We start from the raw sequence: 135,560 nt of genomic DNA on the forward strand, positions 1-135,560 counted from the left end.
TACAGCCTGGAGTCTTCTTGGGTATGACGCTACAAGCTTGGCACACCTGTATTTGTGGAGTTCCTCCCAATTTTCTCTGCAGATCCTTTCAAGCTCTGTCAGGTTGGATGGGGAGCGTTGCTGCCCAGCTATTTTCAGGTCTCTCCAGAGATGTTCGATCGGGTTCATGCCCGGGCTCTGGCTGGGCCACTCAAGGACATTCAGAGACTTGTCCCGAAGCCACTCCTGCGTTGTCTTGGCTGTGTGCTCAGGGTCGTTGTCCTGTTGGAAGATGAACCTTCGCCCCAGTCTGAGGTCCTGAGCGCTCTGGAGCAGGTTTTCATCAAGGATCTCTCTGTACTTTGCTCCGTTCATCTTTGCCTCGATCCTGACTAGTCTCCCAGTCCCTGCCGCTGAAAGACATCCCCACCACCATGCTTCACCGTAGGGATGGTGCCAGGTTTCCTCCAGAAGTGACGCTTGGCATTCAGGCCAAAGAGTTCAATCTTGGTTTCATCAGACCAGAGAATCTTATTTCTCATGGTCTGAGAGTCCTTTAGGTGCCTTTTGGCAAACTCCAAGAGGGCTGTCATGTGCCTTTTACTGAGGAGTGGCTTCTGTCTGGCCACTCAACCATAAAGTCCTGATTGGTGGAGTGCTCCAGAGATGGTTGTCCTTCTGGAAGGTTCTCCCATCTCCACAGAGGAACTCTAGAGCTCTGTCAGAGTGACCATCGGGTTCTTGGTCACCTCCCTGACCAAGGCCCTTCTTCCCCTATTGCTCAGATTGGCCGGGCGGCCAGCTCTAGAAAGAGTCTTGGTGGTTCCAAACTTCTTCCATTTAAGAATGATGGAGGCCACTGTGTTGTTGTGGACCTTCCATGCTGCAGAAATGTTTTGGTACCCTTCCCCAGATCTGTGCCTCGACACAATCCTGTCTCGGAGCTCTACGGACAATTCCTTCGACCTCATGGTTTGGTTTTTGCTCTGACATGCACTGTCAACTGTGGGACCTTATGTAGCCTTATTCCAAAATGTCTGTGTAGCTCAGTTGGTAGAGCATGGCGCTTGCAACGCCAGGGTTGTGGGTTCGATTTCCACGGGGGGCCAGTATGAAAAAAATAAAAAATAATGTATGCACTCACTAACTGTGAGTGTGCTAGCTGTGCCACTAGAGATCCTGGTTTGAATCCAGGCTCTGTCGTAGCCGGCCGCGACCGGGAGACCCATAGGGCGGCGCACAATTGGCCCAGCGTCGTCCAGGGTAGGGGAGGGAATGGCCGGCAGGGATGTAGCTCAGTTGGTAGAGCATGGCGTTTGCAACGCCAGGGTTGTGGGTTCGATTCCCACGGGGGGCCAGTATGAAAAAATAAAAAAAATAATGTATGCACTCACTAACTGTAAGTCGCTCTGGATAAGAGCGTCTGCTAAATGACTAAAATGTCAATGTAAAATGTAGACCGGTGTGTGCCTTTCCAAATAATGTCCAATCAATTGAATTTACCACAGGTGGACTCCAAGTTGTAGAAACATCTCAAGGATAATCAATGGAAACAGGATGCACCTGAGCTCAATTTCGAGTCTCATAGCAAAGGGTCTGAATACTTAGAAAAAGTCAAGGGGTCTGAATACTTTCTGAAGGCACTGTACCATAAGAGTATCCTCGAAGCCTACCATTGACTATGTACAGACCCAGCATGCGACAGAGCTGCAGGAGTTGTGACCCATTTTTGTTATTTTGTCATAGTTGTGTCTAGGGGGGCATATTTGGGAGGGAATACTGTCACCTCCAGTTAGGTCTTTTTCCCCCTGTGTGCTGAGAGTGTCAGGTTCTTGTCCAGTTCTGGCATTTAGGTTGCCACAAACTAGTACATGTCCTCTAGGATGGAGAAGCTGTCATCTTTAAAGTATTCGGATTCTATTGGGGGGATATAGGTAGCACACATGAGGATCATTTCCTTATTAATTTCTTGCCAGATGTAAAATGTTTCTGTTTTGACTAATTTAATAGTGGGTTGGGTCTGCTCTATACCAAATGACCATACCCCCTGAGTCTCTTCCCTGCTTCACACCAGGTAGTTTGGTGGATAGGACTACCAGCTCTCTGTAACCTAGAGGGCAACCAGTGGGTCCGTCTCCTCTATACTATATTTCCTGTAGGATGACAATGTCTGTATTTCCAATTTCTTTGATGAAGTCTGGGTTCCTGCTCTTTAGGCCAAAGGCAGATTACCTAAGACCTTGTATATTCCAGGATGAGATAGTAAAAGCTTTGTGTTCCATAGTGTCTAGTGTTGTTTTTGTTTGCTTTAGGCCCGGACCATTACAGTAGGTGTGAGCAGAGCATGTTGAGCATCTGATACATAACTCTTAGGTCGCAGGATGGGGCTTGGGGGGGTGCATTAGTGGGGGTTGGGCCTGTTGCTCTGCTCACGGCCTGGGCATATGTGTGGCTGTCATGTTAAGGTCTTTGCTGCAGGGGCAGGGAGCATGGGGGGGCAGAAGGGGCTTAGGTCTGATCTGGGGGGGGCCTATATAGGGTGTGTTCAGGGTTTGTTTGGGGTGGTCTCAGCTGGTTGTAGTGTGGCTGGTGAAGCTGTGGTCTGGGTGTAGATCCTCTTGGCGTGGTTTCTCTTGGTGCAGGTCCTTCGGGAGGGGTTCTTGCAGGTTGTTACGGATACAGGTATCCTGTGTCTTTTTGTGTTTCCTCTCCTTCTGCCCTAATAACAGGTGTCCTGTATGTTCCTGATTGGTGGTCGTTGAGGTGTCTGCTGATTGCTAAGGTGGACCAATCAGTGAACATTCCTCTGCATTGCACCACCTGTTGCTGGTTTTTCAATCACACATCCCATTGTATAAAAGCCGGTCAGTTGTGTTTGTTGTGAGAGAGGGAGACTATTTCTGTATGTGAGTATGGATACTGTGGTGTCCTGTTTTTTGTTTACTCACTAAGTTGCTGGTTACTCTGTTTGGTAATTTTGTTAGAGACTAATTTCTGTATGTGAGTATGGATACTGTGATGTCCTGTGTTTAGAGTACTCACTAATTTGCTGGTTACTCTGTTTGGTAACTTTGTGTGTTTCTGGGAAAAGGGGAAGTTAAGCAAGCTGCCCTTGGGCCTACATTACCCGTAGAAAGAACTGTCTATAAACACTAGTTAGACCTGAGCGGACCACCCCCTGTACTTTTGTATGATTAGCAGTAGCTTAGCGGTTCTTGAGGCAGGCAAGATCAGTTTAGTTTTTTTTTACACTATTGTTTCATTTCTTGGGTCCTGCTCAGCCCTTTTTCCCAAACCTTTACCGTGTGTTCACAAATAAACATTTTATGTTTGACGGTAGTTTATGGTTGTCGTGTAGTTTTTCGTTCTCACTGTTCCATGTCATCATCCTAATTTGCATGAATTATGTTACGGGTCTCATGTCCATCCACCCTAGACGTTTAAAGCCACGGGGTTCGTAACATAATGTGGGGGTTCGTCCGGGATCTATCTCATTGATACTCATGCAAATTAGTTAGTGTCTGGTTCAGTGTTGAGCTTGGCAGCTGTAACTACCTGTTTTTTTTTGTGTGTTCAGTATTCGACGGCTCGTGTTGCTAGTTTAGGATGGCTACTTTTGAGTTGGATGCATTTTTGGAAAGAGTGGATCTACAGGCTTTGGCTGACCACTTTTCTGTACCCATACCGAGGGGTTTAGTGAAAGCAGAAGTTAGGGAAGTAGTGCTAGCGATATTGTTGAACGAGCGAGTGCTTGAATTACCGCCGCCTGACCCTGCTGCTCCTGTAGGGGATGTGGTTGCTGCTCCTGTAAGCCCGTCGGTGTCTGAGGACGAGGCTAAGGCTCCAGCCACATTGCCCCGTTATGACCCACTCTCCCCACTGACTGACAGTGATGCCAGGATGGATGTCCGCTCGACACGGCTCCAAATGGAGGCGGAAGAGAGGGCACAAATCAGGCTAGACAAGCTTGAAGACGCGTAGGCTTGATCAGGAACAGGAGACGCGGAAGCTAGAGGCAGAGCTGGAAACGCGTAGGCTTGATCAGGAACTGGAGACGCGTAAGATGGAACTGGAGATGCGTAGGCTTGATCAAGAACTGGAGACGCGTAAGATGGAACTGGAGATGCGTAAAATGGAACTAGAGGCAGAAACAGCGAGGTTAGTCTCTGCTCATACTATGTCTTCTAGTGAGCCATCCTCACCAGCTGTGTCGTCTGCTACTTTTGATATTAGTAGACAGATCACCTTAGTACCTGTGTTTAGGGAGTCGGAGGTTGATTCCTATTTCAGTGTTTTTGAACGTATAGCGGTAGCATTGAAATGGCCCGAAGAGGTATGGTGCCTATTACTTCAGTGTAAATTAACAGGTAAAGCCCAAGAGGTTCTGTCAGCACTACCTCTTGAAGACAGCTTGAATTATGACGTGGTCAAAGCTACTGTTCTTCATGCCTATGAGCTTGTTCCTGAGGCATATCGACAGAGATTTAGGTCTCATAAAAAGGCTTCTACTCAGACTTATGTGGAGTTTGCTAGAGACAAAGGAAATCTGTTTGACAAATGGCACAGTGCTAGTAAGGTAACTGATTTTAACTCTCTACGGGAGTTAATCTTGTTAGAAGAGTTTAAAAATTGCTTACCCGAACGCATTGTAGTTTATCTGAACGAACGAAAGGTATCCTCACTGTCGGAAGCGTCTGTATTGGCAGACGAGTTTGTGTTGACGCATAAGAGCGTGTTTTCGGCTCGTACGGAGGGCAGGGCTGCGGAGTTGCTAACTTTTAGTCCTAGTCGACCAGCAGTACATCCAGCACGCCCAAAAGATGTGCGTCACTGTTTCTATTGTCATAAGGTGGGACATACAGTGGGGAAAAAAAGTATTTAGTCAGCCACCAATTGTGCATGTTCTCCCACTTAAAAAGATGAGAGAGGCCTGTAATTTTCATCATAGGTACACATCAACTATGACAGACAAAATGAGGAAAAAAAATCCAGAAAATCACATTGTAGGATTTTTTATGAATTTATTTGCAAATTATGGTGGAAAATAAGTATTTGGTCAATAACAAAAGTTTCTCAATACTTTGTTATATCGTTGGCAATGACACAGGTCAAACTTTTTCTGTAAGTCTTCACAAGGTTTTCACACACTGTTGCTGGTATTTTGGCCCATTCCTCCATGCAGATCTCCTCTAGAGCAGTGATGTTTTGGGGCTGTCGCTGGGCAACACGGACTTTCAACTCCCTCCAAAGATTTTCTATGGGGTTGAGATCTGGAGACTGGCTAGGCCACTCCAGGACCTTGAAATGCTTCTTGCGAAGCCACTCCTTCGTTGCCCGGGCGGTGTGTTTGGGATCATTGTCATGCTGAAAGACCCAGCCACGTTTCATCTTCAATGCCCTTGCTGATGGAAGGAGGTTTTCACTCAAAATCACCACGATACATGGCCCCATTCATTCTTTCCTTTACACGGATCAGTCGTCCTGGTCCCTTTGCAGAAAAACAGCCCCAAAGCATGATGTTTCCACCCCCATGCTTCACAGTAGGTATGGTGTTCTTTGGATGCAACTCAGCATTCTTTGTCCTCCAAACACGACAAGTTCTATTTTGGTTTCATCTGACCATATGACATATGACATTCTCCCAATCCTCTTCTGGATCATCCAAATGCACTCTAGCAAACTTCAGATGGGCCTGGACATGTACTGGCTTAAGCAGGGGGACACGTCTGGCACTGCAGGATTTGAGTCCCTGGCGGCGTAGTGTGTTACTGATGGTAGGCTTTGTTACTTTGGTCCCAGCTCTCTGCAGGTCATTCACTAGGTCCCCCCGTGTGGTTCTGGGATTTTTGCTCACCGTTCTTGTGATCATTTTGACCCCACGGGGTGAGATCTTGCGTGGAGCCCCAGATCGAGGGAGATTATCAGTGGTCTTGTATGTCTTCCATTTCCTAATAATTGCTCCCACAGTTGATTTCTTCAAACCAAGCTGCTTACCTATTGCAGATTCAGTCTTCCCAGCCTGGTGCAGGTCTACAATTTTGTTTCTGGTGTCCTTTGACAGCTCTTTGGTCTTGGCCATAGTGGAGTTTGGAGTGTGACTGTTTGAGGTTGTGGACAGGTGTCTTTTATACTGATAACAAGTTCAAACAGGTGCCATTAATACAGGTAACGAGTGGAGGACAGAGGAGCCTCTTAAAGAAGAAGTTACAGGTCTATGAGAGCCAGAATTCTTGCTTGTTTGTAGGTGACCAAATACTTATTTTCCACCATAATTTGCAAATAAATTAATTAAAAATCCTACAATGTGATTTTCTCGATTTTTTTTCCCTCAATTTGTCTGTCATAGTTGACGTGTACCTATGATGAAAATTACAGGCCTCTCTCATCTTTTTAAGTGGGAGAACTTGCACAATTAGTGGCTGACTAAATATTTTTTTCCCCCACTGTATGGTTAATGATTGCTTTCTGCTAAAACGCAAACCGGGGATGCCTCAGCACGCCAGGCCGCCAACGGGTGTTGGGCTGATTCGTACGGTTGTAAGGCCGGAATCAAGACAGAGGCCTCATAGTGAATGTGGTTTGAAAGTCCCTGTCCCAGATCACAGTTATGAACCGTTCATTTTTGAGGGGTTTGTTTCTATCAGATGACGAAGCGTCTCAGCGTCCAGTTAGAATCCTCAGAGATACTGGTGCGGCGCAGTCGTTCATACTATCTGATGTGTTGCCCTTGTCCAATAATGCATATTGTGGTTCCAGTGTGTTAGTACAAGGAATTGAAATGGGATTTGTCCCAGTGCCATTGCACTTTGTGAACGTACACTCTGAGTTAGTCAGTGGATTGTTCAGAGTTGGAGTACGTCCTATGTTGCCAGTAAAAGGTGTGACCTTTATAATGGGCAACGATATTGCCGGAGGAAAGGTGATACCCGTATTGGAGGTATTGGATAAAAGTGACCAGTCTCTCTCCGAGGAGCTGGCACAGGGTTATCCAGATGTGTTCCCCGCTTGTGCTGTCACACGTGCTCAAGCACGACAAGTGGGTGAAGTGATAGATTTGTCGAACACGATTCTATTCAGAGAGGGTGACCCAGAGGATAGTTCGGGTGCTACCTCTGGTAAGCTGGTGCAGTCTGACCAACAGTCCAGAGAAAGGAAGAAGGATGTGGAACTTGTTGCTGAGGCAATACAGTTACCAGTCACTCGTGAGCAGCTGATCGCTAACCAAAAGGTTGACATTAGCCTGGCTAAATGTTTTCTAGTGTTGTCTCAGAGGAGGAGCTAAAGAAGAAAAACATGGCATACTTTATTGATGGTAATCTCCTCATGCGTAAATGGACATCCCATGTTGAGCTGGCGGAGATTGGAATGCTGTTTACCAAATAGTGATTCCTACAGCCTTTCGACAAAATGTTTTATCCCTCGCTCATGATCACCAGTGGTCCGGACATCTGGGAGTCACCAAGACTTATGATCGAGTTTTGCGACATTTCTTTTGGCCTGGTTTAAAACAAGATGTGGCTCAGTTCTGTCGGCCTTGCCACACCTGTCAAGTAGTTGGGAAACCGAACCAGGTTATTTCCCCCGCGCCTCTTTGTCCCATACCGGCCATAGGTGAACCATTCGAACATGTGATGGTTGATTGTGTTGGACCATTACCAAAGACAAAATCTGGTAACCAGTTTATGTTGACGATTATGTGTGTGGCCACCAGGTACCCAGAGGCCATTCCTCTACGAAGGATTACTGCTCCGGTGGTGAGTAAAGCGTTGATCAAATTCTTCTCAACTTTTGGGTTACCTAAGGTGATACAAACTGATCAGCGTACGAATTTCCTTTCTAACCTTTTCAAACAAGTGTTAAAATCCTTGTCAGTTACACACTGTGTGTCAAGCGCATATCACCCAGAGTCTCAGGGTGCGCTTGAACGTTGGCATCAGACACTGAAGTCTATGCTCCGTAAATATTGCTTGGAATCTGAGAAAGATTGGGATGAGGGAGTTCCTCTAGTTTTGTTTGCTGTCAGTGAGACAGTACAGGAATCCCTAGGGTTCAGCCCAGCTGAACTGGTGTTTGGACACACCATGAGAGAACCTATGAAAGTCCTTAAGGATCAGTTTTTGTCACAAGAGTTGTGTGTGAAAGAAAATGTGTTGGACTACGTTAGTCGCTTTCGTGAGCGCCTACATGGTGCCTGTGCTCTAGCAAAGGAAGCGCTGTCTTCCTCACAGAAGCGGATGAAACGACACTATGACACACAGGCTGTTTCTCGTTCACTGCAGCCAGGTGACCAAGTTCTTGTATTGTTGCCTGTGCCAGGAGCGTCATTGTCAGCACGTTTCTCTGGTCCTTATGTCATTGAAAAGAAACTAAGTGAAACTGACTACGTGATACAGACTCCTGATAGAAAACGCCAATCTCGTGTGTGCCACGTTAACATGTTGAAGACATACCACACCAGACCCGTCACTCAGATAGACAGTCCAGAGAAACTGGCTGAGTCGGCTGTCTCTATTGCTGCTACGGCTGTAGTGGGAGGTCATGTTAATGATGTGGACGGAGATGGTTTGGAGTTGCGCAATACTCAGCAGCAGTGTGCTAGATTGCCCAATTCAGAGATGCTGCTGTCTCTCCCGTCAAGCCTGATTCATTTAACGGACAGACAGTCAGATGATATTGTGAGACTATTACACAGCTTTCCATGTCTTTTTAATGATGTTCCTACATGCACAAATGTGTTAGAACATGACATTAACGTTGGAAACGCTGCACCTATCAAGCAACATGCTTATCGTGTCAACGTCTCTAAAAGAAAGATAATGAGGGATGAGGTCAGTTATTTGCTGGAGAATAACCTGGCTATGCCAAGTTCAAGTCCTTGGAGTTCTCCATGCATTCTGGTTCCTAAACCTGATGGAACGTCCAGATTATGTACTGACTATCGGAAGGTCAATGCTGTCACAGTGCCCGACTCGTTCCCGTTACCCAGACTAGATGGCTGTATTGATACTGTTGGTGCTGCTACTTATGTAACCAAACTAGATCTTCTAAAAGGTTACTGGCAGGTGCCATTAACCTCACGTGCCTCCGACATCTCTGCCTTTGTGACCCCAGATCACTTCCTACAATATGCTGTCATGGCATTTGGGATGCGGAACGCACCAGCCACTTTCCAACGCCTGGTTAACACAGTATTGGCTGGAGTTCCTAATTGTAGTGCTTACCTTGATGATCTGGTAATTTATTCAACTGAGTGGTCTGATCATGTTAACACTCTAAGGGTAGTGTGTGAACATCTAGCAACCGCTTCTCTAACCCTGAACTTAGCAAAGTGCGAGTTTGGGAAGGCCACTGTTACTTATCTTGGTAAACAGGTTGGCCATGGTCAGGTGCGCCCTCTAGATGCCAAGGTCTCAGCTATAAACGCATTTCCCGCACCTACCACCAGAAGAGAGCTACGCCGCTTTTTAGGGATGGTTGGCTACTACCGTAGTTTTTGTAAAAATTTCTCTGCGGTAGTTGCTCCATTAACGGATTTGCTCAGTCCGCGAGAAAATTTGTATGGTCTGAAGATTGTCGTACTGCTTTCAACACTGCTAAAGCACTCTTATGTAGTACTCCTGTTCTTGCTGCGCCAGATTTTGAACGACCGTTTAAACTGGAGGTAGATGCAAGTGCCAGAGGTGCTGGTGCTGTTCTACTGCAGCAAGACCAGAGTGGAGTGGACCATCCTGTCTGTTATTTTTCACGGAAATTTAACAAATGTCAGACAAACTATTCCACCATTGAACAAGAAGCTCTAGCTTTGTTGTTAGCTCTGCAGTACTTTGAAGTTTATGTTGGTTCCAGTGCATTACCAGTGATAGTGTATACTGACCATAACCCCTTAGTTTTTCTCCACCGGATGAAACGACACTATGACACACAGGCTGTTTCTCGTTCACTGCAGCCAGGTGACCAAGTTCTTGTATTGTTGCCTGTGCCAGGAGCGTCATTGTCAGCACGTTTCTCTGGTCCTTATGTCATTGAAAAGAAACTAAGTGAAACTGACTACGTGATACAGACTCCTGATAGAAAACGCCAATCTCGTGTGTGCCACGTTAACATGTTGAAGACATACCACACCAGACCCGTCACTCAGATAGACAGTCCAGAGAAACTGGCTGAGTCGGCTGTCTCTATTGCTGCTACGGCTGTAGTGGGAGGTCATGTTAATGATGTGGACGGAGATGGTTTGGAGTTGCGCAATACTCAGCAGCAGTGTGCTAGATTGCCCAATTCAGAGATGCTGCTGTCTCTCCCGTCAAGCCTGATTCATTTAACGGACAGACAGTCAGATGATATTGTGAGACTATTACACAGCTTTCCATGTCTTTTTAATGATGTTCCTACATGCACAAATGTGTTAGAACATGACATTAACGTTGGAAACGCTGCACCTATCAAGCAACATGCTTATCGTGTCAACGTCTCTAAAAGAAAGATAATGAGGGATGAGGTCAGTTATTTGCTGGAGAATAACCTGGCTATGCCAAGTTCAAGTCCTTGGAGTTCTCCATGCATTCTGGTTCCTAAACCTGATGGAACGTCCAGATTATGTACTGACTATCGGAAGGTCAATGCTGTCACAGTGCCCGACTCGTTCCCGTTACCCAGACTAGATGGCTGTATTGATACTGTTGGTGCTGCTACTTATGTAACCAAACTAGATCTTCTAAAAGGTTACTGGCAGGTGCCATTAACCTCACGTGCCTCCGACATCTCTGCCTTTGTGACCCCAGATCACTTCCTACAATATGCTGTCATGGCATTTGGGATGCGGAACGCACCAGCCACTTTCCAACGCCTGGTTAACACAGTATTGGCTGGAGTTCCTAATTGTAGTGCTTACCTTGATGATCTGGTAATTTATTCAACTGAGTGGTCTGATCATGTTAACACTCTAAGGGTAGTGTGTGAACATCTAGCAACCGCTTCTCTAACCCTGAACTTAGCAAAGTGCGAGTTTGGGAAGGCCACTGTTACTTATCTTGGTAAACAGGTTGGCCATGGTCAGGTGCGCCCTCTAGATGCCAAGGTCTCAGCTATAAACGCATTTCCCGCACCTACCACCAGAAGAGAGCTACGCCGCTTTTTAGGGATGGTTGGCTACTACCGTAGTTTTTGTAAAAATTTCTCTGCGGTAGTTGCTCCATTAACGGATTTGCTCAGTCCGGCGAGAAAATTTGTATGGTCTGAAGATTGTCGTACTGCTTTCAACACTGCTAAAGCACTCTTATGTAGTACTCCTGTTCTTGCTGCGCCAGATTTTGAACGACCGTTTAAACTGGAGGTAGATGCAAGTGCCAGAGGTGCTGGTGCTGTTCTACTGCAGCAAGACCAGAGTGGAGTGGACCATCCTGTCTGTTATTTTTCACGGAAATTTAACAAATGTCAGACAAACTATTCCACCATTGAACAAGAAGCTCTAGCTTTGTTGTTAGCTCTGCAGTACTTTGAAGTTTATGTTGGTTCCAGTGCATTACCAGTGATAGTGTATACTGACCATAACCCCTTAGTTTTTCTCCACCGGATGTACAACCAGAACCAACGCCTTATGCGTTGGGCACTTGTCGTGCAAAATTATAATTTGGAGATCCGCCACAAAAAGGGGTTGGATAATGTGTTGGCAGATGCTTTGTCTCGTGTTTAAAGATCTAGGTTTTTTTTGGTTATCCCGGCAGGATGATTTTTGAATTTTGGGTGTTTTGATGGTACGTGTGTCGCAAACCATTGTGGTTTGCTCTTTTAAGGGGGGGAGTGTTACGGATACAGGTATCCTGTGTATTTTTGTGTTTCCTCTCCTTCTGCCCTAATAACAGGTGTCCTGTATGTTCCTGATTGGTGGTCGTTGAGGTGTCTGCTGATTGCTAAGGTGGACCAATCAGTGAACATTCCTCTGCATTGCACCACCTGTTGCTGGTTTTTCAATCACACATCCCATTGTATAAAAGCCGGTCAGTTGTGTTTGTTGTGAGAGAGAGAGACTATTTCTGTATGTGAGTATGGATACTGTGGTGTCCTGTTTTTTGTTTACTCACTAAGTTGCTGGTTACTCTGTTTGGTAATTTTGTTAGAGACTAATTTCTGTATGTGAGTATGGATACTGTGATGTCCTGTGTTTAGAGTACTCACTAATTTGCTGGTTACTCTGTTTGGTAACTTTGTGTGTTTCTGGGAAAAGGGGAAGTTAAGCAAGCTGCCCTTGGGCCTACATTACCCGTAGAAAGAACTGTCTATAAACACTAGTTAGACCTGAGCGGACCACCCCCTGTACTTTTGTATGATTAGCAGTAGCTTAGCGGTTCTTGAGGCAGGCAAGATCAGTTTAGGTTTTTTTTACACTATTGTTTCATTTCTTGGGTCCTGCTCAGCCCTTTTTCCCAAACCTTTACCGTGTGTTCACAAATAAACATTTTATGTTTGACGGTAGTTTATGGTTGTCGTGTAGTTTTTCGTTCTCACTGTTCCATGTCATCATCCTAATTTGCATGAATTATGTTACGGGTCTCATGTCCATCCACCCTAGACGTTTAAAGCCACGGGGTTCGTAACACAGGTCTTGGAGGGTGTCTCTCTGGGCGGGGTGTCTGTTGCTCCTGTGTGAGGTGCTGGGGCTGCGGTTGAGGGTGATGTACTTCAGGGTCCTGGCAAAAGTTGGGATTGCTGCCTTGTAGAGGTGGACCTGGTCGTAAAGGCTGTTCAAGTCCAGGGTGGAGTGATGGGCAAGGTAGACATTAGGTTTTGAGGCACAATCCTGGGAAATGCTTGCGTTCACCCGCTGAGTGGTGGCAAGGTACATTTATTTTCGTGGTAGCAGGGTGGAGATAACCACTTGTGCGTTGGGGAAAGTGGAATACGCTTTTTCAATCACTCCCTTGAGTGCTGTGGCCACCCTTTCCTGCTTGGCCCTCAGCTCGTTTGTGCCCGTGTGAATTATAATATGGCTGGGGACCCTAGTCTGTCCTCTGACAACAGCTCCAGGGCATGCCTAGTGTTTGGGCACCAGAGTTTAGCCACTTTGTGTTTGGGAAAAGGTTTATTCTCTTGAATGTATTTGCCATTTGAGTCAATGAGGAGCACAATTTCTGGCATTTGTGTGTCCCTAGTGGATGTGTGGGGGTTGTCAGGAGAGCTATCTGGGGAGCTGACAGGGGGGCTGTTAGGAGTGGATGGGGTCTGTTGGGTTGGTGGGTCCTGTGTTCTCTGTCCCATTGTGGTGTTGAGGTTGTGATCCGGGTCTGAGGTGGGCTGTTCTGCTGGCTTCTCAATCTCACAAGCACAAACATGAATCGAGTCGTGACCACGGTAACCTCCCGCCCTTAAAGGGGCAGGTGAACATTTTTGTATCATCTGATATTTTGATTAAAAGACTCGGGTCACAAAAAATGAAATTAAACAATATACCACATGACTTCTTACTAGTAATACATTTATTGTTTTAAAAACGTTACGAAGCATGCTCATCAGTTTTCTTTTTTTTTTTGTGTGTAATTTGAGCGAAAAATATATTTTGGCTTGTAAGAAAAATCTGAGTGGCTGGTACTGTAGATTTTTTTATCTACCTGCCACAGTGGCTGGTGGACCAAAAAGTAAATTTGATGCCCTGCTCACAGTTTTACCATAAGGTGAAATGAATTCTCAACAACAAAGCATCATTTTTACTTGTGTCCTGCCTGAGGTGACTCTTAAGTGAGCCTCACCTTTTTATAAATATAACAAACCATGAGAAAATACCCATTCTCAATATTGGTCATGTCACATTTGACATTACATGGACTCTAGCCATACCGACTAAAAGTAATACTCTTTTTAGTCCGTATGGAAACTTGGACTCTTGCTGCTCTTATTCATCTGCAGTTATGTTTGATAAGGTTTATTTGTCAATGTGCTTTGATATTTTGGGTTTTCAAATCAAAATGTATTTGTCGCATACGCAGTTTAGCAGATGTTATAGCGGGCGCAGCAAAAGGCTTATGTGACTAGCTCCAAACAATGCAGTAAATGTCAAAGAAGTACACATCTTTTGATAGGCTATATATTATTTTACAAGAAATCAAGAAATGTCAGAACGAATCCAATTAACAACCAAAATAGCACTGTAACAGTAAACCAAATGCAATTTATACACACTGGATCAATATACACGAGATATACTAAGAATATGTACAGCAGTAGACACTGTATATTAGTGAGCTATGTCAATAATCCAGTATATAAATAAATGCGGTGTGTATAAAGTGTAACTAAAATGCAATTTCGAATACGGTGTTTTAATACACAGTACAAAACCCCATGGCATATGGATAGGATTGCAGGAAATTAGCTTCCGGACCAGAGTCCGGAATATAAATATATGTGAATGTTGTGTAGACAGCATGTGAATAGAAAAGTTGTGTACAGTCGTGGTCAAAAGTTTTAAGAATGACACAAATACTAATTTTCACAGTCTGCTGCCTCAGTTTTGATGATGGCAATTTGCATATACTCCAGAATGTCATGAAGAGTGATCAGATGAATTGCAATTAATTGCAAAGTCCCTCTTTGCCATGAAAATTAACTTAATCCCAAAAAAACATTTCCACTGCATTTCAGCCCTGCCACAAAAGGACCAGCTGCCATCATGTCAGTGATTCTCTCGTTAACACAGGTGAGAGTGTTGACGAGGACAAGGCTGGAGATCACTCTGTCATGCTGATTGAGTTAGAATAACAGACTGGAAGCTTTACAGGAGGGTGGTGCTTGAAATCATTGTTCTTCCTCTGTTAACCATGGTTACCTGCAAGGAAACACGTGCCGTCATCATTGCTTTGCACAAAAAGGGCTTCACAGGCAAGGATATTGCTGCTAGTAAGATTGCTCCTAAATCAACCATTTATCGGATCATCAAGAACTTCAAGGAGAGAGGTTCAATTGTTGTGAAGAAGGCGTCAGGGCGCCCAAGAAAGTTCAGCAAGCGCCAGGACCGTCTCCTAAAGTTGATTCAGCTGCGGGATCGGGGCACCACCAGTGCAGAGCTTGCTCAGGAATGGCAGCAGGCAGGTGTGAGTGCATCTGCATGCACAGTGAGGCGAAGACTTTTGGAGGATGGCCTGGTGTCAAGAAGGGCAGCAAAGAAGCCACTTCTCTCCAGGAAAAACATCAGGGAAAGACTGATATTCTGCAAAAGGTACAGGGGACTGCTGAGGACTGGGGAAAAGTCATTTTCTCTGATGAATCCCCTTTCCGATTGTTTGGGGCATCCGGAAAAAAGCTTGTCCGGAGAAGACAAGGTGAGCGCTACCATCAGTCCTATGTCATGCCAACAGTAAAGCATCCTGAGACCATTGATGTGTGGGGTTGCTTCTCAGCCAAGGGAGTGGGCTCACTCACAATTTTGCCTAAGAACACAGCCATGAATAAAGAATGGTACCAACACATCCTCCGAGAGCAACTTCTCCCAACCATCCAAGAACAGTTTGGTGACGACCAATGCCTTTTCCAGCACGATGGAGCACCTTGCCATAAGGCAAAAGTGATAACTAAGTGGCTCGGGGAAAAAAACATCTGAATTTTAGGTCCATGGCCAGGAAACTCCCCAGACCTTAATCCCATTGAGAACTTGTGGTCGATCCTCAAGAGGCGGGTCGACAAACAAAAACCCACAAATTCTGACAAACTCCAAGCATTGATTATGAAAGAATGGGCTGCCATCAGTCAGGATGTGGCCCAGAAGTTAATTGACAGCATGCCAGGGCGGATTGCAGAGGTCTTGAAAAAGAAGGGTCAACACTGCAAATATTGACTCTTTGCATAAACTTAATGTAATTGCCAATAAAAGCCTTTGACACTTATGGAATGCTTGTAATTATACTTCAGTATACCATAGTAACATCTGACAAAGATATCTCATAACACTGAAGCAGCGAACTTTGTGAAGACCAATACTTGTCATTCTCAAAACTTTTGACCACGACTGTACAGCAGTAGTTCTAGGATGAGCCATGACTAGAATACAGTATACACATATAAAGTAGGTAAAACAGTATGTAAACACTATTAAAGTGACTAGAGTTCAACTAATCTATGTACAGCCCTCTCTAAGATTCAGGACAGGGTACTGGCCGGAGGATTGCTAGTGATGACTGTTTAAGAGTCTGATGGCCTGGAGATAGAAGCTGTTTATCAGTCATCTGTACAGTCTCTGTCTTCTAGATGGTAGCTGGGTGAACAGGCTGTGGCTGAGGTCCTTGATGATCTCCTTGGTCTTCCTGTGACACCGGGTGCTGTAGATGTCCCACTGCCCAATGATGCGTTGGGCAGTGGTGGAAAAAGTATGCAGTTGTCACACTTTAGTAAAAGTATAGATACCTTAATAGAAAATTACTCAAGTAAAAGTAAAAGTCACCCAGTAAAATACAACCTGAGTAAAAGTCTAAAAGTATTTGGTTATAAATATACTTAAGTATCAAAAGTAAATGTAATTGCTAATATATACTTAAGTATCAAATGTAAAAGTATAAATCATTTAAAATTCCTTATATTAAGCAAAGCAGACACAACCATTTTCTTGTTTTTAAAATGTACAGATAGCCAGGGGCACACTCCAACACTCAGACATCTATACTTTTACAAACAATGCATTTGTGTTTAGTGAGTCTGCCAGATCATAGGCACGACCACGAGTTCTCTTGTGTGACCATTTTCCTGTCCTGCTAAGCATTCAAAATGTAATGAGTACTTTTGGGTGTCAGGGAAAAATGTATGCAGTAAAAAGTACATTATTTTCTTTAGGAATGTAGTGAAGTAAAAGTAAAAGTTGTCAAAAATATAAATTGTAAAGTACAGATCCCCCCCAAAAACGACTTAAGTAGTACTTTAAAGATTTCTACTTAAGTACTTTACGCCACTGGCGTTGGGAAGATCTCGCCACCCTCTGGTGAGCCCTGCAGTTGCGGGCAGTGCAGTTGCCGTACCAGCATCTAGAAGTTTGTGAGGGTCTTAGGGGCCAAGGCAAATTTCTTCAGCCTCCTGAAGTTGAAGAGGCGCTGGTCCTCAGTGATGTGCACGCCGAGGAACTTTACGCTTTTTAGCCTTCGATGTGGATGGGCGATCTGTATATAACATATGATTTGTAATAAATATAAAGCTTCAATATTGGGTTTGGTCACATCCATAGTAATGCCACGACAGCCATCAATACTATGTCAAACTATTCTCTGTTTAGGCCACACGATGTCGCTGTAGACTCGTGGCATACTGGCTTGACAGGTTTCAGAGCAACGGAGTGGGAGTCAAATGGGTGGCACCATTTCGCCTCCCTTTAGTTATAAAGCTGCTGAGTTGCTGTAGCACTCTCTTCAAATGAAGAAATGGTGCATTCACGCAAGTAGTAGCTACATCGATCGCCATATAATCCAGGAAAGGAAATATATTTATCTAGTAGTGAACAACAGAAATGTGCATGCGTCAATTTCCAAGTGCCAAAATCCTCAGATTGACGCGTGCGCATGACAATCCCATTCTTTGTCCACCAAACGGCATTCCGGGGTGGAGACTGAGGTGCCTCGATGCTACTGTCATAACCCGAAAATATTTACAAAGCTGTCAAAGACTTCATATATTTGTGTTGCTCTTTCTGAACAGGGTATGGTAAGTACGAAGATAAACCTTTTCAAATGTATAATATATGCATGCTTTCATTCAGAGTAGTTGCTCACATTGTGTGTTGTGGTAGCTGAACTAGCTTTGTGTGATTGGACGTTTAGCTAGATAATCAATGAAAAAGGGCTAGCGCCATCTAGCTTGCTTGCTAGCTAGCTAGTTCAAATAAAGGGTATCTACTGTAGCGGTTGACTCCGGTCCGTAGCTACACTTGTCAAAATATGCGGTTGTTTTGAATGTGGTTCCATTGAACTATTGCATTTTTGTTTTATTTGAACCAGATAGCACCTGACTAAGTAATAGTTAACTGTTTAACAATACGAGCGAGACAAATGGATACGGCTGCTGTTAGCTAGCTGTCAGCCAAGCAGATAAAACGACTATCTAGGCAACTGTACAAGGCTACTGTACAAAGATTCAAGCACAAGGATGTGTGTCAGAATTGTATCTGTTCATTCATTCTAGCTAAACGTTTGCTTTCTCTGACGTTCATTCAGACAGTGTAAATAACAAAACAAAATAATGGTGCCTTACATGTCTTACATTTGTTGTATGACTGCTTAGGTTGTGGGTAGCTTTAGGACAACTACGTTGTGTCCCAGAGCTAGGTTGTGGGTCTGACAGTCTTTGTTTGAATAATCCTTTGTGAGTGTGCTCTGTCTATTCATGCATCTGACACTACCCACAAACTGAGAACCATGATAATAAAACCGTACAGTTTACATGAAATGAGTTGCTATTGCCAGGTCCCAAAACTCCCATTGCTTAACAACTACCATAGGAGTTAGCAAAACAACACAGACTCACCGCTACATTTACAGATATCTATTTTACAGTTATTTCATTTAAGATAAACTTCATGGTTCTTAGTATGTGGGTAATGTCAGACTTTCTGGCAGTCAAATCTTTAGCCCCTTACCAGTTGGGCATATCTGACCACACAAATGTATTGTCCAGACAGAGACATATTCTATATTCTATGTACTATTTAATTTTTTAATTTTTAATTTAACCATTATTTAACTAGGCAGGTCAGTTAAGAACAAATTATTATTTACAATGACGGCCTACACCGGCCAAACCTGGACGACGCTGGGCCAATTGTGCGCTGCCCTATGGGACTCCCAATCACGGCCGGTTGTGATACAGCCTGGAATCGATTGCGCCACTCAGGAGCCCAATTTTAGGAGAAGTAGGCATTCCTTGCTGGCAGGTCACGTCATACACAAACAAAGCCATCTTATTTGCAGTGAACAAGCTGTCAGCATGTCAAAGAGAGAGCAAGTGGTGTGAATGTTTTTCAAATGACGTGTCAACGGGTTGGGGGCTCCCGTGAACTCTTCACTGACCCCAGTTGCCATGGCGGCAGGTTGTGTAGCATTTACTATTTTGAAGACAGGAGGGTGGGATTGTGTTAACGGTCTCCACTTCTCTATTCTTGACCCCTGTAGGGCTTCCTGGGAACCAGGGACCACTAAGTTATGAAGCTCTTCCCTTCCAGACCTTCCCTGCTCTCCATCTCCAGTTACTGCCTGAGCCTTACCCACTGCTGCTCTCACATCCACCATCTCTGCTCAGCCTGGTACTAGCAGCTTGGCTCAGACTCACTTCATCACAAAGAATAAAAAAAGAGAAAGAGAGCGGGAGAAGAGAAGAAAACCCTTCCCAGCTGCCATCCAGACACACATGGTGCATAGTTGCCATTCTCTAGAATCCATCTATCCCCGTGGCCCAGCCTCCAGCACACATCACATAGCCTAGCCTAGCCCAGTGCCTGCCCAAGGGATATAAATAGGCTGCACCAGCTAGTGTGTGGAGTGTGCACTTGTGTTTCCTTTTTTCTCTGGGTCATACATACGACCAGGAGGGGTCACACCCATTTGTTTTCTGTCTTCCCACTGCCTGGAGCAGTGTTAGTTAGTGGTGGGACCGAGGAGAGAGTGACGAGGCAGAGACCATGGAGGTCAATATGGAGTATTGTCTGGCCCAGGTGGTGCAGAAAGACCTGGGGCGGAAGGTGCAGGTGGGACAGGAGCTCATAGATTACATTGTGGATAAGGAGAAGTCCCAGGACCTGGAGCAAGACCAGACTGCTCTGGACAGGATGGTTGACGGCATCGCTACCACCTGGGTCAACTCCTCCAACTTCAAGGTAAGAAGGGTATTCATACCCTTTGACGTATTCCTTATTTTGTTGTGTTACAGCCTGAATTCAAAATGGATTAAATTGATTTTTTTTGTCACCCATCTACACACAATACCCCATAATGACAAAGTGAAAACATGTTTTTAGCAAATTTATTGACAATGAAATGCAGAAATATCTCATTTACATAAGTATTCACACCCCTGAGTCAATACATGTTAGAATCACCTTTGGCGACGACTATAATTGTGAGTCTTTCTGGGTACATTTCTAAGAGCTTTGCACACCTTGATTGTACAATATTTGCACATTATTTTTAAAAAAAATCTTGGTTGGTTGTTGATCATTGCTAGACAGCCATTTCCAAGTCTTGCCATAGATATTCAAGCCGATTCAAAACTGTAACTAGGACATTCAGGAACATTCAATGTCGTATTGGTAAGCAACTGCAGTGTATATTTGGCCTTGTGAATTTGTCTCCCAGTGTCTGTTGGAAAGCAGACTGAACCAGGTTTTCCTCTAGGATTTTGCCTGTGCTTAGCTCTATTCTGTTTATTTTTATCCTGAAAAACTCTCTAGTCCTTGCCGATGACAAGCATACTTGAAAATATGGAGAGTGGTACTCAGTAATGTGTTGTATTGGATTTGCCCCCAACATAAGACTTTGTATTCAGGACATGAAGTTCATTTCTTTGCCACATTTTTGCAGTTTTACTTTCGTGCCTTATTTCAAACAGGATGCATGTATTCCTTCTTTTCACTCTAATTTAGGTTAGTATTGTGGAGCAACTATAATGTTGTTGAACTTTAGTTTACTCCTATCACAGCCATTAAACTCTAACTGTTTTAAAGTCACCATTGGCCTCATGGTGAAATCCCTGAGCGGTTTCTTCCTCTCTGGCAACTGAGTTAGGAAGGACGCCTGTATCTTTGTAGTGACTGGGTGTATTGATACACCATCCAAAGTGTAGTTAATAACTTAACCATGCTCAAAGGGCTATTAATGTCTGCTTTTATTTATGTATTATTATTACCCATCTACCAATAGGTTCCCTTCTTTGCAAGGCATTGGAAAACCTCCCTGGTCTTTGTAGTTGAATCTGTGTTTGAAATTCACTGCTCGACTGAGGGACCTTACAAATAATTGTATGTTTGGGGTACAGAAATCAGGTAGTCATTCAAAAATCATGTTAAACACTATTATTGCAGGGGCCTCCCGAGTGGAGCAGCGGTCTAAGGCACTGCATCACAGTGCTTGAGGTGTCAATACAGACCCAGGTTCGATCACAGGCTGTGTCACAACCGGCCGTGACCGGGAGTCCCATAGTGTGGCGCACAATTGGCCCAGCGTCGTGTGTCCAAACTTTTGTCTGGTACTGTATGTAGCCTATGTTATGTGCCTGGGACAAGCGGAATTAGAATGGCAGTACGGCGTTTTACCTTAATCCTTCCTTCCAAATTCTAGAAGAATCACTTCTCCTGAATAACGTGAGATGCATTGCACCTTAACATAAACTTAATTGTTTTCCTTAAAAAACAGATATTCATGCAAAAAGATTGCTAATATTTTGGAATTCTTTCATAGGCCTATGACTTATCTATCCCAATTGTGAGGACATCAGCAGTCCAATTTGTCAATGCGCCTTTTCTTTCCCAACTGTCTGTGTGGATATTTCCTTGTTTTATTTACAAAGCTGGTGATTTCTTGTTGTGATACGTAGTTTATTTTATGCTGGTACCTCTGAGATCTCAATCTAAACAAAGCCATACTTGCCCTGGCCTACATAGTTTAGTGGGTCTCAGACCTTTGTGTCTGCCCTGTTTTGCCTCCTTGCAGTCTCTGTGTTTAGCTGTTTCTGCCCCAAGCCTCAGGCCCTCTGACCTGGTAAACTAAGGCAAAGCACTCCCAGGCTCTCCACCCTCCCCGCCTGCTGTTTCTGGCACGGCTAGGAGGTGGTCTTTAGGACCTGAAAGCTGTGTTGCTACAGAGAGGGAAAGAGAGAGAGGCCTAATTGGAGCTGCCCTGGCCTGGTTACTGCTCAGATGAAGGAGCTCTATAGAGGTTGAGTGATGACTAAGTGAGAGGGGTTCAGGCATGGGGTTCCACAGGGCCAAAGAAGGTTGTAATCACTTTTTGATTGCAGCCCAGATGGTCCGCAATACATATTGATCCTTCACAGTGATGACACTAGTGCTGTGTCACAGGTTAAAGGGATGTGCTTCCAAAAGTCCTCCTTTTCTCCACATCCTTGTTTTGGTGAAATGTTGTATGTTTTAGTGTGCTTCAAAAAGCTTCAGGGTGGTCACATCAGCTGATGTATTCCTTGTCAAGGTCATATGGAGAAGTTGGAAGTCTCCATTGTCTGGTAGTGTAATGATTTCTCTGCTGTGCCTCTGAAAAGCATGCAGTGGCTGGACCTCAGAGCGACGCTTGCCTGGATGCAGACTGTGGCTGATGGGCAGAGTAATGTGAAAGTATTTGGGTATAGCCAGAGGGAGAGAGTGTGTGTGTGTGGGGCATTCTCCGTAAATGGTGGATTGGGGGACATGCCTGAGAACATTTTAAGGTCAGACTAAGTAGTGCAGGCTTTATGGTCACTGACATCTCCCAATACATTGCTCTGTAGCCTAACCAAAGGATAACCACAGCTTTTCACTTGAACCTAGAACTAGGCCTATATCTGGTCCTGTCATCACTACAGGCCTGTTGTTTTTCTCAATTGAATGGAAAAATATCATATGTAATGGATTGAACAAGGGGTCCTATAGGCATACCTTCCAATCCCTAACAGAAGAATAGTGAATCTCTCCTCCTGCTCTTCTACATGTTGCCTAGTCCTAACCTGCCAACATAGTAACTGACACTGCTCTAGCTTAGCTGGTAATGTGTGACGTGTGCGGAATTAATGTAGTAGTACAGTAGTATTTAGTCAAAGATTTTTATAACTAAACCAAGAGACCACAGCTTGTCATTTCCAATGGGAACAAATTAGTCATGGTGGGCAGAGCCAAGCACATGCTAGCGAGATCCTATTGGCGCGTTCTAGTATGCGTCTGCATATTTCCGTTAGGGAACGCCTACTCTGTGAAGTGCGAGTGTGTCATAACTAAATTCGCCATTGCACTCCTTCTAAACAGCACTATAAAAAAAAAAACACTGTTCATAACAGATTGTAGTTTTGGGAACAGAAAACTGTATTGAGATAAAATGTTTAATTGCTGAGAACATTTGCAGAATGTCGGCCAAAATCCATCTTGTTCCGTCTTCTCTCACTGCCCGCCAGTGGGCTCCTCTCACTACCATATTTGGTATTGAGTGGAAACGCCAACCGGATGCTTCACATTTATACATCCAGTGAAATATCTGTCTCATTGTTCTCTCTGTGATTTAGTCCTTCATTTGGCAGACTGTCCCATTAAGACTTACAGGGAGGGCAGGGATAACAACAGTACATGTCTGTCCTCTCAGCTCACAGTGGACTTCATCATGATTTATACATATGTAATGACGACCTACAGGCTAACAACCGAGGGAGAGCTGTGATCAGTGTGGTAGTAGTTGACATTTCCTTTCTCACAATGGTTTCTCTGCTGCAGTCTTTTTTTTTTATGTCTCTGCCATACAAGGGTGTGTCTGTGTAGACCCAGCAGCCTTGCCTCACTTCAACGCTAAAACAACATTTAACATGTAATGGTAGACCTAATGATAGTTTGATGCAGGTGCGTCAGATGTTGAAAAAAAGATCACAAAAATGGGAGCAGTATTTTCAAAGGCATATTACACTGTCATTATAGCAGCTAATCCTGAGGCTACTCCAGGCAAGATTAATGTATGTGTGTGTCTGATGTCTGTGCACTGTGGCCTGTCAGAACATAGGCCTGCTTGCGGTACTGTGTGTTTACGTTTGGTACAGTGCTTGCTGGCCCTGCTCTCCTGCTTGTCTGGCGCTGCAGTATCCAAACTCAGGATCACGTCTTCTTCAGCAATCGGCACCTGACACTGCTAAGGCTTTTCTGCCCTGCTCCAATCCACCAATCCACCAAAACACTGTAAACCCCTCCACTAAAACACACTAATAATCTCCTTTACCAATCCACACCAAACTCCTGTTGCTCTATTTATATCCGTTTTGCTACCCAAAGCAGATTCAATAGCTCTGGGAAAAATACTCAACCCCAAGCTCAGCAAAATAAAATATAAGCTCTAGCCCTTGTCTCACATTTTTATCATTTTAAAATCTAAGCAGGATAGGGCTCCAGTCTGTATTACTTTTCTCAGCCATCAATCTGCCACTCGCACTGTGTAGCACACTGTAGCCCTGGGCAACCAGGTAAGCTGGGCCGTCTCTCTGACCAAATCAATGACCTCACAGAATCAGCTGTTTGATGAGGCATGAAGAAACCAGTCAGACAACACCGGCTCAATGTCTCCACTCAGCCTCCCTACCTCCCCTACCCTCCCTATCTCAGTGGATGGTTCAGCCGTCCTCTCTCTCTCTAGCCTCACTCTCTCCCTCTAGCCTCTCTCTCTCTCTCCCTTTAGCTTCTCTCTCCTTCTAGTCTCTCTCTCTCTTCCTCTAGCCTCTCTCCCTCTCTTTCTCTGACTCTCACTCCCACTCTCTCACTCCCCTCTCTCTTCCCCCATACTTCCCTCTCTGTCTCCCTCTTTCTCTCTACCTCTTTCGCTCTCGCTCCCTCACTCTTTCTCTGCCTCTCTCTTACTCTCTCTCTCTTACCCATACGTCTCTCTCTCTCTCTCTCTCTCTCTCTCTCTCTCTCTCTCTCTCTCTCTCTCTCTCTCTCTCTCTCTCTCTGTCTCTCTGTCTCTGTCTCTGTCTCTGTCTCTCTCTGTCTTGTTCAGAGACACCCCAGCAGGAACCCTGTCTCTCTCTAGATTTGGGCTGAAGCATTGTCACCCTGTGCCAGGGTGTTTGAAGTCTCTGTCTGCACTGTGACACTGAGCTGCCCTGTGGGCCCTGGTCAAAAGTAGTGCACTATAGGGAATAGGGTGCCATTTGGGACAAATACCCTGTGTCTTACAGGCTGCAGCAGCGAGAGAGATGTTGGCTTGCTAGCTGGTGTAGTCCTGTCCTCTGGCTGGAGGAGTCCTGTGTGTCACCCCCCACTGTACCTCTCTCTGAGGATGATCGGCCAGAAGAGAAGAGGACAGAGGACACAAATGTCACAAAACCATTATAGTGGCTGGCTGATATTGGCCTTGTAGCTGTACTGACATGATATACAGTATGCACTGTCAAAATCGGGATAAGCCAATAAGCCCTGTGGCTACATTTTGAAGGTGTATTCGCATTAAGTTGTCACTCTGAAGAGACCTCTTAAATCATACAAACCTGAGGCAAACTCTTCATCTGGCACTGGTCCAACGCACCCTCAAACCATGTTCTATCTTGGCCAGGTCGCAGTTGTAAATGAGAACTTGTTCTCAACTGGTTTACCTGGTTAAATAAAGGTGAAATAAATAAAATAAATAAAAATGTATTCTACAAACTAGTTCCTCAATAATAATAATCATGCAATGCTGCTTGTCCAATGTTCTGCATTGCTAATGCTAATCCAGTACTGCTACTTGTCTTTCCCCTCGGGATGTTATTTTATGATGGATGGCATTTGTCATGGAAAGCTGCTCCTTCGTTTAGCTCAGCTGCTGTGGTTCACAGTTCCACTTGGCTTCAGGTGGTGAGGCAAGGAGATGAACATGTCCCTTGTTTGAGTGACGGGAGCAGTCCAGTAGGCCTCTAACCTTTCCCCAAAGCCTGTACTAATGCTCTGGTCTTAATTGACCTTGTATGATATGTACTGTAGAGAGCAACACAGACCTATGTGTGGCTTACTGGCTTTTTTGTCACTGTAATATGATGCACTCTGTACAGCACAGCAGCAAGCCCAGCCTTTTCTTCTTGGAAACCTGACTAGCAGACTGATTGACTGACTGACTGACTGAAGCTAGCACATGCTGACTACTGTGGGACAGGGACAGGTAGGACTGTAGGGTTCAGTACTGAAACCTCTCTGGGGTCATGTCAACCCACTGAGGAGGACTTTGTGCCGGTAGAACCAAGACAAACATAAGCCTGTGTTTAAAAGTTAATCCAAAATATTTCCTTGTTATGTTTTGCGAAACCATAGGAATGCACAGAGCACCAGTGTAAGAATTAGGCAGAGGAAGGCTGAGTGGACACAGTCCCTCTCTGTGTTCTTCTTGTAATGTAGTGTAGCTATTTATTTGGTGCAAACAGCCATTACACTGTAAATACTGATGTGTGGTTGGAGGGAGCACAAGGCTGCAGTCAATGATGTTTACATCCACGGTCATCGCGGGGGGAGGGGGGGATTTAGGTGCTCTATCTTAGCCTCCTGTCCTCTGCTCTGGGCCTCCACACAGCAAGCACACACTGACAGTCTGTCTTTCTGTCTCTACCCCCATCTGAGCCAATGCACTATTGGAAGACTGCCATCCACCTCCATCTTCTCTTGTGAGATTCCTCTTAACCCTGTCGGATGCCTAGCCCCCCTATGGCAGTCCTTCTGAATCATATTTAATTTCTTTAGCTAGCTACATTCTGTCCTTGTTCTCTGAACTGAAGTTATTGGATGGATGATCATATTGTATCTTGCTGCAGTGTGTTTGTCTGCATCCATGATCATATGTGTGAGTGTGTAGTACAGTGCCTTTGGAAAGTATTCAGACCCCTTGACTTTTACAGCCTTTTTCTAAAATGGATTTTTTTTTAAACAATCCTCAGCAATCTACACCCAATACCCCATAATGACAAAGCGAAAACAGGTTTTTAGAAATGTTTTGCAAATTAAAAAAACAAGAACTTAAATACCTTATTTACATAAGTATTCAGACCCATTGCTATGAGACTCGAAATTGAGCTCAGGTGCATCCTGTTTCCATTGATCATCCTTGATGTTTCTACAACTTGATTGGAGTCCACCTGTGGTAAATTCAATTGATTGGACATGATTTGGAAAGGCACACACCTGTGTTTATATATAAGGTCCCACAGTTGACAGTGCATGTCAGAGCAAAAACCAAGTCATGAGGTCGAAGGAATTGTTCGTAGAGCTCCAACACAGGATTGTGTCGAGGCACAGATCTGGGGATGGGTACAAAACATTTCTGCAGCATTGAAGGTCTCCAAGAACACAGTGGCCTCCATCATTCTTAAATGGAAGAAGTTTGGAACCCCCAAGACTCTTCCTAGAGCTGGCCGCCCGGCCAAAACTGAGCAATCGGGGGAGAAGGGCCTTGGTCGGGGAGGTGACCAAGCACCCGATGGTCACTCTGACAGAGCTCCAGAGTTCCTCTGTGGAGATGGGAGAACTTTCCAGAAGGACAACCATCTCTGCAGCACTCCACCAATCAGGCCTTTATGGTAGAGTGGCAAGACGGAAGCCACTCCTCAGTAAAACGGCACATGACAGCCCGCTTGGAGTTTGCCAAAAGGCACCTAAAGACTCTCAGACCATGAGAAACACGATTCTCTGGTCTGATGAAACCAAGATTGAACTTTTTGGCCTGAATGCCAAGCATCACGTCTGGAGGAAACCTGGCACCATCCCTATGGTGAAGCATGGTGGTGGCAGCATCATGCTGTGGGGATGTTTTTCAGTGGCAGGGACTGGGAGACTAGTCAGGATCGAGGGAAAGATGAACGGAGCAAAGTACAGAGAGATCCTTGATGAAAACCTGCTCCAGACCTCAGACTGGGGCGAAGGTTCACCTTCCAACAGGACAACGATCTTAAGCACATAGCCAAGACAACTCAGGAGTGGTTTCGGGACAAGTCTCTGAATGTCCTTGAGTGACCCAGCCAGAGCCCGTACTTGAACCTGATTCGAACATCTCCGGAGAGACCTGAAAATAGCTGTGCAGCGACGCTCCCCATCCAACCTGACAGAGCTTGAGAGGATCTGCAGAGAAGAGTGGGAGAAACTCCCCAAATACAGGTGTGCCAAGCTTGTAGCGTCATACCCAAGAAGACTCAAGGCTGTAATCGCTGCCAAAGGTGCTTCAACAAAGTACTGAGTAAAGAGTCTGAATACTTATGTAAATGTGATATTTCCGTTTTTTATTTTTAATAAATTAGCAAAAATGTCTAAACCTGTTTTTGCTTTGTCATTATGGGGTATTGTGTGTAGACTGATGAGGGAAAAATACGATTGAATCAATTTTAGAATAAGGCTGTAACGTAACAAAATGTGGAAAAAGTCAAGGGGTCTGAATACTTTCCGAAGGCACTGTATCTAGCCTAAGTGCCTGTTCGTGTGCTGTGCAGCAGGTTTTAATGCCGGTGCTGGTGCGGTAGTGGTGTTTAAGGCGGCAGCGCTGTACTGTGGTGATGTGGAACTCCAGCGAGAGCACAGTCAGGCTGGCAGCAGGACAGCGCCATGATGGGGAAGACACAGAGGGGAGGAGGGGATAGCATGGGGATGAGGATGGAGAACGGATGGGGAGAAAGGGGACTGGAGTATGTCTTAATGAACATGCTGCTGGACTGCTAGTGTGTCTCTCTCCTCCTCTCTCTGGCAGCCTGCCAGTCTTTCTCTCTCGCTCGCTCGCTTCCCCCCACCCACCCACCATCCCATTTTTAACCCTGTCAAGGCATCATCTCTAGGCTAAATACAACCCAGAGTCATGACAAGCTCTTTGTTGTCAGAGTATCCCTGCTGCGGTCTCATCTGTGTCCTGTTGTGCTGCATCTCTGCTTTGTCTGTCACTCCTCTTTGTACTGTTAATATTTAATTTGGGCTGTTATTTAGTCTGTGGGGTAGTTTATTTGCTGAGTTAAGCAGCATTGCACATCTCAATCCCAGGCATGCTTACATTTTCCTTATCCATTGCATTTTTAGGGTATTTGGTGGCTGTGTCAAAGCATTATGCTGGAGGGGAAGAAAACCAATTTTGAAAAGTAAGCAACCATTCAATGTTACCACAGCAGGCGAATATGGGATCTCCTTGGCAACCAGACAAAAGAGATGGGAAAGGATAGGCATTAACTCACTCAGTCCTGCCCTCAGATGCTCATTATAGCCCATTCAGAGATGATTGGGGAACATTTTATCATATTATTCATCAGGCCAATTAGAGAAAGGTTTGGTTTCCCGTGAGATTAATCTAAGAAGATAAATCTCTATTAAAGGGTAGGTAGGATAAATGTAACCAAATGTAACATGGATTTGCATTAGTAAACACATTAAAGTCCCAATGCAAAGTTAGATCTGACTTTACTATTTCTCAAGTTAATACATAACAACGATCAGAATGCCCGAAAATGTTTTTGTGGCGTGTGACATAAAATGATGGCGTACCCGGCAACTTCAAATACAGTGCATTTGGAAAGTATTCAGCCCCCTTGACTTTTTCCACATTTTGTTACGTTACAGACTTATTCTAAAATTGATTAAATCGTTTTATCCCCTCATCAATCTACACACAATACACTATAATGACAAAGTAAAAAAAGGTTTTTAGAAATGTTAGCAAATGTATTCAAAATAAAAAACTGAAATCGCAGTTACATAAGTATTCAGACCCTTTACTCAGTACTTTGTTGAAGCGCCTTTGGCAGCTATTACAGCCTTGAGTCTTCTTGGGTATGACGCTACAAGCTTGGCACACCTGTATTTGGGGAGTTTCTCTCATTCTTCTCTGCAGATCATCTCAAGCTCTGTCAGGTTGGATGGGGAGCGTCGCTGCAGAGATGTTCAATCAGGTTCAAGTCCGGGCTCTTGCTGGGCCACTCAAGGACATGAGACTTGTCCCGAAGGCACTCCTGCGTTGTCTTGGCTGTGTGCTTAGGGTCATTGTCCTGTTGGAAGGTAAAGATTGTCTGTCCTCTGTTGCAACACTCACTACCGAGTTCCAAACTGCCTCTGGAAGCAACGTCAGCACAAGAACTGTTAGTCGGGAGATTCATGAAATTGGTTTCCATGGCCGAACAGCCGCACACAAGCCTAAGATCACCATGCTCAATGCCAAGCGTCGGCTGGAGTGGTGTAAAGCTCGCCCCCATTGGACTCTGGACCAGTGGAAACGCGTTCTCTGGAGTGATGAATCCCGCTTCAACATCTGGCAGTCCGATGTTTGGCGGATGCCAGGAGAACGCTACCTGCCCCAATGCATAGTGCCAACTGTACAGTTTGGTGGAGGAGGAATAATGGTCTGGGGCTGTTTTTCATGATTCAGGGTAGGCCCCTTAGTTCCAGTGAAGGGAAATCTTAACGCTACAGCATACAATGACATTCTAGACGATTCTGTGCTAATCAACTTTATGGCAACAGTTTGGGGAAGGCCCTTTCCTGTTTCAGCATGACAATTCCCCCGTGAACAAGGTGAGGTCCACACAGAAATTGTTTGTCAAGATCGGTGTGGAAGAACTTGACTGGCCTGCACAGAGCCCTGACCTCAACCCCATCGAACACCTTTGGGATTAATTGGAATGCTGACTGCGAGCCAGGCCTAATCGCCCAACATCAGTGCCCGACCTCACTAATACTATTGTGGCTGAATGGAAGCAAGTCCCCGCAGCAATGTTCCAACATCTGACCAACTCCATATTAATGCCTATGATTTTGGAATAAGTTGCTCGCACAGGCAGGAACGCACAGAACATAAAGAAAGGAAATATCAGCAGATATGAAGTAGAGAGGGCGGAGACTTACCGATTGACGGCAGAGTTGGCTACCAAAGAAGAGCCAAGAAGAGGCAGGAGAGGCCGTTTCACCGGCCGAGATAAAGTCAGCTAATCTAATAGCGATATAGTGAGGCAAATCCAAAGGAGATAGAATCCAAAGGCAATTGGGCACAGGCGACGAGGGGAAAAGTCAACAATAAGACAGCGATCGGAGGAAGGCTCCAGCAGATGGAAATGATCAAAACAGCACAGTCCGCTAGCTACTTTAGTGCGCTAGTACTAAACCAAGGTTGAAAAACTCCAGAAATAACTTAATAAAAATTTAAAAATCCCAAAACATAACTCTGTTTGTAGTTATAGGTAACCAGATCGTGACTGCACACTGTGTTGTTACTTTGGTGAGTAAAAACGTATGCCTCTAAAAGGAAAGGCGGCAGGTAGCCTAGCAGTTAGAGTATTGGACCAGTAACCAAAAGGTTGGTAGTTTGAATCCATGAGCCGACAATGTGAAAAATATGTTGATGCGCCCTTGAGCAACCATATACTACACACTTGTACATGTGTGAAACAGGACAAATAAAAGCACACACCAAATTACTATTATTATTAAAATGTGGAGCATTTGATTGCTAAATCTGGGAGTGAGTGAAGTGATAGTAATGTGAAATGGGTTGAATTTCCAATGTGTTTTGTTTGTCAGTGAGGCTTCTTACCGTACTGTACAGTTCTCCATCTCCATCAGGCCCTTTGTTGATTAGAGAGAGAACCTTTGAGTGTAGTGCTGCAGTCCGTCACGACTCAATATGACTCGAGCACAGCTGAACGTGCCCTTTGACTATCTAATAGCATTTTCTACCCCTCTGTATCAGAGATGTATAAATTCTGACACTGTACAATATAATCCCTGTTTATATGAGATGTACTCTACCTTCTGTTTTATAATAATTGGAAACCGTTGGAAACATTTATTCATAAACTCCTCTCTGCTCTAAGCCTACTCCCTGGCCTACAGGCTCCATTTCTGGAGAGCTGAACAAGAATTGAAAAGTTGAGAACTGTTTGTAATCTGAGAACAGCAAGAGGAACTGCCCCACCCTACCTTCAGGCTCTGCTCAAACCCTACACCCCAACCCGAGCACTCTGTTCTGCCACCTCAGGTCTCTTGGCCCTCCCACCCCTACGGGAGGGCAGCTCTCGCTCAGCCCAGTTCGAACTCTTCTCTGTCCTGGCACCCCAGAATCCCTGCCCATCTATGCCTGTGATATGTGGTTGTCCCACCTAGCTATCTTAAGATGAATGCACTAACTGTAAGTCGCGCTGGATAAGAGCGTCTGCTGAATGACTAAAATGTATAAATGCAAATGAATGCACTGTGAATTGCAGGGTGTCTGTGGCCTGAAAGAGGGGCCTAGCTTGAGGCCCTGAGTGGCTGATCAGATGAGTGTCAATAAGCATGGCCCCTCTCCTATCCTAAACAACAGGTCCCTGTGTGTAGGCCCCTCTGTCATGGACCCTATCTAAAGGCTGTCTTTCCATCTTTGTTCCTCTGTTGTGTTGTCTTGTTTTGCTGTAACCCAGTGTTTGCCAAATCCCTTCCTCTCAACTCAATTCAATTAAGGTATACAAGCTATCACTTGATTACAACCACAGTTGATTCATGTAGCATATGTTTTTTCGTGTGAATGATTTATCATGCATGAAATCAAATCAAATCAAGCTTTATTTATACAGCACATTTCAGACATTGAATGCAACGTAATGTGCTTTATAGAGGGAAAAAAACAAATTAAAAACAATGAAAATAAAAGCTGGAATATTACTACATAAAAAACTAAACAAAGACACAAACCGAACAACTAAAAAGCAGAGATGTTTTAAGATCTCTTTAAAATATGTACACAGTTTCGGCCCCACCTCAGGTTCTCTGGCAGGCTATTCTAGAGGCTGTGGGAAAAATAATTTAAGGCTGCCTCTCCATGCCTCTTGGTCCTAGGCTTTGGGATAGTTAAAAGGCCAGTGCTAGAGAACCTGAGGGACCTACTGGGTACATAACTTTAAAAGCATGTCTGACATGTATTGGGGTGAACAATTGTGGATTGATTTAAAAACCAATAGAAGAATCTTAAAATTAACTCTAAAACTCACAGGCAGTCAGTGCAGAGACCTTAAAACCAGTGTAATGTGTGCTCTCCGTCTGGTCTCGGTCAGTACCCGTGCTGCAGCATTCTGTATGGCTTTCTTAGGTAGACCAGACAGAAGAGCATTACAGTAGTCAAGCCTGCTTGTAATCAAAGCATGGATGAGTCTCTCTGTATCAGCCTGAGAGAGAAACGGCCGCACCATGGCAATGTTCCTCAGGTGGTGAAAAGCTATTTTGGTCACATTCCTAATGTGTGATTCGAAATTTAATTCAGAATCTAAAATAAGACCTAGGGTTTTTGCCTGGTGTTTTATCTTTATTGCCTGTGAATTAAAATGTTCGGCTGGATTCTCTATATGTGCTTTTGCTCCAACAATAAGTACCTCGGTCTTGTCTTGATTTAGCTGGAGGAAGTTGTGAGCCATCCAAGTATTTAAGTCACTAATACAGTCTAATAATTTATCCGTGGAGCTAAAATCCTCTGGTGACACGAATGTAAAATTGTATCGTCTACGTAGCAGTGAAAATCAATGCTGTGCTTTCTGATAACGCTGCCAAGGGGTAACATATATAAACTGAACAGTACCGGACCCAAAATTTAACCTTGTGGAATGCCACGTGATATGTACAGTGGGGAGAACAAGTATTTGATACACTGCCGATTTTGCAGGTTTTCCTACTTACAAAGCATGTAGAGGTCTGTAATTTTTATCATAGGTACACTTCAACTGTGAGAGATGGAATCTAAAACAAAAATCCAGAAAATCACATTGTATGATTTTTAAGTAATTAATTTGCATTTTATTGCATGACATAAGTATTTGATCACCTACCAACCAGTAAGAATTCCGGCTCTCACAGACCTGTTAGTTTTTCTTTAAGAAGCCCTCCTGTTCTCCACTCATTACCTGTATTAACTGCACCTGTTTGAACTTGTTACCTGTATAAAAGACACCTGTCCACACACTCAATCAAACAGACTCCAACCTCTCCACAATGGCCAAGACCAGAGAGCTGTGTAAGGACATCAGGGATAAAATTGTAGACCTGCACACGGTTGGGATGCGCTACAGGACAATAGGCAAGCAGCTTGGTGAGAAGGCAACAACTGTTGGTGCAATTATTAGAAAATGGAAGAAGTTCAAGATGACGGTCAATCACCCTCGGTCTGGGGCTCCATGCAAGATCTCACCTCGTGGGGCATCAAAGATCATGAGGAAGGTGAGGGATCAGCCCAGAACTACACGGTAGGACCTGGTCAATGAACTGAAGAGAGCTGGGACCACAGTCTCAAAGAAAACCATTAGTAACACACTACGCCGTCATGGATTAAAATACTGCAGCGCACGCAAGGTCCCCCTGCTCAAGCCAGCGCATGTCCAGGCCCGTCTGAAGTTTGCCATTGACCATCTGGATGATCCAGAGGAGGAATGGGAGAAGGTCATGTGGTCTGATGAGACAAAAATAGAGCTTTTTGGTCTAAACTCCACTCGCCGTGTTTGGAGGAAGAAGAAGGATGAGTACAACCCCAAGAACACCATCCCAACCGTGAAGCATGGAGGTGGGGATGCTTTTCTGCAAAGGGGACAGGACGACTGCACCGTATTGAGGGGAGGATGGATGGGGCCATGTATTGCGAGATCTTGGCCAACAACCTCCTTCCCTCAGTAAGAGCATTGAAGATGGGTCGTTGCTGGGTCTTCCAGCATGACAATGACCCGAAACACACAGCCAGGGCAACTAAGGAGTGGCTCCGTAAGAAGCATCTCAAGGTCCTGGAGTGTCCTAGCCAGTCTCCAGACCTGAACCCAATAGAAAATCTTTGGAGGGAGCTGAAAGTCCGTATTGCCCAGCGACAGCCCCGAAACCTGAAGGATCTGGAGAAGGTCTGTATGGAGGAGTGGGCCAAAATCCCTGCTGCAGTGTGTGCAAACCTGGTCAAGACCTACAGGAAACGTATGATCTCTGTAATTGCAAACAAAGGTTTCTGTACCAAATATTAAGTTCTTCTGTTCTGATATATCAAATACTTATGTCATGCAATAAAATACAAATTAATTACTTAAAAATCATACAATGTGATTTTCTCTCACAGTTGAAGTGTACCTATGATAAAAATTACAGACCTCTACATGCTTTGTAAGTAGGAAAACCTGCAAAATCGGCAGTAAATCAAATACTTGTACTCCCCACTATTTTCTCTGAGTTATGTTCACCAAGGGTGACAAACTCTTGACCGGTTAAATAGGTCCTAAACCAATTTAGAACTGGACCGGAGAGGCCAACCCACCTCTCCAGTCTGTCCAGAAGGACATCATGGTCAACATTGTCGAATGCAGCACTTAAATAAAGAGTACAAGGACAGAGAGCTGTACAAGGACAGAGAGCTGTACAAGGACAGAGAGCTGTACAAGGACAGAGAGCTGTACAAGGACAGAGAGCTGTACAAGGACAGAGAGCTGTACAAGGACAGAGAGCTGTACAAGGACAGAGAGCTGTACAAGGACAGAGAGCTGTACAAGGACAGAGAGCTGTACAAGGACAGAGAGCTGTACAAGGACAGAGAGCTGTACAAGGACAGAGAGCTGTACAAGGACAGAGAGCTGTACAAGGACAGAGAGCTGTACAAGGACAGAGAGCTGTACAAGGACAGAGAGCTACAAGGACAGAGAGCTGTGTTGGTTCTAAGATCATTTACCACTTTAACTAAGGCTGTCTATTATACTTACATCCGAACTGGTTCTCTAGCAAATTAGTAAGATTGTCTCACCCAATGTTCAAGAATGGCCTTTTTCCCTTTATTCAGATTACAACCTCTCACTTTCAGTTATTTGAAAAGGAAATAATCTCCCAAATATCACTATTTCTAAAACAAGCCATAGAAAGTTGGTTGCAATTTCAATTTAATCCTCCAGAAATGACAGAACAAATAATGCAACAAATATTGTGGTTAAACTCAAATATTCTAATTTAAAAAAAAACCATTATAGATTGCAAAATAGTTTGGAAGAGATTTTTGACGTACCGATTCCATGGCATAGTGTTTATGAACTGATATGCAAATCGACGGCGGATTCAAAACTTAGAATGTTTCAATTTAAATTATTATACAAAATTCTTGCTACCAATAGAATGTTATTTATATGGGGGATACAATCTTCCCAGCTCTGCAGATTTTGCTGCGAAGAGACAGGAATCATTAGTTCATATGTTTTGGTACTGTCCATTTGTAGCTTGTTTTTGGACACAGGTCCAGGAATGGCTAGTGGATTGCAATATTTACCTAGAGCTAACCCTGCAGATAGCACTACTGGGTGATCTGAAAAGTCAGTCAATTGATCAATAATATAATAATACTTTTAGCAAAAATGTTTATTTACAATCTGTAGAAACAATGAGAATAGAAGGGTTCAGAACTTTTGTAAAACATCACAGTACAGTTGAAAAATATGCAAATAGAAATCCAATATGGATGGGTGGTGTTGAATGGAGTTGAAGGATGGGACTAATAACAACTAACAACAACTAATAACAAGGTAACTAATGTAAAGCATACTGTGTCCATAATAAGTATATAGGTTATAGGTTGAGAGCTTTTGTGAAAGAGCACAGTTAGAAAGATATGGCATATAGAAACAAACCGGATGGACATCATGAAAATGATCTGAGAGGTTGAGGGTAGAGGAAGTTCAGGAGTAAAAGCAAACAAAATATAATTATTGTAAAATTGACTGTGTCCATAAAATGTATATAGTATGTATAAGCTGGAAGTAGAGGCATAAGCATTGTTGTTCACGAGTTTACTCCATTTAGGGAAGGGGTGGTGGGGTTGGAAAGTAATAAAGGGAAATATATTCTTAAAAAGGATATGTGTGTATGTATGTATGTATGTGTGTGTGTGTGTGTGTGTACAGTGAGGGGGAAAAAGTATTTGATCCCCTGCTGATTTTGTACGTTTGCCCACTGACAAAGAAATTATCAGTCTGTAATTTTAATGGTAGGTTTATTTGAACAGTGAGAGACAGAATAACAACAAAAAAATCCAGAAAAACGCATGTCAAAAATGTTATAAATTGATTTGCATTTTAATGAGGGAAATAAATATTTGACCCCCTCTCAATCAGAAAGATTTCTGGCTCGCAGGTGTCTTTTTATACAGGTAACGAGCTGAGATTAGGAGCACACTCTCTTAAAGGGAGTGCTCCTAATCTCAGTTTGTTACCTGTATAAAAGACACCTGTCCACAGAAGCAATCAATCAATCAGATTCCAAACTCTCCACCATGGTCTAGACCAAAGAGCTCTCCAAGGATGACAGGGACAAGATTGTAGACCTACACAAGGCTGGAATGGGCTACAAGACCATCGGCAAGCAGCTTGGTGAGAAGGTGACAACAGTTGGTGCGATTATTCGCAAATGGAAGAAACACAAAAGATCTCCCTCGGCCTGGGGCTCCATGTAAGATCTCACCTCGTGGAGTTGCAATGATCATGAGAACGGTGAGGAATCAGCCCAGAACTACACGGGAGGATCTTGTCAATGATCTCAAGGCAGCTGGGACCATAGTCACCAAGAAAACAATTGGTAACACACTACGCCGTGAAGGACTGAAATCCTGCAGCGCCCGCAAGGTCCCCCTGCTCAAGAAAGCACATATACAGGGCCGTCTGAAGTTTGCCAATGAACATCTGAATGATTCAGAGTAGAACTGGGTGAACGTGTTGTGGTCAGATGAGACCAAAATCTAGTTCTTTGGCATCAACTCATCTCGCCGTGTTTGGAGGAGGAGGAATGCTGCCTATGACCCCAAGAACACCATCCCCACCGTCAAACATGGAGGTGGAAACATTATGCTTTAAGGGTGTTTTTCTGCTAAGGGGACAGGACAACTTCACCGCATCAAAGGGACGATGGACGGGGCTATGTACCGTCAAATCTTGGGTGAGAACCTCCTTCCTCAGCCAGGGCATTGAAAATGGGTCGTGGATGGGTATTCCAGCATGACAATGACCCAATTCACATGGCCAAGGCAACAAAGGAGTGGCTCAAGAAGAAGCACATTAAGGTCCTGGAGTGGCCTAGCCAGTCTCCAGACCTTAATCCCATAGAAAATCTGTGGAGGGAGCTGAAGGTTCGAGTTGCCAAACGTCAGCCTCGACACCTTAATGACTTGGAGAAGATCTGCAAAGAGGAGTGGGACAAAATCCCTCCTGAAATGTGTGCAAACCTGGTGGCCAACTACAAGAAACGTCTGACCTCTGTGATTGCCAACAAGGGTTTTGCCACCAAGTACTAAGTCATGTTTTGCAGAGGGGTCAAATACCTATTTCCCTCATTAAAATGCAAATCAATTTATAACATTTTTGACATGCGTTTTTCCGGATTTTTGTTGTTGTTATTCTGTCTCTCACTGTTCAAATAAACCTACCATTAAAATTATAGACTGATAATTTCTTTGTCAGTGGGCAAACGTACAAAATCAGCAGGGGATCAAATACTTTTTTTCCCTCACTGTATGTATATGTGTATTTGCGAGAAAAGACAGAGGATGGGGGATTGGAAGTGATGCAGACAATTACATTGATGGAAGTTACAATCTATCTGCAATATTAAAGCTGATCTATCCCCTAAAGGAAAAAAAAAGGAAAAAAGGCTGTCTGTGCTGTGGTGGGCACAAAAATCAGATTGGAATTTTAAAAGAATACAGTTGGCACTTAAAAAACCATTTAGCTGTTTAAACACCAATTTCTCCAGAATTTTGCTTAAGAATGGAAGGTTAGAGATTGACCGAACATTGCTAAGCGCTAAAGAATCTAAATTACTTTTCTTCCTTCTCTTTTAAAAGTGCTGGTTGCTCCCACAGCAAACCAAAGTTGTCACAAAAAGAGCCATTCCTGTCGTTGCCAAGTTTCTTCAGGTACTCGTTCAGGGCAAACAGTTGGCTGAAATGTTCCGAACCCCTTCGGTAGCACGTGATGGGGCCTGAGATAATTATTCTCTTCCCTGTGCTAGGGAGGGTGTTTCAAAAATGTTTGTAGTCTTCCCTTAGTACCTCAGATCACTTAAAATGAAGGTTGTTAAAACCTACGTGCGTGACGATGGTGTCAGTATTGGAGTAGTTGTCCAGAACCGTGGACAGGGGGGAGGTGATGTCATGGACACAGGCCCCTGGGTGACAGAGGACCTTGGTCGGTCCACAGATCGTAGGCAGGCCAACATCTCTCACCATCGATCTGCCCACAATGATGGTGGTCGTGCTGGAATCCGATGGGGAAGCGACCTGCTAAACTGTGGTGGCCGTGGGGGAGGGTGACACTGGGCGGCCGCCGGCTGGTGGTATACACCCAGGATTCGTGCTGACTCCCGGGGCTGGTAGGTCCGTCTCAAGCGGTGCAAAGCTGTTTGATAGCTGAATCCGATCATCTCGAATAGATAAGGGGTTGCCAGACTGCCCCGATTTCCTATGCCTTGCGAGTGTCCTGTCTCCCATGGGCCACGGAGTTGAATTTAACATCTGTCCGTTGGATTGGGACAGATCAACGCCGCCCGACTCAAGACTCATCGACAGCTTTCCTACACGAGCCATTTAAAATTAGATTTGGTTTGCCTGGGTTACAGTAAGGTCGGTGTACTTAGAAAGCAGGTTATCCTTTTCTCGCAGCCGAGCTCACAGCCAGAGGATCTCTTCCCTAAGCTGCATGATGGTGGTGCATGTAGGGCAGACAAATCCATGTCCATTTTCCAGTTCCACCTTACCTTCATCTTGTGATTGTGTGGAAATCATTAGCCTGCTCCGTTTTCATGATGGCTAGCAGCTAACTGCTACTTCCGTGACACAAACTTGCGGTCCCAGCCGTAAAGGCTGACCGCGTCGCAGAATCCGTAGCAATACAAACTTTAGCTATGATTTTAAAAACAATTTTAATTAAAACAATTTCATAAAAACATCATACAGTGTTCTGTTGCACGCTTTGATGACGTCTGTTGGTTTTCTTAGGGAAGATCTATATCTTCTTCCCTTGTCTAGGTCATCGGTATTCAAACTCTGCTACAGTACAGTACAGAACAGGTGACACTCTCTGACATTCTGCTGCTCCGTTGTTGTTTGAGTGATAAGAGGATCTGTCAGTGTCAATCAATCACTCCAGCCAAACTTTGATATTTTATTTTCTCTCTGTCCTCCCTTCTTGTGATGAACAATACATCTGTCTGACTTGAGTGCTCAGCACACTCCACTGTGTTTTCTTAGGCTTTGTGGCAGCCTCTCCTTTAGCAATTGGATTACCACAGCATTGCAAAGGGCCAGGTTGGTCTGCTTTGAAGTAGAAACCAGGCCCTAACTGACTCAATAGGCATACTGGCTGTCTCTGAACCTGCTCTGCCACTGATAAACAGGGCTATAGTGGAGAAGGGCCTGTCAAGGCTGCACTTCCTGAGATACTGATTCTACTGAAGACCAATGCAAATAGTTATTGACCCTTTGTGCAGATTAGATGTTTCCGTTCAAATGGCTTTTAGGAGAACACCTTCCGTTAATCTTCTGAATTCAGTCCTTCTCCCTATAATTTTCCTGTGTATCTATTCGATCTATATCACATTGTCAGAGAGTTGTTCCGTTTTTCCCAGTCAGCCTTACTGAGGAAGTGAGTATCGGTTAGGCTAGAGCTGCTGTGTCATGGCAGCTCAACACAGCTGGCACCACTGTCCTGCTGATCAACAACAATATGATACTGTAACTGTACCACCATTCTACTGATCGACTCACATCTGTCTGTATAGCACAAGGTGTCTTCATCCCAGAAGAGATGGAGGGAGGAGAGGGATAGAAGACAGTTTATAGGCCTAAGGATAAAACGTTCCAAAATTGACGCTTGTCATCATTGGCATCCTTCCATCAGTCAGGGATGTTTGGGAATACAGCAGCAAGGTGACCGCTGTAGTTATGATGCTAGATGTGGATGGGCTTTACAGTACATTGTGAGAGAATCTGTGCTCAATTTGAGCCGTATCCTGCCGGAACAGGATCTGGTACCTCTCAGTTTTGGACTGTTTCGTTCCGGAACCCATTTGCCAGGATCCGGTACCTCTCTTGGCATGAACAATTCACTGTTTGCAATGTAAAAATTCGAATACAACCTATCAGAGTTAATTCAAGTTACCTCCTCTGTAATTCTCCTGCCCCCTAAAAAATCGTAATGTGAAAATGTGTGTGATAGTCTAAGAATTGATTCGAGCCTGCAACTCTCATCTCTCCAGCGTTGCACGTCATCATTTATTTCCTTATAGGATTATAGGGAAAGGGAAGGGTGCTGGAGGTTCCGCAGCACCCCTGATAAATGTAAATACATTTGCCAAAGTTATAGAATTACTGTTGTCTGTTCAGAAAGAAATTAAATAATTCAGGATACTACACCAGGAGTAGGCCTATAATTTAGCCACAGAGGACCAATAGCTTGTTTAAAAAAATTTGCCTAGCTGTGGATTGTATGTAGCCCAATCACAAGGCATATAGCCTTGGAACGCACTGCAAATCTGTCAGTGAACAGCATGCAGCCAAAACAGGCCTTTCGCAAGGTTAGTGCGTATGGCCCAGTACATCTCTGGGGCCAAGCTTCCTGCCATCCAGGACCTCTATACCAGGCGGTGTCAGAGGAAGGCCCTAAAAAAAAGACTCCAGCCACCCTAGTCATAGACTGTTGTCTCTGCTTCCGCGCGGCAAGCGGTACCGGAGCGCCAAGTCTAGGTCCAAAAAGTTTCTTAACAGCTTCTACCCCCAAGCCATAAGACTCATGAACAGCTAATCATGGCTACCCGGACTATTTGCATTAATTATTTGCTATTTTTATTTTTTTCTTAACTGCATTGTTGCTTAATGGCTTGTAAGTAAGCATTTCACTGTAATGTCTACATCTGTTGTATTTGGCGCATGTGGCAAATACAATTTGATTTGATGTCAAATACAATCGCGGGTAAACAGACTGGAAAGCAAATGGCTCCTGCTGAAAATAGAAGACTAATCTGCCTGTAGCCTACCAAATATGTTATCAACTTCCAAATAGGCCTATTAAACGAACAGCATTGTTTTACAAAGTAAAACAAGAGAGAGGCTTGCATCATTGAAGGAGTCAGTGGAACTGGAAAGTTTTTTAAAGACTAATTTCCTCCTACAATATGTGTGTCTCCACACAATTAGGCCTAGGCTATTGATGGCTAAATTCTTCAAATAGACACCCTTTGCCTTGATTACAGCTTTGCACACTCTTGGCATTCTCTCAACCAGCTTCACCTGGAATGCTTTTCCAACGGTCTTGAAGGAATTCCCAAATTTTTTTAATGAGTCGGACGAGTAGGATTTGCTCCAGAGACCCGACAAGGCCCTCATCCCCATCATTCGCAGTAGGAAGAAAGGGAGATATATTGCGGAAGGAGATCGGGGTGCTTGCTAAGGAGCCGGCGACGAGTGGCTAATCTGCCTTTGCCATCGATACTATTGGCCAATTTACAATCGCTTGATAATAAAGTGGACGAACTACAGGCACGAATATCCTACCAACGGGACATTAACTGTAATATCTTATGTTTCACTGAGTCGTGGCTGAACGAAGACATGAATAACATACAGCTGGCAGGTTATACACTGTATCGGCAGGATAGAACAGCAGCCTCTGGTAAGACAAGGGGTGGCGGTTTATGTATATTTGTAAACAACAGCTGGTGCACGATATCGAAGGAAGTCTCAAGGTTTTGCTCGCCTGAGGTAGAGTATCTCATGATAAGCTGTAGACCACACTATCTACCAAGAGAGTTTTCATCTATATTCTTCGTAGCTGTCTATTTACCACCACAAACTGATGCTGGTACTAAGACCGCACTCAATGAACTGTATAAGGCCATAAGCAAACAGGAAAACGCTCATCCAGAGGCGACGCTCCTAGTGGCCGGGGACTTTAATGCAGGGAAACTTAAATCTGTTTTACCTCATTTCTACCAGCATGGTAAATGTGCAACCAGAGGGGGAAAAAAACTCTAGACCACCTTTACTCCACACACAGATTGGCCGGGATACAAAGCTCTCCCTCGCCCTCCATTTGGCAAATCTGACCATAATTCTATCCTCCTGATTCCTGCTTACATGCAAAAACTAAAGCAGGAAGCACCAGTGATGAAGCAGATGCTAAGCTACAGGACTGTTTTGCTAGCACAGACTGGAATATGTTCTGTGATTCTTCCGATGGCATTGAGGAGTACACCACATCAGTCACTGGCTTCATCAATAAGTGCATCGATGACGTCATCCCCACAGTGACTGTACATACATACCTCAACCAGAAGCCATGGATTACAGGCAACATCCGCACTGAGCAAAGGGTAGAGCTGCCACTTTCAAGGAGCGGGACTCTAACCCGGAAGCTAATAAGAAATACCGCAATGCCCTCCGACAAACCATCAAACAGGCAAAGCGTCAATACAGGACTATGATCTAATCATACTACACCGGCTTCGACGCTCGTCAGATGTGGCAGGGCTTGCAAACTATTACAGACTACAAAGGGAAGGACAGCCGCGAACTGCCCAGTGACACGAGCCTACCAGACAAGCTAAATTACTTCTATGCTATCTTCAATTACTTAACTCCAACACCATCATTTAAGTTTGCCGATGACACAACAGTGGTAGGCCTGATCACGACAACGGCGAGACAGCCTATAGGGAGGAGGTCAGGAAAATAACCTCTCCCCCAACGTGATCAAGACAAAGGAGATGATTGTGGACTACAGGAAAAAGAAGAGGACCGAGCACCACCCCATTCTCATTAACGGGGCTGTAGTGGAACAGGTTGAGAGCTTCAAGTTCCTAGGTGTCCACATCACCAACAAACTAACATGGTCCAAGCACACCAAGACAGTTGTGAAGAGGGCATGACAAAACCTATTCCCCCTCAGGAGACTGAAAAGATTTGGCATGGGTCCTCAGATCCTCAAAAGGTTCTATAGCTGCACCATCAAGAGCATCCTGACTGGTTGCATCACTGCCTGGTATGGCAACTGCTCGGCCTCCGACCACAAGGCACTACAGAGGGTAGTGCGTACGGCCCAGTACATCACTGGGGCCAAGCTTCCTGACATCCAGGACCTCTATACCAGGCGGTGTCAGAGGAAGGCCCTCAAAATTGTCAAAGACTCGAGCCACCCATAAGACTCCTGAAAATCTAAGTCTGGGTAGCCATTTGATATTTGCATTGCCCCCCCACCTCTTTTAAGCTGCTGCTACTCTCTGTTTATTATCTATGCATAGTCACTTTAATAACTCTACCTACATGTACATATTACCTCAATTACCTCGACTAACCAGTGCCCCCACACATTGACTCTGTACCGATACCCCCTGTATATAGCCTCGCTATTGTTATTTTTACTGCTGCTCTTTAATTATTTGTTACTTTTATTTCATATTATTTTATATTGTATTTTTTTATTTATTTTATTTATTTCTTAAAACTGCACTGTTCTATTCGGCGCATGTGACAAATAACATTTTAATTTATTTGTAGAAAGACTTTGATGCAACGAATTGAAAGGGAATTTGAATCCATGAAAGAAGCTCTCTCCACCAAACTCCAGAGCGTAAAGTCAGTCTGTACAACAGCAGACATCTGGTCTGCCCATAACAGAAGCTTCTTCGGCATTACATGGCACTGAATCGAGGAAGACACCTTGGAGAGGAAGTCAGCTGCTTTAGCTTGTGCGAGACTGATAGGACGTCATACCTACGATGTGATTGTCGCTCTGGATAAGAGCGTCTGCTAAATGACTAAAATGTAAATGTAAAATGTGATTGCTGCCAAGTTAAGTGAAATAAATACATGCAGACTTTAAAATTCAGCACAAAGTGAGGGCCTCAGTGACAGACAGTGGAAGCAACTTTGTAAAGGCATTCCGGGAGTTCAGTGGAAATGAAGAGGAGCCAGATGGGACGGATGATGGAGTGAGGTTTGATGTGGGTGCCATTCTTGAGGAGATTGAGCAAGAACCAAACGTTTTTCTCCTTCCACATCAACGTTGTGAGGCACACGAAAATTGTACAGAAGTGCAACGTCTAAATGTTCCAGCATTTGGAACAAAGCACACAGGTCCATATTAGCTTCAGAGGCAATAGAGGACATTGCAAGCATGAAAGTAACTGTGCCATGTGTGACAAGATGGAGCTCAGAGTACCGTGCCATCTCCAAACTCATAGCCCTCACAGATGACCAGCTGGGGCAAATCTGTGAAGATCTGGGTGTTAGCAGCAAACTACATCCTTGTGAGATTGCTTTTCTCAAGGAGTACAGTACAGTCCTACAGTCATTCTCTATTGATCTTCTTCAGGGAGAGAATAAGTGTTTTCTTGGCTTTCTTATCCCAACAATCCTAAACTTGAAGTCTAAGCTCTCAGAGAAAATGCCTCTTGCGACATTCTCTGCACACATCATCACTGCGGTCATTGAGGCTATAGAACGCCGATTTGGACCTATGCTAAGCAGCCATGAAGCAAAAATGGCAACTGCTACTGTGCCAAGGTTTTGACTGTGTTGGCTCAACCCTGGAAAGAGAGAGGAGATGCAGAGCACATTAGTTCAGTGCCCCAGTTGAGTGCCTTTTCAGCTATGGTGGAAACCTGTTTACCCCTCAGCGAAACAGGATGTCTGATGCTCATCTAGAGTATGTCCTCTTGCTGTGATACAACAGCAATTTCTGCCTTTAATCATCTGAGTAGGCTAGCTTCAGAATAGGCCTACTGCAATGCCATGTCTGATATGTGGTTTTATTGCACCTAGCTGCACTTTTTTTGCTTAAACTTAAAAAACTACTTGGTGGACTAAATGTGTGATTTACACTGCATGTTGTCAAAAATAAATAAAAACGTTTTTTAAATATTTATATTTCTCATTTTAGTCATTTAGCAGACGCTCTTATCCAGAGCGACTTACACTAGTGAGTGCATGCATTTTCATACTTTTTTGTACTGGTGTCCCGTGGGATAAGTGTTTAGCACAATCCATGTTGCTGTGTTACTTAAGCCCTTACTTATACCTGGTTTTAACATGTATCCTTTGTCCTGCACATTGTGTTTGTGCCCACATTTTTAGACAGGTGTACATGATTAAAAGTCGCATTGTAGTCTGACTGTGATCAGATCTTATAGGTGTAAATGGACAAGATCAGGATGAAGGATGCATGTTAGAGGCAGGTATACAGGGCTTCAATACATTTTTGTCACAATGTTTTGTGATGTGTTCTAATGTGGCTCTGCTTAGTGGCTCAAAAATCCTGCAATAAATGTTGTGAAATTGTTGGTAATACTCTTTTTTTAAAATTTATTTTAACGTGTTTTATGAGTGAAGTAATCCAAAATTAACTGAAAGTAATCAGATTATGTTACTGAGTTTAGGTAATCCAAAAGTTACGTTACTGATTACAATTTTAGACGGGTAGCTAGTAACTGTAACGGATTACATTTAAAAAGTAACCTACCCAACCCTGGTCCAAACCCAACAAGCAGGTTCCAGCTCCAACATCTTCTAGCACTGCAATTTGCACACTGATTAGGCCAACACAACAACTGATTGTCCTGTCAGCGGTTGGAATTCCAATCTTCTATCTCAGATGCCCCACCATGACCTCTTTATGAGTGACCTTTAACCCTGAGGTCAGTGGCTATCTATTATCAGCCTTTAGACTTGGGATTCCCCCAAATGTTTGCCCTTTACTACCTAACCCCACTGACCTCAGACATAAGTGAAACTGTTTCTTACAAGGCAGGGTATTTTGGCTATTTCGGGAAACACAGACAGGTGCCTGAGGTCCCTTCCCTTGTCTCTCTCAAAGTGAAAGCCCCCCGCTGCCACTTGCCATCCTGACCTACAGAGACCACACACTGAGGAAACGCACGAACACATGGACATACTTGACACACACACGGGTAAGTCTACGTCAGAGAAAAGGAAATGGTCTGCCTCGTCTATAGGGACTGGTTGTGGATGTTTGTGGTAATTCTGCCTGCCCCCCTGACTTCTGTTATGGGTTGGTCTTAGCTAGTCAGGGCTTCATTCCTGTCCTTCTGTCTCAACAGGTAGCCACACTTCCACTACCTCATTCTTTACCTTCTAATAGTATTCTCAAAGGTTTCCTCTAGCTACCAAACACATGATACCAGCAAGACACAAACTGTTAGGCTACAACAGTTAGCCCATCTTCTCCATAAAATAAACTTATTTGTTCGAAAACATGAATGGTGTTTGTTTGTGAAAGGTTGACCAAATATATCCCCTGTTCTCTTCTTGTTTGGTTCGAAGGTTCATTGACTTTCCATGGGCTTGCCAATGCTTAGCCTATTTAATGGCTTGGGCCAAACTTGAGTGAGTCTGTTTTGTCAAATGTTTACCTGCAAAACTAGTCACTTTAAGACAAGTTCTCCCAGAGTAGAGGCAGTCAGATCAGGCTGTAGCACCCATATTTCTGTAATGTAGTGTCAAACATCCTGAATGAGCTGCTGCCTGGTTGTGTTTGGAGGCCATGTTTGTTGCCTTCACTTCCAGCAGAACATTTGTCATAATGTTGCAGACTGTTGCCTTTTTCTATCCTGTAGGACCAGTCTGTCCCGTTGCTGGAGCTGTGCTTCCGCTGTTCATGTGTGTGTGTATCTATCCCTGTGCATGTGTGTGAGGGGAATGTGTGTTGTCACTCTGTCCTCAGCCCCAGTCGACCCAGCCTGGTCCTACCCTGCCCCGCCTGGTGATGGTGTCATTTTCAGTCACTGACTCTGCCTCTGCCCAAAGATTAGGCTTGGAGCAGGGAGGGGGAGAAGACGAAGGGCTTCTGCTGCCACCGTTGTGTGTGTGTGTGTGTGCATGTGTGCTTATGTGTGTGTGTGAGAGTTGTGTTTGCCGTGTTGTCAGAGGCTACCCTCTAACTCAGCTTTTCATTTATCCTGCGCTCGTACACCGACAGATTGTCACAGAGGAGCATAATACTTGTTATGCAATGATGTTATTGTTTGTTGGCCTGCAAACCCTCTCTATCGTCCCTTCATCATAACAGTGTGTTTTTACATAGTGTCAGTGTGTTGTGTGTTTGTGTTCATTATGGGCTATCATGCTCACTCACGTTGCTACGGATCCTGCCTGCAGTAACTGGTCCCATGAGCACCTCCAGAACATCAGAACACTGGTCTCTTACACACTGTTTGCCTAGAAACACCAAACTAGCAGAACATTGATGTCCCATGGTTTGGGCCTGATGCATAAAAAAAGATATAGCGTTTATATGAATCTCTATGGCCTCTCTCTGAAACCGCTACCTCTGCCTCCAGCACCCATCTCTCTACTAAATTATGTGAAATGGAGGAGGTGTGGTGAATGTAACTGGTGGATGGTAGTGACCTGTCTAACAGGCTAGTGTTTGTTCTGTAGGGATGGGGCTAGGGATGGTTGTACAGCCTCAGGCAGGAGCAGGGATGTGGCTTTTACTAGCTGCAGTAGTGTGGAGGTGTGGAGAGGCACAGAGCCAGGGCTAAAGCCTCTCTGCACACACGCAGATACACACCGCTTATCTGGAAGCCCCTGTCCCATGTAATATCTCATCTCGATCTGAGATGTGACCACAACACAGCACTGGGGAATGGCTGAGTCTAGTGCATATGCATATAGGGCCTAAGCATTAAGAAGACACATTGGAGCTTAAGTTCAAGCAGAACCGTCAACCTTTAGATAAGACTTCTATGTCCAGTAAACAATCAATACTAGAGCTATAGCCGTAGTATCTCTCTGTAGTGCTGCATTCAGCAGAGGGAGGATATGATAGGTAGGCTACTCAGCTAGGATTCTATATAGCTGGAGGAGGAGGCTCTTATTTCACTGTTTTCACTTCAGGAATTCAAGCATTAACAGGAGGAGGCAGGGAGCATCGTATGTGTGAAGTGGACTGGAAATACTGCCGTCTGTGCATTTTCCTATCTGTGTGTGTTTTCCTTTTTTTTTGTTGTCATTTAGCAGACACTCTTATCCAGAGCGACTTACAGGAGCAATTAGGGTTAAGTGCCTTGCTCAAGGGCACATCAGCAGATTTTTCACCTAGTCGGCTCAGGGATTAGAACCAGCGACCTTTCGGTTACTGGCACAACGCTCTTAACCACTAAGCTACCTGCTGTCTGTTTCTGTCTGTCTGTCTGTCTGTCTGTCTGTCTGTCTGTCTGTCTGTCTGTCTGTCTGTGTGGGGTGTGTTTATATGTTTTGTTAATGCGTGTTTATTAGTTTTTCCTTGACTCTGCTTTAGGACTGCTCTCCCTCAGGCTCCTGAGTACTGCCTGCTGACTAGCCTAGCTATCGCTGAGTCACTGTGCTGGGCTGCTGGGAACAACACACACAGTAGCTGTAGGATAATATTATCAGCATCACTCACTACAGCCCCCGGCCCCAAGCACTGGTCTAGGATCAGACCAGTCAACCCTCAGCTCTGACTCCAACCAGGGTTGTGCTAAGAACACAAAACTGATCCAGAATCAGCTGATAAATCTTTGATGTGAGGGAGGGAAGGAGGGTCAGGCATCCAGAGTAATGACAGGGTGCTATGTGTTAGGTAACTACCATGTAGCTCTGCCTCTAGGCTCTGTCTGTCTGGAAAGGGACAGGTTGTCGAACTGGCTGGCTGTCCTCTCCTCTCCTCCAGCCATTCAACCACTCAGCCCAGCTGTTTCCCTGACTCATGGAAAATCACTGCAGTGAGAGCCCACAGTGTGTGTGGGGTGGGAGGGGGGTACGTGCGTATGAATCTGCATTACGTCCTGTCTGATCTAATGTCCTTCCTACTGTCTCAGCAGACACTGTGTGTGTGTGTAGTGTGTGTGCGTGCGTGCGCGTGCGTGTGTGTGTGTGAAGTGTGTAGTGTGTCAAGCCACTGGAAGTAAAATAAAAGAGAATGGGCTTTGCCTGGTCCAGCCACATCAGAGGAGAGTGGAGGGGGAATCCTTATTTTCCATGACTCACAGGGATGAATAGCAGACATGTTTGAGTGAATGAGATGTCATTAAGTGTCCATTGTAATACAGATGGCTGATGGATTTTGGCAGAAGAGGAAACCACCCATCTCCCTCTACTAATGGAGAACACATCTAGCTGGCTATACCAAGCTAGCACTACTGGCTGGGGCCGCTTGCGTTGTGTGGCATGTCTTCATGCTATTAGGATGGGCATGGACTCCTCTGATGTCCCCTTCCTTGTTTATCTCTGACATATAAAGATCTACTGTGTGTAGGACTGTAGGTGCTGCTTGTCATATAATTGTATGAGTCATTTGTCCTCTTATCCAGTTGATGGCAGTGATGCCAACTCTGTGTTGTTGTTTTTACCGCACTGCTTTGCTTTATATTGGCCAGGTCGCAGTTGGAAATGAGAACTTGTTCTCAACTGGCTTACCTGGTTAAATAAAGGTGAAATAAATAAAATAAAATGCCACTGTATGCTAGAGATGGCTACAGCATACAGTGGTGGAGAGAGAGCTGCAAGTTTAATGGGGACGAGGGTCCCACAGGGACTGAGATGACCTTATTTTACCAGTGTGTCATCAGATAGGATGGCCACCAGCCTCAATATATCATGTAGCATATTTCTCTGGGTGGGGATCCATACTCTGCGCCTTGCTAGTTAGCCAAGGTGGGACAGACAGTTCTGGGAATTGTCTAATTGTATTGTAGGTCAGAATTGATTTGGGCTGACGGGAGAGGGGAGAGTGTACATTCTGCTCCTATTCTGTCTTTATTCTTCATCCCCACCTCCTGTGAACTTTTAAAACAAACAAGAGAAATAAAATAAATAGGGTAAAGCAAATTAACCTGAATGCAGGGAAAGTAGAACAATAGTCCCAGTCAGTCTGCCAACTTGTCTCAGAACATCAACATCCTCCTGGTGAAAGTCATTGAGAGGGTAAATAACAGAGAAGGCCATGTTGAAATGAAGTGTAGAGCATTCATGATGATGGAACAAATCCCTTCTATGTTTACCAGCCCTGAGCCAGGGGGAGACTGGGGGAGACAGGAGGGGGGAGGGGGTAGCCATCTGTCTGTCTGCAGGGACCAGGGAGTAGGAGGGGTCTGTCTCTCAAACTCAGGGTGGAGACTAGAGAGAGGACGCACACACGCACACACGCTCATACACATACACACGCTCATACACACACACACACACTCATACCCACACACACTACCAACAGGCAGGAAGGGGGCACTGCAGCAGCCATCCTTCATCTGCCTCTCCCCATGATGACCCTGCCTCCCGGCACTATTGGCAGACACCCAAGTCTGACATTGTGTGTGTCTGTGTGTGTAGATGAATACAGGGGTGTGTGTGTGTGTGTGTGTGTGTGTGTGTGTGTGTGCATGTGAGTGTAATCATACGCTTATGACAGCAATGGGGTAAGCAGATTCTGGGGTGAGTAGTTTCTGTCCATAGAGGGAATCTAAATTCTGCTCTGAGAAGAGACTGAATGTGGTTGAAATCAGAGATGCAGTTTGGGGCTCTCTTAAAGGTCTGACTCTCTGTACTGTTGTCCTCCCCTCTGGCAGTCCAGTTTTAGTTCTCTCCTCCAGGCCTTTTGTTTCAGGCTTGTCATCAGTATAATTACTGTAATTCCGTTTTGTCTGCGTCTGAGAACAAAGGATCAGGATTATGCCCCCAGAGCAGACATGCCTGCTGCTGGTAGTGTTCAAGTAAACCTTAACCAGTCTCTAGCCTAAATTAAGGAAAGGATATCTGTTAAAGTTGTGCAGCATAAGGAAGCTGACTGTTTACTGTTAAATTTGATAACATGGACCAGGGTTCCCCAATATTTGTTGTGTTTTTATTTTATTATTGGACATAAAAAACTAAAAACACCAGTAAATCAGCTCCAAATGATTTACATTTTTAAAATATTTTCCTAACTATTCCCACGCATAATAAAGAGATATTATTGTATACAAATGTAAGCTAGGTTGAAAATTATTGTTTTAGTCTAAATCTGTTTGGGCTTCTTGTGCTCAATTTGCAGTCTACAAATTATTTATAATTAAATTCCGGCCCCCTGACCATCTGCTGAAGAAAAATATCATCCCATGGCTGAATGTAGTTGATGATCCCTGTTTCTGTATTGATGGCTGGTACATTCCACATACCAGTAGATGGCAGTGTTCTTCAACGCAGTTCGGATCTTTCTCAGTGTGACATGTTATTTACAAGATTAGGTTCCAAAAATTGCACCATGGACTGAGCAAGCTCAGGTGATGCTTATGTGTCGTTATGGTGTTAGCAGGGCTACTCTCACTAGACGTTCATTGAGCAGCTCTCTCACCCCATGACAAGGAAAGTTAAATAAATTGGGGGGGCAGTGCACTTAGCTTACATCAGCCATGGTTTTTCCCATGGTGGGTGGCAATTTTTAAAATGATTTTTCAATGGCAGTGCTGTCCTAAAGTTTAATAGGTCAACATTACAAAAGTTTCAGAGCGGCAGCATCATCCATTGTCCTTTTATGAGCAGATAAAGTGACAATATTTCAGTTTACCCACAATCCTTTGCAACAAGCATTTGCATATTGAACTCAATCAGAAGGAAGAGGGTTTTAGGATAATAATTTTGGTAAAAAATGATGATGTTATTGTAATTTCGATGTAGTTTATTTCATATTTTGTATTTTTATATTTATTCAAAATTCCCTCCTTTTGTGTTTTCCAGGTGGCTTTGCTAGGAATAGACCTTTTATCTGCCTTAGTGACACGGTTACAGGACCGATTTAGGAACCATGTGGGAACAGGTAAGATTGTGTCATTTTATTATCTTAAAAAAGATAACTTTCTTCATGGTTAAATTAGTTCAAATAAAAATAGGTTTAGGTTTCTAGACAAAATGTCTGACAAAAAAACACTGTATTGGATTCCTGCATAGACTAGGCTATTGAGCTGCATTGGATTTTAACTCCTCGTTCACACCTTTAGATAACAATGCTACCTCTTCCCTGTCTTCTCTTCTCTCCTCTGTCTCCATCTCTCTCTCCTGTGTCTCCAGTACTGGCCAGTCTGATAGATCGTCTGGGTGATTCCAAAGACCAAGTCAGAGACCAAGATCAAATCCTGCTGCTGAAAATCATGGAGCAGGCTGCCTCCCCACAGGTACGTACACACACACACACACACACACACACACACACACACACACACACACACACACACACACACACACACACACACACACACACACACACACACACACACACAGCCTCCCCACAAGTGGAGCTTTCCTGGGCTAACCTGTACACACAGACGAGCTATTGACAAACCAGGATCATAGGATTACCCAGCTTTCTCGTGGTGATACTACAGTACTGTCAAAGGTCAATCCCACAATCTCAAATTAATAAATTCCTAGTTTATTGATTTCTGAATCCCTAGTACCCTTTGATTCCTGACTCGATTGTATGTTAATTTATATGATCCTGATCCATGATAAAAAAAGTGATTGATTGTTGACCTGGTACAAATATCCTGTCCTCTCCTCCCCAGTACGTGTGGGACAGAATGCTGGGAGGCTTCAAACACAAGAACAACAGGACCAGAGAGGGAGTGTGCCTTTGTCTCATCTCAACTCTCAACATGTAAGACTGCCTGGCCTCTCAATCACACATCTTTAAATCTGTCTTTCCTTACTATACAACGGATGGGTATTAGAGCTGTCAGCTGATTTATTTTAACATTGCTAATGTTTTTTATCATTAGTGCGTAATGGACAGGGTAGAATTCAATATTCATTTTTAGATTTCTGGTTTCTAATACTCTGGTAGCAATGGACATTTTGCTAACTGCCAAGAAAATGGATGAGCCTAGATTTGATTTAAAATATGACAATATTATCTGATGTGTATCATAGTGAATTATACAATTATATTATGGTAAGGTCTTTACTGTCAGGAGTCTTAATTTTTTTGTGATGCTATAGCTAATGCTTACCTATGATGTCATTGACATCCTGTCTTTTTATTTTTAATTTTGTTTTTAAAAAATGTTTGGGGGGTAGATCAGCTTTAATATTGCTGATAGATTGTAACTTCCATCAATGTAATTGTCTGCATCACTTCCAATCCCCCATCCTCTGTCTTTGTTCTTCCAGGTACGGAGCCCAAGGCTTAACCCTCAGTAAAATAGTCCCTCACATATGTAATCTTCTAGGAGATCCCACCAGTCAGGTATGTACAGCCTGTTTGTGTCCCACTCTGTTTGCTGTGTCATGAATGAGTTTATTAAGTTGCTGGCCAGCGAGAGAGAGAGCTCTAGCACAGACAAAGGAGTCGACTGCAGCAGCATTTTACCATAGGGACATAGAGCCCCCTAGTGGCTGTACAGAGATGTACAACCACAACATAACAGTGCCATCTGCTGGTGGAGGCTGGCGTAGTGTTTCTCTACACAAACTGTGTTTTAAGAGCAGTAAACATATCAAACTAGTGGGCGCATAAACATCTATAAAGCGTTTTCAAGTAATGTGGCTGAAACAGGGTTTATATAAGTTACTGATAATTGCATTCTCCAGCTAGTTGTTACAGACAGTTCTGTCATGATCCAGTCTAAGAACGCTAAAATGACCTTTGAACGTTACCCCCTGTTGTCCTCAGGTGAGAGACGCAGCTATGGGCTGCCTAGTGGAGATCTACAGACACGTGGGGGAGAGGGTGAGGATGGACCTTAGCAAGAAGGGCCTACCACAGTCACGGTACGATGGACCTTCTACCTCTGTCTGTCTGTCTGTGTGTCTCTTTCTCCTCTCTCTCTCTCTCTCTCTCTCTCTCTCTCTCTCTCTCTCTCTCTCTCTCTCTCTCTCACTCTCTCACTCTCCCTCTCTCGCATTCTCCCCCCTCACTATTCATATTTCTTTCTCCCTCTTCCTCCCCCTCTCTTACTGTACCGAGTGTGTAAATGTGTCAGGTATAGTGCTGATTCAGCAGCCTTCCCAGCACAAGGCTGTGTATTAGGAAGTTAGGTTGTGATCATAGTGAAAAACACAGAAGTAGAATAAAGCAATTCTGTTTCTTTGGTATAAAGGCCTATACCATTACCATTTTGTATATGCAGAATCTTTCATATTGAAGTGCTTATTGTACACTTTCTCTGATTCTTTCAACAGCCTACAGAACACTGTAGACCAGAACACTGTAGACCAGAACACTGTAGACCAGAATACTGTAGACCAGAACAATGTGAAAGAGGTGTTGGTCTCATGTAAAGGAAACCACCTAGGCTAAATTATCTGTTAATGTCAAGTGTTAGATGTGTTTCATTCAAGCTTACTGTATAACACTGACAATGCAGATTCTTTAAATCAAAAGTGAATGTCTCACTTTTCTGCAGTGTCTCCCTGAAAACTGATAATTTCAACAGGCCATTAGTCCCTAGTGTCCAGCTATCCACATAAAGCCTCATAGCCTCTGGCAGCCTCAGACCATAACCCCAGAATGGCTGTCTAGTGTCTTCTATCAGTGGTCATAATCTACTGATCGCTCTCATCCAGCTCTGCCCTGGCCTGCAGTGTTTAATAAAGAACACTCCACCATAACCACTAGCTAGCTAGCTGCCCTTTCACTGTGGCTGTCAGACCTCCAATTACCTTTCCCCTATGAGAAGTGAAGCACCATGGGTAATATATAACGTTACCGCTGCCGCACCAGCCTGCCTGTGTCTGTGGAGTGGATGTAGGGGAGGGATTGAGTACATGGTAGCCAGACGTCAGTCTTTATTGAATGAATCCATACACCAATACACTTGTTATTGGATTAGACCGTCCGCTGTACTGTGATGCCTCATTGGAGAACAGCTGCTGAGGAGAGCTTGGACGCAGGCCTGCGATAGGCTAATCTTGGCCACAGAGGCTCTTGGGTTGCCCTTGAAGTCTCTCAGTGATATGATACTAAGTGATACCACAGTATTTAATCATGATGGTAGTGGGAGTGACCGGGACAATTTTGATGACTCAGCCTGGCCTCCAGCTAAGTGCCTGCATTGTTGAGTGGGGAAGGGAAGCAGATTGATTCATTCCCATTTGTCTCTGTGGTTTGAGAATTAAAGGGGAACATCTGTTCTGACCGGGCCATCTGTCTCTCTGATCGTCCCCCCATTTAGTTTACTGCTGCCATTTTTGGTCCTGGTATTGGTTATCCTACCCACTCTTCATTGTTTTTTAGCTGGTATCACAAAACTATTTCCCAGACCCAAAGGGAAGAGATGCCTCTTTATAAAGGGAACTTGAAGGGGCAGGGTTGGAAGAGGGGTAAGCTCATTTGGTCTCCCTTTAGGAGTGCTTCCTCTGCTCATGATTAGATTTGGTCTGGGGTGTAGGCCAGGGAGGGTGCTGAGGCTCTCTAGTGCCCACCTGTGCCCTCCTTCTGTCTATAGGCACACTCTTAATCCAGTTACTCCAAGAGATCCATGAGCAATTAAAATGGAGATTAGTTAGATCCAGTTAAATACTAACTAAGCCTTCATCTCCTTATGTTCAGAGGAGATAAACCAAAAACCTTGTATTTACATTTTACATTTTAGTCATTTAGCAGACGCTCTTATCCAGAGCGACTTACAGTTAGTGAGTACATACATATATATTTTTTCATACTGGCCCCCCGTGGGATTCGAACCCACAACCCTGCCGTTGCAAGCGCCATGCTCTACCAACTGAGCTTTGAATACGTCAAAGTCTTCCACAGTTAGATAAAATGAATGTGATTTAAATTAACTGTCCAGTAAAAATCTCACTTTTAAAATTGAAATAAGGTTTTACTCGGATGAATATTTTTTATGATCGCTATACGTCCACACCATTCTGTTGGGGTACGACCACACCAGGGTTTCCGTTAGCCGGTAATTGTCGTCTTTTGGCCGTAAAAAAAATATAATGAAAAGCCGATAAATACAATTGTTGCCGGCCAAATTGACCGGGAGAAAAAACAAAGCACTTCAAACAAAAGACAATAAAAAAATGTATACTCGTAAATGATGGTTATGAAATAAACCAAAACTTGTTTCTCAGAATTGTAGCAGGTTGGGAACTCTACAAACAATGTTTCTCTCAGAGAATGAGAACGGTAAATGACTATATGCCTAATTAGTAATACAATGCACTAACAGAAATTTATGTAACCAAATGATGGGTATTAACGGTTACGGTACATTTACTACTTGTGACATATGTAATGTGGAATTTGTAAAAATAAACAATCAAAGAACAAACAATTCACATGAAACAATGAATGCGCAAAATTGGCAGGAGACAGCTGAGTGGATTCTGGAGCGCTGAGTGCATGCATTCTGGAGAGAGACAGGCCTCTGGGCTATTTTCGCCACACACCCCTCCCTTTCTTCTTGTCTCAACATTTTAAATTATACACAAGACACATTAACTTCACACATATTTCAGATGCTTTTTAAAAAAACTGACAGCCTCAACTCAATAATCAGCTAGGCCTTTTGCCACACACGCTGCCTATGAAAGACTACCTCAAATGCCATTTCTCTCCTGTTCTATTGGTTTTCATATCAACTTTCTTTCATTGTCCAGAAGACAAATGCACAATCCTAGTCATTAGCAACCCATCCTAGTTGTTACATCTTTAAATTCACCCTCTTTCTAAGTTTCTAGCTGAGATTTTCATCTGTCATATACCGCTTGCATCAGGTGTTCTGTTTAGAAATATGTTTTCCCTTTTGCGAATTGCATTTTGGCAAATGTTTGAAAATTACATTTTATTGGCTGCTTCATTACAGGAGTTGCATGTTTTGTTAAGATTAATTACCGTAATCTAATTGTGATTTCGGTCATGCTGAGAACCGTGGGTGGACGCCCTAATGTGTTACACACGCAATGCATGAGTGTCCGGTAAATTTCTGAAATGGCCGATAAATTAAAATCTTCCCGGTTGTCTGGCGCCACATGTTACTAACGGAAACCCTGGACCACACCATTCCAACACAGAAAAGCTGCTTTTTAAGGTACTTAATAAATAAAAATAGGAAGGAAAACTATTTCATTTATATTGTAATTAATTATAGGTTATATTTCATAGAAATCTGGAAACACTGGACAGTTACTTTAAATAACCTATGTTGCGTACAGTGTGAGTGTCATTCTAATTCCGTCAATTTAACGAACTGCCGTCTGTGGGAAAAGGGCTGGGGATATTGGCTTAGAACTGCTTGCGATGCCCCTTTATACTATTCCAAGTATACCAAACATTAGGAACACCTTCCTAATATTGAGTTGCACCCCCCCCCCTTTTGCCCTCAGAACAGCCTCAATTTGTCAGGGCTTGGACTCCACAAGGTGTCGAAAGCGTTCCACAGGGATGCTGGCCCATATTGACTCCAATGCTTCCCACAGTTGTGTCAAGTTGGCTGGATGTCTTTTGGGTGGAAAAACCCAGATGCGTTGCAGTTCTTGACACAAACCGGTGCGCCTGGCATACCATACCCCGTTCAAAGACACTTAAATATTTTGTCTTGCCCATTCACCTTCTGAATGGCACACATACACAATCCATGTCTCAATTGTCTCAAGGCTTAAAAGTACTTCTTTAACTTGTCTCGTCCCCTTCATCTACACTGATTGAAGTGGATTTAACAAGTGACATCAATAAAGGATCATAGCATTCACCTGGGCAGTATGTTATGGAAAGAGCAGGTGTTCTTAATGTTTGGTATACTCAGTATATGTGTATGTGAATATAATGAGAGATGCAAATTGTGTAAAATTGCATTAGAATGTAAAAGGATTTAGCTGCCTACTAGACAAGTTCTTGTTAACTGTGTCTACGCAGCATTTTCACTAATTGACACCACAAGTTCCTGGCTCATTTTATCAGTGTAATGCAGTGATAATAAACCCTACATCTTTAGTACATCATACAGTAGTACATCTATACATTTTGTTGATTTGAGTTTGCAGAGAACTCTAGCTTAGAAATGTGTGTGTTGTTAACATTTGTTAGTTAAAGACCGCTTTCAACACAGCAGCTGAGCCAGTCCTGACATATTGAAGTTCTTCAGTCACTCTTCCTGTTTGAATTGATGTCTCTGGGATATTTAGATATTGTCAACGTGATACGATACGATATATCGTCATAAATAACATCCCGATATGTAACTGTATCGAGTTTCTTCCCCCCATCCCTAGTCTATTATTGGTCTAGTTTGGCTCGCCATTCTTCTGAACAGGCCAGGGGGAAATGCTCTCTCTGACAGGTAGAGATCGATACAGTCAGTTGAATCAGCGAGTTTCAGCGATTCATCTTCCTGTCGCTCTCTGTTTCCTGACCTGTTTTCTCTCTTTTCTCTTTTCCTTCCTTTCCTCTCCTCTTTAGGTTGAGTATAACCTTCTGTAACTCTCCTCTTTAGGTTGAATATAACCTTCTGTAACTCTCCTCTTTAGGTTGAATATAACCTTATGTAACTCTCCTCTTTAGGTTGAGTATAACCTTCTGTAACTCTCCTCTTTAGGTTGAATATAACCTTCTGTAACTCTCCTCTTTAGGTTGAATATAACCTTCTGTAACTCTCCTCTTTAGGTTGAATATAACCTTATGTAACTCTCCTCTTTAGGTTGAGTATAACCTTCTGTAACTCTCCTCTTTAGGTTGAATATAACCTTCTGTAACTCTCCTCTTTAGGTTGAGTATAACCTTCTGTAACTCTCCTCTTTAGGTTGAATATAACCTTCTGTAACTCTCCTCTTTAGGTTGAATATAACCTTATGTAACTCTCCTCTTTAGGTTGAGTATAACCTTCTGTAACTCTCCTCTTTAGGTTGAATATAACCTTCTGTAACTCTCCTCTTTAGGTTGAATATAACCTTCGTTAACTCTCCTCTGCAGGTTGAATATAACCTTCGTTAACTCTCCTCTGCAGGTTGAATATAACCTTCTGTAACTCTCCTCTGCAGGTTGAATGTAATCTTCAGCAGATTTGATGAAGTCCAAAGATCTGGGAACATGATCCCATCCTCAGGTTCAGGTGAGTGATGCAGCTGCTGCTTCTGGACCCCTGTTCTGTTGATTCATGGTTATTACCATGGCTTCTCGGGGTGGTTGTGTCTGTCTATGTTTGCTTCCTGTGTTCCTCTCTCTTTCCTGTTCCTGTGTATTTTGTATGCACTTCTAGTTTCTGGAACCTTTGAAGGATTCCAAATACGGTCTTATTGACTGATGTTGACTAAGCTGAAAGTCGTTTTTCATGAAGCTATAGGGCTCTATAGTGATGGCTATGAGGATATCTACCCCATCTTACACACGACTTTGTGTCTCTCTAGGCAGGATATTTAGGCACATTTCTATTTGGGGCAAGGGAATTAAACACAACACAACTGGAGCTCATTCTTTACATTTCTCTTTCTCTTTTTAAGTTGAGGCTTTTTTCTACCAAAAGCAGGCAGTGATATGGCAAAACAAGACAATATCAGTCTCTAATGTGCTTTTGTACAGATATTGCACCACTTCTGTTTGTTTGTTGTTGTTGTTGTTTTCTCATCTGTGTGAGAGAACTAGGCCAGCAACTATGCTTAGAAACTGAGTTCCTCTCTCCCACGTTTGTATTCTCACTCACTCCTCAATCTTTCCCCAGCTTTCTCTCTTCCCCCCCTCTCTCACCACTTGTTTTCCATCCTCTCCTTCCTCCCCACTTGCTGTTCGCACCATTGTGGCCTGGCTGTCTCCTGCCCATGTTAGGTCCACTCTCCACAGCCGTCATGCCAGTGTGTGGGTTAGTGTGTTGGCGAGAGGAGGCCTGAGGGCCAGGCGGACAGCCTGGGGCTTGAGTAGAGGAGTTTCCCCACAGGAGGGCAGCCTCCTCTGGGCCTCAGATGTCGCATTCCCTCAGTGTAGCCAAGCCAGATCCTATCAGCCTCACTGTAATCCCTTCGTGTCTGTGTGTGTGTGTGTTTGTGTGTTTGTGTGTGTGTGTGTGTGTGTGTGTGTGTGTGTGTGTGTGTGTGTGTGTGTGTGTGTGTGACTGTCCTTGTGTGTGTCTCAATGTGTGTTTCGTACAATTTCAGTGTTCACTGTCAGTGTGTAAGTGGAGCTGTGAGTTCTCTTTGCAGTGTCGTGGGCAATGGCTCGCTGACTCCATCACATTCTAGCTGACTGGGTATAGTGTTTGTTTGCAGGACAGGTAGAATGGCTGAGCTGAGGAGAACTGTGGAAACTGCTCAGCATTTAGGAACTGTTTTCCATGCCCTCTGTAACTTCTCCCTCAAGGACAATTACTATAGACTTTACTGAGAGAGACAACAGATCTATCATGGCAATCAAACCACCCTGAGAGGTAGCACAGTAAATATATTCTATTTAAGTTAACCATAACTTTTCTGTTTTATTGTGCATCATAGCATTAACAACCCACTCTGTCTGATTTTGCTCAATGTTGATCAGAGTCCAACTGTTCAAAGGGAGGAAACAGCTCTCTCTGTGTAAGGGCTTTGTTGCTTCCACCCCCTCACTATTTAAACTCATATTTCCAGATTACGTTCAGGCTCACATGGTTTTGATGATGTTTTCATTGGAAAGGGAAAAGTAATAGATGATTCATTACATGACAGTTATTAAACTATTCATTATGCACTTGGCGCTGTCGTTTTGTTCTCCCCTAACGCTTCAACTCAAATTAGGTGATGACTAAGATTGCCCCCTTAGCTTGCAACAAGGAGCTCCGCTCTCGACTCTGAGGGAAATAGTTTCTGTGTGTACATAAACAGCAGAGAACAGGAGTGCAGTCAACAGAACACAACATGGTAATGAGGGCCTTTCATTGTAGAGACATGGGTCATATTCATTAGGCACCAAACAGACTGAAACCGGGAGGGACTACCTGAACTTGACCAATAAGAAATGCTTGTTGTTGCAAAACATTTTACTACAATGTGTTCTAATGAATACTACCCTGGCCCTGTGCTGTGCAGAGTTGTGTGGGCCCGCTAGCCGTTGCCTGGAGACACAGATTGGGGTCAAAATGCTCTCTGCTAGTCGGTGAAGTGAAGGAGTAGCTGTTCCTTTCCTTCTGACGAGATTAACCTCAGCCTCTCCTCAACAATCTGTATTACCCCAAAGGAACACAGTAGAAATGTCGCTAACGGGCTGAAACCAAAGGAAAAGGCATTGATTGTTTGTTAGGGTCATTATAAATAGTGTTCTGAATTGCAAGCCCAAACATTTGTCTCCCTCTCCCTGGGCCAGTTTGGTTAGAGCAAGGAGATAGACTGAGTACTTCTTCTACTGTCGGGAAGAAAACGTATACAGCATCTCCCTCCACAAGAGTACACTTCAGAAAATGATTGAATTTCATCTCTAACTGCAGTTGTAATCTGTATTCCCCAAAAGGGCATACATATGCTGCAAGTAGACCATGCTCCAGTTCAGTTGACGTGAAATAGGAGCATTAGCAGTTAATCATCCTGGGATAGAGATATGATGGAATATGATGTTGGACTGTCCTGACTCCTGAGGTGTCAGCACTGGACTTTCCTCCTGGAGAGGTGAAAGGTTGTGGTATGTAGGGTGCTTGGCTGCTGTCTGATTGTGGCTGTGAATCTCATAGACTTACTGTAAATGTCACATTTGCTGCAACATTGTGATTTGGCCTAAATCTCCAGATTACTCTTGCAGAAGGCTTATAGGTACTGTTGAGATGATACACGTATGAGATAAAGATACAGACAGAGAAGCCATCCATTGACTCCGTTTGTGCTGCTTGTCTCACTGTATGTTCACCCTCAATGATGTCCCTTTGTTAAATCTCATGCCAAAGTTACATGGTAGGAGTAATGTTTTTCAGCTGAAAGCCCAAATGTTACTCCTCTGCAAAATGAGGGGGCCACTGCAGCCTGAGCCTCTTGTTCTGGAGAGGGAGAGGGATGCCAGCGGTATCGGGTGCAGTAGTCACAAGACTAGAACTGGAGGAAGGAAAGAGAAGGGAGGGAGGGGATGGAGAGAGGAGAACAGGGAGAGAGAGAGAGGCACATGCAGACGTAAAGCAACATTCTCCCTGCCTGTTCACTCACTCTCTTCTCTCTGCTCTGCGTGGAAGGAAGGCTTTGCACTATGACAACCGGGGAAGGTAAGAGCATGAATGGAATGGACTCTTTAATGTGAAGGGCAGAACACACAGGACTCAGGGGCTCAGAGGCTAATGGTTGTAGCACTCTTCTCTCTCTCTCGCCTGGCCTATTTAGAGGTGCTACAGGGGGGTGGGGGGGCATAGGGCAGGCAGGCAGGCAGTGTTTTGCAAGGGAGAGAATCATATGAACCCTTTCATGATTTTTCTACTTAATTTGTATCTTTCTTGTAAGACAATGTACCAATTTGAGATTGTAGGCGCAGTTCATATTGCCCAGACAGTGAACAGTGGGTTGTTGTATTCCAACACTCTTAATAGAGAAGGATTGTTGTTGTTTACTATGTGATTCATTCTGACTCTGGGAGTTGTTATTATGATAAAACAGACCACTGTTTTGGTGTGTAGTTTATATAGCCTATATCACACTGCTAACATTTCAAACATTAAACATTGTATTTCACGCCTCTTTGCCTCCCTGCAGTTTAATGTGAGAAATGTTTCGCCCCCTCAGCCTGCTGCTTAATGAGTCTGTTTTGGGTTCTACTGTTCTGATGATAAGATGCTGCGTGGTCGGTCACTGTTCGCTCAATCTCACTGTACCTGTGTCTAACTTCAGATCATCCTGTACAACAAGCAGTATTGAGGGCACTTTAAGTAAAACGTATTTTACTTAATAGCCTACCTAGGGTAAATATCTCTTATTGAGGTCTCCTCCAAGATGTCTCTCTCCCTCTTCACAACAGGAGGCTGCAGTGCCCCCAACACTTTGTGACGTCTGTGTCATTTTTTTTGTTGCAGGATCATTTATAGAAGTCATATACATAATGCAGTGAGAGGACTGAAGGATGGCTCTCATAGGAGTGTTATTACTAACTCTGCCTAGGTGATGGGTCCTAGCCAAGTCACAGTGAATTATGCTGTAATTATAATGTGTCAGCTGGTGCTTTGGTTAGAAAGCATCTTTGTTGTGTTAAATCCTGGGGGTTCCATGGTACGTTAGCTCATGTTAAGACTGTTTATCTCCTACAAGGTCCTGTGGGTGTGTGTGGGTGTGGCATGCGTGCGTGTGTGTTATGTAAACACTGCATACTAGAGATGGCCTGCTTGTCTTTTCCACAAGGCTCGGCTCTGATGAAGCAGAAGAAAGGTTGTTACCTTCCCTTGATTTCACAGCTAAGACCATGTACCTGTTATAATAGGTTATGAGTCACACCTCACCTGCTACTGCTAGTCTCGTGGTGCCGACTGGGAGCGCAGTGTGTGAGCTGCCTTAAGTGGGGGGGTGGGTGTGTGTGTGTGTGTGTGTGTGTGTGTAAGGTTCTTGAAAGGGACATTAAAGGAGAAGGGGGAGCGATGGTTAACACAGACCAGAGAGGGAATTCAGATTCAAAAGAAAGCCTTTTAATCACATCACACACTCAGTGGATCGCACGGTGCAAGCTGCGACACACACAATGGATGCTGCAGCTCTGTACAGCATAAAGAGATCATGGATGGTGGTGTGTGTTAAGGGCTCCACACAGTCAACGCAACGGATTCGATTGAGCTTAGTTTGTGTAGCTCTCTACGTACTTTTGTGCGGTGGAATTTTTGGAATGCGACGCAGACTGTGAAATCACTGTGGCGAGCCCTTTGAAGAGAGTCTGTTAATGGCTGTACTGTTATGTAAACACTAGAGTTCAGTCAGTTTTGTGCTGAGTCTGACGGTGTTGGACCCTGGTGCATTGACCTGCTCAGGTAAGATGGCCCACCCCTGTCTCTGTCTTTCCTCCCTGTGGTGACTGACGACGGCAGGTTGGATTTAGTGCTGTTTTCTGATCTCTTAAAATGGCACAACCACCCAATGGCCCAAACAGCTCTGCACTTAACACTGGTCAGTGACTCATAAGCTGTTTGTTGTGTGTGTTTGTGACTGAGGAACTTCATGGGGCTGGCTGTCATGCATCAGGTCAAGCTGCTTTTTGCCCTGTCATGAAAGCTTTGTGTTTGTTCCCTGAGGCAGAAGACATTTGGAAGGAAAAGCTTAGCACATATTATTATCCAGCAGCTTTTTGATGAAAGCTATCTCTGTCAGACAAGCTAGGCTACGGCCGGGCAATAGATAATCACACAGTTGATCCTGGGTCCTCCCTGGAAGACTCCATCTTGTCTGTTGTGAAAGAGAGCTGAAAGCTCAGATGGGGTTGGTCAATATTATGGTGATATTATCTTGGCTAAGATTAGAAACTCTTCTCGAAGTGTGTCTCACACACACACACACACACACACACACACACATACACACACACAGGCTACGATTTACTCAAGCAATCTGTTCTTTTGACTTCCGATTAATACCACCACCATATGTGGATCTGAATCCTAATACAAACCCGATCCTTCATATGCGACCTCTGTCTGGACGCTTGGATCAGATTCTATTCCTCTGAAGTGGTTTTTATGCACATGACCTGCCGTTACCATGACAATCAAATCAATCAAATGTTATTTGTCACATGCTTTGTAAACAACAGGTGTAGACTAAAAGTAAAATGCTTACGGTTTGCTACATCAAGAGGCTACATCAGAGTGAATGCGCACATTTTATATGGGTCACATTCCAGTCACTGTGGCAGAGTACCATTCCAGTGCTGGTCACTGGGGCAGAGTTGGGGTGGTGGCAGGGTGTACTTAACTTAGAGCCTAGACAGCTGTGTGTGTGTGTGTGTGAAGGGTGGACGTAACACCAGAGGCCTGGTGAGAATAACCTGTACCCATTCATTGACTTCCAAACATGTAGGCCAAATGCCAGAGCTAGTATGCAAGCATAAGTAGCCTAATTGTCCACGGGGATAGTCGAGAGAGTTCAAGGACAGAGTGATGCATTCAAAGCTCTGTTTATTCAAACCAACCATTTGTTATGGCTTTTATTCTCTCAAAGACTCCCTATCACATCCCCATCACTGTTGTTGGGAAATGTGATACATAAATATGGACATGCATGTGGTTCATTAGATAAGAGATAAAACTGTTTGTTTTGATAAGATGGATCTTGAATTATGTAATATTTTTTTGATTACAGAGACCGAGCAAGAGAGACTGAAATCACTTACAATAAACAAACTGTCTGAATGTCCCTTTTGTCCACTTCATACTCTGTCCATGAGGGTGCCAACCAAGTGGATTCTGTGAATAGCCATCTGCCCACATGGACCTTGTAATGAATGGATGTCTTTGAGGTCTGTGTAAGGGTGTGCAGGACCTTCTTGCGAGGGCATGGGCGGCTCTGCCAAAGCTTAACTAAAGGTTTTTGCCACCCATCAGGGAAAACAGTCAGTGCATGTTACCAGCTGGGTTTTTACATGTCCTACTAATCTGCTCTTCAGACAGTTTTCATCAAGTACGTGTGTTGTTGTCTGATGTAAAAGTGTTGATCTTCTAAATTTCTCCCAGCTTCAGCACAGTTTTCATTTGATCTGTGTGTGTGATGTGACACGTGCGTGTGTGTGGGCCGACGCAGGCCCGGCTCGTGTTCCACATTCCTCAGCCCACGTGTGAGAAAACGTCTCAAATGCAAAACAAGCAGTTGCTACTTGCACAGTTTTAACAGTAGCAGTCAAAGCACTGTGACTCTGCCTCTGTCCCTCTCTCTCTGCTCATCCCTCTGCTGCCTGCTCAGAGGAAATGGCTTCTGATATGTAACATACGGCTTCATTGCCTTCGTATCACTACTTTTCTGCTCTCTGTCATCAGAAAGAAATGAAGTCTTTGAGTCAATTACACATTAACTATTGGAGCCCTAAGACAGACAGTCACATTAACTAGCTGTTGAATGTCATTACCTCCCTAGTGGCGCATGCGATGCAGTGCTAGCTGTGCCACTAGAGATCCTGGTTCGAATCCATACTCTGTCGTAGCCGGCCGCGACCGGGAGACCCATAGGGCGGCGCACAATTGGCCCAGCAACGTCCAGGGTAGGGGAGGGAATGGCCGGATGTAGCTCAGTTGGTAGAGCATGGTGTTTGCAACGCCAGGGTTGTGGGTTCGATTCCCACGGGGGCCAGTATGAAAAAATAAATAAAATAATGTATGCACTCACTAACTGTAAGTCGCTCTGGATAAGAGTGTCTGCTAAATGACTAAAATGTAAAATGTAATTAGCTGAACTCTGCCCTGCTCTACTGCCACTACAGTCATGTTTATGCTTCCTACAGGGAGATAACAGGAAATGAATGCTGTTGACAGTAGGGGGGTGCACAAGAGACAAATTATGTATAAGATACAGTGGGGAGAACAAGTATTTGATACACTGCCGATTTTGCAGGTTTTCCAACTTACAAAGCATGTAGAGGTCTGTAATTTTTATCAACTGTGAGAGACGGAATCTAAAACAAAAATCCAGAAAATCACATTGTAATATTTTTAAGTAATTAATTTGCATTTTATTGCATGACATAAGTATTTGATACATCAGAAAAGCAGAACTTAATATTTGGTACAGAAACCTTTGTTTGCAATTACAGAGATCATACGTTTCCTGTAGGTCTTGACCTGGTTTGCATACACTGCAGCAGGGATTTTGGCCCACTCCTCCATACAGACCTTCTCCAGATCCTTCAGGTTTCGGGGCTGTCGCTGGGCAATACGGACTTTCAGCTCCCTCTAAAGATTTTCTATTGGGTTCAGGTCTGGAGACTGGCTAGGCCACTCCAGGACCTTGAGATGCTTCTTACGGAGCCACTCCTTAGTTGCCCTGGCTGTGTGTTTCGGGTCATTGTCATGCTGGAAGACCCAGCCACGACCCATCTTCAATGCTCTTACTGAGGGAAGGAGGTTGTTGGCCAAGATCTCGCGATACATGGCCCCATCCATCCTCTCCTCAATATGGTGCAGTCGTCCTGTCCCCTTTGCAGAAAAGCATCCCCAAAGAATTATGTTTCCACCTTCATGCTTCACGGTTGGGATGGTGTTCTTGGGGTTGTACTCATCCTTCTTCTTCCTCCAAACACGGCGAGTGGAGTTTAGACCAAAAAGCTCTATTTTTGTCTCATCAGACCACATGACCTTCTCCCATTCCTCCTCTGGATCATCCAGATGGTCATTGGCAAACTTCAGACGGGCCTGGACATGCGCTGGCTTGAGCAGGGGGACCTTGCGTGCGCTGCAGGATTTTAATCCATGACGGCGTAGTGTGTTACTAATGTTTTTTTGTTGAGACTGCGGTCCCAGCTCTCTTCAGGTCATTGACCAGGTCCTGCCGTGTAGTTCTGGGCTGATCCCTCACCTTCCTCATGATCATTGATGCCCCACGAGGTGAGATCTTGCATGGAGCCCCAGACCGAGGGTGATTGACCGTCATCTTGAACTTCTTCCATTTTCTAATAATTGCCCCAACAGTTGTTGCCTTCTCACCAAGCTGCTTGCCTATTGTCCTGTAGCCCATCCCAGCCTTGTGCAGGTCTACAATTTTATCCCTGATGTCCTTACACAGCTCTCTGGTCTTGGCCATTGTGGAGAGGTTGGAGTCTGTTTGATTGAGTGTGTGGACAGGTGTTTTTTATACAGGTAATGAGTTCAAATAGGTGCAGTTAATACAGGTAATGAGTGGAGAACAGGAGGGCTTCATAAAGAAAAACTAACAGGTCTGTGAGAGCCGGAATTCTTACTGGTTGGTAGGTGATCAAATACTTATGTCATGCAATAAAATGCAAATTAATTACTTAAAAATCATACAATGTGATTTTCTGGATTTTTGTTTTAGATACCGTCTCTCACAGTTGAAGTGTACCTATGATAAAAATGACAGACCTCTACATGCTTTGTAAGTAGGAAAGTCTGCAAAATCGGCAGTGTATCAAATACTTGTTCTCCCCATTGTATATAGCCGGCCGCAGCCTAACACATGAGACAAAACATAGAAGGGTATTATACAAAGAACGGTAGGACTATAATTTCACTAAGTTATGTTGCTGAAGCTATGGCTGTGCCACTCAGACCCCTAGGTGAAAAGTTGATGCACTGACCCCTCTTACTGCCCATGTTACAACCATAGGAGTACCAGTGAGAGAATATCCAATATCCATCATCTGTCTTGCCATATACCCAGGGGATATCTCAAAGTTCTATCAGTGTTCAATTAACCGACGTTGTCCTTCAGCCTGATGTATGGCCTTCCTCACTGACAGATAGATGGCTGCTGTCTTTCATTTCAACCTTTTGAGTGACACTTCATTAGAACTATATGCTCCTCTGTAGACAGACAGACAGGCAGGCAGACAGCGAGATATAGTAAAAGGGAGAGAGAGAAGGGGGAGAGAGAGAAAGGTAAAGAGAACGAGGGAGAGAGTGAAGCAGAGAGATCAAGAGAGAGACTGGCTACTGTGAAGTTTGACCTCTGTGTGTTTAGTTATATTGAGGTCATATATAGGGCTGTTGCCGTGACCGTATTACCGTCACACCAGCGGTCACGAGTCATGAAGGTAGTCAAATTCCATTTGAACATTTAGTCACAGTAATTAGGCTTCTCCAAGCTCTGATGCTGCTGATGGTCATTAGTAGCCTACCAAACTTGCTAATTGTCTGGTACTCAGCACTCTATTGTCCCTCTAATCACTCTGACATCAATGAAAATCTAATCGAAAATCTAGTCAAAAACTTAATGAAAGCCAATGAGCTCATTTCTATAGGCTATGCAATTGTGTGAGAAAATATAGTGATGTCCTTTGTTAAAAAGAGGATGATCCCATCAGCTTTCTGTAGGCTTACTATATTTATTTCTCAACTTTCCTAATATTAAGCACATTGCTTATCTTTACAACATGAGTATAGACTACCTGGCTGGCATGAAAATGAACCACGGGAAAAGCGTCCTCCATTCACTATTTAAGTGCATAGATGACATGTATTTTTTCCCGCTGCCCCTGTTTCGAGACAGGTGCATGATAATGGTCCATTCTAAATCCAAACAAATTTCACACATATTATTTAGTATATGTGAAGACAAGATTAAATCAAGAATAGTCTGATGGGTGACAATATGTCTATCACTTGTGAATGATGCCCAGCTTAAGGCAAGAAACAACACCTCATGTAGCCTAGCCCATAGGTCTATATCAGGGGTGTCAAACTCATTTTAGCTCGATGTGGCCCACATGGAGGAAAATCTATTCCCAAGTGGGCCGGACCGGAAAAATCATGGTATATATATATATATATATATATAACTTAAAAACAACAACTTCAGATTGTTTTCTTTGTTTTAATACGATCAACATACAACATAAAGCTGGAACCTGAGGACAGTGTGTCCAAAATAGTACAAGCACAACATCACTATTAATCATAAAACACGTCAAGTTTATTTGAAAATTCTAAAGAAAAAGAACACACAAACACACAATGCCTCAGTGATTAACAGAACTGTTTCACAGATCACAGAACTATATCAGGGTGTCATTTCTCAGGCAGAAATGTAGATAAAAATAATGAAATCCTGTTCCCCAAACAAGTGCAAGAACCACAGAGTCAATAATAGGTTAAATATACAAATAAAATAAAATCAATTAAAAACAATAGCACATCAACATAAAAACATATAAACATAAAGCTGGAGCCTGAGGACAGTGTCCAAAAGCACAACATCACTATTAATCATAAAACACCTCAAGTTATTTGAAAGTTCTGAGGACAAAGAACACACAAACACACAATGCCTCAGTGATTCACAGAAGTATATCACAGATCACAGAACTATATCAGGGTGTCATTTCTCAGGCAGAAATGTAGATAAAAATAATGAAATCCTGTTCCCCAAACAAGTGCAAGAACCACAGAGTCAAGAATAGGTTAAATATACAAATAAAATAAAAACAATTAAAAACAATAGCACATCAACATAAAAACATATAAACATAAAGCTGGAGCCTGAGGACAGTGTCCAAAAGCACAACATCACTATTAATCATAAAACACCTCAAGTTATTTGAAAGTTCTGAGGACAAAGAACACACAAACACACAATGCCTCAGTGATTCACAGAAGTATATCACAGATCACAGAACTATATCAGGGTGTCATTTCTCAGGCAGAAATGTAGATAAAAATAATGAAATCCTGTTCCCCAAACAAGTGCAAGAACCACAGAGTCAAGAATAGGTTAAATATACAAATAAAATAAAATCAATTAAAAACAATAGCACATCAACATAAAAACATATAAACATAAATCTGAAAGCGTTGCTCAAACTCCCGTAACAGTCCCGTTATTTTATCTTTGAACCGCTTCATGTCTGCCACATGTTGGGTCGCGCACACATTTTTCAGACAGGGGAAGTGAGCTGCATCACCACCGGCAAGTTGTGTCTCCCACAATGACAGCTTCAACTTGAAAGAACGTATGCTGTCATAATACTGCGTGACAACTTTGTTGTGCCCTTGCAGCTGTTTGTTCAAGTTATTCAGGTGCTCTGTAACATCCACCATAAATGCAAGGTCCTGCATCCATTCTGCGGAATGAAATTCTAACACTGGTTTGCCCTTTTCTTCCATGAACTGTTCAATTTCTTCTCGTAAATCAAAGAAACGCCTCAGCACAGCACCTTGGCTTAACCATCTTACCTCAGTGTGGTATGGCAGGCCATAGATGTGGTCTTTCTCTCTGAGAAGGCTGTCAAACTGACGGTGATTCAGGCTTCTGGATCGGATGAAATTAACAGTTTGGATGACCACCTTCATGACGTTATCCATCTTTAATGACTTGCAACACAAAGCCTCCTGGTGCAAAATACAGTGAAAAGTCAAAAAATCACGTCCTCCATTTGCAGATTGCACTTTCTCTCTGAACTTTGTCACAACGCCTGCTTTTTTCCCGATCATTGAGGGCGCACCATCTGTAGCCAGGCTGACAGCGCGGGACCAGTCCACTCCGACCCTGTCCAGCGCGCCCGACGAGTGCGGTAAAAATATCAGCTGCTGTCGTTGTATCTGTCATCGGCACCAACTCCACGAACTCCTCGGTGACGGTCAATGTGTCATCAACTCCGCGGATGAAAATGGCCAGTTGTGCAACATCTGTAATGTCCGTGCTTTCATCAATTGCAACCGAAAACGCAATGAATGACTTTACTTTTTGCTTCAACTGGCTGTCCAAATCCACTGAAAGATCTGAAATCCTGTCTGCAACTGTGTTTCTTGTCAGGCTGATATTTGCAAAAGCCTGCCGCTTTTCAGGGCACACAATCTCCGCTGCCTTCATCATGCATGTTTTTACAAATTCACCCTCACTAAATGGTTTTGAAGCCACTGCGATTTCATTAGCAATGAGGTAGCTAGCTTTCACTGCAGCGTCACTGATGTCTCGGCTGTGAGTAAACACAGACTGCTGTTTCTTCAGACCCGCCAACAGTTCATTCACCTTCTCTCATCTCCGCTGTCCTTGAAAGTTGTCATATTTGTCGGCATGAAGACTCACATAGTGGCGACCGAAGGTTATATTCTTTCAGCACTGCATCATGCTCTGAACACACCAAACATACAGCTTTCCCATTCAATTCCGTGAATAAATAGGATGACCATTTTTCTTGGAACACTCTGCACTCTGCGTCCACTTTTCTCTTTTTTGACAGAGACATATTGGGGCAATGAGGGTGCCAAAGCACATAATGTTAAAAGTAGAAGCCGTAATAAATATCGCGGGCAAAACAAAGTAGCTCATTGGCTGCACGTGCTTGACCTACTTGCTCTGCCCCGGTATAAACAGTTTGCTTGCTTAACACAATTGCAATTGGAACAGCAGTTTATTTAATTGAAAAATTGCAGCGCATTTTTATACTTTACATTTTTAATATTTTTTTTTAATCATCTCGCGGGCCGGATTAAACCCGTTTGCGGGCCTGATCCGGCCCGCGGGCCGGACGTTTGACACCCCTGGTCTATATGTTTTGATAAGGTTTGTATCACAACTAAAGTGGCCAAATATTTTCTTAAAATGAAGCACATTAATCCGCTTTACAAGGGGTGTAGAGCCTAACTGGCATAAGCAGCGCGTGAGTTTCAAGTTTAGGGAAGGTAATTTTCACCATAAAAATGCACCTTTATAATAAAAGCATTACATGCATAATCGCATTTGTGGTCACTTTTGATAATGGTGTTTTCCCGCTAATGGAACGTTCATGCTTATAGCCTACTGCCGTGTGCGCATTGCTGCGCTTATAATGTGAAGAAATGGCCTAGTAGTTTATCAACATTTAAAGCTAAACGTTCTGATCTGTTGCGTCAGCCACATTGCGTAAAAAATGTTGTTGTTTTTATGCTAGTGATTGTATTCATTTGGGATCTATCGCATCCCACAACTGTCCCAGACTGTTTGGAATATTTATTTCTCGAACAGAATAGAATAGGTCAACTTTTGTACTATGGGGGATAGTAGATTGACATAGGCTAGTGCTTTTGCTGTTCGTTAGGCCTACTCATCTTGTTGGCTGACGAAAAGTAAATGTGGACAGTTCTTCCAATATCTTCAATATGCACCTCAGAATTGGATAAGGACGCGCTCAGTTGCATCCCCGATGTGTCTGTCTTCACTTGTAGCCTGTGAGAAAGACCCTATCACGTGATGGACAGCCATTTGAATGAGAGGTGCTTCGGAGCACGCAGCACTCAGGGAGAAGGGCACAACACAGCACTTTGGGCCAAGGACGCAACGGCCACTGGCCACAAAAAGCATGGATTTCTTTAGGGTGCTGCTGTGAAATTCAAGGTATTATCAAGTGCTTGTCAAATTGTGAATGAGAGACTAATGAAGTGTGTACAGCCTGCGCAAAAAACAAAGCAGAGCTCATGCCTTTCAAGCGACTTTTTTCAAATTATCATTAGTCGCGTCATGCAGCCTTACAATGTATTAAAAATCTAAACATACAGTGAGGGGGAAAAAAGTATTTGATCCCCTGCTGATTTTGTACGTTTGCCCACTGACAAAGAAATGATCAGTCTATAATTTTAATGGTAGGTTTATTTGAACAGTGAGAGACAGAATAACAACAAAAAAATCCAGAAAAACGCATGTAAAAAATGAATCAGAAGGTTTCTGGCTCCCAGGTGTCTTTTATACAGGTAACGAGCTGAGATTAGGAGCACACTCTTAAAGGGAGTGCTCCTAATCTCAGCTTGTTACCTGTATAAAAGACACCTGTCCACAGAAGCAATCAATCAATCATATTCCAAACTCTCCACCATGGCCAAGACCAAAGAGCTCTCCAAGGATGTCAGGGACCAGATTGTAGACCTACACAAGGCTGGAATGGGCTACAAGACCATCGCCAAGCAGCTTGGTGAGAAGGTGACAACAGTTGGTGCGATTATTTGCAAATGGAAGAAACACAAAAGTACTGTCAATCTCCCTCGGCCTGGGGCTCCATGCAAGATCTCACCTTGTGGAGTTGCAATGATCATGAGAACGGTGAGGAATCAGCCCAGAACTACACGGGAGGATCTTGTCAATGATCTCAAGGCAGCTGGGACCATAGTCACCAAGAAAACAATTGTTAACACACTACGCCGTGAAGGACTGAAATCCTGCAGCGCCCGCAAGGTCCCCCTGCTCAAGAAAGCACATATACAGGCCCGTCTGAAAATGTTGTCCCACTCCTCTTTGCAGATCTTCTCCAAGTCATTAAGGTTTCGAGGCTGACGTTTGGCAACTCGAACCTTCAGCTCCCTCCACAGATTTTCTGTGGGATTAAGGTCTGGAGACTGTTTCAGTCTTCCAGAGATTTGAGACTGGGACGGAGGTTCACCTTCCAGCAGGACAATGACCCTAAGCAAACTGCTAAAGCAACACTCGAATGGCCTAGTCAAAGCCCAGACTTCAATCCAATTGAGAATCTGTGGTATGACTTAAAGATTGCTTTACACCAGCGGAACCCATTCAACTTGAAGGAGCTGGAGCAGTTTTGCCTTTGATGAATGGGCAAAAATCCCAGTGGTTAGATGTGCCAAGCTTATAGACACATACCACAAGAGATTTGCAGCTGTAATTGCTGCATAAGGTGGCTCTGCAAAGTATTGACTTTTGGGGAGTGAATAGTTATGCACACTCAAGTTTTCTGTTTTTTTGTCATTTCTTGTTTGATTCACAAGAAAAAATATTTTGCGTCTTCAAAGTGGTAGGCATGTTGTGTAAATCAAATGATACAAACTCCAAAAAAATCTATTTTTATTCCAAGTTGTAAGGCAACAAAATAAGAAAAATGCCAAGGGGGGTGAATACTTTCGCAAGCCACTGGAGTGTAGCCCACAGCCATTAGGCATAGCCAGATCAGGACCTAACATAAGGATAACTCAGAGTATGCTATTCTGTAATAGACTACATTTTTTTCATATCATGCTTCTTTAGACCTGTCTAAAATAAATAATGGATTTATTGTGAAGGTGTAGGCTATATTACATGGATTTATTATACTTTTTTAAATGTAGATGTTCCAAAGGTCTGCATCAGTGGCTTGTAGGCTATGTGTGGAAGCCAGGAGATGCTAAATGTGTTCATTTTAATTAATGTCAATTACCGTGAGACCGACAGTTATTTGCTTGACAATCACCGGCTGACAAAATGTTGTGACCGCCACAGCTCTAGTCATATAACCCAGGCCATTGAAATGGCTGCAGTGTGTCCCACATTACAAATGTGTCTCTGTGCTGTGATAACATTTCCCAAAAAGAATGGCCTTTGTTTGTTCTCTGTCCACGGTATTTTAGAGCCTGTGTGTGTTTTTCCCCTTTCAGATCTGCCCTTTTAGTGTCCCTTTTGTCGTAGCAGAGTCTGAACCCAAGCATTTAGTGTACTGCCCGGGTCTGAACTAGGCCTGGGATTATATCTTGTTTGTTAAATGGTTTTCACCAATGTCATGGCTCAGAATAAATTCTATGTTGTCTGAACTTGAAGACATAACTAAATGTCTGGAGCATTTCCACTAACCCTGACTGTTATGATGATGTTGCTTGCTCTGTAGCCCCAGTCAGTCTGTCCACCACTATGATGTCTTTTTTGTCCAACTGTTACATTGGAAATTCATCTTCTGCTCGGCTCTCAACTCCCCCATACAACCCTAAAACACACATATTTGAGAGGAGTACAGTTAAGCTAGTTTTGCCTTGCTTTAAGAGTACAACGGTAGAATTAATAGGTGAACTCATGAATCATCACAACATGCTAATCAAATCAATCAAATTGTATTTATCACAAGAGAAATAATACAAAAATAATAACACAAGGAATAAATATGCAATGATTAACGATAACTTGGCTATATACACAGGGTACCAGTACCGAGTCGATGTGCAGGGGTACGAGGTAATTGAGGTAGATATGTACATATAGGTAGGGATAAAGTGACTAGGCAACAGGATAGATAATTAACATTAACAGCAGCGTATGTGATGAGTCAAAAGAGTTGGTGCAAAAAGGGTCAATGCAGATAGTCTGGGTAGCTATTGGTTAACTATTTAAAAAAATGCACACATGTATGTAAAATGTGTGTATAAATACATATAAAAAGCTGTAAAAAACATGTTTATTTTTGTCCTCCGAAGAGGAGTGGTGGATGGGCCTTAATTTATATACAGTGGGGAGAACAAGTATTTGATACACTGCCAATTTTGCAGGTTTTCCTACTTACAAAGCATGTAGAGGCCTGTAATTTTATCAACTGTGAGAGACGGAATCTGAAACAAAAATCCAGAAAATCACATTGTATGATTTTTAAGTAATTAATTTGCATTTTATTGCATGACATAAGTATTTGATACATCAGAAAATCAGAACTTAATATTTGGTACAGAAACCTTTGTTTGCAATTACAGAGATCATACGTTTCCTGTAGGTCTTGACCAGGTTTGCACACACTGCAGCAGGGATTTTGGCCCACTCCTCCATACAGACCTTCTCCAGATCCTTCAGGTTTCGGGGCTGTCACTGGGCAATACGGACTTTCAGCTCCCTCCAAAGATGTTCTATTGTGTTCAGGTCTGGAGACTGGCTAGGCCACTCCAGGACCTTGTGATGCTTCTTACGGAGCCACTCCTTAGTTTCCCTGGCTGTGTGTTTCGGGTCGTTGTCATGCTGGAAGACCCAGCCACGACCCATCTTCAATGCTCTTACTGAGGGAAGGAGGTTGTTGGCCAAGATCTCGCAATACATGGCCCCATCCATCCTCCCCTCAATACGGTGCAGTCGTCCTGTCCCCTTTGCAGAAAAGCATCCCCAAAGAATGATGTTTCCACCTCCATGCTTCACGGTTGGGATGGTGTTCTTGGGGTTGTACTCATCCTTCTTCTTCCTCCAAACACGCCGAGTGGAGTTTAGACCAAAAAGCTCTATTTTGGTCTCATCAGACCACATGACCTTCTCCCATTCCTCCTCTGGATCATCCACATTGGCAAACTTCAGACGGGACATGCGCTGGCTTGAGCAGGGGGACCTTGCGTGCGCTGCAGGATTTTAATCCATGACGGCGTAGTGTGTTACTAATGGTTTTCTTTGAGACTGCGGTCCCAGCTCTCTTCAGGTCATTGACCAGGTCCTGCCGTGTAGTTCTGGGCTGATCCCTCACCTTCCTCATGATCATTGATGCCCCACGAGGTGAGATCTTGCATGGAGCCCCAGACCGAGGGTGATTGAAAGTCATCTTGAACTTCTTCCATTTTCTAATAATTGCGCCAACAGTTGTTGCCTTCTCACCAAGCTGCTTGCCTATTGTCCTGTAGCCCATCCCAGCCATGTGCAGGTCTACAATTTTATCCCTGATGTCCTTACACAGCTCTTTGGTCTTGGCCATTGTGGAGAGGTTGGAGTCTGTTTGATTGAGTGTGTGGACAGGTGTCTTTTATACAGGTAACGAGTTCAAACAGGTGCAGTTAATACAGGTAATGAGTGGAGAACAGGAGGCCTTCTTAAAGAAAAACTAACAGGTCTGTGAGAGCCGGAATTCTTACTGGTTGGTAGGTGATCAAATACTTATGTCATGCAATGAAATGCAAATGAATTACTTAAAAATCATACAATGTGATTTTCTGGATTTTTGTTTTAGATTCCGTCTCTCACAGTTGAAGTGTACCTATGATAAAAATCACAGACCTCTACATGCTTTGTAAGTAGGAAAACCTGCAAAATCGGCAGTGTATCAAATACTTGTTCTCCCCACTGTATATAAAGCTGTCATCACGGCGAAGGGTGGCTATTTGAAGAATCTCAAATATAAAATATATTTTGAATTGTTGAACACTTTTTTGTTTACTACATGATTTGTATATTTTTTAACTAACTATTTAGCAGTCTTATGGCTTGGGGGTAGAAGCTGTTCAGTGTGCTGTTGGTTCCAGACTTGGTGCATCGGTACCGCTTGCTGTGCAGTAGCAGAGAGAACAGTCTTTGACCATTTTTAGGGCCTTCCTCTGACACCACCTGGTATCGAGGTTATGGATGGCAGGGAGCTCAGCCCCAGTGATGTACTGGGCTGTACGCACTACCCTCTAGCGCCTTGCGGTCAGATGCCAAGCAGTAGCCATACCAAGCGGTGATGCAGCCAGTCAAGATGCTCTAAATGGTGCAGCTGTATAACCTTTTGAGGATCTAAGGGCCCTTGCCGAATCTTTTCAGACTCCTGAGGGGGAAGAGGCGTTGTCGTGCCCTCGTCACAACTATGTTGATGTGTGTGGACCATGATAATTCCTTAGTGATGTGGACACCAAGGAACTTGAAGCTCTCGATCTGCTCTGTTACAGGCCTGTCGATGTGGTTGGGGGCGTGCTCAGGTTGTTGAGGTTGTTGTCCTGGCACCACACTGCTAGGTCTCTGACCTCCTCCCTATAGGCTGTCTCATCGTCGTCGGTGATCAGGCCTACCACCGTTGTGTCGTCTGCAAACTTAATGATGGCGTTGGAGTCGTGCGCTGCCACGCAGTCGTGGGTGAACAGGGAGTACAGGAGGGTGTCTGGGATGATGGTGTTGACGTGAGCCAGCCTTTCAAAGCATTTCATGGCTACAGATGTTAGTGCAACGGGGCGATAGTCATTTAGACAGGTTACCTTGGCGTTCTTGGGCACAGGGACAATGGTGGTCTGCTTGAAATATGTAGGTATTACAGACTGGGTCAGGAAGAGGTTGAAAATGTCAGAGGCCCTTACTTGCTTTTCTTAACCAGAGGAGATTAACTTTACGATGAGAGCCAGCACTCTGTTGACTTTTCCACAGTCTTGTCTACAACACTCTGAACATTTACCCTTTACTTGGCCACACTTTAGGATGAATACTTTGCCTCTGCTCTTTTTCAGTGGTTGCTCATTCCTGTCTGCTCACCCTGGCAACCATGTAGCCAATCATCTATCATGGCCCTTAAGTAGGAGAGACCCCACTGGTACGGTAGCTCCTTAGGGACACACTTAGTTCCACCTCCCAGAGGAAAGCATTTTTACTTTGTTGGCTGTCTAATACGCAGGCAGGCTCAAATTAATTAATAGATCCTTTCAAGCACAGAAGGATCTTCATTAATGATCAGTGTTTTCTTATTGAAAGGAGTGGAGAGTTTTTGTGATCTCTTATCATTGTCTGACCAGGCAGAAGAACTCTGGTCCTCTGTGACACAGGATCAACCAAGAGTCTCAGTCACAGCTGTACTATGGTTACTTTACCAACAGAGTGGATGCGAGCTCCTCCCATAGCGGGCTATCCTAGTCCCAACATTAGATTCACATGGATTTTAAATTGTCAAACGCTTTAGTCATGGTTATTATTATTCAGTGCTGCATGAGGTATATAGGCGTGTGTGTGTGTCTATGCGTGTGTCTAAGAGTGCGAGGGATGGGGGAGAGTGTTTTGGCTGAGCGGTCCCTGTTGACTCTTTATAGTCGTTCCCATATTGAGATATCACTGTAATGATATTGTGCAATTTGTGCTGAACCATTAGCCTCTAGCCCTCATACTTCTGTAAACTGCTGGCTAGAGTGTCAGGTTCGTAGACTGAGAGACTGACATACCAATCTTGGGGAATGAGTTGTTGAAATCACAATGACACTTTCCCCTAGCCTGGTCCCAGATCTGTTTGTGCTGTTTAGCGAACTCCTATGGTCATTGCCATGCCAAGACAGCACAAACATATTTGGGACCAGGCTAACTCCCCACAGATTAGCTGAGTTCTCAGAGTACCTGGAGCCTGACACAGTCAGAACCGGACAGGAGCAGCTTTCCTGGAAGGAACTAAAGAAAAGCCCTTGTGTCAGGGTGCCTTTAGTCTGTCCCTGCAGCTTAGGACAGACAGGAGAAAAGCATCTCCTGAGCTTCAAAAATCCCCCAAATAGAAATCTGTGGCCCAGGGATTACCAGTGCTGCCTGCCGTGCAGTTAGGATGCTGGGTGGGGAGTGAAATTAGGATTCTCATCTGCTTCTGCAGTCACTGGAGCCTGCAGCTAGTGGACACATTATTTAGTGTGCTGTATGTATTCTGTGCTTATGGCAGTCTCCCTCAGTGAGTTCTTATGACAGTTTGTTTTGTCATGCTGTCCTTTTAGTAATCATAACATGAGAATGGCCCACCAGTACCTCATTATTCCTCTCAGAGAATGCCGTAATAACCAGTTTATCTTGGCAGGGCAATCACTTGACCCCCTCTCTACCTTCAAATCAAATGTTATTTGCCACACGCGCCGAATACAACAGGTGTAGACAATGCAAATAGTCTGGGTAGCCATGATTAGCAGTTCAGGAGTCTTCATCATCCTATCTTTGTTTCTTCATTCTCTCTGTTCTCTCTATTTCCTCCGTCTCCTCTCTCTATCTTTAGAACTCTGTTCAGAACAGTACATTGTCAAGAACAGTACATTGTCAAGCAATTTTCAGTAACATTCCTGAAGTCTGAGAACTGTGAGCTATTTTGGTCCTCCTGAACTGTCTCGTCTGGCTTCTTTTCTCTTCCATGTAGTTGTCTGGCTAGCTAGTAGTTTCCTGCACAATATTGTTTTCTAGCTAGCAGTCAGAATGGGGTCTGTGCTGTTAGGGAGGTTTAACAGTGGAAGAGAGAGGATGCATCCCAAATGACACCCTATTCCCTATGTAGTGCACTACCTTTGACCAGGGCCCATAGTGCACTACATAGGAAATAGGGTGCCATTTGGGACCTAGTCAGAGACTGTTGCAGTGCGGCGGACACTTGAACCGTTGAACTTCCTGAAGGATACAGACTGCAGTCAGACAACTTCCTGTGAAGATGGATAGGGCCGTACAATGATGTGAATGTGTCTCTGTGGGGAGACAATGCAGTGTTTCACCTCAACCAGCGGAGGGAGCCAGAGAGGACAACCTATCTCCATGACATCACCTGTTATACCTCCTCTATCATCAATGACACTTATGAACTTACCTGTCTGCTACCCCACTCTCTTCCTTTGAGAATTCAGCCTAGGAAATAGGTAATACTCTGCACATTAATACAGGAAGCCTACATACAGGACTGTCCAGCTTACAGTAATCATATCACTGGGCAGAGCAGGCATGATCTCATCGAGGCATGTGGATTACTAACACGACCCCTGCTCTGCCACAGGCACAGCTAACGACCAAGCTACTGCCCCCAGAGATGGCAGACGCGTGTGTGTGTGTGTGTGCGTGAATATGCGTGTGTGTGTGCATATGCGTGTGTGGGTGTGTTCCCGTAGGGCGTGTGAGTCAGTCGTGTGTCTCTGCAGGCTGTGTTAATTGGTCCCTATGTGTGTATAAATCAGCTCAACATTTGTGTCAGCGTTTGATCAAGTGCTGCTGTGACTGCTCTGATCAATAAACTAAATGCATCATCGTGTTTTGCTCTTTCGCTAAAGGTGTTTCGGTAAATTGCCTTGCTGTTTAAAGCTGGTATTTACATGGGTTATCTCAAACGTCTTGTGCTCAAATTCTGTGAAATTCGTCATGGATCTTGTCTCAAGGAATGTTTCTATTTCAGCTATCTAAAAACTCTCTGCAGATAATTTAACGATCAGTTAAAAACGGATGGAAGATGTTCACTCAATGAGATGTTGTTGAATAAAGCTGACATTACTGCTAGAAAATGATTGATCCATCCCACATGCTGCAGTCCCCTGTTTTCTCTCTGGTATCGTAATGTTACTAGACTCAGTGGAAAGCAAATGGAAGGTGTGCCGTCAATGAGATAGATGTTGTTGGATGAAGCTGACATCAGGATTGAGCCTTTTCACATGCTTTTTACAAGCTGCTGTCTCCTCCTGATCTCTTTCATACAATAATGCTAATCTCAGTCCTTACTGTATTGACTATTTTCTCATAACGATAATGCTAGCCCCCACACTCAACACATTAACTGGAGAGCCAGGGGGTCAATAACTAGTGTCTACTCACTGTTTTATCTCTGGGTGGGTGAGATGGTGACAGTGTGACTACTGCGTTTCACAGCATGCTAACCAGGCTTCAGGGGAAAATAAAGCCAACATAATGTTGAGCTACCATAGTGTTATGGTGTGGCGTGCGGTGCCGTACACAGTACAAATAATTAATTTACATCATATTCATACATTCATACAGTCATTCATATGCATTATGCAGTGTAAATAGCGGTGGGACTATAAACAGTGTTTATGTCCTTGGCCAATGACCACCAGGCTAGGTTTCTTTGTTTTTTTCCTCACCCAACGGCCTGAATAAACAATGATTGGTCTGAGATGACATCACAGGTGCTGGCCCCTCCTCTCCTCTCTGTGGTCGAGAGTCAGTGTCCCTATGGACATGTCACATCATGCTGCCAGCATCCTCCTGCTACACACACACACTGCTGTTTTTGACAGCTAACCCTTGACCAGAAGGGCTTAAGGGGGAAGCTGGTCTAGCACTGTGTCATCACAGAGCTGCACATGCACCCTCACACAGGCACGCGTCATGCAGACACACACACACACACACACACACACACACACACACACACACACACACACACACACACACACACACACTGTTAATCCAGAAGCCTGGTGAGGAAAATGCTTTAGTGAATGTGCCATAAATCATGCTGCTGAGGAAGCTGGTGTGTAAGAAGATCTGTGCCTGTAAGAACCTGCTGCTATTATCTCTTCTCTTCCTGTGGTGTGTCTCTCTCTCTCTCTCTCTCTCTCTCTCTCTCTTTCTCTCGCCCTCTCTCTCCATCCATTCCTATCACACTACCTACTGTCATTTCAGCAAATGTTTTCCTCCTCTTTCCCCCAATTTATCTGCCTTTCTCAAATGTATCTCTCTCTCTCTCTCTCTCTCTCTCTGTGTCTCTCTCTCTCTGTGTGTCTGTCTCTTAGACTTAATAGATATATCAGTTTCATGGTAATTACAGGTTAGCAGTCTAGTGGAGGGATGGAGCGTTGTGAGAGGAGGATGAGTGGGAGATGGATCAAAATCAAAGTGGTGAATGGGCGTTTCTCTCTGTGTGCCTGTTGCTTTGTTTATGGAGCTATTGTCTTTTAGTGTGAGTGGTGTCTTGTTTTGCTATCTTTCAGAATGATCACTACTATTGTGATCTGTACAGACTAGCATACATTAGTTAATGGCCTACTGTGTGTTTGGATTGTTCCTAAAAATGGTTTATTATTGTCTGTTGTGGGCATTTGTCTTACGTGCTGAGAAGAATAGCTTTGGGATTATTTTCTGTAATGAAAAGCGCTACACAAGTTAAATAAAAAATAAAATAATAATGATAATAATTATTATTATTATATTGCTGCCGGCTCTAAAATAATGCTGGCTTGGCTCGAGGCATCTCTCCAGGATCATATTTTCCCTGTATTCATAATCCCTTGTGTAAACTGGAAAACTGGAGAGGTGACAGAACGGCTTGTATTTGTGTAACAGTGACAATCCAGGCTAGCTACACTCAACACTGCAGATGGGTGGGTTCAGGCAATCACACTCTCAGCCAAAAGAACAGTGTCATCTTCAGTAGGGTTGCAAAATTCTGGGAACCTTCAATAAATTCCCTGGTTTTCCAGAATTCCTAGTCTTCAGTAGGCATGACTTCAGTAGGCACAAAACATAAGAAAACTGTCAGAAAACCGAGTGAAACTGGGACGTACTGGGGTAGCTGTCCATTATAAAATGTTTGTTTTCGTTTCCCTATGGTGTGTCCTAATGAACATGGTGGTCACAAATGCAGAGAGGATATGACTTCAACCTGGATTAACACCACTGTTCTTCTCACTCTACCTTGGCAGATAAGAACTTTGAAGATGAGGACTCTGTGGACGGGGGCCGGTCCTCCTCCTCCGCATCGTCCTCCAAGGCGCCCCCCAGTGGGAGGAAGACTGTAGCTGCAGCTTCTGTCCGGAGACCCAGCTCTGCCACTGGACCCGGCAAGATCTCAGCTAAAGATGCTGCTGCAGGTGCTGTTGACGAGGAGGACTTCATCAAGGCTTTTGAAGAGGTTCCTACTATCCAGGTAACCTGCACAGATAGGGGCGACGTGTGTGTGTGTTTACAGTATAAATTGCCATCAACCCCAGTCTGACTCCTGTCCTTGTCTCTTCTCTCCTCTCCAGATCCACTCCAACAGAGAGATGGAAGACAACCTCTCCAAGGTCCGGGAGGTTCTGTCTGATGACAAAAACGACTGGGAGCACAGAGTTGTCGCTGTAAGGACCAAACACACAAATGATCAGTCTCTAAATGAACATTTCAGCACCTCATACTGTGTATTCTTGCAGTCAGAAACGATGGTTGTAGCGTAATATTGTTATTTGTGTTTCCTTTTTTCTAGCTGAAGAAGGTGCGTTCTCTGCTCCTGGCTGGAGCACTGGATTATGATAGTTTCCCTCAGCAGCTCCGTCTTCTGGAGGCCCCTCTGAAGCTGTCGGCTAAAGACCTGAGGTCCCAGGTGGTACGAGAGGCCTGCATCACACTGGGGTAAGGACCTGCAGACAAAACAGCTTTCAACCTCTGTCTTCCACTTCTATACCAAGTGGAGTTAACTACACTGTTAAACCTATCTGTTCCAAGAGCTGCTGTCTCAGACTCGGGTTGAGTATGGTTGACCTGGAGATGTAGACCGTGATTAGAGATGTAGCAGCTCAGTGAAACTGGTGGAAAGCGCCTGGTCTCGCCTGGCCTGGTTTGTCAATCCATCAACCTGATGCTCTTTATATGTGTATCTTGACTCTCTGCTCTGTTGCATGTCATCACTACCACATTAGGAGCACATCACTGACTGACAATTAACAACTCTGAGTCTGGAAAACTTGTAGGCTGCTACTACTACTGCTCCATATCTAAGTACGGGTACACTAGTCTAGAACCTCAAATCAAATGTTTCTGTGGAGATTTGAAAACTGATTGATATTGATTTGATGTCTTGAATCTCTCCCCTCTCCTCTTCAGATACCTGTCCACGTTGCTGGGCAACAAGTTTGACCACTGTGCAGAGACCCTGATGCCCACACTGCTCAACCTGGTGCCCAACAGTGCCAAGGTCATGGCCACGTCTGGGGTGGCAGCCATACGCCTCATCCTCAGGGTGAGTACTGTACACACACATATGCACAGGCAATCATAAATGTCAGGGGTTGACCAACAGTAGATGAGTGTGATTCATGCATTTGCCACTGTAAAAAAACATTTTGTTATGTATTTATACTCAGTTGGAATGATATCTGGTTGCAAGATGATGTGTTGTTAAGACACTGGGAGGTGTGAAATAAACTGTATTGGAAGATCTCTGGGACCTCCTCCTCTTCTCTTCCAGCACACACACTACTCACGGCTCATCCCCATCATCACTAGTAACTGCACGTCCAAATCAGTGGCCGTCAGAAGGTAACGACTCAAGGATCTTCTGTGTGATATATTATTTTGTGTGAAAATCTTCTAGCTTTTCCTGAGGTTTCCCTTATAATGTGTTAACTCTCATCATGTCTTCTCTCTCCAGGCGCAGTTATGAGTTCTTAGAGCTGTTATTACTAGAGTGGCAGACGCACACACTGGAGAGGTAAGCACACACCCTTTCAGCATCCACGCTGCATGCTAATACTATTTATCCAGGACATAAACACTAACAACAGACTGTAGCATGCTTGTCTGCTTTTCTGCTCAGGATCCAACCAGTATTTGTGTTTGTGTACGGATGTAGGATCTTAATTTGATCTCCCTGTTGCAGGAGAACTGCAATGCAGGATATTTAAAACGTGTAGTGTATTTGAGGTTTAAAAAGGCTTCTGAAGTTTTTCACTTAGAAATTTCCCTTACGAAAAACATATCAACCCCTAAAAAAAATTCCATTCATTATAATCCACATAATAATTCATATTTCCTGTTGCTGCTGCACTTTAGATTTCCCCCTCTCCTCTCCTCCTCTTCTCCTCTCTCCTCACTTCTCTTCTCCTCTCTGGCGTGTGACATTTACTTTAAGTAGTTGGGTGTTGGTTGACTGGGCGACTGATGATCCCTAGTTAAATTTATGATGCTGGAGGGCTGGAGCGAGCCACGACAACCCTGCTGAGATTTTAAAACGCATGTAGAAAGCGTGCTGTGTGGTCACTTTCCCCCTGTGGAGAAGGAGAGTGGAGAATAGAAAAAGAGAGGAGTGTATACTGAAGTCTCAGGGGAGATGAGGAAGTCTGTGTGTCCTCTCCATTGGTGTAGTTGTGGTTTCCTGGCTGCTGTACCTGAAGTTGTCTCTGTCATGTTTCCCTACTATCCCACCAGGCACGTGACTGTTCTGACTGAAACCATCAAGAAAGGGATCCATGATGCTGACTCAGAGGCCAGATCTGTCGCAAGAAAGTAAGTTCTTTGGTTGTTTATTTTTGTAAATTAGTCAGAATTTGTCCTCAATTAATTAATCTTAGCAGTTCTGTAACAAGTAATATATTGCTTTATGACTGCATGACCGACAGAAGTGGATGACGATATGGAATAATATGCTATCTGTCTGTGTCTCTGATTTTACTACTAGTGATCATTTGAAAAAGTATTAATTCTTCTGGATTTTTTATTACATAGCATTGTCTCATATGTCACTTTCTCCGGCGATGATGTACACTATATATACAAAAGTATGTGGACACCCCTTCAAATTAGTGGATTTGGCTATTTCAGCCACACCCGTTGCTGACAGGTGTATAAAAAAAAATTCAACGTGGCACCGTCATAGGATGCCACCTTTCCAACAAGCCAGTTCGTCAAATTTCGGCCCTGCTAGAGCTGCCCCGGTCAACTGTAAGTGCTGTTATTGTGAAGTGGAAACGTCTAGGAGCAACAACGGCTCAACCGCGAAGTGGTAGGCCACACAAGCACACAGAACGGGACCACTGAAGTGTGTAGCGCGGAAAACTCATCTGTCCTCGGTTGCAACACTCACCATGCGCAATGCCAAGCGTTGGTGGAAGTGGTGTAAAGCTTGCCACCATTGGACTCTGGAGCAGTGGAAACGTGTTCTCTGGAGTGATTAATCACGCTTCATCATCTGGCTGTCCGACGGAAGAATCTGGGTTTGGGCGGATGCCAGGAGAACGCTACCTGCCTGAATGCATAGTACAAACTGTAAAGTTTGGTGGAGGAGGAATAATGGTCTGGGGCTGTTTTTCATGGTTCGGGCTAGGCCACTTAGTTCCTGTGAAGGGAAATCTAAACGTTACAGCATACGATTAAATTTTAGACGATTCTGTCCTTCCAACTTTGTGGCAACAGTTTGGGGAAGGTCCTTTCCTGTTTCAGCATGACAAGGCCCCCGTGCACAAAGCGAGGTCCATACAGAAATGGTTTTGGTTGAGATCGGTGTGGAAGAACTTGACTGGCCTGCACAGAGCCCTGACCTTAACCCCATCGAACACCTTTGGGATAAATTGGAACGCCGACTGTGAGCCAGGCCTGATCGCCCAACATCAGTGCCCGACCTCACTAATGCTCTTGTGGCTGAATCGAAGCATGACCCCGCAGCAATGTTCCAACATCTAGTGGAAAGCCTGAAGAGTGGAGGCTGTTATAGCAGCAAAGGGGGGACCAACTCCATATTAATGCCCATGATTTTGGAATGAGATGTTCGACAAGCAGGTGTCCACATACTTTTGATAATGTCGTTTATTCAGAGTCAGGTGTGCTGTCATATGAGTCATTTGCTGACAGTTATGTTAATCTACTGATACAAGGGGCTGTGACCTTCATGTGACCTCTGACCTTGTCTCCCCCCTCCCTCCCTCACCCATAGGTGTTATTGGGGTTTCCATGGCCACTACAGCCGGGAGGCGGAGCATCTGTTCCAGGCCCTAGAGTCGACCTATCAGAAGGCTCTACAGTCCCACCTGAAGAGTTCTGACAGTGTCGTGTCCCTCCCCCAATCAGACCGCTCATCCTCCTCCTCACAGGAGAGCCTCAAGTAAGATATCCCTTCTCCTTCCTCCTCCCTTCATCCGTCCACCCTTTCCTCCATCCCTTCCACAGCATAATATTTCTGAGAAATGTTGCCATGATTCATGATGATGTGTTGAAAGAGATTTAAAAGCGTAATTAACATTGATTTGAAGACTGCACTAATGGATATGTCTGCCTCATGGACAGCAATCATAATCAGATTAGGAAAACACTGGGAGTGATTTTATTGGTTGATCCAGTTTAACAATCCCCCACTGAGTGTTGACCATTGATCTCATATACCATGATTCACCAGCACAGTGTTTGTTATGATGAGTCTGGAGTTGGGATTTGGACAGAGTGATGTCATTTTCCTCTAAGACTGAGGATGGTTTTCCTGCATCATCATCAGATGGGTCCGAGCCCTGTACTGATGTCCAGACCTAGGCCTATGACTTTGTCTTGTTTTGATAGTTTGATACACAGTGATGCTGGGCTGTTTGTCAAAAATCTGTTGTTTGTTAACCTCATAGTGGTGTGTCCTCCTGTCTCTTCAGCCGGCCCCTGTCTGTCAAGAGTGCCATAGGAGGCAGCATGACAAGGGGTAAGAGTACTACTAAAAGTATTTGTAATTTCTCAAAGTGTGTGGTGTATTCCATGCCAACTCTTTTATATGTATTTATAATATGTTGTTATTTCAACCTCTCCCCCATGGCAGGTAAGATGGTGAGTTCCAGGGTGAACTCCAACTCCGGCGGTTCTCTTCAGCGCTCCCGTAGTGATATCGACGTGAACGCTGCGGCCAGCGCCAAGTCACGCCTGGTCACCGTGCCCTCCGCTTCTCCCTTCAGCTCAGCAGCTGCCCTGCCCCCAGGCTCCTACGCCTCACTAGGTAAAACACACACACACACACTACCCCACTCCCCAGGGCCATCTATGCCAGGCCCTAACAACCCCACACACACCAAACAGCATTTCAAAATATAATGGTCACTGGATGTCAGTTCTGTATCAGTCATTTCTCAAAGTCTCCACAATGTCTTAATTACGTTATTTAGAAGAAATGTTAATCTGAAAACCACTGGCTTTTATGGCCAGAGTGGATATGTTAATTAATGTGATGGTTGTTAGTAAGACATCATTAAGCTGTGCTCTGAAGAGAAACATACAAAAAGGCCAAAAGTTTTGTCTGTAAACTAATTAAACCCAACATGACAAATGGCTGCCTATAATCACTCAAAGATATGGCTACTGACCTTTAGATAAATATTCAAGACTTTGATAACTAATGATGAACAACTCTCCACGTACCCCCCCCAATTTGATACTGAAGCGTGCTGCAATCCAGATGCTGTCCCTCTGTTCTTGCCCTAACACTTCCCTGTGGAGTTTACTGCTTGCTGTCCATTACAAATTAGACCTCTTTCTCCCACCCACTCACTCACCTCTCTTTCTCTCTCTCCTGCCTCTCTCTCTCACCACTATCTCTCTCTCTCTCTCTCTCTCTCTCTCTCTCTCACCACTATCTCTCTCTCTCTCTCTCTCTCTCTCTCTCTCTCTCTCTCTCACTCACCACTATCTCTCTCTCTCTCTCTCTCTCTCTCTCTCTCTCTCTCTCTCTCTCTCTCTTTTTCTCTCTCCTCTCTCTTTTTCTCTCTCCTCTCTCTCTCTCTCTCTCTCTCTCTCTCTCTCTCTCTCTCTCTCTCTCTTTTTCTCTTTTTCTCTCTCCTCTCTCTCTCCTCTCTCTCTCTCCTCTCTCTCACTCTCTCCTCTCTCTCACTCTCTCTCTCTCCTCTCTCTCACTCTCTTGCTCGCTCTGTCTCTCGCTCGCTCGCTCCTGCCTAACTGGTACTAATGTCTAACTCTATACCTCTTCTTCCACTCGCTCCCCTCAACCGCCGCCCCCTGCTTTGCTTTATGCTCAAAAGATGGCACACCCGGTAAAATTGATACTGGTAAGATTGTGTGTGTTCTGCGTCTGTCGGGGACAGTCAACTGCTCGACTGGCCCCCCTCCCTCCTGTCTGTCCTCTTTTCCGTGTTGTCTAAACACCAACGTTCCCCCCCGCTGGCCATCTGTGGAACTCTGCATGAATGGACTGTCTGCATGGTCCTTCTGTCCCCTACTAAACACCTTACTGTTAGTGTCCCCTGGAAGTCCCTTTCCAGAGGTTGTTAATCAACCTTTAGGTACTGATTTGTAGACCTCATACTTAACTTAACCGATAGTGCACTACTACATCATTCTGACCTATTTAGTATGGTATATCTGGTAGGTCTGCATGTTTGACCAACATGGTGATAATTATTGATTACTGACGACAGACCGGGTTAGATAGCTATCAGCAGTCTACACAGCACACCATAACACCTCTTCTCTCCCGCACGTTGTACACAACTCATTTTGTTATCCTCCTTACTCGTTATTCTTTACATTTTGTACTGTTTATTAGTGATTTGCGAAGGGAAAGGACCCTGTGATGTGCGTGTAAAGGTTAATGTTGCATGCAGTGAAACTCGCACAGTCTCTGTCTGTGTGTGAGTGGTCTGAGTTAGGGGTCAGAGGTCGCTGAGGATTAGTCTTGCCTGCCTCTCAAGGTGATCGTCTCCCTCTTGGTTTTCTACTTTTAGTCCCCGGTATCTACATGTACTCTTATTATTATCTACATGTCACTGAGACTTTCTAGACCCAAAGTGTATTTGTTTAAAGAAAGGGCTGTCCCCTATCCTGTTGTGTAATGCGGTTGTTCTAGAATCTAGTGCAACGTTTTCTGACTAAGGAGGACCTCGCCTATCAAACATCTTCCGCCCACATTCTATCAAAGAGCTTGTGAAGACTGTCTGATAATAGGAGTTATTATTGGCGAAGGTGTTCCTTAATCTAGGGCCAAGTTCCAGCTGTGTAGCGTTTGTGTGTCTGTACTTGGTGAAAATTAGAGGCTGGGTGGAAAAAATGTAAAGCTGCTTCTTTATTTTTTTACACATTTGAACACCCCAATCAGTTTCTCAGCGTCAGTCTGTGTTGTCCTAGCTTTTAGGAACATTACTTGGTTGGATTGCAAGTATGACAATACTAGAGACATTTTATTTGGGATTTTGCAAATTAATATCTTACATTGTGTATAATATGCACAATTTGACATACTCCAAAGCAAGGTGTGTTGGGTCATGATGTTGCTAGTTGCATTAGACAAACCTTTCTCAGATCCAATGCATGTTTGATGGAGCCCTTGAGGGAGAAGGTGTTCTTTGTGGGAATCTGTAGAAATATTATGTTTGTTTCTCCCTATATCTGTGTTTCAGAACACTCTCTCCTCTCAGTCAGGTCTTTTGTCACCATCTGTTTATAGTCGTTTCTTTCAGTGTTGTGTTTTGTGTTGTGGTGAACTGTGGTGCACAGCTGCCTGGATACAGTATCATTTGTAATGTAGTGTCTTCAACTCTCTCACTAACTCCCTGTGTTTGTCCATCTCTCCCTGTGTTTGTCCATCTCTCCCTGTGTTTGTCCATCTCTCCCTGTGTGTTGTTGTTGTCTCCAGGTCGTGTGCGTACGAGGAGAACAAGCTCCGGCAGTGCTGTCGGAGCCAGCGCTACTGTGACTGACAGCAGGGGTCGCAGCCGAGCCAAAATGGTGTCCCAGTCCCAGCGTGAGTACACACACACACACACACACACACACACACACACACACACACACACACACACACACACTGTCAGCAAAATGTCTCCCTCACTGCACACTGTCTGAACTCAGGGAAGCCAGTCCACATTTTCATCTCCAATCTCTTTCATGTAAACCCTCAGTATGACGTTTAACCTGCCTGCTGTGAGGTCATACTAGGTTCCCCTTCAGTTTCTCTCGTCAGTCTGTGTGATGTTTTACCTCATAAACGTAGCATCCTGAAGGGACTTGGAGCCACTGTTATTTACTGCACCCTTTCACAAGATGTATTTGTGTCGTGTGTGTGGTTTTTCTCTCTTTGCGTCTGTGAAGCCTTGATGAGGGGCTTCAATGATTATTGCACGTGTAACATGACATGCACAGTTAACATCTGGCCCAGTGCATGCTGGGTAAACACTACTTCCTGTCACATTGACCGTTTAATTTTCATGCCCTGTTCTGCCGCTCGCTACCATAACAACCACAGGATCCAGATCTGCTAACCCCATTGGGGGTGGTAAGGCCCGAACTTCATCCAATCAGAGTAAAGCGTCCAGTCCTTAGTCCCGCCCCTTCCTCCTCTGCAGATCTCTGCATGTCAATCAACTCATTCTTTTAGTTTTTAGACTCATAATGTCATACCAGCATGCTCCATTCAACTCAAGTGTCTGTATTATAATTCCTTATTTTATAGTCTCACAAGCTGTTTGGAGTTTGCGTTGTCTAATACGTGGTTCCTTCCGTATTGCCTTATTATCTTAAATTGTTGATTGTTACATTTCGTCGTTAATATTGGTTGTTGTCCAATGTCGTTAATATTGGTTGTTGTCTATGTCCTCTGAACTGTTTTCGTTGTTGTTGTAATCACTGGTTTGTTTTCCCAAAGCCCAGTTACACCCTGGATTCAACCCCATCTTGTTTGTTAGCTGTTTGTCTGTCTCTATTTATCTCATCAAAGCTGAAATCCCATATCTATGTTATCCACCTAGTAGGATATACAGAGAATGTCATTGTCCCATTATCTCAAGTGTTGGTTAGACATTCTGTGGTTATTCCCCTCAGAATCACCAACCCACTCTAAACACACAGAGACACTGTATGTGCCCAGTTGGTGTGTGGCGCTAGCAAAGCCAAGGTCGTGGGTTCAATTCTCACTGGGATCACATACACTTATTATGCACTCAATGTACTAGAAGTCGCTTTAGATAAGTGTCTGCTAAGTGTTATTACTACAATAAAAGCAACATATGCAATTAGAAACATTGAAGTAATTAAATATTTCCCCAAAAAGAGGGAGAGAGTATGAGGGAATTCAGCTTTGAGCCGTGACAGAACCTTCCCAGCATGCCATGGAGAGGTGCGTCACTTGCTGTGACCCATCATATCTTCTCTGAAAGAGTGTAACGTCTTACTCTAAGACTGTGGGTCCTGTGTGTTATCCTTCCTGCAGCTGGCAGTCGCTCCAGTTCCCCTGGCAAGCTGCTGGGCCACTCGTCTGGGTACGGGAGGATCAGCAGGCCCCCATCAGCCTCCAGAACCCCTGCAGACAAGAGGAGCAAGGTCCCCCGCAGCCAGGGCTGCAGTAGAGATTCCTCGCCCAACAGACTGGGCCTAGGTAAGGGACATTTACATGACATCACAATATCTGCATCATGCAAGTAAACACAACATAGAGCATGCATGCACTCTATACACTAGGAAAAATACATTTGTCATTTGCTAGCAACGCACTTAGTAACTAAGTAACTGCTTTATTAAACAGTGCATAGTATAACTGACACACCGGATGCACGTAAATACAGTGGGGAGAACAATTATTTGATACACTGCCGATTTTGCAGGTTTTCCTACTTACAAAGCATGTAGAGGTCTGTAATTTTATCATAGGTACACTTCAACTGTGAGAGACGGAATCTAAAACAAAAATCCAGAAAATCACATTGTATGATTTTTAAGTAATTCATTTGCATTTTATCGCATGACATAAGTATTTGATACATCAGAAAAGCAGAACTTAATATTTGGTACAGAAACCTTTGTTTGCAATTACATAGATCATACGTTTCCTGTAGGTCTTGACCAGGTTTGCACACACTGCAGCAGGGATTTTGGCCCACTCCTCCATACAGACCTTCTCCAGATCCTTCAGGTTTCGGGGCTGTCGCTGGGCAATACGGACTTTCAGCTCCCTCCAAAGATTTTCTATTGGGTTCAGGTCTGGAGACTGGCTAGGCCACTCCAGGACCTTGAGATGCTTCTTACGGAGCCACTCCTTAGTTGCCCTGGCTGTGTGTTTCGGGTCGTTGTCATGCAGGAAGACCCAGCCACGACCCATCTTCAATGCTCTTACTGAGGGAAGGAGGTTGTTGGCCAAGATCTCGCGATACATGGCCCCATCCATCCTCCCCTCAATACGGTGCACTCGTCCTGTCCCCTTTGCAGAAAAGCATCCCCAAAGAATGATGTTTCAACCTCCATGCTTCACGGTTGGGATGGTGTTCTTGGGGTTGTACTCATCCTTCTTCTTCCTCCAAACACGGCGAGTGGAGTTTAGACCAAAAAGCTCTATTTTTGTCTCATCAGACCACATGACCTTCTCCCATTCCTCCTCTGGATCATCCAGATGGTCATTGGCAAACTTCAGACGGGCCTGGACATGCGCTGGCTTGAGCAGGGGGACCTTGCGTGCGCTGCAGGATTTTAATCCATGACGGCGTAGTGTGTTACTAATGGTTTTCTTTGAGACTGTGGTCCCAGCTCTCTTCAGGTCATTGACCAGGTCCTGCCGTGTAGTTCTGGGCTGATCCCTCACCTTCCTCATGATCATTGATGCCCCACGAGGTGAGATCTTGCACGGAGCCCCAGACCGAGGGTGATTGACCGTCATCTTGAACTTCTTCCATTTTCTAATAATTGCGCCAACAGTTGTTGCCTTCTCACCAAGCTGCTTGCCTATTGTCCTGTAGCCCATCCCAGCCTTGTGCAGGTCTACAATTTTATCCCTGATATCCTTACACAGCTCTCTGGTCTTGGCCATTGTGGAGAGGTTGGAGTTTGTTTGATTGAGTGTGTGGACAGGTGTCTTTTATACAGGTAACGAGTTCAAACAGGTGCAGTTAATACGGGTAATGAGTGGAGAACAGGAGGGCTTCTTAAAGAAAAACTAACAGGTCTGTGAGAGACGGAATTCTTACTGGTTGGTAGGTGATCAAATACTTATGTCATGCAATAAAATGCAAATAAACTATTTAAAAATCATACAATGTGATTTTCTGGGTTTTTGTTTTAGATTCCGTCTCTCACAGTTGAAGTGTACCTATGATAAAAATGACAGACCTCTACATGCTTTGTAAGTAGGAAAACCTGCAAAATCGGCAGTGTATCAAATACTTGTTCTCCCCACTGTAGCATACAGCACATGCTGATAAATAATACCACACTGATGAGGGCCATGTATGTGTCAAAACATACCGATATGCCCAACGTCGTCATTACACACTCCCATCTATCTAGTGATAAACGTAGATACAGTACAACAAGTCTGTCCTTTTGAAGCTCAGATATACATGGTCTTGGTTTCCTGTTCATAAACACAAAACAAGGAAACACAATGAACACAAAAGATAAGTCTTGAAAGCAATGGACCTTTTGCACTCAAATACTGGATGATAATGCTGAATGGCAAAGAACTGAATGGCAAAAGGCAAGGAGGGTGAATGGGAAGAGCTTGTCTTTCAGCTTCTACAGACTATAACTGTCTCTCAGGGTTAGCAGCTAAGTAGAACTGTGTTGTTTTGGTAGAGGTCTCTCATCTTGGTAGTATTTCTATCTTCCAGGCATGTCACATCATTGGGGTGGTACCTCTTTCAGGAAAGTGGATGAGCCTCTGTAGGGCTAGTCTGGTCATCAGCAGCCCAGCTTATGTCCTTCCAGTCAGTCTGAGTCGCTGGCTCTTCTCTGACTCTGTCCTATCGCTGTGATTGATTGGTCTGTGTATTTCTTAAATGCCAGGACTGACCAACCAGCTCTCTCCATCTTGGCTTGCTATCAGTGTGCTGTCTGAGGTCACCCTCTTGTCTGTCAGTCTGTTGTAAATAATACCATCATCTCTGAGTTGGGAACGGTGCCTTTTTTACATCTGTCCATGGATGAGATTTAAAAATGATGGATACACAAAATTAACAATTACATGTAATGAAAGTTTCCCATTGATATGTAGTTGGTTTTCTTCTTGTCTTTTTTCATCATTTGTTTTGTCTTTTTATTATAACAATAACTGAATATAACGGTTTGTCTTTAATTTCCTTTGGTGATATTACCATATATTTCTATACCCTCTTAAATTTTTCTTTTTTTTTTCTTTCTGTTTTTCTTTTGTATGTTAACTCTGTATATCTGTTGTAAGCTACGGTCATACCAATCATATTTTCACAGACAACCTTGTGAAATAAGAAAAACATTTAAAAACTGACTTGCGCTAACGTAGGTGTCTAAAATCTAACCTGATGTCCAGCGTACTCCAACCCACCACCACGCTCCAGAGTCCTCCTACCCCTCTCCCCCCAGTCCCCAACCCCAGCCCCAACCCAGGCCTCACCTCACTAACCCCAAACCTGTGTTCTACCGTCCTACTGACAGCCAGGCTGTGTGGTAAAGCTCTTGTTCCTGGTACTCCTCTCTCCTCCTACAACACGCTAGCAAGGAGCCGTATCCCCCGGCCCAGCATGAGTCAGGGCTGCAGCAGGGACACATCTAGGGAAAGCAGCCGAGACACCAGCCCTGCTCGGGGCTTCAAGCCTCTTGGTGAGTACCACGACCAACCGGACACCAGGAGGCCTCTTGGAAGCAGCAAGGCCCACTAGTACACACCCCTCAGTCTCTTAGTCCCCCTCCTCTAGACCCCTACTCTCTGTCCCAGCCTCTCTCTACACCCCAGGACATCTAGATAGAAGATCCCCCTCTAGAACGAATGGGTATAGACCTCTTCTTTTGCCTGTTCTGATCTAGTCTGCATGCACTAACCCTCTCAAAGGTTCAGGAATATAATCACTGCACTGTCTTCTGTCTGTCTTGTTGGGAATGCTCCAAATGTTATCCTATATCAGTATGTTTCTGTGTCTTTGTATGTGTAATAAATTACCATCAAAATGTAAAGATCACAAAAATCTCTGGATGTTCAAGATTCTGTTTGAACTTTTTGCTCCAATGACTTATGTACGATAACTTATTCGGCACATCTCATAATAAATCCACATCAAGAGGCAGAGAAAAAAGGCAGTGACTACAGTAAACATTGTACTGTATGCATCATCGTATTCAATGTCCATAGCTGACCTGCTTCTCCGCTCTTTCCTGTGCTGCTGTCATATCACAGGAAATGACACAACTTTGTCACTGTTTTGTCATGGGGGACAGAGGGGGAAAAAAGCAACAAAATAGTGGGACAAAGTGTGAAACCCCCCCCTACCCTATGATTGTTGTAGATGTGGGCAGCAGGTAGCCTAGCAGTTAGAGCGTTGGGCCAGTAACTGAAAGGTTGCTAGTTTGAATCCCCGAGCTGACTAGATTAAATCTGCCCTTGAGCAAGGCACTTAACCATAATTGCTCCAGGGTAGCCGTCAATAATGGCTGATCCCTGGCCGTGACCCCACTCTCCGAAGGTGTCTCAGTGGGAGTGGGATATGCAAAAAACACACTTGCATTTTACAACACACACACGTACATGTGTGAAACAGGACAAATATAAGCACCCCCTGTTTGGCTGGTTGGTCATAGCCATAGTAGATGAATGCAGCGAGGCGCTGAGCCTTAGTCGTCTACAGAGGACGGTATCTGTCGTGTATGTGTCACTAACGCCCCGGGTGTCACCCACCTGTCCTGTCCCTTGCAGCCTCCCGACGTACCTCCCGCTCTACCAGCGCCTTATCCACAGCTGACCCCCACAGCCAGTCAGGTGACCTGCATGCCCCACCTCTTTCCCCGTCCCCCATATTAGCGACAATGCCAGCATGTGTCCATACGTTGTACTGTGAGGGCTGTGCCCACCCTGCTGTGCCCACCCTGAGGCAACATTTATTCAAACTTTTGAAGCTTGTAATGGTCTTTACTTTTCATTGAGGAGAAGATTTGTCATATTATGTGTTGTGATCATCTGCTTCAATATGATGTTTTGTGATTTTATTTTACAAAGCTTGTGTTGTCTCATACTGCATAATCATGATATCCCCATCCATATGATTTTCTCCTTGTTAGTGACTTTTTGGATGTTGTATAATGTATTTGTACTTCAGTGTATTAAGTATCTCATATCAGATTTGTTTTATTTTCCCGTCTGCAAGTGTCAGCTTATTTTTTCTTCATTTTTCATGAGGTGTTTCAAACAAGCACCAGTCATTCTGTGGTGATTTCTGTTGGTGGTTGGCACCTCTTCATCTTTATTTCAGCATTCTTTTTTTTTCATTTATCAGTCAAGCTTTTTGGCGTTTTCGTTTTCAAGCTTTTTGGTGTTTCAGTTTCAAGCTTTTTGGTGTTTTCATGCCAAACTCTTTAATTTCTTTACCCCGCAAACCCCATCATGTCTTACATGGGATTTGATTACCATATTCTGAGGTAAGTCCCTGTCATCCATTCCAATGGCTTTCTCCTCTGTTTCCTCTCTCACCCCTCTACCCTCTCTTTCCCCCCAGACCGATTTGGTTTGATCCACCAGGCCCGCATTTCTGCCTCGGTGAACGCCATGAGAGTCCTCAACACTGGCACTGAGGTGGAGGCTGCTGTGGCTGATGCACTGGTAAGTCACCAATCAACTCTTGCCAGTTCTGAAGACATCACTACCGTTTGTCTCAAGGTAGAGTGACAGTTAGTCAGCCCCTCATTTACAGAATGTTAGTTAATGGCCGAGGGATTGATGTGGAAGCTGTATGCAGTGTTTGGATTTTTGCTGTCGGCCTTATTCAATCTAATGATTCCCAGGGGTTTTTGCCTGTTTAGCATTTGACAGAAAATAACTTCATTAAGAAGTCAAATGTAATGACATGACATTATCAAGAGTGCTCGCGTTTGTTTGTGTATGACTATCAGAATATATATGGGGGATAAACTTAGACAGCAAGTAATTCAACATTGCTAATGTGTAGAGAAATTCATAAAAAAATGTATTGTCTTACTCCCAAGCAGGACAGCACTCATGTTTTCCCTTCTTGACAGTTTACACCCCCATTTAAAATATACCTATTTTCTTCTTCCTCCTTGGTTGTCTGTATCTTCAGCTATTAGGAGACTCCAGAAATAAGGTAATTGTCCAATTTGTGTACAGTTTGTTGATTAGTGAATAGAATGAATATAATTTACAAAGATCATACAGGCAACATTTTATCACTAAATGTTACCGTTAGGCCAAAAGCTTAACCTGCAGATTTGATTTATTATTCAATTAAATCTCCCATATTATGATTAACAGTATGCATTCTTATAACATAATTTAATAATCTCATTGCATGTCCATATCAATCATGATAAATCAAGAGTTGGAACAAATTGCATCGCTATACCTCATTCATTGCGAATGGCAACCTAATAGAAATGGTGCATCGTAGCTCATCAAATCCTACATCATGGCTGAGTTTGAGTGACCAAGCTTTTCCTACAGAGTTTTAGTCTGTCTGTCCCACTTCGCTCCTGGTCCTATGACCTATGAACTCACCATTAACCCATCCCTCCCCATTCCCTTCCCAACAGCGGAAGCCTATGAGGCGGCGCTATGAGTCTCCTGGTATCTATTCTGATGATGATGCTAACAGCGATGCGTCCAGCGCCTGCTCGGAACGCTCGTACGGCTCCCGGAACGGAGGTATGTGGTCCTGTGTTACTCAGTTGGTAAGAACATCGCACTAGCAACACAAAGGTAGTAGGTTCAATTCCCACTAGATTTACATATTGTGATGTCACGAGAGGCTACACAGCTTTCAGCGGGATTGCTCAAGTAGTGCAAGGAGACCAGGTTCAACCAAAACAAGGATTTTATTAAAGGTCTTGGGAAACTAACGAAAGTATAACACAATTCTGTTCTCTGGTGGCTCTTTAAGGGTTAACAGTTCAGGGATGTCTCTTCCACATCCAAAATCATAACTCTCCCTCGCTCAAATAACTTTTCCCCAGTCTTACTGTATTCCACGTTGCAGCTAGTGGCCAACCCAGCAAAACGTCCTTCCAAATGTCCCACACGTATTTCCACAGGTGCATATATCCAAAGGTGAGTATTTCCCAAAGGTAAGTATCTCCAAATCCTTATATTCCTCATGGAAGTGGACGTGCAGCACTCTTGTCCTCCAGAGAGCCCAGCTTGGAGATTGTGTCTCTTCACCCCCCACACACTCCCTCAGTGTGTCTCTTCCCTTCCCAAACCTTCAGCTCATCAGCTCCTGATTTGTTTCAGCTGCGTGGGAAGATTGGCCATAGAGGGGTGGAGTTCCCGACCATACCAGCAGATGGAGCCATAGCTGTCTGGGTTTGCAGCCACCTCAGGGGGATGTAACGTCCCTCCAGGACACAGCCTCTCGTGACATCACACATCCCCCTCCTCGGGACCGACGTCCTCGTCGGGTAAAGGCAGCGAAGAAGGCATCACGCCGGGAGAGGGCGTCCGCATTGCCGTGGTGCTTGCCAGCCTGCTCTCTCTTCAACTCCTCCACCTCTAGGACCAGGGACTCAGCCTCCTGTTGTCTCTCCTTGAGTTTCTTACTGAACGCATCAGCCTTGGTTTTAGCAGAGTTTAGCTTCTGTTGAGCAGCTTTCAGTTCCTTCTCTCTCTCTGCCTCCGCATTCTTCATCTTGTTCTCCAACACCTTGTACTTCTCCTCTGCCTTCTTCTGGACCTCCTTACTACTGCGCAGGGTCTCCTCACACTCCTCGATGGTCCTGCGCAGCCTCTCCAGTTCCTCCGGTTGCTTAGGGAAGGAGCTCTGTTGGAGTTTAGCCTGGAGGATATCTAACTCTTCTGTCTTCATGTCTAACTGTTGCTTTAACAAACGATACCTCTCAGCGGTCCCCTTCAGACCAGACAGTTCTTTGTCCAGATTCTGTAGCTCCGTCTCTGTGTCGGTCTGGGCACCTGCCATCCCTATCAGAGCCCGGGCGGGAGCGAGTAACTCGGAGGATTGCACCGGAGCCTTCCCAGGATGAGTCTTGCCTCTCCGTTTCCGAGGTACTCGGGTTATCCTCTCCTGAGACTCTCTCCAGAGTGGGTAAAAGGCTGGGCAGTCTCGTCCAATTAGGACAGGGACGGGGAGGGAATCAACCACCCCCCGCCGTCGTGTGTATGGTTCCCCGTGTGCTGGTCATTGTAAGTTCAGTAATGGGGTATTCTCTGGTGTCCCCATGGACACAGGAAACTGGGAGGACTTTCCCCGGGGTCAGACACGTTGGGCCCACCAAATCCCCTTACGCACCAGGGTGGCCCGGCTACCAGAATCCAGTAAGGCCTCCACATCATGGTGATTCACAGTTACCGGGCAGGTGGGGGTCGATCTGGGCCGCCATCTACGACTCCCAAGAGCGAGGCAAAACGGTGTGTGGGTGCTGAGCTGGAGGACTCCGCAGTGGGCATAGGTTCATCGGCTGGTTTCCCACACTGCCAGGAGATATGTCCCATCTCCCCACACCGGTAACACTGTCGAGTTTCCCCCCTCCTGGTGTACTCTTCTTGGACCCGCCTGGTTTCTGGCTCCCCCTGGAGCCGGGATAAGTCCTGACGTGGCTGGGTTCGAGACCTTGGGGTCCTTTGGACGGGTTCTTCCCATTTGTGGTGGGGCCGCCCTCCTGGGGTCTTTTCGGGAAGCATTCAGCATCTCCGCTGTGGCCTGGTACTTTTCCACAGCTTCCACGGTCAGATCAGCCGTGGTCAAGGCCTGTTGACTGATGAACCGTTTTGCCTCATAAGGCAGGGCGCGTAGGTAACGATCCACCACAACGGCCTCCACCACCGCCGCTGCTGTATTCCTCTGCGGATCCAGCCATTTCCTTGCGATTCGGACAAGTTCATGCATCTGCGCCCGAGGAGGTTGGTCTGGTTGGAAGGTCCAACTGTGAAAGCGCTGGGCCATACCAAACTTTGTGAGTCCATATCTGCTGAGGATCTCAGCCTTCAGGGCATCATAGTCAGTAACCTGGTCAGGGCCCAGGTCCCGGACAGCATTCAGCGCTTCCCCGGTTAGAAAGGGGGCTAACAGACCAACCCACTGTTGCTTGGGCCAGGCTTCCCTAGTGGCCGTGGCCTCAAATGCATGCAGGTATGCCTCAATGTCATCGGTAGCTCCCATCTTAGATATAAAGTCACTTGCCTTTATTGGGCGGGTATTTTGGACCACCCTCTGTCTCTGCAACTGCAATTCCTCTGCCTTCAGAAGGTTGGCTTTCTTTTGCTCCTCCAAGAGAGCCACGTTTGCTTGCATCTGGGCTTGCTGGCCAGCAACAAGGGCTTTCAATATGTCCTCCATTTCAGTCGGCGGGGAGCCTACGGCCAACTTGGAAAACTGGGTGATCAAACCTTCGGTATCCTCCTCTGACATGCACTATTAACGCTTGAGCGTGCCTGTATTCTCCACCACCTGTGATGTCACGAGAGGCTACACAGCTTTCAGCGGGATTGCTCAAGTAGTGCAAGGAGACCAGGTTCAACCAAAACAAGGATTTTATTAAAGGTCTTGGGAAACTAACGAAAGTATAACACAATTCTGTTCTCTGGTGGCTCTTTAAGGGTTAACAGTTCAGGGATGTCTCTTCCACATCCAAAATCATAACTCTCCCTCGCTCAAATAACTTTTCCCCAGTCTTACTGTATTCCACGTTGCAGCTAGTGGCCAACCCAGCAAAACGTCCTTCCAAATGTCCCACACGTATTTCCACAGGTGCATATATCCAAAGGTGAGTATTTCCCAAAGGTAAGTATCTCCAAATCCTTATATTCCTCATGGAAGTGGACGTGCAGCACTCTTGTCCTCCAGAGAGCCCAGCTTGGAGATTGTGTCTCTTCACCCCCCACACACTCCCTCAGTGTGTCTCTTCCCTTCCCAAACCTTCAGCTCATCAGCTCCTGATTTGTTTCAGCTGCGTGGGAAGATTGGCCATAGAGGGGTGGAGTTCCCGACCATACCAGCAGATGGAGCCATAGCTGTCTGGGTTTGCAGCCACCTCAGGGGGATGTAACGTCCCTCCAGGACACAGCCTCTCGTGACATCACAATATATACTAAAATGTACGCACTCACTTTGGATAAAAGCGTCTGCTAAATGGTATATATTATTATCATTATCTAGGTATCCCTCACTACCTACGTCAGACAGAGGATGTGGCGGAGGTACTCAACCACTGTGCCAGCTCCAACTGGTCTGAGAGGAAGGAGGGACTGCTGGGACTGCAGAACCTGCTCAAGAGTCAAAGAATACTCAGGTCAGCCCAGGGCAGGGGGGGTGGACCTTTTACAAAGGAATCTATAAGGATAAAGTAAAGGTTTGTCTTTAGAAGGTAGAGTTTGGAGAAGGTAGAGTTTGTGTTTAGACTGTTGTGCCAGCTGTGTTCTTTCATATTTCATGGTCATTTCCTTTTTGAAAACTTCCACCAACTTTTAAAGAGGCCAGCATATCAAGAGTCCTGCAGGGTGTTTCTTTTTATAGCTTTACTTAATTGAGGGAGAAATGACTTTGTGAGCAGCCTGCAGGTATAAATCCGCCCGTCAGATGGTGCAGTTAAAAATGAATTTCAGACAAAGCAGTTTGTCTGCTATCTGTGAGTTTCCCTGTCAGGCCTCCAGCGGTTTACGTCAAGCCTCGCTGTCTGTTATGTGTGTCTATGTTTATTAATGTGTTCCGGCGGATGCTGTTGTGTGTTGCAGCCGAGTGGAGCTGAAGAGACTATGTGAAATCTTCACCAGGATGTTCGCAGATCCACACAGCAAGGTAGGTGACAGGATGTTCAGCTGTGTTGTTTGAACGTTTCATATCAATACAATGATACACTCATAACTTTTACTTTTGAAATTCAAAAACCAATTGCTTAGCAGTGATTTGTCTGAAAACTAATTGAGTGTGTTTTGTTGCATGGCCTGCTTTGGTGTGGATGTTAACAACAGCGAGTAAGTGTGTGTTTTTATTCTCTCAAATATCTACTATGCTATATACTATTATATTGCCTGTGTTATTACTTATAAAGATGCTATGTTTTCAGGTGTTGATGGTAACGCTGTGTGTGTGTGTGTGTGTTCCTCAGGTGTTCAGTATGTTTCTAGAGACTCTGGTAGACTTTATCCTGGTGCACAGAGAGGACCTGCAGGACTGGCTGTTCGTCCTGCTCACCCAGCTACTGAAGAAGATGGGAGCTGACCTGCTGGGATCCGTACAGGCCAAGGTCCAGAAGGCTCTGGACATCACCAGGTATGGACTTCTAAATCCCCCCTCCGATAACATCTCTAACCATTTTCACACTATCATGCCGACCCAAACCAAACTGTGTTGACTTGGATATTTTATTTTTTATACAGTCCTTTTCAGCACTGTTCCAGCAACTTTGGTGGATTAGTAACTAGGCCAGCTCATTACAGCTGGTTTTGGCTCAGTCATGTGAAAATACCATTTTGAGTGTAATTTCGCTCATTCAATTTAGTAACTAATATTGTTTTCTATTTTGTTCTCCTCAGGGAGTCTTTTCCGTTTGATCAGCAGTTTAACATCCTGATGAGGTTCATTGTGGACCAGACACAGACACCCAACCTCAAGGTACAGTATGCAGAGAATGTCACATAACTAGATTATTCTCTGTTTGTTTTGGGGGTTGGCTCTGGGTCTAAGAATTTATGATTTCAAATACCAGTAATCTACAGTACAATGGTGATATTGTCAAACATTTTAAAAGTAAACTTGCTGAACGCTAAATGCCTGTGTGTATCATGAAGCTAAACCATGTGTGTATTGTGAAGCTAAACCATGTGTGTATCGTGAAGCTAAACCATGTGTGTATCGTGAAGCTAAACCATGTGTGTATCGTGAAGCTAAACCATGTGTGTATCACACAGGTGAAGGTGGCCATCCTGAAGTACATAGAGTCACTGGGAAGACAGATGGATCCTACAGACTTTGTCAACTCCAGTGAAACTCGACTGGCTGTATCTCGCATTATTACGTGGACCACAGAACCCAAGAGCTCTGACGTCAGGAAGGTATGTCTCAGTGGGAAGTAGGAACTACTACTTACTGTAGGTATCTGCTGCAATAGGTCCTGTAGTCCCTATGGTCTGCTCAATAAGGACTAGCTGAACCACATGCTGTCTAGGCAGATTGCGATGCTAATACTTTATTGTTAATAGTACAGCAGCTGGATTAGCCTACTTCCTCAATCAAATTCAGTTTGAACTGTTTTTAGGATATATTCACTTGGATTAAGTCTGTTATCATTTGCTGTTAAATCTTAGCAAACTCAGAAACCATCCTTTAGAGGAAATGCATTCAATAGTTTTTCAATGTTATCCATATTACGATCTAATTATGTACTGTAGCTATCTATCCACTGGGTTTTACCTCCTTTGAATTACTACAGATTTTCTGTTTGTATTTGTTGATGTTCTAAACGGTTGTCAACGATGCCATGTGCCACCAGGAATGACCTTGGGTTAACAGACTCTATCTCCCTGTGCTGTGGCTGGACGTGTATACTGTTGGGCTGTTTGTTTTTCCCACTACTAGTTCCAAATTAAGTCCTCAACTAGCTAGTTTTTTAACCCAGTAGGGTACTAAAAACGGTAGACTAAAAATTATCTTTGATGGGAGGGGGAAATAAATAATTTTTTCATGCTTTTTATTGTTTTATAATAGAAACAAACTTTATATACCTCAACTGCATCCCACAGGAGGACCCGGCTTACAGCTATAACCATGTCTAGGTTTATAGTAGTGTACTACTATAAACATCTGCTTTCCTTTGTCAAAACTACAATACCCATAATTCTACCCCCCTGCCACTGTGCCCCAGACCCTTCATAACTGGGTGGTGGAGGAGCTATCAGGCAGGTCCGGTACTGCAGCCTTACTGTCCCAGCAGGCCGGGGAGGGGCACCTGGAAGAGAGGTGTAAGCAGGTAGTGCCTCATCAACCAATCACTGTCCAACACCAAGCACGCACCGCCCGCCGAGCCACACCGACACCTAACTGCCTCAACGAGTGGGAAACGATCTCAAGTGTGGCCTTGCCTCTCCACCTCACCTTTACGCTCTCTAGCCCTTTCTATCGCTCGCTCTAACCTACATTAGCTATTCCTTGCGACTTTGATTGCAGATAAATGGACTGGTTTGAGAGTGAAAATACTTTTGTTGGCCAACAAAACACTACTACAACACAACACAGTATTTATGTAAGGATTATGAGAATGGATTGTTGCTTTGTTTTTTCGAAGTGAGAGTTCTACCGACTGATGTCATTGCTAAATAACAATGTGAAAACTTGAATGCTGTTTTTCCCTCTTCTGTTCTGTGTACCTAACACATCTTGTCTGTTTTGAACCACATTAACGCCCTCTCCATATGCATGCTAACATGGTAGTTTGTAGTAGAATGAATGACTTGATTTAACATTGTGTTTATTAAGGGAATGTCTCAGTCCTTGTTAGATGCAATATATTACCTGCCAGAAGTTAGATTTTCAGAATGTAATATTTTGTTTTAAAAGCATGATGTCTCTTACCACAAACATATAATGGACTATATTAAAGCTATAGTTGCAAAAACTTGTTTGATAATGTGATCAACGGTTTTTCTGTACTGTTTTAGTCAGTATATAACACTACTCACTGTGTACATCCAAGTCTCTCCACTGGTAGGGGTACCTGACAAACTGACATAGCTCCTAGTGGAGCAAAGGGCTTCACTGTAGGAGTACATAAATACATAACCCACTATTGACTATTATGTCTGTACCCTATGTCCCAGAGGCATTCCACCTAACACACGGTTTACTGTACCTGTCCCCTCTGTCCTCCAGGCATCCCACCTAACACACTGTTTACTGTTCGTCTGTCCTCTGCCCCCCAGGCGACCCATAACCCACTATTGACTACTGTATGTCCCTCTGTCCTCTGCGACGCATAACCCACTATTGACTACTGTATGTACCTCTGTCCTCTGTCCCCCAGGCGGCCCATAACCCACTATTGTCCCTCTGTTCTCTGCCCCCCAGGCGACCCATAACCCACTATTGACTACTGTATGTCCCTCTGTCCTCTGCCCCCCAGGCGGCCCATAACCCACTATTGACTACTGTATGTCCCTCTGTCCTCTGTCCCCCAGGCGACCCACAACCCACTATTGACTACTGTATGTCCCTCTGTCCTCTGCCCCCCAGGCTACCCATAACCCACTATTGACTACTGTATGTCCCTCTGTCCTCTGCGGCCCATAACCCACTATTGACTACTGTATGTCCCTCTGTCCTCTGCCCCCCAGGCGGCCCATAACCCACTATTGACTACTGTATGTCCCTCTGTCCTCCAGGCGACCCATAACCCACTATTGACTACTGTATGTCCCTCTGTCCTCTGCCCCCCAGGCGGCCCAGGTGGTGCTGATATCTCTGTTTGAGCTGAACACCCCAGAGTTCACCATGCTGCTGGGAGCCCTGCCCAAGACCTTCCAGGACGGGGCCACCAAGCTGCTCCACAACCACCTCAAGAACTCCAGCAACACCAGCAGCGTGGTAAATGAATACAACCAGGGATAAGATCTGTTTTACACTAGCAGCCATGTCTATTTTGGTGGGGTGATTTGAAAGATTTAGCTTTTTAACCTACAGTGCCTTGCAAAAGTATTCATCCCCCTTGGCGTTTTTCCTATTTTGTTGCATTACAACCTGTAATTTAAATTGATTTTTATTTGGATTTCATGTAATGGAAAAGTGGTGCGTGCATATATATTCACCCCCTTTGCTATGAAGCCCCTAAATAAGATCTGGTGCAACCAATTATCTTCAGAAGTCACATAATTAGTTAAATAAAGTCCACCCTTGTGCAATCTTAAGTGTCACATGATCTCAGTATATATTCACCTGTTCTGAAAGGCCCCAGAGTCTGCAACACCACTAAGCAAGGGGCACCATGAAGACCAAGGAGCTCTCCAAACAGGTTAGGGACAAAGTTGTGGAGTACAGATCAGGGTTGGGTTATAAAAAAATATCCGAAACTTTGAACATCCCACGGAGCACCATTAAATCCATTATTAAAAAATGGAAAGAATATGGCACCACAATAAACCTGCCAAGAGAGGGCCGCCCACCAACATTCACGGACCAGGCAAGGAGGGCATTAATCAGAGAGGCAACAAAGAGACCAAAGGTAACCATGAAGGAGCTGCAAAGCTCCACAGCGGAGATTGGAGTATCTGTCCATAGGACCACTTTAAGCCGTACACGCCACAGAGCTGGGCTTTACGGAAGAGTGGCCAGAAAAAAGCAAACACGTTTGGTGTTTTCCAAAAGGCATGTGGGAGACTCCCCAAACATATGAAAGAAGGTACTCTGGTCAGATGAGACTAAAATTGAGCTTTTTGGCCATCAAGGAAAACGCTATGTCTGGCGCAAACCCAACACCTCTCATCACCCCGAGAACAGTGAAGCATGGTGGTGGCAGCATCATGCTGTGGGGATATTTTTCATCGGCAGGGACTGGGAAACTGGTCAGAATTTAAGGAATGATGGATGGCGCTAAATACAGGGAAATCCTTGTGGGAAACCTGTTTCAGTCTTCCAGAGATTTGAGACTGGGACGGAGGTTCACCTTCCAGCAGGACAATGACCCTAAGCATACTGCTAAAGCAACACTTGAGTGGTTTAAGGGGAAACATTTAAATGTATTGGAATGGCCTAGTCAAAGCCCAGACCTCAATCCAATTGAGAATCTGTGGTATGACTTAAAGATTGTTGTACACCTGCGGAACCCATCCAACTTGAAGGAGCTGGAGCAGTTTTGCCTTGAAGAATGGGCAAAAATCCCAGTGGCTAGATGTGCCAAGCTTATAGAGACATACCCCAAGAGACTTGCAGCTGTAATTGCTGCAAAAGGTGGCTCTACAAAGTATTGACTTTGGGGGGGTGAATAGTTATGCACATTCAAGTTTTCTGTTTTTTTGTCTTATTTCTTGTTTGTTTCACAAGAAAAAATATTTTGCATCTTCAAAATGGTAGGCATTTTGTGTAAATCAAATGATACAAACCCCCCAAAAATCTATTTGAATTCCAGGTTGTAAGGCAACAAAATAGGAAAAATGCCAAGGAGGGTGAATACTTTCGCAAGCCACTGTATTTCTGGGGTAGACTAGTTAATTCACTTGTATCTGATCCAATGGTTTCATTCCATTTGGTCATGATCTTCGATATTAAGTTTTGTCATTCCTCAACTTGTTTTTCTGTTTCTCAGAGTTCTCCCAGCAACACTATTGGGCGGACCCCACCCCGCCACACCCCCAGCCGGACCAGCCCCCTCACCTCCCCGACCAACTGCTCCCATGGTGGGCTGTCTCCCAGGTACGTACCTCCCTTCTGTCAGACCTTTATCTACAGTGATAGTGTCATTGTGTCTCCTAATGCATGGCTAAACCACAGAGCGCTGGTTGAAGGCTTGTTCTTCTTTACCGTGCATTCGAATACTCTTCTCTTATTAATGCATGGCGACCTCTAACCTAACCTCAACTCAGATCAGACTGTAGTTTCTTTTTCTCTTTTCTCCTCCCTCTGCTGCACTCTTCTCTTTTTCTTTCTCTCTTTTTCCTTCTTTCTCTCTCTCTTCTCTGTGTGTGTGATCCCTTGTGTTGTTGCCCCTGCCCCGTTCTCTCCCTCCTCCTTCTGTCCGTCCTTCCCTCGTGGCCGTGCTGTGCTGTGACCACAGTCGGTTGTGGGGTGGGTGTTGGAGTGGCGATGGGCTGTCTAAGCACCCCCCTCCCCCTCATCCTCCTCCGCCTCCCTCCACCCCCTCCGGCCCCGCCCTCAGGGTCCTCCGCAGAGCGTACTCTCCCAGGTAACACTCCTAGGGACGGGGCCTCAGGGTCCCAGGAGGGGCGGGACAGGAAGTCCTCCCAATTTCCCTCGACCAATAGGGATTCCTTGCTTCAAGTCACAGGACGCGTTATGGCATCCAGTCTTCTCTGGATAGTTATCTCTCCCTTCTTAGTTATAGCATCATGCCAATCATCAATTGTCAGAGCTGCATCCAAAATACATATTTTACCTACAGCAATGAATATGAGCCCTGGCATGGTGTAAGACTAATACAACTAGTCTCTTCGTGTGAGTATTTGTCTCTGTTTGTTTTTGTCCTGACCACCCTGTATATAACCCCTCTCCCCTGTCGTCCTGTGTCTCCTCAGTATGTTGGAGTATGACACAGAGAACATGAACTCTGATGAGATCTACAACTCCCTGCGAGGAGTCACAGAGGCCATCCAGAGTTTCAGCTATCGCAGCCAGGAGGACCTCAACGAACCAAGAGGGAAGAGGGACGATGCTGTGAGTCATTACCTCAGCTCTGGAAATGAAACTGACTGACTGATTAATTGACTGATGTTGGGGAAGGAAACGGACGTCAGCGAGAAGCACAATACAAAATGGCTAATTGTTAAATCAAGAGCAGGATTTAGGCTAATGTGTTCCTTCCTGTTTCTTCCTCGCTGGTTATCACAGCCATTTTCACATGCAGAGTAACAATCAATCATTCACGTTAATCTATAAAGCTCTTTTTACATCAACAGTTGTCACATCCTTAAGACATCAAAACTGACTACCACTATGTTTCTTTTCTATCTCTCTCTTCAGGTGGGGCGTGAAGTTGTGGCGTCCTCCCCAGGCTCTGATGCCCGTTTGGGGCTGGATGTGGTGGAGGGTGGGCGTACAGCCCTGGATAACAAGACCTCCCTCCTCAACACCCCGTCTCCCCGCTCCTTCTCCGGGCCGCGGGCCAGGGAGTTCGCCCCCTACGGGTATGGGGACACCATCACCTCATCCTACGACAAGAGTGCCCTAAAGGAGGCCGTGTTCGACGATGACGTGGAACAGTTCAGAGACTGTGAGTCACCTTTGACCTCTGCTTGACCCTTAACCCTGTGACGCCACCTCCATGTTGACCACCTCTGATCCATCCTGTAATGTCATGACATGATGGTGTGACATCTTCAGGTTTTGGCAACACAAAGAAATAATAGATTTGGCCCATTCTAGTGTTACATGGTGGCTGAAACGAGATTGATAGAATCTAAAAAACATTGGGAATAGAATAGCCCTTTATCTGCAGTGAATAGTGAGTCTGCTGGCTATAGTCAGTCCTCCTCCCTCCTGATTGTCCTCCTTCCTCCTCTCCCCCTCCCTCCCTCCTCTACAGGCCGTCGGCAGGACGGCAGTGGTGAAAACAAGATGGTGCTGCCTAAGGGCTTTGCTCCTGGTAAAGACGCACTACTCCATGACTGTTGTTTTTTCCTTTCGAAAGTTTTTCATTGCTGTTTCCATTGCCATCCATTTCAATGTCTTGAGTGATTCCCTGTCACTTTTCCTTTTGCTTTCGTGGGGATACTAGCTCGCTAAGTATGGCTGAGGCGGTATATGGGCCGTACCACTCACCCAGTCTGCTGTCCTCTCCTCAGGTTCCCAGGACCACTCAGACCTTGTGGCAGACCTTCTAAAGGAGCTGTCAAATCACAACGAGCGTGTGGATGAGCGTAAGGGGGCCTTGGTGGAGCTGCTGAAGATCACACGAGAGGACAGCCTGGCCGTGTGGGACGAACACTTCAAGACCATCCTCCTACTGCTCCTGGAGACACTGGGGGATAAAGACGTAGGGATCCTATACTCCTATAGCTCTGATTATGCAGATCGCTGCTATTTCGAAGGTTTTACTTGCAATGATTGTGATTGTGGCAAACACATGCGTACAGAATAACTAGACAGCAGCTGTACTACCAAATATATTATTTATTAAACTGCTAACTTGAAAGCCTCTCTAAGGCTTAAAGGTTTTGGTTTGGGTGTAGATGTGGGTGGGTGGTGGGCATGCATGCATGGTTGCAAGAAGGCTGTACAGTATGCGTATGTTTGGAGGTTTAATGGACACTCATTCTTCGTCTTCCCTCCATGTAGCACACCATCCGGGCCCTGGCTCTGCGGGTTCTGAAGGAGATACTGAGAAACCAACCGGCCCGCTTCAAGAACTATGCTGAACTCACCATCATGAAGACCCTGGAGGCACACAAAGACTCACACAAGGAGGTACAACTCCTGATATTCCTTACATTTATATTGCTCTATGGTCTTTTACGCAATAGGCATCTGAAAAAACAATGATGTCCCCCAAGCCTCAGTACTAGGACCTCTCCTGTTCTGTCCTGTTCTCTCTGTACACACCATATACAAAGGCATCATGAGTGATCTCTTCCCTTTCTGTCCAGGTGGTGCGGGCAGCGGAGGAGGCAGCCTCCACCCTAGCCGGCTCCATCCACCCAGAGCAGTGTATCAAGGTGCTGTGTCCCATCGTCCAGACGGCTGACTACCCCATCAACCTGGCTGCCATCAAGATGCAAACCAAGGTGATAGAACGCATCACCAAGGAGTCCCTCCACCAGCTGCTTCCTGATATCATACCAGGACTACTGCAGGTGAGAATCTGGTCCTGTTTGGCATTATGTGAGTGTTTGGTAACACAGTGCAGTCAAAACATGATTTTCCTGTGTTTTATATATATTGCCACACTATGAGGTTGGAATAATACTGTCAAATTGTGAAAATTATGATAATGTCCTTTTAGTGTAAGAGCTGTTTGAAAATACTGCCTGAAATGTCAGCCTGTTTTGGTGGGATAGAATGTTTGCCTGCATGGTGACCTCACCAGGTGGTAAATGAGTTAATAGACAAATAAGAAAGAGAGTTCCAAACCTCTCTGCCAATAACAGCTAGTTTTCCCCTCCCCACCCAGACCACTTCCTGACAGTCCTAGCAAAATTCTTGCTTGAGAAATTGCTCTTTGCTAAGAAGCTATTTTTGTATATTTTTTACCATTTTAATAGAAAACAATCACAGTAAGGTTCTTAATTGTTACCCAGAAATGATTTGATATTGAGATAAAAACGGCTGCATTGGACCTTTAACACCAAGGTTGTGGGTTCAATTTCAGCATGGATCAATAAAAGTGTCTGCTAAGTGGCATATACACTGCTCAAAAAAATTAAGGGAACACTAAAATAACACATCCTAGATCTGAATGAATGAAATAATCTTATTAAATACTTTTTTCTTTACATAGTTGAATGTGCTGACAACAAAATCACACAAAAATTATCAATGGAAATCAAATTTATCAACCCATGGAGGTCTGGATTTGGAGTCACCCTCAAAATTAAAGTGGAAAACCACACTACAGGCTGATCCAACTTTGATGTAATGTCCTTAAAACAAGTCAAATTGAGGCTCAGTAGTGTGTGTGGCCTCCACGTGCCTGTATGACCTCCCTACAATGCCTGGGCATGCTCCTGATGAGGTGGCAGATGGTCTCCTGAGGGATCTCCTCCCAGACCTGGACTAAAGCATCCGCCAACTCCTGGACAGTCTGTGGTGCAACGTGGCGTTGGTGGATGGAGCGAGACATGATGTCCCAGATGTGCTCAATTGGATTCAGGTCTGGGGAACGGGCGGGCCAGTCCATAGCATCAATGCCTTCCTCTTGCAGGAACTGCTGACACACTCCAGCCACATGAGGTCTAGCATTGTCTTGCATTAGGAGGAACCCAGGGCCAACCGCACCAGCATATGGTCTCACAAGGGGTCTGAGGATCTCATCTCGGTACCTAATGGCAGTCAGGCTACCTCTGGCGAGCACATGGAGGGCTGTGCGGCCCCCCAAAGAAATGCCACCCCACACCATGACTGACCCACCGCCAAACCGGTCATGCTGGAGGATGTTGCAGGCAGCAGAACGTTCTCCACGGCGTCTCCAGAATCTGTCACGTTTGTCACATGTGCTCAGTGTGAACCTGCTTTCATCTGTGAAGAGCACAGGGCGCCAGTGGCGAATTTGCCAATCTTGGTGTTCTCTGGCAAATGCCAAACGTCCTGCACGGTGTTGGGCTGTAAGCACAACCCCCACCTGTGGAGGTCGGGCCCTCATACCACCCTCATGGAGTCTGTTTCTGACCGTTTGAGCAGACACATGCACATTTGTGGCCTGCTGGAGGTCATTTTGCAGGGCTCTGGCAGTGCTCCTCCTGCTCCTCCTTGCACAAAGGTGGAGGTAGCAGTCCTGCTACTGGGTTGTTGCCCTCCTACGGCCTCCTCCACGTCTCCTGATGTACTGGCCTGTCTCCTGGTAGCGCCTCCATGCTCTGGACACTACGCTGACAGACACAGCAAACCTTCTTGCCACAGCTCGCATTGATGTGCCATCCTGGATGAGCTGCACTACCTGAGCCACTTGTGTGGGTTGTAGACTCTGTCTCATGCTACCACTAGAGTGAAAGCACCGCCAGCATTCAAAAGTGACCAAAACATCAGCCAGGAAGCATAGGAACTGAGAAGTGGTCTGTGGTCACCACCTGCAAAACCAGTCCTTTATTGGGGGTGTCTTGCTAATTGCCTATAATTTCCACCTGTTGTCTATTCCATTTGCACAACAGCATGTGAAATGTATTGTCAATCAGTGTTGCTTCCTAAGTGGACAGTTTCATTTCACAGAAGTGTGACTTGGAGTTACATTGTGTTGTTTAAGTGTTCCCTTTATTTTTTTGAGCAGTGTATTATGTTATTATATAGAATGCGGGTGGAGGGGGCATTGCGGGGGGAAAGTAGAAACATCCTTACATTATCTGCACCATATCTGTTCATGTTGATATTTGGACTGTGGGAACAGTTATTTGTACCTGGAAATGTTTCTATGTAGGTGTGGAGTTGTGTATGGAGTGGTGGACAGACGGCAAAAGCCTCAATCATATTATGACTGCATAGCAAAATAAGTGTTTCTCTGTTTTCTTAGATCTAAATTTGTTTTAGTTCTGCAGATGACTTTGTTTAGAACTGTGAATTCAGGATTAGGAAATTGAAAGAAAATAAAGTTGAAAAATCCTTGGTAGTTTCTAGGCCTACACCATATTTGTTCATGTTCATATTTGGACAGTGGGAACAGTTTGCTTTATTTATACCTGGAAATGTTTGCCTGTACTCGGCCCCTGAGCACACACCTCTGCCACTCCTACCACGTTCCCAATGACCTGTGGGCCACTCAGTGTGTATACGTGTGTGTGTGTTCACTCTTGTTTCTCCGTCTGTGTCTCCTGCTGGCAGCCTGTCCATTAATACTGATCATCGGTCTATCTATCTGTTCCCAGGGCTATGACAACACGGAGAGTAGTGTTCGCAAGGCTAGTGTGTTCTGTCTGGTGGCCATCTACTCCGTGATTGGAGAAGAGCTAAAACCACACCTGCAGCTACTCACGGGCAGCAAGGTACACTATCCACCACTGTCATGTGCTCGATCGCCATCTCAAAGTCCTGACAGACAGACCGACAGACAGACAGACACTACACCACACACTACACACACACCAGTGTTAATTTTGGCAGCTATTTTAGATTTAGCTTTAGTCTTAGTCACATTTAGGTCATTTCATCATTCTTAGTTTTAGTTATTATCAGTCGAGTAAAACTCTGGATAATTTTTGTCTAGTTTCAGTCAATCATTTTTGTCATGATTTAGTCAATGCATTTTCCATAAGGTTTTGCATTTAGGCCAAGAAGTTTATTCCTTTGCTGTTTTTTTTTTTTGCAGTATTACTTTAGTGCCTTTTTGCATACACAGGATAGGATGCATGTTTTGGAATATTTTTATTCTGTATATTTTTATTCTACTTTTCACTCTGTCATTTAGGTCCTTATTGTGGAGTAACTACAATGCTGTTGATCCATCCTTAGTTTTCTCCCTTCACAACTATTGAACTCTGTAGCTGTTTTAAAATCACCAATGGCTTTATGGTGACATCCCTGAGCAGTTTTCTTCTGTCCTGCAGCTCAGTTCAGAAGGACGACTGAGTGTACAAAACATTAGGAACACCTGCTCTTTCCATGACATAGACTGACCAGGTGAATCCAGGTGAAAGCTATGAACCCTTATAGATGTCACCTGTTAAATCCACTCCAAGGATTTGTTAAGCCTTGAGACAATTGAGACATGGATTGTGTATGTGTGCCATTCAGAGGGTGAATGGGCAAGACAAAATATTTAAGTGCCTTTGAACGGGGTATGGTAGTAGGTGCCAGGCACACTGGTTTGAGTTTGTCAAGAACTGCAACGCTTCTGGCATTTTCAAGCTCAACAGTTTCCCGTCTGTATCAAGAATGGTCCACCACCCAAAGGACATCCAGCCAACTTGACACAACTGCGGGAAGCATTGGGGTCAACATGGGCCAGCATCCCTGTGGAATGCTTTCGACACCTTCTAGTCCGTGCCCCGACGAATTGAGGCTGTTCTGAGGGCAAAAGGGGGTGCAACTCAATATTAGGAAAGTGTTCCTAATGTTTTGTACACTCCGTGTATATTTGTTGTGTCTGGGTGGTTTAATACATCATCCACAGCATAATTATTTACTTGACCATGAGATATTCAATTTCTGATTTGTTATTGTTACCCATCTACCAATCACTGCCCTTCTTTATGAAGCTTTCGAAAAGCTCCCTGGTCCTTGTAGTTGAATCTGTGCTTGAAATTCAATACTTGACTGAGGGACCTTACAGATGTTGTATTTCATGTCAACCGCTATTTTCTGAGTCCATGTAATTTAGTAAGTGATTTGTTAAGCCAAATGTTACTCCTGAACTAATTTAGGCTTGCCTAAACAAAAGGGGTGAATAATTTTGAGACAACTATATTTTAGTTATTTAATTTGTATTAATTTGTTAACATTTGTAGAATAATCTTTTCACTTTGACATTATGGAGTATTTTGTGTAGATCAATGGGAAAAAAGTTTGACTAAATCCATAGCAATCCCGCTTTGTCACGCAACAAAATGTGAAAAAATCCAAAGGGGTTGAATACTTACAATACCCACTGTACCTCCAATCTGATTGGTCTAGATCAGGGGTGGGGTCAATTCCAGAGAAAGCAAACTGAAAATCCTGGTATTGGAATTTGACTGAATTGAAATGGAATTGACCCCAACCCTGGTCTAGACAACAGTGCCATTATTACCTCTCTTACCACTTCTCCTTGCTCCACCATGATAATAACAATGTTTTAACATACAATATAATATAATGTTCTTCTTGCAGATGAAGCTGCTGAACTTGTACATCAAGAGGGCCCAGACGACCAACAGCAACAGCAGCAGTTCCTCGGATGTGTCCTCACACAGCTAACTGTAGGAGGGATCGGCCTGTCTGTACTTTGCATCTGAATTAGGGGATATAGGTTGTGTCCCAAATGGCACCCTATTCCCTGTATAGGCCACTACGTTTGGGCCCTGGTCAAAAGTAGTGTACTATATTGGGAATAGTGTGCCATTTGGGACAGAGACAAAGTTGTGCCTCTTCCAGACCTCTCCATTCCTGAGATTCTCTTCTCTCCTTCACCACGCTGGACTCCTCTTTTGCTCCCAGCTTTTTCTTTATTTTCTCTCCAGTGAATTTGTCCTTTCATTTGTCATCAGATTTCTTTCTCCCCGTTTTGTAGATTTTTTGTTATTTTAAAAGAGGTCTGGGTATAGGGTGGTTTAACGCTTTTTGACTTCTCTATAAGACTGAATGGGAGTCAAGCTACTGTACATATGCGTCAACCCTCTATTTTGCTGTCATTTTTTATAATCTAACTTTTGATGCTTATTTGGTTGATCATTCAAAAAGTAACTGGAGGAGAAAGGCGAAACCAGGAGTTATGATATGGTCCAATAACAATGATATGGTCCAATAGCAAATAACACCCTGAAATTGATTCAGAAGAAGAAGAAAAACACATCCCTTCAAAATGCAGTTGTACTGTAGTTGAACGAATGAATTCCTTCGCATTTAACAAGGAAGGCCCATTGAGGTCAGAATACCTCTTTCCCATGGGGACCACATGGCATTCAGTTTGTGATAAACTAAGAATCATATGGCTGGCCCAGTGATGATACAAAGCCCTGATATAAACCAGGCTGAAGACTTGGGTTTGGGAACATTGAAAACCAAATATGGCAGCAATTGAAATTTGTAGAATGAGTAGTAATCTCACTGTTTTTCTTTATAAACTGAAGGATGGTGTCATAAAATCCTATAAACATTTTAATTTGAACATTTTAATTTGAACATTTTAAGTTAGCCAATTATGAAGCCTCACTTACGCCCAGGTAGGCTAACACTATGTTTTATTATTATTATTATCTATTAGTTTGGGAGAATTTACGGCGGAAACATTGTCAGAGGCCAACTTGCAGCTAATAGCTTGTCTCTAACCTGAGAAAAATCCCCTGAATCAATGAAGTGAAATTGAATGGATCCCTCCCAACTCATAAAATTAGAATGAGTGTTCTCAACCTACTCAATGACCATGTTGCTAATGATGTCAGACACTGAATGGATGGGCCATTATCAGTCATGACAACAAACAACGTTGTCAGTAAAAACACTAAACAAATCCAAAGTGTCACATTTATTTATTCCCCCCCTTTTTCCACCTGTGTAGCCAGATTATGGCATTTTACTTGTTAACTATGATGCTGCTGCTTATAACGTGTACTTGTCTGATAAGTAAAAACCCTACACTTGTAGATAATGCAAACGCTACAGGCTCGGTTTCGGAAGGAGATCAGTGCATTCATTGAGACAGAATCTAAAGAAACTACAGGCTGGTTTCCCGGACACAGATTAATCCTAGTCCTGGATTAGAAACTATTCTCAATGGAGAATATCAATTGAAAGTGTGTTTTAGTCCAAATCTTAATCTGTGTCCAGGAAACCGGCCCTACCAGGCCTTATGTTCATTTTCCACAGTAATATTTGGATCACTTGTACTGTTGAAAGGAGAGGATGGATGTACATACAGAAGCTCTCAGATCTTAAAAATATGAAACCATTACCCCATGAACTACACTAAACAAGCTTGCAAACAGATACAAAAATATTCACCATGATGATGCGAATATAAGTTGTTTATAATAATACAGTATTACACACTTCTTCTCGTCACCTTCCCTTCACGTAACTACAGCTTTTGCAATAAAGAAAATACCATGATGAGCAAACTTAAGTATTTTGTACATAACTTTTGATCAATCACTGCTTCGCAACTTTCATGAAATGAAATAAAAAGATTGGCTATCACTTTTTTGCTCATTAGCGAATTAGCTTGCATGTTTTTGGGCAGCACATCCACTTGGTGCTGCCTTAAATCGATGGGTCCTGTTTTGGCTGTTGAAGTGCACTTGTAACCTCATCAGTTTGGTCAGCCTTTACAACAATTAAGTTATTATTTTGGTAGGGGAGGAAGACACCTAGCGGCAATACACTCACGGAGCTCTGTAAGTTGACCAAAACTTAACAATGTCTCTGTCTGCCCTAGAAAATTATGTACACTGTACAGGGCATAACCGTCTCAAGATGCCAAGCAGACATGTACAGTACTGTAAAAGCATCCTAGTTCTCCTTTAGTACAGTACTACATATTTGGGCATGTGGCTTTGTAAGGTACACTGTGTGTGTGCCTTGGTACTTAACCCTCCCGTTGTCCTAGGGTCAAAATGACCCGCCACTGTGTTGAACCAACTTTATTTAATTTGTATATTTTTGGGATCATTTGTGAGAAGGAGGCAGTGAGACTTTAAAGAAAGGGTTAAGTACAGTATCTGGCAACTATTCCCATCTGCTGAACAGTTTCAAATCACTTTTTGTTTTTGTTTTGTTATTCTTATCAAATGGGGCCATCATCCTTTTACAAGTATGTTAGTTTTATTTAATTGCGTGTGAGGGAGAAGCCAGTAATTTTGGAACAGACATAAAGTACTGTATTGGCTGATGACCCATGAAGATCTGGCTCATTTACTGTCCACATTATCTACTGATGATGATCACTAAGAGAAGGTATTCCTAGCAATCTGTTCACTATGCATGTCATTATTTGTGTTTGTTTTGTCATGTAAGATTCATATCTGTATTTATATAATTGTTTTTTTGTTTTTCATGACAACTTGTACAGAAGGGTTTCGTTAACATCCACCTGTGATAGATGATTTGCAACAATGTAAATTTGTTTGCGCTAGAAATAAACAACCATGAAAGTTGATTCATTTGTTATAATATACTTTATATAAGTTGGTCTTTCTATATTTAGTTGATCCACTTTGACTCAAGTGGCAGCAGTATCAGTAGAATTGTTTGCAGGTGGATTGCTCAGTCTCCCATTCATTTACAGAGTTGAGTGCCGAGGTGTGCTTAGTTCTTCTGTCTAAATATTAACATTAACCCACCGTTTTAGCCAAATTATTTTACATGAAGATAGTTCTGACTGTGCTTGTCATCAGACTGTTATTCAATAAACTCCAGAAAAATAAGATTAGATTTTAGGCTACCACTACTACGGGGCAGGGGAGGTGTGTCAGGCTGTGGCACCCTAATCCCTATATAGTGCACTACATTTGACCACAACCATATGGGTCCGGGTCAAAAGTAGTGCACTATATTGGGAATAGGGTGCCATTTGGGACATATTCAGTGAGTCCCAGTCTGCTTCTCAAAGGTCATGTAAGGTATGCTAATAAGTTGAAAGTGATGTCATACCGGGTATATACAGTGGGGGAAAAAAGTATTTAGTCAGCCACCAATTGTGCAAGTTCTCCCACTTAAAAAGATTAGAGAGGCCTGTAATTTTCATCATAGGTACACGTCAACTATGACAGACAAAATGAGAATTGTTTTCTCCAGAAAATCACATTGTAGGATTTTTTATGTATTGATTTGCAAATTATGGTGGAAAATAGTTTCTCAACACTTTGTTATATACCCTTTGTTGGCAATGACACAGGTCAAACGTTTTCTGTAAGTCTTCACAAGGTTTTCACACACTGTTACTGGTATTTTGGCCCATTCCTCCATGCAGATCTCCTCTAGAGCAGTGATGTTTTGGGGCTGTCGCTGGGCAACACAGACTTTCAACTCCCTCCAAAGATTTTCTATGGGGTTGAGATCTGGAGACTGGCTAGGCCACTTCAGGACCTTGAAATGCTTCTTACGAAGCCACTCCTTCGTTGCCCGGACGGTGTGTTTGGGATCATTGTCATGCTGAAAGACCCAGCCACGTTTCATCTTCAATGCCCTTGCTGATGGAAGGAGGTTTTCACTCAAAATCTCACGATACATGGCCCCATTCATTCTTTCCTTTACACGGATCAGTCGTCCTGGTCCCTTTGCAGAAAAACAGCCCCAAAGCATGATGTTTCCACCCCCATGCTTCACAGTAGGTATGGTGTTCTTTGGATGCAACTCAGCATTCTTGGTCCTCCAAACACGACGAGTTGAGTTTTTACCAAAAAGTTCTATTTTGGTTTCATCTGACCATATGACATTCTCCCAATCCTCTTCTGGATCATCCAAATGCACTCTAGCAAACTTCAGACGGGCCTGGACATGTACTGGCTTAAGCAGGGGAACACGTCTGGCACTGCAGGATTTGAGTCCCTGGCGGCGTAGTGTGTTACTGATGGTAGGCTTTGTTACTTTGGTCCCAGCTCTCTGCAGGTCATTCACTAGGTCCCCCCGTGTGGTTCTGGGATTTTTGCTCACCGTTCTTGTGATCATTTTGACCCCACAGGGTGAGATCTTGCGTGGAGCCCCAGATCGAGGGAGATTATCAGTGGTATTGTATGTCTTCCATTTCCTAATAATTGCTCACACAGTTGATTTCTTCAAACCAAGCTGCTTACCTATTGCAGATTCAGTCTTCCCAGCCTGGTGCAGGTCTACAATTCTGTTTCTGGTGTCCTTTGACAGCTCTTTGGTCTTGGCCATAGTGGAGTTTGGAGTGTGACTGTTTGAGGTTGTGGACAGGTGTCTTTTATACTGATAACAAGTTCAAACAGGTGCCATTAATACAGGTAACGAGTGGAGGACAGAGGAGCCTCTTAAAGAAGAAGTTACAGGTCTGTGAGAGCCAGAAATCTTGCATGTTTGTAGGTGACCAAATACTTATTTTCCACCATAATTTGCAAATAAATTCATTAAAAATCCTACAATGTGATTTTCTGGATTTTCTTTTCTCAATTTGTCTGTCATAGTTGACGTGTACCTATGATGAAAATTACAGGCCTCTCTCATCTTTTTAAGTGGGAGAACTTGCACAATTGGTGGCTGACTAAATACTTTTTCCCCCACTGTACAGTGGGGAGAACAAGTATTTGATACACTGCCGATATTGCAGGTTTTCCTACTTACAAAGCATGTAGAGGTCTGTAATTGTTATCATAGGTACACTTCAACTGTGAGAGACGGAATCAAAAATCCAGAAAATCACATTGTGTGAGTTTTAAGTAATTAATTTGCATTTTATTGCATGACATAAGTATTTGATACATCAGAAAAGCAGAAATTAATATTTGGTAGAGAAACATTTGTTTGCAATTACAGAGATCATACGTTTCCTGTAGGTCTTGACCAGGTTTGCACACACTGCAGCAGGGATTTTGGCCCACTCCTCCATACAGACCTTCTCCAGATCCTTCAGGTTTCGGGGCTGTCGCTGGGCAATACGGACTTTCAGCTCCCTCCAAAGATTTTCTATTGGGTTCAGGTCTGGAGACTGGCTAGGCCACTCCAGGACCTTGAGATGCTTCTTACGGAGCCACTCCTTAGTTTCCCTGGCTGTGTGTTTCGGGTCGTTGTCATGCTGGAAGACCCATCCACGACCCATCTTCAATGCTCTTACTGAGGGAAGGAGGTTGTTGGCCAAGATCTCGCGATACATGGCCCCATCCGTCCTCCCCTCAATACGGTGCAGTCATCCTGTCCCCTTTGCAGAAAAGCATCCCCAAATAATTATGTTTCCACCTCCATGCTTCACGGTTGGGATGGTGTTCTTGGGGTTGTACTCATCCTTCTTCTTCCTCCAAACACGGCGAGTGGAGTTTAGACTAAAAAGCTCAATTTTTGTCTCATCAGACCACATGACCTTCTCCCATTCCTCCTCTGGATCATCCAGATGGTAATTGGCAAACTTCAGACGGGCCTGGACAAGCGCTGGCTTGAGCAGGGGGACCTTGCGTGCGCTGCAGGATTTTAATCCATGACGGCGTAGTGTGTTACTAATGGTTTTCTTTGAGACTGTGGTCCCAGCTCTCTTCAGGTCATTGACCAGGTCCTGCCATGTAGTTCTGGGCTGATCCCTCACCTTCCTCATGATCATTGATGCCCCACGAGGTGAGATCTTGCATGGAGCCCCAGACCGAGGGTGATTGACCTTCATCTTGAACTTCTTCCATTTTCTAATAATTGTGCCAACAGTTGTTGCCTTCTCACCAAATAAAATCCAACTAAAATCAAATCAAATTTTATTGGCCACATGCGCCGAATACAACAGGTGCAGACATTACAGTGAAATGCTTACTTACAGCCCTTAACCAACAGTGCATTTATTTTCAACAAAAAAGTGTTGAGAAAAAAAGAGCAGAAGTAAAATAACAGTAGGGAGGCTATATATACAGGGGGGTACCGGTGCAGAGTCAATGTGCAGGGGCACCGGCTAGTTGAGGTAGTTGAAGTAATATGTACATGTGGGTAGAGTTAAAGTGACTATGCATAAATAATTAACAGAGTAGCAGCAGCGTAAAAAGATGGGGTGGGGGGGCAGTGCAAATGGTCTGGGTAGCCATGATTAGCTGTTCAGGAGTCTTATGCCTTGGGGGTAGAAGCTGTTGAGAAGTCTTTTGGACTCTGCGGTAGCAGAGAGAACAGTCTATGACTAGGGTGTCTGGAGTCTTTGACAATTTTGAGGGCCTTCCTCTGACACCGCCTGGTATAGAGGTCCTGGATGGCAGGAAGCTTGGCCCCAGTGATGTACTGGGCCGTACGCACTACCCTCTGTAGTGCCTTGCGGTCGGAGGCCAAGCAGTTGCCATACCAGGCGGTGATGCAACCAGTCAGGATGCTCTCGATGGTGCAGCTGTAGAATTTTTTGAGGATCTGAGGACCCATGCCAAATCTTTTCAGTCTCCTGAGGGGGAATAGGCTTTGTCGTGCCCTCTTCACGACTGTCTTGGTGTGTTTGGACCATGATAGTTCGTTGGTGATGTGGACACCAAGGAACTTGAAGCTCTCAACCTGTTCCACTACAGCGAATAGTGTTCCACTACAGAGAATGGGGGCGTGCTCAGTCTTCTTTTTTTTCCTGTAGTCCACAATCATCTCCTTTGTCTTGGTCACGTTGAGGGAGAGGTTGTTATCCTGGCACCACACGGCCAGGTCTCTGACCTCCTCCCTATAGGCTGTCTCATCGTTGTCGGTGATCAGGCCTACCACTGTTGTGTCGTCGGCAAACTTAATGATGGCGTTGGAGTCGTGCCTGGCCATGCAGTCATGGGTGAACAGGGAGTACAGGAGGGGACTGAGCACGCACCACTGAGGGGCCCCCGTGTTGAGGATCAGTGTGGCAGATGTGTTGTTACCTACCCTTACCACCTGGGGGCGGCCCGTCAGGAAGTCCAGGATCCAGTTGCAGAGGGAGGTGTTTAGTCCAAGGATCCTTAGCTTAGTGATGAGCTTTGAGGGCATGCGCTTTGAGGGCACCAAGCTGCTTGCCTATTGTCCTGTAGCCCATCCCAGCCTTGTGCAGGTCTACAATTTTATCCCTGATGTCCTTACACAGCTCTCTGGTCTTGGCCATTGTGGAGAGGTTGGAGTCTGTTTGATTGAGTGTGTGGACAGGTGTCTTTTATACAGGTAACGAGTTCAAACAGGTGCAGTTAATACAGGTAATGAGTGGAGAACAGGAGGGCTTCTTAAAGAAAAACTAACAGGTCTGTGAGAGCCTGAATTCTTACTGGTTGGTAGGTGATCAAATACTTATGTCATGCAATAAAATGATTATTAATTAATTAAAAATCATACAATGTGATTTTCTGGATTTTTGCGTCTCTCACAGTTGAAGTGTACCTATGATAAAAATTACAGACCTCTACATGCTTTGTAAGTAGGAAAACCTGCAAAATCGGCAGTGTATCAAATACTTGTTCTCCCCACTGTAAGCCTGTAGCAGGGTGCTGGCCAGCAAACTTATGAGAGAGCTAGCAGACCTACCTGTGGAAGTGACAGACCAGAGTGCCGTACCCAACTCCCATTATCTGTTTCTTGTTATACCATAAACGCCGCACTGGAAAACATGTTGTTTTGGCACAACCAGCCCGAGCCCTACCATCAGCATTCAACTGCAAGTTATATTTGGTAAGTGGACATCTCCAATCAGGATACGTTTGTATTTTTTGAAGACGTTTTTATCATCAGAAAGGTTTGGTGCAATGGAGAAAAACATGACTTTTTTTTCTTAAATTCTTAATTTCAAGGGGACTGAAAGTAACAATAATTGTTTATTAGCGCACTAAGGCCATGACATCCTCAATTTATTAAACTTCTTTGACTATTTTCATCATTGTCACACTTGAGTCTTGCTTGCATGATCTTAGGCCAAGGCCTTGCAAATGAACCTATTCCAATGCACTTCGGATATAAATATAACGTGCAATGTGATTATGCATCATACAAGTTGTTTTTTTTAACCTACTTTTGCACCTTGGCCAAGAAGTGCTGATAAGATAGAAAGCTCTGGCTGACCATTGAGAAGCCTCTGACTTATTTGTGCTTTGATAAATCTTCTAATGATCAACCACACCTTTCCCTCCCCTCTTTCTCTGCTCTCTCTAGAGATACTTTGGCACCTTTCCTCAAACACGATGAGGAACGACACTCAACAGAAAATAGCGCCAAACTGTCTCCTTTTCAATATGTTCTATGTGCAGCCACCTCGCCCGCTGTAAAACTGCAAGAAACTCTGACTTATCTAAGCCAAGGTAACTGTCTGTCTGTCTTTCTTACTAAATGCATATGTTGTTGGATGGGATTGAAGAACTCATGTCATGTCATTGAGTGTAGGCCCACTCAGAAGAACATTCTCCCTCAGCACAGATAACATGTGGGGGAAACATCACTATTAAACAAAGCAACAGCATCACATACAACTTCAAGCTCATCTTTAGGAAAAGGAAGTGAATGTATTGGTCATTCGCTCCTTGTTTTTTTTGTTTTTTTTACTACCCACACAAGATGACACATTTCTGTAAATCTTTTTCAGCTTATTTATGCAGACACACAATTCCCCTTTAAATAGTCCCACATTAAGAATCTTACATTTCTAAATATTCAATTTTTGATATTCCACTTTAGTTATTCCACTTTAGTTTATGAAATCTTTAACTGCGTTTTCCCACCTTGTTCTCATCTTCCTATTCTCTCTTGTGGTCTAATTTACCATCATCCATTGGATTTTTGTATTATATATTTATTGGTTCAGTATATATTGCCTATTAGATGGCCATTTACCCAAAGTTACTAGATTAGTTACACATTTCAGTTAATGGAATTGGAAACTATTGGTACACTAGAAACAAATAATTCAAACACATTTTTTAGAAGTTAGTAGTCTACTATGTAAGCCTACCTGCCTAAAAGATAACTATATGTTTATATGATATGATTATTGCGCAGAAGCACTTGCTTGCTAGGATGGATATTGTAACAGTAAATTGCAAAGTAAAGATTAGCAGCTTACAATTGGCGGGCTCAATGTGGTTGAAAACTTGTAGGGGTACTGCAAGGGCTCTCCATCGGCTCCGCCTGACTTTTAAAGTGTTTTAAAAAGAAAAGGTGTTTCCTTGAATACATTCCTATTCCTACACTGCCCCTTCCCTGATTAATTGATTTAAAAAATTTCAATTTTAATCAGGTTTGTTTTAATGTTTTAAAATGTAGGTCAGTCCTACAAAATCTGTATGCTTAACAGAAAACAAGTGGAGTATAAAGATATAAGCAGCAAATGTGAATAGGTAGGTTAATTGTATTGTGTATGTATTTTTGACTTTCATGTGACATATTCCCTGACCTTTTCTTCTTTATCTGTTTATATGTATTCTCCATTTCCTGAAACTGTCAACACACAGGTGACTCCTCAACCCTCTTCTTTCCACTTCGGGGGTTGGGCGGTTGCCATCTTTGAAAACTTCTGAACTTAGACACCACTACACACGCAACTCAGTTCAGCTCACCCTACAACACACCAGCTTTGTCACACAACACATCACTTACCTTCAAGTTGTCTTTCTTGTTTTATCTTTTTACATACGTTTATCTTACATACAATTCTGCTTTCTGGGACTTATTCATAAAGTTTTGACATCTTTTTACACTGTTGAAATTTATTTTATTTTTCAAATGTGAAATGTAAATCAAGAATGTTTATCTTATAGCAAGGAAATTAGGACAATCCTTTGTTTTATATCTTCAGTAAGACACTTTTTGTTTGTTGTAAAGGAAACCTTGTTTAACTTTATTTCATTATTTGAAAAAGAACAAGTGGTATATTGAAGATGCCATTGATTTATGAATAACACCCATTAGTACAACTCAAGTTGCCACTGTATGCACATTTTGTTGCAGGTTGTTATAATATGTTGGATCTACAGTGAGGGAAAAAAGTTTTTGATCCCCTGCTGATTTTGTATGTTTGCCCACTGACAAAGAAATTATCAGTCTATAATTTTAATGGTAGGTTTATTTGAACAGTGAGAGACAGAATAACAACAAAAAAATCCAGAAAAACGCATGTCAAAAATGTTATAAATTGATTTGCATTTTAATGAGGGAAATAAGTATTTGACCCCCTCTCAATCAGAAAGATTTCTGGCTCCCAGGTGTCTTTTATACAGGTAACGAGCTGAGATTAGGAGCACACTCTTAATACACATAGTATACACCATCCAACGAAATGCTTACTTTCAGGTTCCTTCTATACAATGCAACAACAATTACAAGTAATAAAATATAAGAATACGAACATAAAGTAAATGGCTCAGTAGAATAGAACATGTCAGCGTTCCAAACGGGACATTATTTGTCTTTTTACCTAAACATGCAAAGGCCATCAGATAGAATTCATAGCAAGCAGCCTCTATAGCAAAATGTGTAGAATAGCATGATATTAGATATAAAACTGCACATTTTTCTCTCTGCCCCATGGCAAAATGTGTAGAATTGCAGGAAATTTACTTTAAAACAGCTACATTTTCTCTCAGCCTCATGGCAAAATATGTAAAATATCATGAAGATTTGCTTTAAAACTGCAATGTTTTCTCTTTGCCCCATGGCAATTTTTTTTATTGCGGGAAGTTAGCATAAGTATAATACAGGAAGGCACAATTTATAGTCCAATATTTACGTGTTTTGAGGAAGGGAGGATTGGGGGGCAAGTTTTTAAATTGTGCACTATTTAATTAGCTATTATAATAAGAGTCTGGTTGCAGCAGGTAAGTGTGTGTGTGTGTGTGTGTACACATTTTACTATACTTGTGAGTGCCAGAAGTAGTCACAAGAATAGTAAACTAACTAGAATTCAGAGAAGTGAGGAGGCTATTTTAGGCTTAGGGGTTAGGTTTAGGCTTAGTGGATGTGGGTTGTGTGTGTGCATGTGTGCTAACTCCTCACCTATCTGGATGAATTGAACTATTTCATAGACTTGAATAGGCCCTTTTCACGTGACGTCAGACAACTTCCGTTCTGCCGCGATGCAGGTTATGTTTACATCCGGTGTCGCTTAGGAACGCTTAGCTAGTAGCACATCATTATGGAGTTCACCCAGTCCCTTTCACATCTGCCACCAATACGACTTAACGACGTAGAACGACTTGCTGACAAGTGGTCCCTTACTTCAAGATCGAAGCTTGATAAAGGCTACAAGTTCTTCGTTGAAGGTTACCTGTTTGATTATGAAGGTACGTGTTTATCTTTATTTAGCTTAAATTAGCCCTATGCTAGCGAAGGTTATGAGCTGACGAGTTTCTGTTTTGCAGCCTCTTTTTAATATTACTGCTGTTTGTATCGACCGTAAGATAAGAGTCAGTAATGTATTAATGGCTAATGCTGCGCCCTTTCTCCCAATCACTGTATTGAAACAGTCTCAAGTGTAGTTAACGGTGAGGTGACAGTGAGAGGGCGATGTTACAGGTCCATGAAGAAAAATGAGGAGGCTCATCGGCTTCAGGTTTCTCAGATAAACAGTTCTCTAACATTATGATAAGATAGGTTAAGATAGATAAGTTTTCTTTTTGTTGTGTTTTGCTGCGGTTGCAGATTTAATAAGAATGATTCCACAATGTTCCACTGTGGATCAGTTTGTTTCTCAGTCTGAGCTCTGATTTTGTATCATTAAACTTAATACACAACGAAATTCTAACAAACCGATGTGGGTTGTTGACGGCAATAAAGACTGGGAAAGATTCTGTGATAACTCAAAATGTTCAAATTTTCGATAAGTGTTGGCACTACTTGTCAAAGGTTTCAGAACAGCCAATTTTTCTTAATTAAAAAAAGAAATTGGGTTTTGAAAATTGTGTACAGTAGTTTATAATGAAACGCAGAAAATTTTTTTGTAAGTACAGCACTAATTGTTATGTCTCTATGAACAGGTTACACTAGACTCTGCAGAGGTTCCTGTGGTACTCAATCACATGTCATGTTCCTGCTCTGCTGGGAAAGCACTATGTAATCACATAGTAGCACTTCTTTTTCAAAGTGCTCACTATGTTACCATGGGCTTTAAGACAGTGCCATTGCCTCTGTCATGCACCAGCGCACTGCAGACCTGGCACCGGCCTAGGACACAGGTCAGACATTATTTGTTACACTGATGTAGAACTTTGCAGTTTGTATTGACTTTTGACAATGTATTGTTCATCATTATTATATCACAGGGAATTGTACCAGAGGCCACCAATGATATGGCGGTGTGTAAACCAGCGGCTAAGAAAAAAACAAGTGTCAGAGCTGGTGTGAAGTGCACACTGTACCGAGCCTATGATGGTGAGTCTGAATGAGCCCCCGCCTGTACTAGAGCACAAAGACTTTAGTGCATTTCTAAAATAATACAAACATAAAAGTGATTATTATTTGTTACTTTTTATATAGACTTTCAGTGGATATTTTTTTATTTGTATTAGAAGCATGTACGAGACTGGATGAGTGTGGTTGTCTTTTTAGTGAAAAAGATAAGGTGGCATTTAATGAAATCTAAACTTGACATATCTCACTTTCATGCCAGGGCCTATTCCGGATCCTCACGTCATGGCCAGTGCTGAGAAACTGAAAGACATCCGTCCACAACCAGGGATTTGCAAATTGCTGCACGGGCTTGAGGGCCTTAATTTGGTGGACTCTAAATTTGGCCCTGTGCCATTTGGGTCTGTGCTTTCTTACCAGTGCCCTCTAGAATTAAGTAGAGATATTATTAAACACCCTGGTGCCAGTGAGTTTCCTCAGTTGCCTATTGAAGGTTACAACTTTAAATTTCCCATTGATTTTGAGCCCAACTACATACAACAATGTCATTTGGACAGCCTGATTGTGTCAGAGGAGATGTCTGCTGCTATTGAAGCAGAAACAAGAATGCAGTCAGAATGCCAGCTGTGGAGCCAGGTACGCAAACCCCGACTGACAGCCAGCAGATTCCGTGAAATATGCCATGTTCGTGGGGAGTTGTCTGCCAAGGCTTTGGCAACCCGCATTCTGAGAGGAACTCCTCAGACAGCTGCTATGAGAAGAGGGTTGGATCTGGAACCTGAGATACTGAGGCAATATTCTGATTTTTGTGATGTCTCTCTGAAACAATGCGGGGTCATCATCCACCCTGATTCACCTCACCTTGCAGCCAGCCCGGATGCTAAAGTCTTCTGCCCAACAGAAGCACCACCATTTGGTCTTGCTGAGGTTAAGAGTTGCGATGTTGAAAATGTTACCCAAGTTAAACACCTGATCACAGTTAAAGGCCAGGCCTGCCTTAAGAAGAGCCACAAATACTACTATCAGGTTCAAGGCCAACTCGCCTTAAGCGGACTTCAGTGGTGTGACTTCATTACAGATACCCGCACTGACTTCACAGTTGAGAGAATCTTTAGGGATGAGGAGATTATCCACTCAATGCGACAGAAGCTTGATCATTTCTATTATAACATCTACATGGATGTCTTCTTAAGTTATAAAACATAAGGCAGAATTTTATGTGTAAATAGTGTTAAGGTAAATGTGGAAGGTGAACCTTTGACATTTTTTTCTTTAACTGCAAATTAACTTGTCATATACTGTATATCTCCTATGTACTGAAACACACATTTTGAAAAGGATTGTGATGTAAATGTCGACATGTTTTTCTTTAACTGCAAATGAACTTAATTGTGTTATATACTGTATATCTATGTATTGAAATACAAATTTTGAAAAGGATTGCGATGTTGTAAATGCTCTTACCAAAATCAAAAGGATTGGAAGCAGTTGCTTGCAAACATATATTTAATAGTTCCATCAGTGCCATGACACATAAGCACATAACATGGTTAATAGTTGGATATTTTTACAATATATCACATTAGGTTCATTAATAGCTATGAAAAAGTTATTACCCTTAACAAAAACATACAGTATAACATTAGATCAATTAAATTACCAACAAAGTTAATTCATATTTACATTTTTTTGTACATACAATACAGTAATATAAAAGTACTTCTATTTACAGCCCATCTAGCTTACTCAGGAAATATACAACTTCCAGTTGACAAAAACATCAGACTGGTTTGTCTCCTTTAATGTCAAGAGGTCCCTGATAGTTCGACATGAGGCAGCAGATGGCCCACAGCTGATTCACTGAACCCACTGTGGAAAGAGGAACAAGCCCATCCCAGATATGGTACTCCTTCACCCTCCGTATGGCCCTCTCGACTAAAATCCTCAGCCGGGCGATGGCCTGGGTCTTAAGAGTGTCCTCCCTGCTGAGCTGAGGAGATTTTTACGGGAAGATACGGGAATTTCTGTTTGTTGTTTGAACAAAATGGTACACTGCAATAGCATCTTCTCGAAGATTGTGCCATGCTTCGGTGTTGGATGGGATACTGTTGCGATACAGACACCGGGAGAAAAGAAACAGCTAAATTAACATTCAGCTTTGACCAGGAATCAATATTTATCTAGCTATCATGCACAACAGTATTTGAATAGGTGAGTTACTATACATTCATGAATAAACTAACTGCCTAACAAAGGGTTAGATAGCTAGCTAAGTAAACTTGTTACATTACAGCCAGGCAGCAATGTAACGCTACCTTTTAACGTTATCGGTATCTGGTACTAAGTTGTTGTTAGCTAACGTTAGCCCACTTTTAAGTAACTAAGGCAGTGAACAATTATGAATTAACAATAACGTTAGCAAGTTACAAACCATTGCATATACGTAAACATTATTACTCTTAACTTTACTAATTTAACTTAAACGTACCTCAGAAGAGAAGTCTCAGGTTACGGGCGAACGGAAGTGAAGTTAACCTGCTACGCGGAAAGGCGGAAGTTAGATGACGTCATCGTGAAAAGGGCCTATTGTTGATCTTGAGGCAAATATAGGACATATCTATATATACACTACCAGTCAAAGGTTTGGACACACCTACTCATTCAAGGGTTTTTCTTTTATTTTTACAATTTTTTACATTGTAGAAAAATAGTGAAGACATCAAAACTATGAAATAACACATATGGAATCATGTAGTAACCAAAAAAGTGTTAAACAAATCAAAATATATTTTATATTTGAGATTCTTCAAATAGCCACCCTTTGCCTTGATGACAGCTTTGCACACTCTTGGCATTCTCTCAACCAGCTTCATGAGGTAGTCACCTGGAATGGATTTCAATTAACAGGTGTGCCTTCTTAAAAGTTAATTTGTGGAATTTCTTTCCTTCTTAATGCGTTTGAACCAGTCAATTGTGTTGTGACAAGGTAGGGGGGGTATACAGAAGATAGCACTATTTGATAAAAGACCAAGTCCATATTATGGCAAGAATAGCTCATATAAGCAAAGAGAAAACAACAGTCCATCATTACTTTAAGACATGAAGGTCAGTCAATACTGAAAATGTCAAGAACTTTGAAAGTTTCTTCAAGTGCAGTCGCAAAAACCATCAAGCGCTATGATGAAACTGGCTCTCATGAGGACCGCCACAGGATTGGAAGACCCAGAGTTACCTCTGCTGCAGAGGAGAAGTTCATTCGAGTTACCAGCCTCAGAAATTGCAGCCCAAATAAATGCATCACAGAGTTCAAATAACAGACACATCTCAACATCAACTGTTCAGAGGGGACTGTGTGAATCAGGCCTTCATGGTCGAATTGTTGCAAAGAAACCAATACTAAAGGACACCAATAATAAGAAGAGACCTGCTTGGGCAAAGAAACATGAGCAATGGACATTAGACCGGTGGAAATGTGTCCTTTGGTCTTGAGTCCAAATTTAAGATTTTTGGTTTAAACCGCTGTGTCTTGAGACACGGTGTGGGGGAATGGATGATCTCTGCATGTGTATTTCCCACCGTAAAGCATGGAGGAGGAGGTGTTATGGTGGGGGGTGCTTTGCTGGTGACACTGTCTGTGATTTATTTAGAATTCAAGGCACACTTAACCAGCATGGCTACTACAGCATTCTGCAGCGATACGCCATCCCATCTGGTTTGGGCTTAGTGGGACTATCATTTGTTTTTCAACAGGACAATGACCCAACACACCTCCAGGCTGTGTAAGGGCTATTTGACCAAGAAGGAGAGTGATGGAGTGCTGCATCAGATTACTTGGCCTACACAATCCCAGATCTCATCCCAATTGAGATGGTTTGGGATGAGTCGGACGGCAGAGTGAAGGAAAAGCAGCCAACAAGTGCTCAGTATACAGTTGAAGTCGGAAGTTTACATACAGCTTAGCCAAATACATTTAAACTCAGTTTTTCACAATTCCTGACATTTAATCCTAGTAAAAATTCCCTATCTTAGGTCAGTTAGGATCACCACTTTATTTTAAGAATGTGAAATGTCAGAATAATAGTAGAGAGAACGATTTATTTCAGCTTTTATTTATTTCATCACATTCCCAGTGGGTCAGAAGTTTACATACACTCAATTAGTATTTGGTAGCATTGCCTTTAAATTGTTTCACTTGGGTCAAACGTTTCAGGTAGCCTTCCACAAGCTTCCCACAATAAATTGGGTGAATTTTGGCCCATTCCTCCTGACAGAGCTGGTGTAACTGAGTCAGTTTTGTAGGCCTCCTTGCTCGCACACGCTTTTTCAGTTCTGCCCACAAATGTTCTATAGGCTTGAGGTCAGGGCTTTGTGATAGCCACTCAAATACCTTGACTTTGTTGTACTTAAGCCATTTTGCCACAACTTTGGAAGTATGCTTGGGGTCATTGTCTATTTGGAAGACCCATTTGCAACCAAGCTTTAACTTCCTGACTGATTTCTTGAGATGTTGCTTCAATATATCCACATAATTTTCCTTCCTCATGATACCATCTATTTTGTGAAGTGCACCAGTCCCTCCTGCAGCAAAGCACCCCCACAGCATGATGCTGTCACCCCCGTACTTCACGGTTTGGATGGTGTTCTTCGGCTTGCAAGCTAACCCCTTTTTCCTCCAAACATAACGATGGTCATTATGGCCAAACAGTTCTATTTTTGTTTCATCAGACCAGAAGACATTTCCCCCAAAAGTACGATCTTTGTCCCCATGTGCAGTTGCAAACCGTAGTCTGGCTTTTTTATGGCGGTTTTGGAGCAGTGGCTCCTTCCTTGCTGAGAGACCTTTCAGGTTATGTTGATAAAGGACTGGTTTACTGTGGATATAGATACTTTGTACCTTTTTCCTCCAGCATCTTCACAAGGTCTTTTGCTGTTGTTCTGGGATTGATTTGCACCAAAGTACGTTCATTTCTAGGAGACAGAACGCGTCTCCTTCCTGAGCGGAATGACGGCTGCGTGGTCCCATGGTGTTTATACTTGCGTACTATTGTTTGTGTAGATGAACGTGGTACCTTCAGGCGTTTGGAAATTGCTCCCAAGGATGAACCAGACTTGTGGAGATCTTGGCTGATTTCTTTTGATTTACCCATGATGTCAAGCAAAGAGGCACTGAGTTTGAAGGTAGGCCTTGAAATACATCCACAGGTACACCTCCAATTGACTAAATTTATGTCAATTAGCCTATCAGAAGCTTCTAAAGCCATGACATCTTCTGGATTTTTCAAGCTGTTTAAAGGCACAGTCAACTTAGTTTATATAAACTTCTGACCCACTGGAATTGTGATACAGTGAAATATAGGTGAAATAATCTGTCTGTAAACAATTGTTGGAAAGATTACTTGTGTCATGCACAAAGTAGATGTCCTATCCGACTTGCCAAAACTATAGTTTGTTAACAAGAAATTTGCGGAGTGGTTGAAAAACGAGTTTTAATGACTCCAACCTAAGTGTATGTAGACTTCCGACTTCAACTGTATGTGTGAACTCCTTCAAGACTGTTGGAAAAGCATTCCAGGTGAAGCTGGTTGAGAGAATGCCAAGAGTGTGCAAAGTTGTCATCAAGGCAAAGGGTGGCTATTTGCAGAATCTGAAATATAAAATATATTTTGATTTGTTTAACACTTTTTTGTGT

At 43.9% G+C, this 135,560-nt stretch overlaps 1 protein-coding gene and 1 non-coding gene across 16 annotated transcripts; one reads left to right on the plus strand and one right to left on the minus strand.

Moving 5' to 3' along the window:
• Positions 1-17,355: 17,355 nt before the first annotated feature.
• On the plus strand, positions 17,356-120,068 carry clasp1a (cytoplasmic linker associated protein 1a). 15 transcript variants are annotated; one of them, XM_045206685.1, is made up of 45 exons: positions 17,356-17,646; positions 19,110-19,810; positions 52,353-52,431; positions 52,683-52,786; positions 53,177-53,268; positions 53,781-53,856; positions 54,283-54,380; positions 59,592-59,662; positions 83,978-84,201; positions 84,302-84,394; positions 84,520-84,665; positions 85,137-85,272; positions 85,501-85,571; positions 85,684-85,743; positions 86,460-86,537; positions 87,961-88,128; positions 88,661-88,707; positions 88,822-88,995; positions 90,032-90,058; positions 91,642-91,749; positions 92,251-92,307; positions 93,214-93,378; positions 96,402-96,566; positions 97,654-97,716; positions 98,450-98,553; positions 99,032-99,055; positions 99,501-99,612; positions 103,076-103,208; positions 103,651-103,714; positions 103,888-103,890; positions 104,025-104,188; positions 104,452-104,530; positions 104,827-104,970; positions 105,780-105,884; positions 107,348-107,494; positions 109,209-109,315; positions 109,677-109,805; positions 110,155-110,293; positions 110,600-110,849; positions 111,162-111,221; positions 111,421-111,611; positions 111,914-112,042; positions 112,222-112,428; positions 115,147-115,263; positions 117,086-120,068. In XM_045206685.1, exons 2-45 carry the CDS (start codon positions 19,616-19,618, stop codon positions 117,170-117,172), a joined length of 4,992 nt encoding a protein of 1,663 aa, XP_045062620.1. In that variant the 5' UTR covers positions 17,356-17,646; positions 19,110-19,615; the 3' UTR covers positions 117,173-120,068. The 15 variants fall into 15 exon arrangements, with proteins under 15 accessions (XP_045062620.1, XP_045062621.1, XP_041700664.2 ...); XM_045206686.1 differs by lacking the exon at positions 109,677-109,805; XM_041844730.2 differs by lacking the exon at positions 96,402-96,566.
• Positions 51,862-51,986, minus strand: LOC121537135. Its single transcript, XR_005994992.1, has one exon. It is a non-coding gene; the product is annotated as a U4atac minor spliceosomal RNA (small nuclear RNA).
• Positions 120,069-135,560: the final 15,492 nt, after the last annotated feature.

This window comes from Coregonus clupeaformis, chromosome 23, assembly GCF_020615455.1.
Source record: "Coregonus clupeaformis isolate EN_2021a chromosome 23, ASM2061545v1, whole genome shotgun sequence".
Classification (NCBI taxonomy): domain Eukaryota; kingdom Metazoa; phylum Chordata; class Actinopteri; order Salmoniformes; family Salmonidae; genus Coregonus; species Coregonus clupeaformis.

Bases quoted from the DNA above. Each gene is read 5' to 3' on its own strand.
- clasp1a (XM_045206685.1), top strand. From the start codon at position 19,616: ATGGAGGTCAATATGGAGTATTGTCTGGCCCAGGTGGTGCAGAAAGAC. The intron at 19,811-52,352 runs GTAAGAAGGGTA...TGTGTTTTCCAG, and splicing joins TCAACTCCTCCAACTTCAAG to GTGGCTTTGCTAGGAATAGA. The intron at 110,850-111,161 runs GTGAGTCACCTT...CCTCCTCTACAG, and splicing joins CGTGGAACAGTTCAGAGACT to GCCGTCGGCAGGACGGCAGT.